The sequence below is a fragment of the Anomaloglossus baeobatrachus genome, chromosome 2 (genome assembly GCF_048569485.1).
Source record: "Anomaloglossus baeobatrachus isolate aAnoBae1 chromosome 2, aAnoBae1.hap1, whole genome shotgun sequence".
In the NCBI taxonomy this organism is placed as follows: domain Eukaryota; kingdom Metazoa; phylum Chordata; class Amphibia; order Anura; family Aromobatidae; genus Anomaloglossus; species Anomaloglossus baeobatrachus.
In genome coordinates, this window is record NC_134354.1 from 353,892,550 (window position 1) to 354,018,267 (window position 125,718).

At 41.6% G+C, this 125,718-nt stretch overlaps 26 non-coding genes across 26 annotated transcripts; all 26 read left to right on the forward strand.

The window, feature by feature from the left end:
* The first annotated feature begins 24,781 nt into the window (after nucleotides 1-24,781).
* TRNAV-UAC (transfer RNA valine (anticodon UAC)) lies at nucleotides 24,782-24,854 on the forward strand. Its single transcript has one exon. It is a non-coding gene; the product is annotated as a tRNA-Val (tRNA).
* A 176-nt stretch (nucleotides 24,855-25,030) lies between these two features.
* Nucleotides 25,031-25,103, forward strand: TRNAV-CAC (transfer RNA valine (anticodon CAC)). Its single transcript has one exon. It is a non-coding gene; the product is annotated as a tRNA-Val (tRNA).
* Nucleotides 25,104-30,797: 5,694 nt separating this feature from the next.
* Nucleotides 30,798-30,870, forward strand: TRNAV-UAC (transfer RNA valine (anticodon UAC)). Its single transcript has one exon. It is a non-coding gene; the product is annotated as a tRNA-Val (tRNA).
* Nucleotides 30,871-31,046: 176 nt separating this feature from the next.
* On the forward strand, nucleotides 31,047-31,119 carry TRNAV-CAC (transfer RNA valine (anticodon CAC)). The gene has a single exon. It is a non-coding gene; the product is annotated as a tRNA-Val (tRNA).
* Nucleotides 31,120-41,335: 10,216 nt separating this feature from the next.
* Nucleotides 41,336-41,408, forward strand: TRNAV-UAC (transfer RNA valine (anticodon UAC)). The gene has a single exon. It is a non-coding gene; the product is annotated as a tRNA-Val (tRNA).
* Nucleotides 41,409-42,812: 1,404 nt separating this feature from the next.
* On the forward strand, nucleotides 42,813-42,885 carry TRNAV-CAC (transfer RNA valine (anticodon CAC)). The gene has a single exon. It is a non-coding gene; the product is annotated as a tRNA-Val (tRNA).
* A 417-nt stretch (nucleotides 42,886-43,302) lies between these two features.
* TRNAV-AAC (transfer RNA valine (anticodon AAC)) lies at nucleotides 43,303-43,375 on the forward strand. The gene has a single exon. It is a non-coding gene; the product is annotated as a tRNA-Val (tRNA).
* Nucleotides 43,376-46,119: 2,744 nt separating this feature from the next.
* TRNAV-CAC (transfer RNA valine (anticodon CAC)) lies at nucleotides 46,120-46,192 on the forward strand. The gene has a single exon. It is a non-coding gene; the product is annotated as a tRNA-Val (tRNA).
* A 9,305-nt stretch (nucleotides 46,193-55,497) lies between these two features.
* On the forward strand, nucleotides 55,498-55,570 carry TRNAV-UAC (transfer RNA valine (anticodon UAC)). The gene has a single exon. It is a non-coding gene; the product is annotated as a tRNA-Val (tRNA).
* Nucleotides 55,571-56,235: 665 nt separating this feature from the next.
* TRNAV-AAC (transfer RNA valine (anticodon AAC)) lies at nucleotides 56,236-56,308 on the forward strand. The gene has a single exon. It is a non-coding gene; the product is annotated as a tRNA-Val (tRNA).
* Nucleotides 56,309-57,479: 1,171 nt separating this feature from the next.
* TRNAV-CAC (transfer RNA valine (anticodon CAC)) lies at nucleotides 57,480-57,552 on the forward strand. Its single transcript has one exon. It is a non-coding gene; the product is annotated as a tRNA-Val (tRNA).
* A 414-nt stretch (nucleotides 57,553-57,966) lies between these two features.
* Nucleotides 57,967-58,039, forward strand: TRNAF-AAA (transfer RNA phenylalanine (anticodon AAA)). The gene has a single exon. It is a non-coding gene; the product is annotated as a tRNA-Phe (tRNA).
* Nucleotides 58,040-59,206: 1,167 nt separating this feature from the next.
* Nucleotides 59,207-59,279, forward strand: TRNAV-CAC (transfer RNA valine (anticodon CAC)). Its single transcript has one exon. It is a non-coding gene; the product is annotated as a tRNA-Val (tRNA).
* Nucleotides 59,280-59,694: 415 nt separating this feature from the next.
* TRNAV-AAC (transfer RNA valine (anticodon AAC)) lies at nucleotides 59,695-59,767 on the forward strand. Its single transcript has one exon. It is a non-coding gene; the product is annotated as a tRNA-Val (tRNA).
* A 429-nt stretch (nucleotides 59,768-60,196) lies between these two features.
* On the forward strand, nucleotides 60,197-60,270 carry TRNAV-UAC (transfer RNA valine (anticodon UAC)). Its single transcript has one exon. It is a non-coding gene; the product is annotated as a tRNA-Val (tRNA).
* A 175-nt stretch (nucleotides 60,271-60,445) lies between these two features.
* On the forward strand, nucleotides 60,446-60,518 carry TRNAV-CAC (transfer RNA valine (anticodon CAC)). Its single transcript has one exon. It is a non-coding gene; the product is annotated as a tRNA-Val (tRNA).
* Nucleotides 60,519-61,433: 915 nt separating this feature from the next.
* On the forward strand, nucleotides 61,434-61,506 carry TRNAV-CAC (transfer RNA valine (anticodon CAC)). Its single transcript has one exon. It is a non-coding gene; the product is annotated as a tRNA-Val (tRNA).
* Nucleotides 61,507-63,159: 1,653 nt separating this feature from the next.
* Nucleotides 63,160-63,233, forward strand: TRNAV-UAC (transfer RNA valine (anticodon UAC)). The gene has a single exon. It is a non-coding gene; the product is annotated as a tRNA-Val (tRNA).
* Nucleotides 63,234-63,408: 175 nt separating this feature from the next.
* On the forward strand, nucleotides 63,409-63,481 carry TRNAV-CAC (transfer RNA valine (anticodon CAC)). Its single transcript has one exon. It is a non-coding gene; the product is annotated as a tRNA-Val (tRNA).
* A 915-nt stretch (nucleotides 63,482-64,396) lies between these two features.
* Nucleotides 64,397-64,469, forward strand: TRNAV-CAC (transfer RNA valine (anticodon CAC)). Its single transcript has one exon. It is a non-coding gene; the product is annotated as a tRNA-Val (tRNA).
* Nucleotides 64,470-67,113: 2,644 nt separating this feature from the next.
* On the forward strand, nucleotides 67,114-67,186 carry TRNAV-UAC (transfer RNA valine (anticodon UAC)). The gene has a single exon. It is a non-coding gene; the product is annotated as a tRNA-Val (tRNA).
* A 665-nt stretch (nucleotides 67,187-67,851) lies between these two features.
* On the forward strand, nucleotides 67,852-67,924 carry TRNAV-AAC (transfer RNA valine (anticodon AAC)). The gene has a single exon. It is a non-coding gene; the product is annotated as a tRNA-Val (tRNA).
* Nucleotides 67,925-68,997: 1,073 nt separating this feature from the next.
* On the forward strand, nucleotides 68,998-69,070 carry TRNAV-UAC (transfer RNA valine (anticodon UAC)). Its single transcript has one exon. It is a non-coding gene; the product is annotated as a tRNA-Val (tRNA).
* A 29,089-nt stretch (nucleotides 69,071-98,159) lies between these two features.
* On the forward strand, nucleotides 98,160-98,232 carry TRNAV-UAC (transfer RNA valine (anticodon UAC)). Its single transcript has one exon. It is a non-coding gene; the product is annotated as a tRNA-Val (tRNA).
* A 9,606-nt stretch (nucleotides 98,233-107,838) lies between these two features.
* On the forward strand, nucleotides 107,839-107,911 carry TRNAV-UAC (transfer RNA valine (anticodon UAC)). Its single transcript has one exon. It is a non-coding gene; the product is annotated as a tRNA-Val (tRNA).
* Nucleotides 107,912-121,542: 13,631 nt separating this feature from the next.
* TRNAV-CAC (transfer RNA valine (anticodon CAC)) lies at nucleotides 121,543-121,615 on the forward strand. The gene has a single exon. It is a non-coding gene; the product is annotated as a tRNA-Val (tRNA).
* The last annotated feature ends 4,103 nt before the right edge of the window (nucleotides 121,616-125,718 follow it).

Consider the following 125,718-nt stretch of genomic DNA (forward strand, 5'->3'; position numbering starts at 1 on the left):
CAATCAATGGGGACAGTTCCGATCTATTCTAAAGAGACACTGGAATATTCTGCAATCAGACCCCATTTTGAAAAATTGCATCCCAGATAACCCTAAAGTAACAGCTAGAAGGACTAAAAATCTTAAGGATTTATTAGTTCATAGCCACCATCAAAAAATTGGAAATAACCCTTTACGCTTGACACCAGGTTTCTTTCCTTGTGGTCTGTGTAAGGGGTGTAGGAACATGGACAAATCCTTCTCGTTCAAGGGAAATAAGGACTCTAAAATCTTTGACATCAGACTACACCTTACCTGTTCCTCAAAAAATGTAATTTACCATGCAGAATGCCCCTGTGGACTTAAATATATAGGCCTCACCACACGAGATCTGAAAATAAGGGTGAGGGAACATATCAGGGACATTGAGAAAGCAAAAACAGCCAAGGAAGGTGAGTATCTCAAATCAATCCCCAGACACTTCCAAAAAATGCACCAATGTAATCCAACAGGGTTGAGAGTCAAAGCCATCGATCAAATTAATTTGGGACCAAGAGGGGGCGATGTAAGCAAATCCTTGGCACGGTTGGAAAGCCAATGGATTTTTAGGCTAGGTACAGTTACGCCTCAGGGACTAAATGAACACTTTGGCTTCAACTCTTTTTTGGAGTGATCCGGTATCTCAAAGGGTTCTTGTAGGAATCCCAGTTGATTTTAACATTAGTATAAAAGTTTTTAGAATAGGTTTTACGTCAGATATAGGTCAACATAACACACATACGTAGAATATTGGACTTTAAATGCGGGGTGGCCGTTAGAAATATATTAGGGCAGATAGTCTATCGGAGGAATTGAGAGGGGGTATGGCATCTTATATAGGTAGTAATTGGTTTTTGTCTATTCTAGAATTGTTCAATTACGATGCATGCAGAATTGCTGGGGCCTCTAGGCGTTGACATCCATGGACCATCCTGGAGGAACGGGAGAGCAGGAGGAAGGAGAGAGAAAAGGAGAAAAAAGAAAGAAAAAAAGAAAAAAAGAAAAAAAGAATAGAAGACTCAAGGGAAGAAAAACTGGCATTTCCTTTCTAGATAAAAACTAAAAGGGACATTTCTCATGGAATGTAATGATTCCCCCTTTTTCCTTTTTTCCTTCTTCTCTGTTCTTCTCTGTGTCAAAAAATGATCCTGATCTGTGGATTGTTGGATGTTATTGTAGGCCCTGAGAACTAGGGGCACTAAGGTAGTGGTAGGGTGGGGATGCTTAGGGTGGTGGATATTTAGAGATGGAATTGAAGTAAATAGCAGGATTAGAGAACAATTCCGATATAATAATATAGAAACGAAAAAAGAAAAAAGAGAAAAATAGGAATAAAAATCAGCACGGGATTGGTAGAGGTATTAATTCACAGATATTTGTGGGAATTAAGAAATCTAGATTTATTTAGAAGTGGGTAATTAAAAGTATTTAAGGGCTATAAGAAATAAACCCCCAACCCCTTCCCCCCCCCCATTTCCGTTAATCTATACATCTAACTCCCCTTCCCCGGCACTATTGAATACCATTATTGCTTGCCTTGAGACATCCAGGACACCTCTATTATATTAAATCCCTGATCCCATTCCCCTGGTAGTATTAGTGATATTATTGATGGCATTGATTATTAAGCTAAACCGGAGAATACTGGGGTAACAATTAAGAATAGGCATTAGAATATTATTAAATTGGGAATTCCATTCTCCTGGCACCATTGAGCTTTATTACTGTATATAATTAGAATGGTGAGGTTTCCCTCTTTGCGTGGCCGCTCCTGCTGGTCGGGGCGCCGATTCTGTTAGTACGGCAAACTTGGTGCGCATGCGCGTGTTCGGTCTCCATGGCAGCGATACCGTGGTGACTGACACGCAGAGTGCGCTCCAAACGCCGGAAATCCGGATCGGCACATAGTCCCGGAAGTAGGCGGGGCTACGCGTCACACAGGGAAACCCCACTGACGTCACTACACAGGTGACGAGAATAATCCATCACGGCACCCGCATATAATAGTCCATCTTACGGCACACTAGGCACACGTCCCCTGATGAACTAGGGAAACGCGCGTCGGGACCAAGGACGGCACAACCGCTACTAACCAAATACAGGTCAGTTTTGCTGCGCTCCACTCCTCATTACTATCGCTATACAGAGTGATCGGATCTCGGTTGTAATCCCCAGAGACATAGTGCAGCCGCAAGCTCCGGGTGATACACTCATAGAGATCCGACTACAAGGGAGAAAGTCACCAGATATTGAGGAAATAGTAACAGTTTTCTTTGGGTGGAGGCTTACTATAAGCCATGAACGGTTATTGCAGCTAGCTGAAACCCATTAATGCGGTATTGGAGCTAGTCCAGTGTGATTAAAAACTGGACCCAATTGTATACATATGTGTAGTTTGTATATGGAATTTTATTTGGAATAATTAAATAAAAGAATATTATTGAGGTTAAGAACCATCCCCAGTGTGTTTTCTCTGTGGTGTTTGCAGTGTCTGTATGTATGTATGTATATATGCAGCAGAGCAGTATGCGTGTCTGTATGTATGTATATATGCAGCAGAGCAATATGCGTGTTTGTCTGTATGTATGCATGTATGTATTCAGCAGAGCAGTATATGTGTCTGTATGTATGTATGTATGTATATATGCAGCAGAGCAGTATGCGTGTCTGTATGTATGTATATATGCAGCAGAGCAGTATGCGTGTCTATGTATGTATGTATATATATAGCAGAGTAGTATGCGTGTCTGTATGTATGTATATATATATGCAGCAGAGCAATATGCGTGTCTGTCTGTATGTATGCATGTATGTATGCAGCAGAGCAGTATGCGTGTCTGTATGTATGTATGTATATATGCAGCAGAGCAGTATGCGTGTCTATGTATGTATGTATATATGTAGCAGAGTAGTATGCGTGTCTGTATGTATGTATATATATATGCAGCAGAGCAATATGCGTGTCTGTCTGTATGTATGCATGTATGTATGCATGCAGAGCAGTACGTGTGTCTGTATGTATGCATGTATGTATGCAGCAGAGCAGTATGCGTGTCTGTATGTATGCATGCAGAGCAGTATGCGTGTCTGTCTGTATGTATGCATGTATGTATGCAGCAGAGCAGTATGCGTGTCTGTATGTATGCATGCAGAGCAGTATGCGTGTCTGTCTGTACGTATGTATGTATGTATGCAGAAGAGCAGTATGCGTGTCTGTCTGTATGTATGTATGCATGTATGTATGCAGCAGAGCAGTATGTGTGTCTGTCTGTATGTATGTATGCAGCAGAGCAGTGTGTGTGTGTGTCTGTATGTATGTATGCAGCAGAGCAGTATGTGTGTGTCTGTCTATATGTATGTATGTAGCAGAGCAGTGTGTGTGTCTGTCTATATGTATGTATGCATGCAGAGCAATATGTGTGTGTCTGTATGTATGTATGTATGCAGCATAGCAGTGTGTGTCTCTGTATGTATGCATGTATGATGTGTATCTATGTATGTCAGTGTATATGACTGTATAGATTTGTCTGTTTATATGTATTTTTGTGAGTTTGTCTTTAAATATGTATATGTACGTGTATGTATCTGTGTATGTGTGTGTGTCTGCGTGTGTATGGGACCCACTGGGACTCTTCCGCCCGGGGCCCACAAAAACCTGGAGCCGGCCCTGCCTGCGGTGATGAAGTCCCGCCATCCCGACCTCAGCGCTGTCACTGTCCTCCATGGCCGCCGCTTGTCACATCACCTTCTCTCGCTTCCGACCCGAGACTGACTAGCGGTGACGTCACGGGCCTCTCGCGATTCTTGGCTGTGAAGGCGGCGGTCATTGAACTTAGTGACAGGGGCTGTCAGCAGTGCTGGAGATCAGCGCAGGTAATGTACCTCGCTGACAGCAGCACTTGTCATCCCCTGCAGTGACCTGGGCTGACCCATTGATGTTAGCTCAGGTCACTGCACTGCTCTCCCAGCCAATGGGGAACATCCTGCTCTTTATGGACTGGGACAGTGTGGATCGTCATGGCAACCCCTTGGATTACACCAGACCTGGATTTGTTTTTCATTCTAATAAATTGGTTAAAGAGGGAATGTATTGGGGAGTGTTTTTTCAAATAAAAATGTGTTTGTCGTCTATTTTTTTTTATTACTGACTGGGTTGGTGATGTCGGGTATCTGATAGACGCCTGACCTCACCAACCCCAGGGCTTAATGCCAGGTGCATTACACATCTGGTATTAACCCCATATATATTACCCCGTTTGCCACCGCACCAGGGCGCGGGATGAGCTGGGGCGAAGCACCAGGATTGGCGCATCTAATGGATGCGCCACTTCTGGGGCGGCTGCGGCCTGCTATTTTTAGGCTGGGGAGAGTCCAATAACCATGGACCTCCCCAGTCTGAAAATATCAGGCCTCAGCTGTCTGCTTTACCTTGGCTGGTGATCCAATTTTGGGGGACCCCTACGTGTTTTTTTTAAAATTATTTATTTAATTTAAAATAACAGCGTGGGGTGCCCTCAGTTTTGGATTACCAGCCAAGGTGAGGTTGCCAGCTGTGGCCTGCAGGCTGCAGCCGTCTGCTTTACCCTAGCTGGCTACAAAACTAGGGGGAACCCTACGTCATTTTTTTTTTCATTTTTTTGGCTAAATACAAAGCTAAGCACCCCTTAGTGCCACATGAAAGGCACCAAAGGGTGCTCCACTTTTTCTCCACTTTTTCTCTACTTCTCCACTTCTCCACTTTTTCTCCACTTTTTCTTCACTTTTTTCTCCACTTTTTCTCCACTTTTTCTCCACTTTTTATCCATTTTTTTCTCCACATTTTCTCCACTTTTTCTCCACTTTTTCTTCACTTTTTCTCCACTTTTTATCCATTTTTTCTCCACTTTTTCTCCACTTTTTCTCCACTTTTTCTCCGTTCTTTTTCTATGGTCAGTCTACCCATTAGCTCTGCCATGCATACTGTAGCTCTACACCTACTGCACATGTTACTTTATGATTGACATCTCTTTCGTACCAGAGCTGTCTAAGCCTACTCTGACCCCATATTTGTCATTACTATTTTGTCCTTGTACTGTATTATGACATTTGTATCATGTGTTTCATTTCTTGCTGTGTTGCAATTTTTTTGCTGCATCCCAATTGTACCTCTACATTGTTCGAGTTTATGTTATTGTTCTCTCACTCTTATGTGATACTGATTATTGTCATTTTTCATGATTACATGCAGATAAGTCCAATCTGACGAAGGCTCAGGCCGAAACGTCATTTGTAACTTGTTTTGGACAAAAACATATATGCTTCTGAAAATTTTTTTTTTCTTAATACGGACCAATAAAGAGTGATTTTGCATTACTATCCATTGTGACTTACTGACTTAGTCTGGGAGATTTAGAGTGCCGAGGCTACTCACTAATTTTATCTATTATTACCTCTGAGCACCTATATACCAGTGAGCAGAGCTTCCTCTACAGTAGTTCTCCTGATTAGGCATGCCCTTACCTCATGAGCAGGGCATTGCAGCTTTGGTAGCAACCATTACGACATGGACTCTGCTGCTGTGGACCCGGGGAGAGTGAGTGCAGATTCATTGCACCCACACTCCTCACATGAAGGGTCCGCACTCCTAGAAAAAGGGGGATACGTTCCCTAAGTGTCTCCCCCCCATATTCTAGACGGTCCAGAGTCGTCGTGGGACCCCTTTATTTTTTTTCTTACAATAAATTGGTGAAAGAGGAAATGTGTTGGGGACTGTTTTTTCAAATAAATTTCTTTTGTTGATTTTTTTTTTTTGTTAGTACTGACAGTTTATGATGTTGGGTATCTAATAGACGCCATGACATCACAAACTGCTGGGCTTGATCTCAGGTGACTTTACAGCTAGTATCAACCCGATTTATTACCCCGTTTGCCACTGCACCAGGGCACGGGAAGAGCTGGGGTGAAGCGCCAGGATTGGCGCATCTAATGGATGCGCCACGTCTGGGGTGCCTGCGGCGTGCTAGTTTTTAGGCTGTGAAGGCCCAATAACTATGGACCTTCCCACCCTGAGAATACCAGACCACAGCTGTCCGCTTTACCTTGGCTGGTGATCTAATTTGGGGGGGACCCTACTTTTATTGTGTAATTATTTATATTTATAAAATAATTATAAAAAAGAGCCTGAGGGGACCTCCACATTGGATCCCCAACCACGGTAAAGCTGCCAGCTGTGGTTTTCAGGCTACAGCCATCTGCTTTACCCTAGCTGGCTATCAAAAATGGGGGGACCCAACGTCATTTTTTTTTTAACTATTTTTTAAATAGAAAAAATTAATGGGCTTCCCTGTATTTTGATTGCCAACCAAGGTAACGGCAGGCAGACTGGGGTGGCAACAAATAGCTGTCTGCTTTATCTGCGCTGAGAATCAAAAATACCGCGGAGCGCTACGTCATTTTTGTAAAGATTTATTTTTACGGCACTGTGATGTCCAGCAATCAAAATACAGGGAAGCCCATTTTGTTTTTAGTTATTTAAATAAATATTTAAAAAAAATATATATGGGCTCCCGCTGCATTTTTTGTATTGCTAGGTAAGGGTAATCCAAGCAGCTACTGGCTGCCAACCCCCACTGCTTGGTGTTACCTTCACTGGCAATGGAAAATCCAAGGAAGCATTTTTTATTTTTTTTGCCAAAAAACTACAAAAAAAGGACGTGAGCTTCGCCATATTTTTGTATGCTAGCCAGGTATAGCAGGCAGGTGCTGGAAGAGTTGGATACAGCGCCAGAAGATGGCGCTTCTATGAAAATGCCATTTTCTGAGGCAGCTGCAGACTGCAATTCGCAGCAGTGGGGCCCAGAAAGCTCAGGCCAACCTGTGCTGCGGATTCCAATCCCCAGCTGCCTAGTTGTACCTGGCTGGACACAAAAATGGGGCGAAGCCTACGTCATTTGTTTTCTAATTATTTCATGAAATTCATGAAATAATAAAAAAAGGGCTTCCCTTTATTTTTGGTTCCCAGCCGGGTACAAATAGGCAACTGGGGGTTGGGGCAGCCGTACCTGCCTGCTGTACCTTGCTAGCATACAAAAATATGGCGAAGCCCACATAATTTTTTCAGGGGGCAAAAAACTTCTGCATACAGTCCTGGATGGAGTATGCTGAGCCTTGTAATTCTGCAGCTGCTGTCTGTCTGTATGGAGAAGAGCAGACAGCAGCTGCAGAACTACAAGGCTCAGCATTAGAGTTGAGCGCGGTTTGCGGTTCGAGGTTCTCCAGTTCTAGGCTCGAGTGATTTTGGGGCCTGTTCTAGATCGAACTAGAACTCGAGCTTTTTAGCAAAAGCTCGGTAGTTCTAGAAACGTTCGAGAATGGTTCTAGCAGCAAAAAAACAGCTAATTCCTAGCTGGCTTTCCGCTGTAATAGTGTAAGTCACTCTGTGACTCACACTATTATGACATTTCAGTGTATAGTGTGCGTGAACAGAGCCTTCAGATCACTACTGTTTGTATAATGGCGATCGCCATTTTTTTTTTTTTTTTCCTTGTCTTCCTTCCCTAAGCGCGCGCGTCTTGTGGGGCGGGCCAGCATGTCAGCCAATCTCAGACACACACACAGCTAAGTGGACTTTTAGCCAGAGAAGCAACGGCATGTGTGATAGGATGTCCATGTCACATGTCCCTGCATTATAAAACCAGACATTTTCCTCCAGGACGCCATTATCTCTTCTGCGTCCTTGGTGTCAGACATCACTTGCGCAGCTCCGTCCTGAGTCCTATCGCTGATACAGCTGTATGCTCTCCATACACAGTGCTGGACAGCATAGGGATAGCACTTTCCATCAGTCCTTTTAAGGGCTCGCACCGGCAGGGTCAGAGCCATAGGTGACAGGTCCTGAAAACAGGGACAGCGTCTGTGTAGCCAAGGTCAGGGATTTCGTCGCTGCATTTCCCCATTAGGAGGGAATAGAAAGGCAGGCTTCCATTCCTCTACCCAGAGCCCCACAATCCTGGCACTGTACCCTCCTGTCCTCTGAACACTCCAACTCATTATAACTAAGCCATTATACTAGCAAACACTCATTGTACCTTGTGGCATCCTAAACGTGGCTATTGGACATTTGTCTAGTCACACTAGTGCAAAGACATTTGCAGCACCTCTACCTGCATTGCACACTCCAACTCATTATAACTAAGCCATTATACTAGCAAACACTCAGTGTACCTAGTGGCATCCTAAACGTGGCTATTGGACATTTGTCTAGTCACACTAGTGCAAAGACATTTGCAGCACCTCTACCTGCATTGCACACTCCAACTCATTATAACTAAGCCATTATACTAGCAAACACTCAGTGTACCTAGTGGCATCCTAAACGTGGCTATTGGACATTTGTCTAGTCACACTAGTGCAAAGACATTTGCAGCACCTCTACCTGCATTGCACACTCCAACTCATTATAACTAAGCCATTATACTAGCAAACACTCAGTGTACCTAGTGGCATCCTAAACGTGGCTATTGAACTTTGCTATAGTCCCACTAGTGCAAAGACATTTGCAGCACCTCTACCTGCATTGCACACTCCAACTCATTATAACTAAGCCATTATACTAGCAAACACTCAGTGTACCTAGTGGCATCCTAAACGTGGCTATTGGACATTTGTCTAGTCACACTAGTGCAAAGACATTTGCAGCACCTCTACCTGCATTGCACACTCCAACTCATTATAACTAAGCCATTATACTAGCAAACACTCAGTGTACCTAGTGGCATCCTAAACGTGGCTATTGGACATTTGTCTAGTCACACTAGTGCAAAGACATTTGCAGCACCTCTACCTGCATTGCACACTCCAACTCATTATAACTAAGCCATTATACTAGCAAACACTCAGTGTACCTAGTGGCATCCTAAACGTGGCTATTGGACATTTGTCTAGTCACACTAGTGCAAAGACATTTGCAGCACCTCTACCTGCATTGCACACTCCAACTCATTATAACTAAGCCATTATACTAGCAAACACTCAGTGTACCTAGTGGCATCCTAAACGTGGCTATTGGACATTTGTCTAGTCACACTAGTGCAAAGACATTTGCAGCACCTCTACCTGCATTGCACACTCCAACTCATTATAACTAAGCCATTATACTAGCAAACACTCAGTGTACCTAGTGGCATCCTAAACGTGGCTATTGGACATTTGTCTAGTCACACTAGTGCAAAGACATTTGCAGCACCTCTACCTGCATTGCACACTCCAACTCATTATAACTAAGCCATTATACTAGCAAACACTCAGTGTACCTAGTGGCATCCTAAACATGGCTATTGGACTTTGCTATAGTCCCACTAGTGCAAAGACATTTGCAGCACCTCTACCTGCATTGCACACTCCAACTCATTATAACTAAGCCATTATACTAGCAAACACTCAGTGTACCTAGTGGCATCCTAAACGTGGCTATTGGACATTTGTCTAGTCACACTAGTGCAAAGACATTTGCAGCACCTCTACCTGCATTGCACACTCCAACTCATTATAACTAAGCCATTATACTAGCAAACACTCAGTGTACCTAGTGGCATCCTAAACGTGGCTATTGGACATTTGTCTAGTCACACTAGTGCAAAGACATTTGCAGCACCTCTACCTGCATTGCACACTCCAACTCATTATAACTAAGCCATTATACTAGCAAACACTCAGTGTACCTAGTGGCATCCTAAACGTGGCTATTGGACATTTGTCTAGTCACACTAGTGCAAAGACATTTGCAGCACCTCTACCTGCATTGCACACTCCAACTCATTATAACTAAGCCATTATACTAGCAAACAATCAGTGTACCTAGTGGCATCCTAAACGTGGCTATTGGACTTTGCTATAGTCCCACTAGTGCAAAGACATTTGCAGCACCTCTACCTGCATTGCACACTCCAACTCATTATAACTAAGCCATTATACTAGCAAACACTCAGTGTACCTAGTGGCATCCTAAACGTGGCTATTGGACATTTGTCTAGTCACACTAGTGCAAAGACATTTGCAGCACCTCTACCTGCATTGCACACTCCAACTCATTATAACTAAGCCATTATACTAGCAAACACTCAGTGTACCTAGTGGCATCCTAAACGTGGCTATTGGACATTTGTCTAGTCACACTAGTGCAAAGACATTTGCAGCACCTCTACCTGCATTGCACACTCCAACTCATTATAACTAAGCCATTATACTAGCAAACACTCAGTGTACCTAGTGGCATCCTAAACGTGGCTATTGGACATTTGTCTAGTCACACTAGTGCAAAGACATTTGCAGCACCTCTACCTGCATTGCACACTCCAACTCATTATAACTAAGCCATTATACTAGCAAACACTCAGTGTACCTAGTGGCATCCTAAACGTGGCTATTGGACATTTGTCTAGTCACACTAGTGCAAAGACATTTGCAGCACCTCTACCTGCATTGCACACTCCAACTCATTATAACTAAGCCATTATACTAGCAAACACTCAGTGTACCTAGTGGCATCCTAAACGTGGCTATTGGACATTTGTCTAGTCACACTAGTGCAAAGACATTTGCAGCACCTCTACCTGCATTGCACACTCCAACTCATTATAACTAAGCCATTATACTAGCAAACACTCAGTGTACCTAGTGGCATCCTAAACGTGGCTATTGGACTTTGCTATAGTTCCACTAGTGCAAAGACATTTGCAGCACCTCTACCTGCATTGCACACTCCAACTCATTATAACTAAGCCATTATACTAGCAAACACTCAGTGTACCTAGTGGCATCCTAAACGTGGCTATTGGACATTTGTCTAGTCACACTAGTGCAAAGACATTTGCAGCACCTCTACCTGCATTGCACACTCCAACTCATTATAACTAAGCCATTACACTAGCAAACACTCAGTGTACCTAGTGGCATCCTAAACGTGGCTATTGGACATTTGTCTAGTCACACTAGTGCAAAGACATTTGCAGCACCTCTACCTGCATTGCACACTCCAACTCATTATAACTAAGCCATTATACTAGCAAACACTCAGTGTACCTAGTGGCATCCTAAACGTGGCTATTGGACATTTGTCTAGTCACACTAGTGTAAAGACATTTGCAGCACCTCTACCTGCATTGCACACTCCAACTCATTATAACTAAGCCATTATACTAGCAATTTTTTCTGCCAGTTTAAGGGCCGTAGTTGCATTGTCAGGGATATTTATTCTTTATTATTCTGCTGTTAATAAAGCTAGACCACCACTGCAATCTACACCACCTCTCAATTTTTACTACCACATTTTCAGTGCACAATCTTGTCACAATCAACATGAGTGGCAAAATGACAGATGCTGGTGGAAAGGGGAAGAGGCGTGGTGGAAAAGGCAAAAAAGGTTTTGTACGTGGGGAAGGTGGCAAAGCTCCATTATCATCTGCTGAAGATAGACCATGTACCAGCAAAAGTAAGATGTCTACTACTTACCGTGGACAATCCGATGTGCTCCCTTTTTTACGGACACGAACAACAGGAACAAAGGTAGATGATGGCCAAAAAAGGAAAATGCTTGAATGGATCTCAAGTGGTCCAACAAGTGCCCTCTCAGCCACTTCAAGTACCGCATCCAAAAAACACCAGTCCTCTGAGTTGTCATCCCAATCAAACTTGATTTCTCCCAGCTCTGAAGTCTCCATCAGCCCTGCACAGTATGGTGGAACTGAGATGGCTGAGTCTGCAGAGCTGTTCAGTCACACTATAGCCTGGGAATCAGAGGTCTGCTCCCAAGCTACAGTGAGTACAGACCAGGAAATGGTCTGCAGTGATGCCCAGAACCTTTGTGACTCTGATTCAGGCCGTGAGGACAAAGTTTCTGAGCATAATGTTGACCCTTTGTCACAAACTGTAACACCTGTGGTTATAGACAATGAGGAACATACCGATGAAGATGAGACGCAGATATCCGATTGGGATGACAACTTAAATATTCGGTCAGGGCAAGAACAGGTTCGGTCTGAGGGGGAGGGGAGTGCAAACACAACAATTGATGATGAAGTTCTAGATCCCACCTACTGTCAACCCACAGTCAGGCCCTTGTGGAGGTCAACAGAGGTGGTGGAGGAGGATGCAACTGATGACGAAGTTACCTTGCGCCTTCCTGGACAGAGTCAGAGTACTGGTAGCACGTCTACAACTGCATCCTCAGCCACCACTCTGCCTCTGAGCAATATTCGGGGTGGATCAACAGGTCGCATGGCCTCTAAGCCTTGCCTAGCCTGGTCCTTTTTTGACATAAAAAAAGATCGCCCAAATCATGTGATCTGTAAAATTTGTCATGGTTCTCTTAGTAGAGGTCAAAACCTCAGCTGTTTGACAACTTCTTGCATGAATCGTCACATGAATAAACATCATATGGCCCGGTGGGAAGCTCACCGTGCTGCAATGCGGCGTAGCGGAGCGAACCATCCACCGCCTGCCCCTTCCATGGCTTCCGCGCGCTCGTCATCTTCTAGGACTGTGGGGACAGCTGTCACACCTGTTTTTCCACCCACAACTTCCACCACTGTAACCGCAACAGGCAGTTTGCTTGGTAGGTCGTCAGTTGGTTTGGAAGGGGAAACAAGTGAGTGTGTACAGCTCTCTCAGACATCGATAGCACCAACGTTGGATGAAGGCAACATCATGTCTCCGCCTGCACTTTCCTCACAAACCTGCATTTTTCCAGGGACACCCTACTCAACACCGTCTACACACAGCAGCCAGATCTCTGTCCCTCAGATGTGGTCAAATAAAAGGCCACTTCCTGCGACCCATGACAAAGCTAAGAGGTTGACTCTATCCCTCTGTAAGCTGTTGGCTACCGAAATGCTGCCTTTCCGCCTAGTGGACACACAGGATTTTAGAGACCTTATGTCTGTTGCTGTGCCCTAGTACCAGATGCCTAGTCGCCACTACTTCTCTAAGAAAGGTGTGCCCGCGCTACACCAGCATGTCGCACACAACATCACCGCTTCCTTGAGAAACTCTGTGTGTGAACGGGTGCATTTCACCACCGACACTTGGACCAGTAAGCATGGACAGGGACGTTACATGTCGCTGACTGGGCACTGGGTAACTATGGTGATAGATGGTGAAGGGTCTGCTGCACAAGTCTTGCCGTCCCCACGACTTGTGTGTCAATCCTCTGTCTGTCCAAGTTCCGCCACTGCTTCTGCATCCTCCACCTCATCTGGGTCCTCCACCTCCGCCCCAAGCCTGCCTGGTCAGGCCACCAGCGTTCTCACTGCGCAGAAGGAATCACGCACCCATCATTACTATACTGGCAGCAGAGCGCAACGGCATCAGGCGGTCTTTAGCTTGACATGTCTTGGTAATAAGAGTCACACAGCTGAGGAGTTGTGGTCAGCTCTGCGGTCCGAGTTTAATAAATGGTTGTCTCCACTCAACCTGCAGCCTGGTAAGGCCGTGTGCGACAATGCTGCAAACCTGGGTGCGGCCCTTCGCCTGGGCAAGGTGACACACGTACCTTGTATGGCTCACGTGTTGAACCTTATCGTGCAGCAATTTTTAACACACTATCCCGGCCTAGATGGCCTTCTGAACAGGGCTCGAAAACTGTCTGCTCACTTCCGCCGTTCAAGCGCCGCAGCAGAGCGACTTGCATCGCTCCAGAAGTCTTTCGGCCTGCCGGTTCATCGCCTGAAATGCGATGTGGCGACACGCTGGAATTCAACTCTCCACATGTTACAGCGACTGTGGCAGCACCGCCGAGCCCTGGTGCAATACGTCATGACGTATAGCCTGGGCCAACAAGATGCAGAGGTGGGTCAGATCACCCTGATGGAGTGGTCTCAGATCAAGGACCTATGCACCCTTCTGCACAGTTTCGACATGGCGACGAATATGTTTAGCGCTGACAATGCCATTATCAGCATGACGATTCCAGTCATTTACATGCTGGAGCAGACGCTAAACACTATTCGGAGTCAGGGGGTGGGACAACAGGAAGAGGATGAACTACAGGAGGATTCATATGCGCAAGACACAACAACATCACCAAGGTCCAGACGTTCATCATCACCAAGGCGCCAGGCATGGGACCATGGGGGACAGGGATCAACAAGGGCGCATGTTAGCAGGCGAGATGTTGAGGAAGGTGCAGGAGAACATGAAGAAATGGAGGACGAACTGTCCATGGACATAGAAGACTCAGCAGATGAGGGAGACCTTGGTCAAATTTCAGTTGAAAGAGGTTGGGGGGAGATGTCAGAGGAAGAAAGAACGGTTAGCACCTCTATGCCACAAACACAGCGTGGACTTGGTCCGCATGGCTGCGCCAGACACATGAGCGCCTTCTTGTTGCACTACCTCCAACATGACCCTAGTATTGTCAAAATTAGAAGTGATGATGACTACTGGCTTGCCACACTATTAGATCCCCGGTACAAGTCCAAATTTTGTGACATAATTCCAGCCATAGAAAGGGACGCACGTATGCAGGAGTATCAGCAGAAGCTGTTACTCGATCTTAGATCGGCTTTTCCGCCAAACAACCGTGCAGGTGCTGGGAGTGAATCTCCCAGTTGTAACTTGACAAACATGGGACGGTCTCGTCATCTTCAACAGTCTACCCGTACCAGTAGGACCGTATCTGGTGCTGGTAACAGCAATTTTATGGAATCTTTTCATAATTTTTTTAGACCCTCTTTTGTAAGGCCACCAGAGACAACAAGTCTGACACATAGTCAACGGCTGGAGAGGATGATACAGGAGTATCTCCGAATGAACATCGATGCCATGACTTTGCAAATGGAGCCTTGCTCCTTTTGGGCTTCAAATCTAGAAAAATGGCCAGAGCTCTCCAGTTACGCCTTGGAGATTTTGTCGTGTCCAGCTGCCAGCGTTGTCTCTGAACGTGTCTTCAGTGCTGCTGGGTGTGTGCTGACAGATAAGCGCACGCGTCTGTCCAGTGACAATGTGGACAGACTGACGTTCATCAAAATGAACAAGTCATGGATCCAGAAGGAATTTACTACCCCTGTGTCATCCTGGGGAGAGTAAATGCTTGTGGATTTGGAATGTGCTTGATGCAAATCAAAACATCCTGTTTGCAACTAGGGCACAACTTCTGCCACTGATGGGGTGTGTGTGTGTGTGGCCCAATTTTTTTAAAAAAGGGAGGCTCCGCTTGGAGTAACCCTTGCTTGATGTGTTTTTAAAAGAAGCCAAGATGAACAAGTCATGGTTCAGCAAAGACTTTGCTACCTACCCTGGTGTCATCCTGGGGACGGATAACAATGGCGTATTTTTGAATGTGCTTGATGCAAATCTAGCTGTGAAGTGTACAACTAGGGCACAAGTGCTGCCACTGAATGGGTGGGTGTGTGTGGGGCACAATTTTTGGAAAAAAAGGGAGGCTCCGCTTGGAGTAACCCTTGCTTGATGTGTTTTTAAAAGAAGCCAAGATGAACAAGTCATGGTTCAGCAAAGACTTTGCTACCTACCCTGGTGTCATCCTGGGGACGGATAACAATGGCGTATTTTTGAATGTGCTTGATGCAAATCTAGCTGTGAAGTCTACAACTAGGGCACAAGTGCTGCCACTGAATTGGTGGGTGTGTGTGGGGCACAATTTTTGGAAAAAAAGGGAGGCTCCGCTTGGAGTAACCCTTGCTTGATGTGTTTTTAAAAGAAGCCAAGATGAACAGAGCTGGGATCAGGAAACACTTTGCTACCTACCCCGGTGTCATCCTGGGGACGGATAACAATGGCGTATTTTTGAATGTGCTTGATGCAAATCTAGCTGTGAAGTGTACAACTAGGGCACAAGTGCTGCCACTGAGTGGGTGTGTGTGGTGCACAATTTTTTGAAAAAAAGGGAGGCTCCGCTTGGAGTAACCCTTGCTTGATGTGTTTTTAAAAGAAGCCAAGATGAACAAGTCATGGTTCAGCAAAGACTTTGCTACCTACCCTGGTGTCATCCTGGGGACGGATAACAATGGCGTATTTTTGAATGTGCTTGATGCAAATCTAGCTGTGAAGTGTACAACTAGGGCACAAGTGCTGCCACTGAATGGGTGGGTGTGTGTAAGGCACAATTTTTGGAAAAAAAGGGAGGCTCCGCTTGGAGTAACCCTTGCTTGATGTGTTTTTAAAAGAAGCCAAGATGAACAGAGCTGGGATCAGGAAACACTTTGCTACCTACCCCGGTGTCATCCTGGGGACGGATAACAATGGCGTATTTTTGAATGTGCTTGATGCAAATCTAGCTGTGAAGTGTACAACTAGGGCACAAGTGCTGCCACTGAATGGGTGGGTGTGTGTGGGGCACAATTTTTGGAAAAAAAAGGAGGCTCCGCTTGGAGTAACCCTTGCTTGATGTGTTTTTAAAAGAAGCCAAGATGAACAAGTCATGGTTCAGCAAAGACTTTGCTACCTACCCTGGTGTCATCCTGGGGACGGATAACAATGGCGTATTTTTGAATGTGCTTGATGCAAATCTAGCTGTGAAGTGTACAACTAGGGCACAAGTGCTGCCACTGAATGGGTGGGTGTGTGTGGGGCACAATTTTTGGAAAAAAAGGGAGGCTCCGCTTGGAGTAACCCTTGCTTGATGTGTTTTTAAAAGAAGCCAAGATGAACAAGTCATGGCTCAGCAAAGACTTTGCTACCTACCCTGGTGTCATCCTGGGGACGGATAACAATGGCGTAATTTTGAATGTGCTTGATGCAAATCTAGCTGTGAAGTGTACAACTAGGGCACAAGTGCTGCCACTGAATGGGTGGGTGTGTGTGGGGCACAATTTTTGGAAAAAAAGGGAGGCTCCGCTTGGAGTAACCCTTGCTTGATGTGTTTTTAAAAGAAGCCAAGATGAACAGAGCTGGGATCAGGAAACACTTTGCTACCTACCCCGGTGTCATCCTGGGGACGGATAACAATGGCGTATTTTTGAATGTGCTTGATGCAAATCTAGCTGTGAAGTGTACAACTAGGGCACAAGTGCTGCCACTGAATGGGTGGGTGTGTGTGGGGCACAATTTTTTGAAAAAAAGGGAGGCTCCGCTTGGAGTAACCCTTGCTTGATGTGTTTTTAAAGAAGCCAAGATGAACAAGTCATGGTTCAGCAAAGACTTTGCTATCTACCCTGGTGTCATCCTGGGGACGGATAACAATGGCGTATTTTTGAATGTGCTTGATGCAAATCTAGCTGTGAAGTGTACAACTAGGGCACAAGTGCTGCCACTGAATGGGTGGGTGTGTGTGGGGCACAATTTTTTGAAAAAAGGGAGGCTCCGCTTGGAGTAACCTTGCGGTGTTTTACATGATTTCAGAAGGGCGTGCCATGCCTATATCTGTGTGTCCTCCTCTTTTTCCTTGTCCAGCTGTTTTGTTTTCGCATGAGTATATGTCCTTGTCACTTTCCCATGTGTTTGCGTTGTGTTGTGAGTTGTTTGTCACCTTTTGGACACCTTTGACGGTGTTTTCCAGGTGTTTTTATGTGTTTGTGAATGCCTGCCATTGTTTCCTATGCAGTTCGAGTTCGGTTCGTCGAACGTTCGACGAACCAAACTCGAACGGGGCCCCCGTTCGGCGAACCGACCTCGAGCCGAACCGGGACCGGTTCGCTCATCTCTACTCAGCATACTCCATCCAGGACTGTATGCAGAATTTTTTTGCCCACCAAAAAAATGACGTGGGCTTCGCCATATTTTTGTATGCTAGCCAGGTACAGCAGGCAGCCACGGGCTGCCTCCAACCCCCAGTTGCCTATTTGTACCCGGCTGGGAACCAAAAATATAGGGAAGCCCGTTTTTTTTAATTATTTCACTTATTTCATGAAATAATTAAAAAACAAATGACGTGTGCTTCGCCCCATTTTTGTGTCCAGCCGGGTACAACTAGGCAGCTGGGGATTGGAATCCGCAGCACAGGTTAGCCCGAGGTTTCTGGGCGCCTCTGCTGCGAATTTCAGTCCGCAGCCGTCCCAGAAAATGGCGCTCTCATAGAAGCGCCATCATCTGGCGCTGTATCCAACTCTTCCAACAGCCCTGGAGCCGGGTGGCTTGTTGGGTAATCATGAGTTAATACTGGCTTTGTTTTACGAGCCAGTATTAAGCCAGAGATTCTTAATGTCAGGCACGTTTGACCCGGCCATTAAGAATCTCCAATAAAGGGTTAAAAAAAACACCACACAGAGAAAAAAATAGTTTAATAGAAATAAATACACAGACACATTAGAGACTCCATCTTTATTTCCCCCTGTCAGCCCTCCACGATCCTGCTCTTCTGTCTTCTTTCTTTCTAGTGTAGTAGTAGTGACGATTGTAGTGAGGATGAGTTTACCCAGCTCATCACTTGGGGCTGGGGAACCTCATCCTCACTACAATCCTCACTACAGTCGGGAAGCAGCGTGCAGCCTTCACTCCGTGAGTGATCAGTGCTGGCTGTCAGCGGTAACAGCGGTAACGCTGACAGACGCGTTACCATAGCAACGGTGCACTCGGAGCCGCGGTTAGCGGTGACGTCACCGCTAACTGCGTTGCTATGGCAACCTCTGTTAATGACCGGCTGTGTCAGCCGGTCCCTAACGGAACGGGGAGTCGACCGTGTGCTAGAGCATGTCGCCGGTACACGGCGATACACATATGTGCACCGTGTACCGGAGAGATGCACTCGCAGGTCCTACATGACGTGTCATAGTCATGTGACCAGTCTGTAGCCAATGAGATAATAGCCACGTGACTGGTCACATGGCTATTTTGACGTCACAATAGGTCCTGCATCACTGCTGCAGTGCCAGTCACCGGGAGGATTCAGCCATCATCGGATGGAATAGCGGCAGGAGACAGAGTGCAGAAGGGATCGCGGGGACCGGTAAGTGTTATGGCAATGTTTATTAACTGTTTGTGTACATTTATAATGCATTTTTATGTGTTTGTGATTGCCTCCCATTATAGCCTATTGGTTCGAGTTCGGTTCGTCGAACGTTCGACGAACCGAACTCGAACGGGATCCCCGTTTGGCGAACCGACTCGAGCCGAACCGCGACCGGTTCGCTCATCTCTACTTAACACGCAGAAGGTCCTGGGTTCAATCCCCAGTGAAACCAATCTGTTCTTAGTGTTGAAATAATACGCTATCCAACTACAATATATGAAGTTCTCGGCTTTGTTGTCGAATGACGGGATGTTTTGGCTTCCATCACAAACAGAACTACAAATTTTTTTTTTTTTCCCCTGGCGGTCAAAACTCGTCTCTAAATGCCATTACTTTGCAAGATTTCACAGATTTCATAGTGGAGTCGTCATCACGTCTACTTCACACGCAGAAGGTCCTGGGTTCAATCCCCAGTAAAAACAAGCCGTTTTCGCTGTTGAAGTAATTTGCTATCAACCATTATCATATGAAATTCTTTGTTTTGTTGCCAACTGATAATATATTTTGGCTTCCATCACCAAGAGAACTACGATTTTGGGTTTCTTTTTTATTGACCATTTTAGCAGAAAACATAATCCCATATTATAAAAATCCTGTTTGTTTCAAAATATATAGTTCCTTTAAATACAAAAGCAAACAACTAAACTATGTGGAAAAAAGTAACACATTCAATGTAAACTTCCTTTTAAGCAAAATCCCTTTGTAGGAATAAAACTGGTAAAATATGTATTAAAAATTGTAAATGTTTTATTAACCAAAAATACTTTCCTTCAGCAATAAAAAGGCCCCGTCAGTCACAATTCTGCTCTGCTAGCCAATACACAGTAACTTTCCATCAGGTTTCATAGAGTAGTGGTCATCACGTCTGCTTAACACGCAGAAGGTTCTGCGTTCAATCCCCAGTAAAACCAATCTGTTCTTGGTGTTGAAATAATACTCAATTAAACTACAATATATGAAGTTCTTGGCTTTGTTGCCGAATGATGGGATGTTTTGGCTTCCATCGCCAACAGAGCTACGAATTTGTTTTTTTTTTCCCTGGCGGTCAAAACTCGTCTCTAATTGCCATTACTTTGCAGGTTTTCAAAGGTTTCATAGGGTAGTGGAAATCACGTCTGCTTTACACGCAGATAGTCCTGGGTTCAATCCCCAGTGAAACCCATGTGTTAATGGTGTTGAAATAATCCCCTATCAACCTGCAGTAAATAAAGTTCTTGGCTTTGTTGCCGAATAACGGGATGTTTTAGCTTCCATCACCAACAGAGCTACGAATTTGTTTTTTTTCCCCTGGCGGTCAAAACTCGTCTCTAGTTGCCATTACTTGGCAGGATTTCAAAGGCTTCATAGTGTAGTGGTCATCACGTCTGCTTCACACGCAGAAGGTCCTGGGTTCAATCCCCAGTGAAACCAATCTGTTTTTGGTGTTGAAGTAATTTCCTATCGACTTGTAATATGTGAAATTCTTGGTTTCGTTGCCAAATGACAATACATTTTGGCTTCCATCACAAAGAGAACTACGATTTTGGGTTTCTTTTTTATTGACCATTTTAGCAGAAAACATAATCCCATATTATAAAAATCCTATTTGTTTCAAAATATATAGTTCCCATAAATACAAAAGCAAAAGACCAAACTATGGAGAAAAAAGTAACACATTCAATATAAACTTCAATTTAAGCAAAATCCCTTTGTAGGAATAAAACTGGAAAAATATGTAATAATAATTGTAAATGTTTCGTTAACCAAAAATACTTTCCTTCAGCAATAAAAAGGCCCCGTCAGTCACAATTCTGCTCTGCTAGCCAATACACAGTAACTTTTCGTCAGGTTTCATAGTGTAGTGGTCATCACGTCTGCTTAACACGCAGAAGGTCCTGGGTTCAATCCCTAGTGAAACCAATCTGTTCTTAGTGTTGAAATAATACGCTATCCAACTACAATATATGAAGTTCTCGGCATTGTTGCCGAATGACGGTATGTTTTGGCTTCCATCACAAACAGAACTACAAATTTTTTTTTTTTTTCCCCTGGCGGTCAAAACTCGTCTCTAAATGCCATTACTTTGCAGGATTTCACAGGTTTCATAGTGGAGTGGTCATCACGTCTACTTCACACGCAGAAGGTCCTGGGTTCAATCCCCAGTAAAAACAAGCCATTTTCGCTGTTGAAGTAATTTGCTATCAACCTGTAACATATGAAATTCTTTATTTTGTTGCCAACTGATAATATATTTTGGCTTCCATCACAAAAAGAACTACGATTTTAGGTTTCTTTTTTATTGACCATTTTAGCAGAAAACATAATCCCATATTATAAAAATCCTATTTGTTTCAAAATATATAGTTCCCATAAATACAAAAGCAAAAGACCAAACTATGGAGAAAAAAGTAACACATTCAATATAAACTTCAATTTAAGCAAAATCCTTTTGTAGGAATAAAACTGCTAAAATATGTAATAATAGTTGTAAATGTTTTATTAACCAAAAATACTTTCCTTCAGCAATAAAAAGGCCCCGTCAGTCACAATTCTGCTCTGCTAGCGAATACACAGTAACTTTTCGTCAGGTATCATAGTGTAGTGGTCATCACGTCTGCTTAACACGCAGAAGGTCCTGGGTTCAATCCCCAGTGAAACCAATCTGTTCTTAGTGTTGAAAAAATACGCTCTCCAACTACAATATATGAAGTTCTCGGCATTGTTGCCGTATGACGGGATGTTTAGGCTTCCATCACAAACAGAACTACAAATTATTTTTTTTTTTCCACTGGCGGTCAAAACTCGTCTCTAAATGCCATTATTTGCAGGATTTCACAGGTTTCATAGTGGAGTCGTCATCACGTCTACTTCACACGCAGAAGGTCCTGGGTTCAATCCCCAGTAAAAACAAGCCGTTTTCGCTGTTGAAGTAATTTTCCATCAACCTGTAACATATGAAATTCTTTGTTTTGTTGCCAACTGATAATATATTTTGGCTTCCATCACCAAGAGAACTACGATTTTGGGTTTCTTTTTTATTGACCATTTTAGCAGAAAACATAATCCCATATTATAAAAATCCTGTTTGTTTCAAAATATATAGTTCCTTTAAATACAAAAGCAAACAACTAAACTATGTGGAAAAAAGTAACACATTCAATGTAAACTTCCTTTTAAGCAAAATCCCTTTGTAGGAATAAAACTGGTAAAATATGTAATAAAAATTGTAAATGTTTCATTAACCAAAAATACTTTCCTTCAGCAATAAAATGGCCCCGTCAGTCACAATTCTGCTCTGCTAGCCAATACACAGTAACTTTTTATCAGGTTTCATAGAGTAGTGGTCATCACGTCTGCTTAACACGCAGAAGGTCCTGGGTTCAATCCCCAGTAAAACCAATCTGTTCTTGGTGTTGAAATAATACTCACTTAAACTACAATATATGAAGTTCTTGGCTTTGTTGCCGAATGATGGGATGTTTTGGCTTCCATCCCGAACAGAGCTACGAATTTGTTTTTTTTTTCCCTGGCGGTCAAAACTCGTCTCTAATTGCCATTACTTTGCAGGCTTTCAAAGGTTTCATAGTGAAGTGGAAATCACGTCTGCTTTACACGCAGAAGGTCCTGAGTTCAATCCCCAGTGAAACCCATGTGTTCTTGGTGTTGAAATAATCCCCTATCAACCTGCAGTATATAAAGTTCTTGGCTTTGTTGCCGAATAACGGGATGTTTAAGCTTCCATCACCAACAGAGCTACGAATTTGTTTTTTTTTTTCCTGGCGGTCAAAACTCGTCTCTAATTGCCATTACTTTGCAAAATTTCAAAGGTTTCATAGTGTAGTGGTCATCACGTCTGCTTCACACGCAGAAGGTCCTGGGTTGAATCCCCAGTGAAACCAATCTGTTTTTGGTGTTGAAGTAATTTCCTATCGACTTGTAATATGTGAAATTCTTGGTTTCGTTGCCAAATGACAATACATTTTGGCTTCCATCACAAAGAGAACTACGATTTTGGGTTTATTTTTTATTGACCATTTTAGCAGAAAACATAATCCCATATTATAAAAATCCTATTTGTTTCAAAATATATAGTTCCCATAAATACAAAAGCAAAAGACCAAACTATGGAGAAAAAAGTAACACATTCAATATAGACTTTAATTTAATCAAAATCACTTTGTAGGAATAAAACTGGTAAAATATGTAATAATTAGAGTTTAGCGCGGTTCGCGGTTCGAGGTTCTCCAGTTCGGGGCTCGAGTGATTTTGGGGGCTGTTCTAGATCGAACTAGAACTCGAGCTTTTTTGCAAAAGCTCGATAGTTCTAGAAACGTTCGAGAACGGTTCTAGCAGTAAAAAGCAGGGCTTTTTACGGCTACAGTGTGCAGGAGCCATCGCTGGCAGCCTGCCACAAGCTGGTAACCAAGATAAACATCGGGTATCCAACCAAAGTGCTTTGGTTAGTAACCCGATGTTTATCCTAGTTACGTGCAGGAAGCCCACACTTCCCTGCTCAGCTCGCTCCGCCCCCTCCTGCCCGCGGCATGTACACATACACACACTCACACACATACACACACACATGGTCCCGCTCGGCTTACCTGCGGTGATGAAGTCCCGCCATCCCGACCTCAGCGCTGTCACTGTCCTCCATGGCCGCCGCTTGTCACATCACCTCTCGATTCCGACCCGAGACTGACTAGCGGTGACGTCACGGGCCTCTCGCGAGACTTGGTGTGAAGGCTCTGGTCATTGAACTCAGTGACAGGGGCTGTCGGCAGTGCTGGAGATCAGCGCAGGTAATGTACCTCGCTGACAGCAGCACTTGTCATGCCCTGCAGTGACCTGGGCTGACCCATTGATGTTAGCTCAGGTCACTGCACTGCTCTCCCAGCCAATGGGGAACATTCTGTTCTTCATTGACTGGGACAGTGTGGATCGTCATGGCAACCCCTTGGATTACACCAGACCTGGATTTGTTTTTCATTCTAATAAATTGGTTAAAGAGGGAATGTTTTCGGGAGTGTTTTTTCAAATAAAAATGTGTTTGTCGTCTATTTTTTTTTATTACTAACTGGGTTGGTGATGTCGGGTATCTGATAGACGCCTGACCTCACCAACCCCAGGGCTTAATGCCAGGTGACATTACACATCTGGTATTAACCCCATATATTACCCCGTTTGCCACCGCACCAGGGCACGGGATGAGCTGGGGCGAAGCACCAGGATTGGCGCATCTAATGGATGCGCCACTTCTGGGGCGGCTGCGGCCTGCTATTTTTAGGCTGGGGAGAGTCCAATAACCATGGACCTCCCTAGTCTGAGAATATCAGGCCCCAGCTGTCTGCTTTACCTTGGCTGGTGATCCAATTTTGGGGGACCCCTACGTGTTTTTTTTTTTAATTATTTATTTAATTTAAAATAACAGCGTGGGGTGCCCTCAGTTTTGGATTACCAGCCAAGGTGAGGTTGCCAGCTGTGGTCTGCAGGCTGCAGCCGTCTGCTTTTCATTAACAAAAAATACTTTCTTCAGCAATAAAAAGGCCCCGTCAGTCACAATTCTGCTCTGCTAGCCAATACACAGTAACTTTCCATCAGGTTTCATAGAGTAGTGGTCATCACGTCTGCTTAACGCGCAGAAGGTCCTGCGTTCAATCCCCAGTAAAACCAATCTGTTCTTGTTGTTGAAATAATACTCAATTAAACTACAATATATGAAGTTCTTGGCTTTGTTGCCGAATGATGGGATGTTTTGGCATCCATCCCGAACAGAGCTACGAATTTGGTTTTTTTTTCCCTGGCGGTCAAAACTCGTCTCTAATTGCCATTATTTTGCAGGCTTTCAAAGGTTTCATAGTGTAGTGGAAATCACGTCTGCTTTACACGCAGAAGGTCCTGGGTTCAATCCCCAGTGAAACCCATGTGTGCTTGGTGTTGAAATAATCCCCTATCAACCTGCAGTATATAAAGTACTTGGCTTTGTTGCCGAATAACGGGATGTTTTAGCTTCCATCACCAACAGAGCTACGAATTTGTTTTTTTTCCCCTGGCAGTCAAAACTCGTCTCTAATTGCCATTACTTTGCAGAATTTCAAAGGTTTCATAGTGTAGTGGTCATCACGTCTGCTTCACACGCAGAAGGTCCTGGGTTCAATCCCCAGTGAAACCAATCTGTTTTTGGTGTTGAAGTAATTTCCTATCGACTTGTAATATGTGAAATTCTTGGTTTCGTTGCCAAATGACAATACATTTTGGCTTCCATCACAAAGAGAACTACGATTTTGGGTTTCTTTTTTATTGACCATTTTAGCAGAAAACATAATCCCATATTATAAAAATCCTATTTGTTTCAAAATATATAGTTCCCATAAATACAAAAGCAAAAGACCAAACTATGGAGAAAAAAGTAACACATTCAATATAAACTTCAATTTAAGCAAAATCCCTTTGTAGGAATAAAACTGGTAAAATATGTAATAATAATTGTAAATGTTTCATTAACCAAAAATACTTTCCTTCAGCAATAAAAAGGCCCCGTCAGTCACAATTCTGCTCTGCTAGCCAATACACAATAACTTTCCATCAGGTTTCATAGAGTAGTGGTCATCACGTCTGCTTAACGCGCAGAAGGTCCTGCGTTCAATCCCCAGTAAAACCAATCTTTTCTTGGTGTTGAAATAATACTCAATTAAACTACAATATATGAAGTTCTTGGCTTTGTTGCCGAATGATGGGAAGTATTTGATATCAACCTGTAACATATGAAATTCTTTCTTTTGTTGCCAACTGATAAAATATTTTGGCTTCCATCACCAAGAGAACTACGATTTTGGGTTTCTTTTTTATTGACCATTTTAGCAGAAAACATAATCCCATATTATAAAAATCCTGTTTGCTTCAAAATATATAGTTCCTTTAAATACAAAATCAAACAACTAAACTATGTGGAAAAAAGTAACACATTCAATGTAAACTTCCTTTTAAGCAAAATCCCTTTGTAGGAATAAAATTGGTAAAATATGTAATAAAAATTGTAAATGTTTCATTAACCAAAAATACTTTCCTTCAGCAATAAAAAGGCCCTGTCAGTCACAATTCTGCTCTGCTAGCAAATACACAGTAACTTTTCATCAGGTTTCATAGAGTAGTGGTCATCACGTCTGCTTAACATGCAGAAGGTCCTGCGTTCAATCCCCAGTAAAACCAATCTGTTCTTGGTGTTGAAATAATACTCAATTAATCTACAATATATGAAGTTCTTGGCTTTGTTGCCGAATAACAGGATGTTTTAGCTTCCATCACCAACAGAGCTACGAATTTGTTTTTTTTCCCCTAGCGGTCAAAACTCGTCTCTAATTGCCATTATTTTGCAGGATTTCAAAGGTTTCATAGTGTAGTGGTCCTCACGTCTGCTTCACACGCAGAAAGTCCTGGGTTCAATCCCCAGTGAAACCAATCTGTTTTTGGTGTTGAAGTAATTTCCTATCGACTTGTAATATGTGAAATTCTTGGTTTCGTTGCCAAATGACAATACATTTTGGCTTCCATCACAAAGAGAACTAGGATTTTGGGTTTCTTTTTTATTGACCATTTTAGCAGAAAACATAATCCCATATTATAAAAATCCTATTTGTTTCAAAATATATAGTTCCCATAAATGCAAAAGCAAAAGACCAAACTATGGAGAAAAAAGTAACACATTCAATATAAACTTCAATTTAAACAAAATCCCTTTGTAGGAATAAAACTGGTAAAATATGTAATAATAATTGTAAATGTTTCATTAACCAAAAATACTTTCCTTCAGCAATAAAAAGCCCCCGTCAGTCACAATTCTGCTCTGCTAGCCAATATACAGTAACTTTTTGTCAGGTTTCATAATGTAGTGGTCATCACGTCTGCTTAACGCGCAGAAGGTCCTGCGTTCAATCCCCAGTAAAACCAATCTTTTCTTGGTGTTGAAATAATACTCAATTAAACTACAATATATGAAGTTCTTGGCTTTGTTGCCGAATGATGGGAAGTATTTGATATCAACCTGTAACATATGAAATTCTTTCTTTTGTTGCCAACTGATAAAATATTTTGGCTTCCATCACCAAGAGAACTACGATTTTGGGTTTCTTTTTTATTGACCATTTTAGCAGAAAACATAATCCCATATTATAAAAATCCTGTTTGCTTCAAAATATATAGTTCCTTTAAATACAAAATCAAACAACTAAACTATGTGGAAAAAAGTAACACATTCAATGTAAACTTCCTTTTAAGCAAAATCCCTTTGTAGGAATAAAATTGGTAAAATATGTAATAAAAATTGTAAATGTTTCATTAACCAAAAATACTTTCCTTCAGCAATAAAAAGGCCCTGTCAGTCACAATTCTGCTCTGCTAGCAAATACACAGTAACTTTTCATCAGGTTTCATAGAGTAGTGGTCATCACGTCTGCTTAACATGCAGAAGGTCCTGCGTTCAATCCCCAGTAAAACCAATCTGTTCTTGGTGTTGAAATAATACTCAATTAAACTACAATATATGAAGTTCTTGGCTTTGTTGCCGAATAACAGGATGTTTTAGCTTCCATCACCAACAGAGCTACGAATTTGTTTTTTTTCCCCTAGCGGTCAAAACTCGTCTCTAATTGCCATTATTTTGCAGGATTTCAAAGGTTTCATAGTGTAGTGGTCCTCACGTCTGCTTCACACGCAGAAAGTCCTGGGTTCAATCCCCAGTGAAACCAATCTGTTTTTGGTGTTGAAGTAATTTCCTATCGACTTGTAATATGTGAAATTCTTGGTTTCGTTGCCAAATGACAATACATTTTGGCTTCCATCACAAAGAGAACTAGGATTTTGGGTTTCTTTTTTATTGACCATTTTAGCAGAAAACATAATCCCATATTATAAAAATCCTATTTGTTTCAAAATATATAGTTCCCATAAATGCAAAAGCAAAAGACCAAACTATGGAGAAAAAAGTAACACATTCAATATAAACTTCAATTTAAACAAAATCCCTTTGTAGGAATAAAACTGGTAAAATATGTAATAATAATTGTAAATGTTTCATTAACCAAAAATACTTTCCTTCAGCAATAAAAAGCCCCCGTCAGTCACAATTCTGCTCTGCTAGCCAATATACAGTAACTTTTTGTCAGGTTTCATAATGTAGTGGTCATCACGTCTGCTTAACACGCAGAAGGTCCTGGGTTCAATCCCCAGTAAAAACAAGCCGTTTTCGCTGTTGAAGTAATTTGCTATCAACCTGTAATATATGAAATTCTTGGTTTTGTTGCCAACTGATAATATATTTTGGCTTCCCTCACCAAGAGAACTACGATTTTGGGTTTATTTTTTATTGACAATTTTAGCAGAAAACATAATCCCATATTATAAAAATCCTGTTTGTTTCAAAATATATAGTTCCTTTAAATACAAAAGCAAACAACTAAACTATGTGGAAAAAAGTAACACATTCAATGTAAACTTCCTTTTAAGCAAAATCCCTTTGTAGGAATAAAATTGGTAAAATATGTAATAAAAATTGTAAATGTTTCATTAACCAAAAATACTTTCCTTCAGCAATAAAAAGGCCCTGTCAGTCACAATTCTGCTCTGCTAGCAAATACACAGTAACTTTTCATCAGGTTTCATAGAGTAGTGGTCATCACGTCTGCTTAACATGCAGAAGGTCCTGCGTTCAATCCCCAGTAAAACCAATCTGTTCTTGGTGTTGAAATAATACTCAATTAAACTACAATATATGAAGTTCTTGGCTTTGTTGCCGAATAACAGGATGTTTTAGCTTCCATCACCAACAGAGCTACGAATTTGTTTTTTTTCCCCTAGCGGTCAAAACTCGTCTCTAATTGCCATTATTTTGCAGGATTTCAAAGGTTTCATAGTGTAGTGGTCCTCACGTCTGCTTCACACGCAGAAAGTCCTGGGTTCAATCCCCAGTGAAACCAATCTGTTTTTGGTGTTGAAGTAATTTCCTATCGACTTGTAATATGTGAAATTCTTGGTTTCGTTGCCAAATGACAATACATTTTGGCTTCCATCACAAAGAGAACTAGGATTTTGGGTTTCTTTTTTATTGACCATTTTAGCAGAAAACATAATCCCATATTATAAAAATCCTATTTGTTTCAAAATATATAGTTCCCATAAATGCAAAAGCAAAAGACCAAACTATGGAGAAAAAAGTAACACATTCAATATAAACTTCAATTTAAACAAAATCCCTTTGTAGGAATAAAACTGGTAAAATATGTAATAATAATTGTAAATGTTTCATTAACCAAAAATACTTTCCTTCAGCAATAAAAAGGCCCCGTCAGTCACAATTCTGCTCTGCTAGCCAATATACAGTAACTTTTTGTCAGGTTTCATAATGTAGTGGTCATCACGTCTGCTTAACACGCAGAAGGTCCTGGGTTCAATCCCCAGTAAAAACAAGCCGTTTTCGCTGTTGAAGTAATTTGCTATCAACCTGTAATATATGAAATTCTTGGTTTTGTTGCCAACTGATAATATATTTTGGCTTCCCTCACCAAGAGAACTACGATTTTGGGTTTATTTTTTATTGACAATTTTAGCAGAAAACATAATCCCATATTATAAAAATCCTGTTTGTTTCAAAATATATAGTTCCTTTAAATACAAAAGCAAACAACTAAACTATGTGGAAAAAAGTAACACATTCAATGTAAACTTCCTTTTAAGCAAAATCCCTTTGTAGGAATAAAACTGGTTAAATATGTAATAAAAATTGTAAATGTTTCATTAACCAAAAATACTTTCCTTCAGCAATAAAATGGCCCCGTCAGTCACAATTCTGCTCTGCTAGCCAATACACAGTAACTTTTCGTCAGGTTTCATAGTGTAGTGATCATCACGTCTGCTTAACACGCAGAAGGTCCTGGGTTCAATCCCCAGTGAAACCAATCTGTTCTTAGTGATGAAATAATACGCTATCCAACTCCAATATATGAAGTTCTCGGCTTTGTTGCCGAATGACGGGATGTTTTGGCTTCCATCACAAACAGAACTACAAATTATTTTTTTTTTTCCCCTGGCGGTCAAAATTCGTCTCTAAATGCCATTACTTTGCAGGATTTCACAGGTTTCTTAGTAGAGTCGTCATCACGTCTACTTCACACGCAGAAGGTCTTGGGTCAATCCCCAGTAAAATCAAGCCGTTTTTACTGTTGAAGTAATTTGCTATCAACCTGTAACATATGAAATTCTTTGTTTTGTTGCCAACTGATAATATATTTTGAGTTCCATCACCAAGAGAACTACGATTTTGGGTTTCTTTTTTATTGACCATTTTAGCAGAAAACATAATCCCATATTATTAAAATCCTGTTTGTTTCAAAATATATAGTTCCTTTAAATACAAAAGCAAACAACTAAACTATGTGGAAAAAAGTAACACATTCAATGTAAACTTCCTTTTAAGCAAAATCCCTTTGTAGGAATAAAACTGGTAAAATATGTAATAAAAATTGTAAATGTTTCAATAACCAAAAATACTTTCCTTCAGCAATAAAAAGGCCCCGTCAGTCACAGTTCTGCTCTGCTAGCCAATACACAGTAACTTTCCATCAGGTTTCATAGAGTAGTGGTCATCCCGTCTGCTTAACACGCAGAATGTCCTGCGTTCAATCCCCAGTAAAACCAATCTGTTCCTGGTGTTGAAATAATCCTCAATTAAACTACAATATATGAAGTTCTCGGTTTTGTTGCTGAATGATGGGATGTTTTGGCTTCCATCCCCAACAGAGCTACGAATTTGTTTTTTTTTTTCCCTGGCGGTCAAAACTCGTCTCTAATTGCCATTACTTTGCAGGCTTTCAAAGGTTTCATAGTGTAGTGGAAATCACGTCTGCTTTACACGCAGACGGTCCTGGGTTCAATCCCCAGTGAGACCCATGTGTTCTTGGTGTTGAAATAATCCCTTATCAACCTGCAGTATATAAAGTTCTTGGCTTTGTTGCCGAATAACTGGATGTTTTAGCTTCCATCACCAACAGAGCTACGAATTTGTTTTTTTTTCCCTGGCGGTCAAAACTCGTCTCTAATTGCCATTACTTTGCAGAATTTTAAAGGTTTCATAGTGTAGTGGTCATCACGTCTGCTTCACACGCAGAAGGTCCTGGGTTCAATCCCCAGTGAAACCAATCTGTTTTTGGTGTTGAAGTAATTTCCTATCGACTTGTAATATGTGAAATTCTTGGTTTCGTTGCCAAATAACAATACATTTTGGCTTTTATCACAAAGAGAACTACGATTTTGGGTTTCTTTTTTATTGACCGTTTTAGCAGAAAACATAATCCCATATTATAAAAATCCTATTTGGTTCAAAATATATAGTTCCCATAAATACAAAAGCAAAAGACCAAACTATGGAGAAAAAAGTAACACATTCAATATAAACTTCAATTTAAGCAAAATCCCTTTGTAGGAATAAAACTGGTAAAATATGTAATAATAATTGTAAATGTTTCATTAACCAAAAATACTTTCCTTCAGCAATAAAAGGGCCCCGTCAGTCACAATTCTGCTCTGCTAACCAATACACAGTAACTTTTCGTCAGGTTTCATAGTGTAGTGGTCATCATTTCTGCTTAACATGCAGAAGGTCCTGGGTAGAGTTGAGCGCGGTTCGAGGTTCTCAAGTTCTAGGCTCGAGTGATTTTGGAGGCTGTTCGAGATCGAACTAGAACTCGAGCTTTTTGCAAAAGCTCGATAGTTCTAGATACGTTCGAGAACGGTTCTAGCAGCAAAAAGCAGGGCTTTTTACAGCTATGGTGTGCAAGAGCCATCGCTGGCAGCCTGCCACAAGCTGGTAACCAAGATAAACATCGGGTATCCAACCAAAGCGCTTTGGTTAGTAACCCGATGTTTATCATAGTTACGTGCAGGAAGCCCACACTTCCCCGCTCAGCTCGCTCCGCCCCCTCCTGCCCGCGGCATGTACACACGTACACACGTACACACACACACACACACACACACACACACACACACACACGGTCCCGCTCGGCTTACCTGCGGTCGGCCCGGGGGCAACAGTCCTTGGCACTGGAAACTGTGGCTGCCGGCCCTTTAAGGCCCGCAGACCACAGCGTTCACTGTGTTCTCCTGCATTGAGCATCATCTGTGGGCGGAGCTACCGCCCGGCGTCCTGCTCGGTCGCACAGATGAAGGAGTCACAGTGCCAGCCAGCGACCCCCAGCACATCGCTTCCCTCCGGCGCTGTGTGGGCCCCATCTGCACCGTGACCTGATCAGTATGTGGGACATCACTCCCTCCCCGCCCCTCCCTGTCCCCCCGTGCGTGTGTGGGCCCCGCAGAGCCGTGTGTGTGGCCCCGGAGCCGCGTGTGTGGGCCCCGCAGAGCAAGGTGTGTGTTTGTATGTATGCATGCAGCAGAGCAGTATGCGTGTCTATATGTATGTATATATGCAGCAGAGCAGTATGCGTGTCTGTATGTATGTATGTATATATGCAGCAGAGCAGTATGCGTGTCTGTATGTATGTATATATGCAGCAGAGCAGTATGCGTGTCTGTATGTATGCATGTATATATGCAGCAGAGCAGTATACGTGTCTGTATGTAAGTATATATATATATATGCAGGAGAGCAGTATACGTGTCTGTATGTATGTATGTATATATGCAGCAGAGCAGTATGCGTGTCTGTATGTATGTATATATGCAGCAGAGCAGTATGCGTGTCTGTATGTATGTATGTATATATGTAGCAGAGTAGTATGCGTGTCTGTATGTATGTATATATGTAGCAGAGCAATATGCGTGTCTGTCTGTATGTATGCATGTATGTATGCGGTAGAGCAGTATGCGTGTCTGTATGTATGTATGCATGTATGTATGTATGCAGCAGAGCAGTATACGTGTCTGTATGTATGTATATATGTAGCAGAGTAGTATGCGTGTCTGTATGTATATATATATATGCCGCAGAGCAATATGCGTGTCTGTCTGTATGTATGCATGTATGTATGCGGTAGAGCAGTATGCGTGTCTGTATGTATGTATGTATACATGCAGCAGAGCAGTATGCGTGTCTGTATGTATGTATATATGCAGCAGAGCAGTATGCGTGTCTGTATGTATGTATGTATATATGCAGCAGAGTAGTATGCGTGTCTGTATGTATGTATATATATATATATATATGCAGCAGAGCAATATGCGTGTCTGTCTGTATGTATGCAGCAGAGCAGTATACGTGTCTGTATGTATGTATATATGTAGCAGAGTAGTATGCGTGTCTGTATGTATATATATATGCAGCAGAGCAATATGCGTGTCTGTATATGTGCATGTATGTATGCAGCAGAGCAGTATACGTGTCTGTATGTATGTATGTATATATGCAGCAGAGCAGTATGCGTGTCTGTATGTATGTATGTTTATATGCAGCAGAGCAGTATGCGTGTCTGTATGTATGTATATATGCAGCAGAGCAGTATGCGTGTATGTATGTATATATGCAGCAGAGCAGTATGCGTGTCTGTATGTATGTATGTATGTATGCAGCAGAGCAGTATATGTGTCTGTATGTATGTATGTATGCAGCAGAGCAGTATGCGTGTCTGTATGTATGTATATATGCAGCAGAGCAGTATGCATGTATGTATGTATGTATGTATATATGCAGCAAAACAGTATGCGTGTATGTATGTATATATGCAGCAGAGCAGTATGCGTGTCTGTATGTATGTATGTATATATGTAGCAGAGTAGTATGCATGTCTGTCTGTATGTATGCATGTATGTATGCAGCAGAGCAGTATACGTGTCTGTATGTATGTATATATGTAGCAGAGCAGTATGCATGTCTGTATGTATGTATATATGCAGCAGAGCAGTATGCGTGTATGTATGTATATATGCAGCAGAGCAGTATGCGTGTCTGTATGTATGTATGTATATATGTAGCAGAGTAGTATGCGTGTCTGTATGTATATATATATGCAGCAGAGCAATTTGCGTGTCTGTCTGTATGTATGCATGTATGTATGCAGCAGAGCAGTATACGTGTCTGTATGTATGTATATATGTAGCAGAGCAGTATGCGTGTATGTATATATATATGCAGCAGAGCAGTATGCGTGTCTGTATGTATGTATATATGTAGCAGAGTAGTATGCGTGTCTGTATGTATGTATATATATATGCAGCAGAGCAATATGCGTGTCTGTCTGTATGTATGCATGTATGTATGCAGCAGAGCAGTATGCGTGTCTGTATGTATGCATGTATGTATGCAGCAGAGCAGTATGCGTGTCTGTATGTATGCATGTATGTATGCAGCAGAGCAGTATACGTGTCTGTATGTATGTATGTATATATGCAGCAGAGCAGTATGCGTGTCTATATGTATGCATGTATATATGCAGCAGAGCAGTATGCGTGTCTGTCTGTATGTATGCATGTATGTATGCAGCAGAGCAGTATGCGTGTCTGTATGTATGTATGTATATATGCAGCAGAGCAGTATGCGTGTCTATGTATGTATGTATATATGTAGCAGAGTAGTATGCGTGTCTGTATGTATGTATATATGCAGCAGAGCAGTATGCGTGTCTATGTATGTATGTATATATGTAGCAGAGTAGTATGCGTGTCTGTATGTATGTATATATATATGCAGCAGAGCAATATGCGTGTCTGTCTGTATGTATGCATGTATGTATGCAGCAGAGTAGTATGCGTGTCTGTATGTATGCATGCAGAGCAGTATGCGTGTCTGTCTGTATGTATGTATGTATGTATGCAGAAGAGCAGTATGCGTGTCTGTTTGTATGTATGTATGCATGTATGTATGCAGCAGAGCAGTATGCGTGTCTGTCTGTATGTATGTATGCAGCAGAGCAGTGTGTGTGTGTGTGTCTGTATGTATGTATGCAGCAGAGCAGTATGTGTGTCTGTCTATATGTATGTATGTAGCAGAGCAGTGTGTGTGTGTCTGTCTATATGTATGTATGCATGCAGAGCAGTATGTGTGTGTCTGTATGTATGTATGTATGCAGCATAGCAGTGTGTGTCTCTGTATGTATGCATGTATGATGTGTATCTATGTATGTCAGTGTATATGACTGTATAGATTTGTCTGTTTAAATGTATTTTTGTGAGTTTGTCTTTAAATATGTATATGTACGTGTATGTATCTGTGTATGTGTGTGTGTCTGCGTGTTTATGGGGCCCACTGGGACTCTTCCGCCCGGGGCCCACAAAAACCTGGAGCCGGCCCTGCCTGCGGTGATGAAGTCCCGCCATCCCGACCTCAGCGCTGTCACTGTCCTTCATGGCCGCCGCTTGTCACATCACCTTCTCTCGCTTCCGACCCGAGACTGACTAGCGGTGACGTCACGGGCCTCTCGCGATTCTTGGCTGTGAAGGCGGCGGTCATTGAACTCAGTGACAGGGGCTGTCAGTGTGCTGGAGATCAGCGCAGGTAATGTACCTCGCTGACAGCAGCACTTGTCATCCCCTGCAGTGACCTGGGCTGACCCATTGATGTTAGCTCAGGTCACTGCACTGCTCTCCCAGCCAATGGGGAACATCCTGCTCTTCATTGACTGGGACAGTGTGGATCGTCATGGCATCCCCTTGGATTACACCAGACCTGGATTTGTTTTTCATTCTAATAAATTGGTTAAAGAGGGAATGTTTTGGGGAGTGTTTTTTCAAATAAAAATGTGTTTGTCGTCTATTTTTTTTTATTACTGACTGGGTTGGTGATGTCGGGTATCTGATAGACGCCTGACCTCACCAACCCCAGGGCTTAATGCCAGGTGACATTACACATCTGGTATTAACCCCATATATTACCCCGTTTGCCACCGCACCAGGGCGCGGGATGAGCTGGGGCGAAGCACCAGGATTGGCGCATCTAATGGATGCGCCACTTCTGGGGCGGCTGCGGCCTGCTATTTTTAGGCTGGGGAGAGTCCAATAACCATGGACCTCCTTAGTCTGAGAATATCAGGCCTCATCTGTCTGCTTTACCTTGGCTGGTGATCCAATTTTGGGGACCCCTACGTGTTTTTTTTTTAATTATTTATTTAATTTAAAATAACAGCGTGGGGTGCCCTCAGTTTTGGATTAACAGCCAAGGTGAGGTTGCCAGCTGTGGCCTGCAGGCTGCAGCCGTCTGCTTTACCCTAGCTGGCTACAAAACTAGGGGGAACCCTACGTCATTTTGTTTTCATTTTTTTGGCTAAATACGAAGCTAAGCACCCCTTAGTGCCACATGAAAGGCACCAAAGGGTGCTCCACTTTTTCTCCACTTTTTCTCCACTTCTTCTCCACTTCTCCACTTTTTCTCCACTTTTTCTCCACTTTTTATCCATTTTTTTCTCCACTTTTTATCCACTTTTTATCCACTTTTTAGCCATTTTTTTCTCCACTTTTTCTCCACTTTTTCTCCACTTTTTCTTCACTTTTTCTCCACTTGTTATCCATTTTTTCTCCACTTTTTCTCCACTTTTTCTCCGTTCTTTTTCTATGGTCGGTCTACCCATTAGCTCTGTGATGCATACTGTAGCTCTACACCTATTGCACATGTTACTTTATGATTGACATCTTTTTCGTACCAGAGCTGTCTAAGCCTACTCTGACCCCATATTTGTCATTACTATATTGTCCTTGTACTATATTATGACATTTGTATCATGTGTTTCATTTCTTGCTGTGTTGCAATTTTTTTGCTGCATCCCAATTGTACCTCTACATTGTTCGAGTTTATGTTATTGTTCTCTCACTCTTATGTGATACTGATTATTGTCATTTTTCATGATTACATGCAGATAAGTCCAATCTGACGATGGCTCAGGCCGAAACGTCATTTGTAACTTGTTTTGGACAAAAACATATATGCTTATGAAAATTTTTTTTTTCTTAATACGGACCAATAAAGAGTGATTTTGCATTACTATCCATTGTGACTTACTGACTTAGTCTGGGAGATTTAGAGTGCCGAGGCTACTCACTAATTTTATCTATTATTCCCTCTGAGCACCTATATACCAGTGAGCAGAGCTTCCTCTACAGTAGTTCTCCTGATTAGGCATGCCCTTACCTCATGAGCAGGGCATTGCAGCTTTGGTAGCAACCATTACGACATGGACTCTGCTGCTGTGGACCTGGGGAGAGTGAGTGCAGATTCATTGCACCCACACTCTTCACATGAAGGATCCGCACTCCTAGAAAATGGGGGATACGTTCCCTGAGTGTCTCCCCCCCATATTCTAGACGGTCCAGAGTCGTCGTGGGACCCCTTTATTTTTTTTCTTACAATAAATTGGTGAAAGAGGAAATGTTTTGGGGACTGTTTTTTCAAATAAATTTCTTTTGTCGATTTTTTTTTTTTGTTAGTACTGACAGTTTATGATGTTGGGTATCTAATAGACGCCATAACATCACAAACTGCTGGGCTTGATCTCAGGTGACTTTACAGCTAGTATCAACCTGATTTATTACCTCGTTTGCCACTGCACCAGGGCACGGGATGAGCTGGGGTGAAGCGCCAGGATTGGCGCATCTTGTGGATGCGCCACGTCTGGGGTGCCTGTGGCCTGCTATTTTTAGGCTGTGAAGGCCCAATAACTATGTACCTTCCCACCCTGAGAATACCAGACCACAGCTGTCCGCTTTACCTTGGCTGGTGATCCAATTTGGGGGGGACCCTACTTTTATTGTGTAATTATTATTTATAAAATAATTATAAAAAAGAGCCTGAGGGGACCTCCACATTGGATCCCCAACCACGGTAAAGCTGCCAGCTGTGGTTTTCAGGCTACAGCTGTCTGCTTTACCTTAGCTGGCTATCAAAAATGGGGGGACCCAACGTCATTTTTTTTTTTAACTATTTTTTAAATAGAAAAAATTAATGGGCTTCCCTGTATTTTGATTGCCAACCAAGGTAACGGCAGGCAGACTGGGGTGGCAACCCATAGCTGTCTGCTTTATCTGCGCTGAGAATCAAAAATACCGCGGAGCGCTACGTCATTTTTGTAAAGATTTATTTTTACAGCACTGTGATGTCCAGCAATCAAAATACAGGGAAGCCCATTTTGTTTTTAGTTATTTAAATAAATAATTAAAAAAAATATATATGGGCTCCCGCTGCATTTTTTGTATTGCTAGGTAAGGGTAATCCAAGCAGCTACTGGCTGCTAACCCCCACTGCTTGGTGTTATCTTCACTGGCAATGGAAAATCCAGGGAAGCATTTTTTATTTTTTTTGCCAAAAAACTACAAAAAAAGGACGTGAGCTTCGCCATATTTTTGTATGCTAGCCAGGTATAGCAGGCAGGTGCTGGAAGAGTTGGATACAGCGCCAGAAGATGGCGCTTCTATGAAAATGCCATTTTCTGAGGCGGCTGCAGACTGCAATTCGCAGCAGTGGGGCCCAGAAAGCTCAGGCCAACCTGTGCTGTGGATTCCAATCCCCAGCTGCCTAGTTGTACCTGGCTGGACACAAAAATGGGGCGAAGCCTACGTCATTTGTTTTCTAATTATTTAATGAAATTCATGAAATAATAAAAAAAGGGCTTCCCTTTATTTTTGGTTCCCAGCCGGGTACAAATAGGCAACTGGGGGTTGGGGGCAGCCGTACCTGCCTGCTGTACCTGGCTAGCATACAAAAATATGGCGAAGCCCACATAATTTTATCAGGGGGCAAAAAACTTCTGCATACAGTCGTGGATGGAGTATGCTGAGCCTTGTAGTTCTGCAGCTGCTGTGTGTCTGTATGGAGAAGAGCAGACAGCAGCTGCAGAACTACAAGGCTCAGCATACTCCATCCAGGACTGTATGCAGAATTTTTTTGCCCACTAAAAAAAATGACGTGGGCTTCGCCATATTTTTGTATGCTAGCCAGGTACAGCAGGCAGCCACGGGCTGCCTCCAACCCCCAGTTGCCTATTTGTACCCGGCTGGGAACCAAAAATATAGGGAAGCCCGTTTTTTTTAATTATTTCACTTATTTCATGAAATAATTAAAAAACAAATGACGTGGGCTTCGCCCCATTTTTTGTGTCCAGCCGGGTACAACTAGGCAGCTGGGGATTGGAATCCGCAGCACAGGTTAGCCCGAGGTTTCTGGGCGCCTCTGCTGCGAATTTCAGTCCGCAGCCGTCCCAGAAAATGGCGCTCTCATAGAAGCGCCATCATCTGGCGCTGTATCCAACTCTTCCAACAGCCCTAAAGCCGGGTGGCTTGTTGGGTAATCATGAGTTAATGCTGGCTTTGTTTTACTAGCCAGTATTAAGCCAGAGATTCTTAATGTCAGGCACGTTTGACCCGGCCATTAAGAATCTCCAATAAAGGTTTAAAAAAAAACACCACACAGAGAAAAAAATACTTTAATAGAAATAAATACACAGACACATTAGAGACTCCATCTTTATTACCCCCTGTCAGCCCTCCACGATCCTGCTCTTCTGTCTTCTTTCTTTCTAGTGTATTAGTAGTGACGATTGTAGTGAGGATGAGGTTCACCAGCTCATCACTTGGGGCTGAGGAACCTCATCCTCACTACAATCCTCTCTAGTGTAGTAGTAGTGACGATTGTAGTGATGATGAGTTTACCCAGCTCATCACTTGGGGCTGAGGAACCTCATCCTCACTACAATCATCACTAGTGTAGTAGTAGTGACGATTGTAGTGAGGATGAGTTTACCCAGCTCATCACTTGGGGCTGAGGAACCTCATCCTCACTACAGTCCTCACTAGTGTAGTAGTAGTGACGATTGTAGTGAGGATGAGTTTACCCAGCTCATCACTTGGGGCTGAGGAACCTCATCCTCACTACAATCCTCACTACAATCGGGAAGCAGCGTGCAGCCTTCACTCCGTGAGTGATCAGTGCTGGCTGTCAGCGGTAACGCTGACAGACGCGTTACCATAGCAACGGTGCTCTCGGAGCCGCGGTTAGCGGTGACGTCACCGCTAACTGCGTTGCTATGGCAACGGTGATCTCCGTTAATGACCGGCTGTGTCAGCCGGTCCCTAACGGAACGGGGAGTCGACCGTGTGCTAGAGCATGTCGCCGGTACACGGCGATTCACATATGTGCACCGTGTACCGGAGAGATGCACTCGTCCTACATGACGCGTCATAGTCATGTGACCAGTCTGTAGCCAATGAGATTATAGCCACGTGACTGGTCACATGGCTATTTTGACGTCATGATAGGTCCTGCATCTCAGCTGGCAGTGCTGGCCACGGGGAGGATTCAGCGATCATCGGATGGAATAGCGGCAGGAGACAGAGTACAGGAGGGATCGCGGGGACCGGTAAGTGTTATGGCAATGTTTATTAACTGTTTGTGTACATTTATAATGCATTTTTATGTGTTTGTGATTGCCTCCCATTATAGCCTATTGGTTCGAGTTCGGTTCGTCAAACGTTCGACGAACCGAACTCGAACGGGACCCCCGTTCGGCGAACCGACTCGAGCCGAACCACGACCGGTTCACTCATCTCTAGTCCTGGGTTCAATCCCCAGTGAAACCAATCTGTTCTTAGTGTTGAAATAATACGCTATCCAACTCCAATATATGAAGTTCTCGGCTTTGTTGCCGAATGACGGGATGTTTTGGCTTCCATCACAAACAGAACTACAAATTATTTTTTTTTTTCCCCTGGCGGTCAAAACTCGTCTCTAAATGCCATTACTTTGCAGGATTTCACAGGTTTCATAGTGGAGCCGTCATCACGTCTACTTCACACGCGGAAGGGCCTGGGTTCAATCCCCAGTAAAAACAAGCCGTTTTCGCTGTTGAAGTAATTTGCTATCAACCTGTAACATATGAAATTCTTTGTTTTGTTGCCAACTGATAATATATTTTGGCTTCCATCACCAAGAGAACTACGATTTTGGGTTTCTTTTTTATTGACCATTTTAGCAGAAAACATAATCCCATATTATAAAAATCCTATTTGTTTCAAAATATATAGTTCCCATAAATACAAAAGCAAAAGACCAAACTATGGAGAAAAATGATGGGATGTTTTGGCTTCCATCCCCAACAGAGCTACGAATTTGTTTTTTTTTTCCCTGGCGGTCAAAACTCGTCTCTAATTGCCATTACTTTGCAGGCTTTCAAAGGTTTCATAGTGTAGTGGAAATCCCGTCTGCTTTACACGCAGAAGGTCCTGGGTTCAATCCCCAGTGAAACCCATGTGTTCTTGGTGTTGAAATCATCCCCTATCAACCTGCAGTATATAAAGTTCTTGGCTTTGTTGCCGAATAACGGGATGTTTTAGCTTCCATCACCAACAGAGCTACGAATTTGTTTTTTTTCCCCTGGCTGTCAAAACTCGTCTCTAATTGCCATTACTTTGCAGAATTTCAAAGGTTTCATAGTGTAGTGGAAATCACGTCTGCTTTACACGCAGAAGGTCCTGGGTTCAATCCCCAGTGAAACCAATCTGTTTTTGGTGTTGAAGTAATTTCCTATCGACTTGTAATATGTGAAATTCTTGGTTTCGTTGCCAAATGACAATACATTTTGGCTTCCATCACAAAGAGAACTACGATTTTGGGTTTCTTTTTTATTGACCATTTTAGCACAAAACATAATCCCATATTATAAAAATCCTATTTGTTTCAAAATATATAGTTCCCATAAATACAAAAGCAAAAGACCAAACTATGGAGAAAAAAGTAACACATTCAATATGAACTTCAATTTAAGCAAAATCCCTTTGTAGGAATAAAACTGGTAAAATATGTAATAATAATTGTAAATGTTTCATTAACCAAGAATACTTTCCTTCAGCAATAAAAAGGCCCCGTCAGTCACAAATCTGCTCTACTAGCCAATACACAGTAACTTTTCGGTAGGTTTCATAGTGTAGTGGTCATCACGTCTGCTTAACACGCAGAAGGTCCTGGGTTAAATCCCCAGTGAAACCAATCTGTTCTTAGTGTTGAAATAATACGCTATCCAACTACAATATATGAAGTTCTCGGCTTTGTTGTCGAATGACGGGATGTTTTGGCTTCCATAACAAACAGAACTACAAATTATTTTTTTTTTCCCCTGGCGGTCAAAACTCGTCTCTAAATGCCATTACTTTGCAGGATTTCACAGGTTTCACAGTGTAGTCGTCATCACGTCTACTTCACACGCAGAAGGTCCTGGGTTCAATCCCCAGTAAAATCAAGCCGCTTTCGCTGTTGATGTAATTTGCTATCAACCTGTAACATATGAAATTCTTTGTTTTGTTGCCAACTGATAATATATTTTGGCTTTTATCACCAAGAGAACTACGATTTTGGGTTTCTTTTTTATTGACCATTTTAGCAGAAAACATAATCCCATATTATAAAAATCCTGTTTGTTTCAAAATATATAGTTCCTTTAAATACAAAAGCAAACAACTAAACTATGTGTAAAAAAGTAACACATTTAATGTAAACTTCCTTTTAAGCAAAATCCCTTTGTAGGAATAAAACTGGTAAAATATGTAATAAAAATTGTAAATGTTTCATTAACCAAAAATACTTTCCTTCAGCAATAAAAAGGCCCTGTCAGTCACAATTCTGCTCTGCTAGCCAATACACAATAACTTTCCATCAGGTTTCATAGAGTAGTGGTCATCACGTCTGCTTAACACGCAGAAGGTCCTGCGTTGAATCCCCAGTAAAACCAATCTGTTCTTGGTGTTGAAATAATACTCAATTAAACTACAATATATGAAGTTCTTGGCTTTGTTGCCGAATAACGGGATGTTTTAGCTTCCATCACCAACAGAGCTACGAATTTGTTTTTTTTCCTGTGGCGGTCAAAACTCGTCTCTAATTGCCATTACTTTGCAGGATTTCAAAGGTTTCATAGTGTAGTGGTCATCACGTCTGCTTCACACGCAGAAGGTCCTGGGTTCAATCCCCAGTGAAACCAATCTGTTTTTGGTGTTGAAGTAATTTCCTATCGACTTGTAATATGTGAAATTCTTGGTTTCATTGCCAAATGACAATACATTTTGGCTTCCATCACAAAGAGAACAACGATTTTGGGTTTCTTTTTTATTGACCATTTTAGAAGAAAACATAATCCCATATTATAAAAATCCTATTTGTTTCAAAATATATAGTTCCCATGAATACAAAAGCAAAAGACCAAACTATGGAGAAAAAAAGTAACACATTCAATATAAACTTCAATTTAAGCAAAATCCCTTTGGAGGAATAAAACTGGTAAAATAAGTAATAATAATTGTAAATGTTTCATTAACCAAAAATACTTTCCTTCAGCAATAAAAAGGCCCCGTCAGTCACAATTCTGCTCTGCTAGCCAATACACAGGAACTTTTCGTCAGGTTTCATAGTGTAGCGGTCATCACGTCTGCTTAACACGCAGAAGGTCCTGGGTTCAATCCCCAGTGAAACCAATCTGTTCTTAGTGTTGAAATAATACGCTATCCAACTACAATATATGAAGTTCTCGGCTTTGTTGCCGTATAACGGGATGTTTTGGCTTCCATCACAAACAGAACTAGAAATTATTATTTTTTTTCCCCTGGCGGTCAAAACTCGTCTCTAAATGCCATTACATTTCACAGGTTTCATAGTGGAGTCATCATCACGTCTACTTCACACGCAGAAGGTCCTGGTTTCAATCCCCAGTAAAAACAAGCCGTTTTCGCTGTTGAAGTAATTTGCTATCAACCTGTAACATATGAAACTCTTTGTTTTGTTGCCAACTGATAATATATTTTGGCTTTTATCACCAAGAGAACTACGATTTTGGGTTTCTTTTTTATTGATTATTTTAGCAGAAAACATAATCCCATATTATATAAATCCTGTTTGTTTCAAAATATATAGTTCCTTTAAATACAAAAGCAAACAACTAAACTATAAGGAAAAAAGTAACACATTCAATGTAAACTTCCTTTTAAGCAAATTCGTTTGTAGGAATAAAACTGGTAAAATATGTAATAAAAATTGTAAATGTTTCATTAACAAAAAATACTTTCTTTCAGCAATAAAAAGGCCCCCTCAGTCACAATTCTGCTCTGCTATCCAATACACAGTAACTTTCCATCAGGTTTCATAGAGTAGTGGTCATCACGTCTGCTTAACACGCAGTAGGTCCTGTGTTCAATCCCCAGTAAAACCAATCTGTTCTTGGTGTTGAAATAATACTCAATTAAACTACAATATATGAAGTTCTTGGCTTTGTTGCCGAATGATGGGAAGTAATTTGCTATGAACCTATAACATATGAAATTCTTTCTTTTGTTGCCAACTGATAATATATTTTGGCTTCCATCACCAAGAGAACTACGATTTTGGGTTTCTTTTTTATTGACCATTTTAGCAGAAAACATAATCCCATATTATAAAAATCCTGTTTGTTTCAAAATATATAGTTCCTTTAAATACAAAAGCAAACAACTAAACTATGTGGAAAAAAGTAACACATTCAATGTAAACTTCCATTTAAGCAAATTCCCTTTGTAGGAATAAAACTGGTAAAATATGTAATAAAAATTGTAAATGTTTCATTAACAAAAAATACTTTCTTTCAGCAATAAAAAGGCCCCGTCAGTCACAATTCTGCTCTGCTAGCCAATACACAGTAACTTTCCATCAGGTTTCATAGAGTAGTGGTCATCACGTCTGCTTAACACGCAGAAGGTCCTGTGTTCAATCCCCAGTTAAACCAATCTGTTCTTAGTGTTGAAAAAATACGCTATCCAACTACAATATATGAAGTTCTCGGCCTTGTTGCCGTGTGACGGGATGTTTTGGCTTCCATCACAAACAGAACTACAAATTATTTTTTTTTTTTCCCTGGCGGTCAAAACTCGTCTCTAAATGCCATTACTTTGCAGGATTTCACAGGTTGCATAGTGGAGTCGTCATCACGTCTACTTCACACGCAGAAGGTCCTGGGTTCAATCCCGAGTAAAAATAAGCCGTTTTCGCTGTTGAAGTAATTTGCTATCAACCTGTAATATATGAAATTCTTTGTTTTGTTGCCAACTGATAATTTATTTTGGCTTCCATCACCAAGAGAACTACGATTTTGGGTTTCTTTTTTATTGACCATTTTAGCAGAAAACATAATCCCATATTATAAAAATCCTGTTTGTTTCAAAATATATAGTTCCTTTAAATACAAAAGCAAAAAACTAAACTATGTGGAAAAAAGTAACACATTCAATGTAAACTTCCTTTTAAGCAAAATCCCTTTGTAGGAATAAAACTGGTAAAATATGTAATAAAAATTGTAAATGTTTCATTAACAAAAAATACTTTCCTTCAGCAATAACAAGGCCCCGTCAGTCACAATTCTGCTCTGCTAGCCAATACACATTAACTTTCCATCAGGTTTCATAGAGTAGTGGTCATCACGTCCGCTTAACACGAAGAAGGTCCTGCGTTAAATCCCCAGTTAAACCAATCTGTTCTTGGTGTTAAAATAATACTCAATTAAACTACAATATATGAAGTTCTTGGCTTTGTTGCCGAATGATGGGAAGTAATTTGCTATCAACCTGTAACATATGAAATTCTTTCTTTTGTTGCCAACTGATAATATATTTTGGCTTCCATCACCAAGAGAACTTCGATTTTGGGTTTCTTTTTTATTGACCATTTTAGCAGAAAACATAATCCCATATTATAAAAATCCTGTTTGCTTCAAAATATATAGTTCCTTTAAATACAAAATCAAACAACTAAACTATGTGGAAAAAAGTAACACATTCAATGTAAACTTCCTTTTAAGCAAATCCCTTTGTAGGAATAAAACTGGTAAAATATGTAATAAAAATTGTAAATGTTTCATTAACCAAAAATACTTTCCTTCAGCAATAAAAAGGCCCCGTCAGTAACAATTCTGCTCTGCTAGCCAATACGCAGTAACTTTCCATCAGGTTTCATAGAGTAGTGGTCATCACGTCGGCTTAACACGCAGAAGGTCCTGGGTTCAATCCCCAGTGAAACCCATGTGTTCTTGGTGTTGAAATAATCCCCTATCAACCTGCAGTATATAAAGTTCTTGGCTTTGTTGCCGAATAACGGGATGTTTTAGCTTCCATCACCAACAGAGCTACGAATTTGTTTTTTTTCCCCTGGCGGTCAAAACTCGACTCTAATTGCCATTACTTTGCAGAATTTCAAAGGTTTCATAGTGTAGTGGTCATCACGTCTGCTTCACACGCAGAAGGTCCTGGGTTCAATCCCCAGTGAAACCAATCTGTTTTTGGTGTTGAAGGAATTTCCTATCGACTTGTAATATGTGAAATTCTTGATTTCGTTGCCAAATGACAATACATTTTGGCTTCCATCACAAAGAGAACTACGATTTTGGGTTTCTTTTTTATTGACCATTTAAGCAGAAAACATAATCACATATTATAAAAATCCTATTTGTTTCAAAATATATAGTTCCCATAAATACAAAAGCAAAAGACCAAACTATGGAGAAAAAAGTAACACATTCAATATAAACTTCAATTTAAGCAAAATCCCTTTGTAGGAATAAAACTGGTAAAATATGTAATAAAAATTGTAAATGTTTCATTAACCAAAAATACTTTCCTTCAGCAATAAAAAGGCCCCGTCAGTCACAATTCTGCTCTGCTAGCCAATACACAGTAACTTTTTGTCAAGTTTCATAGTGTAGTGGTCATCATTTCTGCTTAACACGCAGAAGGTCCTGGGTAGAGTTGAGCGCGGTTCGAGGTTCGAGGTTCTCCAGTTCTAGGCTCGAGTGATTTTGGGGGCTGTTCGAGATCGAACTAGAACTCGAGCTTTTTGCAAAAGCTCGATGGTTCTAGATACGTTCGAGAACGGTTCTAGCAGCAAAAAGCAGGGCTTTTTACAGCTATAGTGTGCAGGAGCCATCGCTGGCAGCCTGCCACAAGCTGGTAACCAAGATATACATCGGGTATCTAACCAAAGCGCTTTGGTTAGTAACCCGATGTTTATCCTAGTTACGTGCAGGAAGCCCACACTTCCCCGCTCAGCTCGCTCCGCCCCCTCCTGCCCGCGGCATGTACACACGTACACACGTATACACACACACACACACACACACGGTCCTGCTCGGCTTACCTGCGGTCGGCCCGGGGGCAGCAGTCCTTGGCACTGGAAACTGTGGCTGCCGGCCCTTTAAGGCCCGCAGACCACAGCGTTCACTGTGTTCTCCTACATTGAGCATCATCTGTGGGCGGAGCTACCGCCCGGCGTCCTGCTCGGTCGCACAGATGAAGGAGTCACAGTGCCAGCCAGCGACCCCCAGCACATCGCTTCCCTCCGGCGCTGTGTGGGCCCCATCTGCACCGTGACCTGATCAGTATGTGGGACATCACTCCCTCCCCGGCCCTCCCTGTCCCCCCGTGCATGTGTGGGCCCCGCAGAGCCATGTGTGTGACCCCCGGAGCCACGTGTGTGGGCCCCGCAGAGCAAGGTGTGTGTTTGTATGTATGCATGCAGCAGAGCAGCATGCGTGTCTATATGTATGTATATATGCAGCAGAGCAGTATGCGTGTCTGTATGTATGTATGTATATATGCAGCAGAGCAGTATGCGTGTCTGTATGTATGTATATATGCAGCAGAGCAGTATGCGTGTCTGTATGTACGCATGTATATATGCAGCAGAGCAGTATACGTGTCTGTATGTATGTATATATATGCAGCAGAGCAGTATACGTGTCTGTATGTATGTATGTATATATGCAGCAGAGCAGTATGTGTGTCTGTATGTATGTATATATGCAGCAGAGCAGAATGCGTGTCTATATGTATGTATGTATATATGTAGCAGAGTAGTATGCGTGTCTGTATGTATGTATATATATATGCAGCAGAGCAATATGCGTGTCTGTCTGTATGTATGTATGTATGCAGCAGAGCAGTATACGTGTCTGTATGTATGTATATATGTAGCAGAGTTGTATGCGTGTCTGTATGTATATATATATATGCAGCAGAGCAATATGCGTGTCTGTCTGTATGTATGCATGTATGTATGCAGCAGAGCAGTATGCGTGTCTGTATGTATGTATGTATATATGCAGCAGAGCGGTATGCGTGTCTGTATGTATGTATATATGCAGCAGAGCAGTATGCGTGTCTGTATGTATGTATGTATGTATATATGTAGCAGAGTAGTATGCGTGTCTGTATGTATGTATATATATATGCAGCAGAGCAATATGCGTGTCTGTCTGTATGTATGCATGTATGTATGCAGCAGAGCAGTATACGTGTCTGTATGTATGTATATATGTAGCAGAGTAGTATGCGTGTCTGTATGTATATATATATGCAGCAGAGCAATATTCGTGTCTGTATGTATGCATGTATGTATGCAGCAGAGCGGTATACATGTCTGTATGTATGTATGTATATATGCAGCAGAGCAGTATGCGTGTATTTATGTATATATGCAGCAGAGCAGTATGCGTGTCTGTATGTATGTATGTATGTATGCAGCAGAGCAGTATATGTGTTGTATGTATGTATGCAGAAGAGCAGTATGCGTGTCTGTATGTATGTATATATGCAGCAGACCAGTATGCGTGTATGTATGTATGTATGTATATATGCAGCAGAGCAGTATGCGTGTATGTATGTATATATGCAGCAGAGCAGTATGCGTGTCTGTATGTATGTATGTATATATGTAGCAGAGTAGTTTGCGTGTCTGTCTGTATGTATGCATGTATGTATGCAGCAGAGCAGTATACGTGTCTGTATGTATGTATATATGTAGCAGAGAAGTATGCATGTCTGTATGTATGTATGTATGTATATATGCAGCAGAGCAGTATGCGTGTATGTATGTATATATGCAGCAGAGCAGTATGCGTGTCTGTATGTATGTATGTATATATGTAGCAGAGTAGTGTGCGTGTCTGTATGTATATATATATGCAGCAGAGCAATATGCGTGTCTGTCTGTATGTATGCATGTATGTATGCAGCAGAGCAGTATACGTGTCTGTATGTATGTATATATGTAGCAGAGCAGTATGCTTGTAAGTATATATATATGCAGCAGAGCAGTATGCGTGTCTGTATGTATGTATGTATATATGTAGCAGAGTAATATGCGTGTCTGTATGTATGTATATATATATGCAGCAGAGCAATATGCGTGTCTGTCTGTATGTATGCATGTATGTATGCAGCAGAGCAGTATGCGTGTCTCTATGTATGCATATATGTATGCAGCAGAGCAGTATGCGTGTCTGTATGTATGCATGTATGTATGCAGCAGAGCAGTATACGTGTCTGTATGTATGTATGTATATATGCAGCAGAGCAGTATGCGTGTCTATTTGTATGTATGTATATATGCAGCAGAGCAGTATGCGTGTCTATGTATGTATGTATATATGTAGCAGAGTAGTATGCGTGTCTGTATGTATGTATGTATATATGCAGCAGAGCAGTATGCGTGTCTATGTATGTATGTATATATGTAGCAGAGTAGCATGCGTGTCTGTATGTATGTATATATGCAGCAGAGCAGTATGCGTGTCTATGTATGTATGTATATATGTAGCAGAGTAGTATGCGTGTCTGTATGTATGTATATATATATGCAGCAGAACAATATGCGTGTCTGTCTGTATGTATGCATGTATGTATGCAGCAGAGCAGTATGCGTGTCTGTATGTATGCATGCAGAGCAGTATGCGTGTCTGTCTGTATGTATGTATGTATGCAGAAGAGCAGTATGCGTGTCTGTTTGTATGTATGTATGCATGTATGTATGCAGCAGAGCAGTATGCGTGTCTGTCTGTATGTATGTATGCAGCAGAGCAGTGTGTGTGTGTGTCTGTATGTATGTATGCAGCAGAGCAGTGTGTGTGTGTCTGTCTATATGTATGTATGCATGCAGAGCAGTATGTGTGTGTCTGTATGTATGTATGTATGCAGCATAGCAGTGTGTGTCTCTGTATGTATGCATGTATGATGTGTATCTATGTATGTCAGTGTATATGACTGTATAGATTTGTCTGTTTATATGTATTTTTGTGAGTTTGTCTTTAAATATGTATATGTACGTGTATGTATCTGTGTATGTGTGTGTGTCTACGTGTTTATTGGGCCCACTGGGACTGTTCCGCCCGGGGCCCACAAAAACCTGGAGCCGGCCCTGCCTGCGGTGATGAAGTCCCGCCATCCCGACCTCAGCGCTGTCACTGTCCTTCATGGCCGCCGCTTGTCACATCACCTTCTCTCGCTTCCGACCCGAGACTGACTAGCGGTGACGTCACGGGCCTCTCGCGATTCTTGGCTGTGAAGGCGGCGGTCATTGAACTCAGTGACAGGGGCTGTCAGTGTGCTGGAGATCAGCGCAGGTAATGTACCTCGCTGACAGCAGCACTTGTCATCCCCTGCAGTGACCTGGGCTGACCCATTGATGTTAGCTCAGGTCACTGCACTGCTCTCCCAGCCAATGGGGAACATCCTGCTCTTCATTAACTGGGACAGTGTGGATCGTCATGGCAACCCCTTGGATTACACCAGACCTGGATTTGTTTTTCATTCTAATAAATTGGTTAAAGAGGGAATGTTTTGGGGAGTGTTTTTTCAAATAAAAATGTGTTTGTCGTCTATTTTTTTTTATTACTGACTGGGTTGGTGATGTCGGGTATCTGATAGACGCCTGACCTCACCAACCCCAGGGCTTAATGCCAGGTGACATTACACATCTGGTATTAACCCCATATATTACCCCGTTTGCCACCGCACCAGGGCGCGGGATGAGCTGGGGCGAAGCACCAGGATTGGCGCATCTAATGGATGCGCCACTTCTGGGGCGGCTGCGGCCTGCTATTTTTAGGCTGGGGAGAGTCCAATAACCATGGACCTCCCTAGTCTGAGAATATCAGGCCTCAGCTGTCTGCTTTACCTTGGCTGGTGATCCAATTTTGGGGGACCCCTACGTGTTTTTTTTTTTAATTATTTATTTAATTTAAAATAACAGCGTGGGGTGCCTTCAGTTTTGGATTACCAGCCAAGGTGAGGTTGCCAGCTGTGGCCTGCAGGCTGCAGCCGTCTGCTTTACCCTAGCTGGCTACAAAACTAGGGGGAACCCTACGTCATTTTGTTTTCATTTTTTTGGCTAAATACAAAGCTAAGCACCCCTTAGTGCCACATGAAAGGCACCAAAGGGTGCTCCACTTTTTCTCCACTTTTTCTCCACTTTTTCTCCACTTTTTCTCCATTTTTTCTCCACTTTTTCTCCACTTTTTCTCCGTTCTTTTTCTATGGTCGGTCTACCCATTAGCTCTGCCATGCATACTGTAGCTCTACACCTACTGCACATGTTACTTTATGATTGACATCTTTTTCGTACCAGAGCTGTCTAAGCCTACTCTGACCCCATATTTGTCATTACTATATTGTCCTTGTACTGTATTATGACATTTGTATCATGTGTTTCATTTCTTGCTGTGTTGCAATTTTTTTTGCTGCATCCCAATTGTACCTCTACATTGTTCGAGTTTATGTTATTGTTCTCTCACTCTTATGTGATACTGATTATTGTCATTTTTCATGATTACATGCAGATAAGTCCAATCTGACGAAGGCTCAGGCCGAAACGTCATTTGTAACTTGTTTTGGACAAAAACATATATGCTTATGAAAAAAAATGTTTTCTTAATACGGACCAATAAAGAGTGATTTTGCATTACTAGTTCTCCTGATTAGGCATGCCCTTACCTCATGAGCAGGGCATTGCAGCTTTGGTAGCAACCATTACGACATGGACTCTGCTGCTGTGGACCCGGGGATAGTGAGTGCAGATTCATTGCACCCACACTCCTCACAAGAAGGGTCCGCACTCCTAGAAAATGGGGGATATGTTCCCTGAGTGTCCCCCCCCCATATTCTAGACGGTCCAGAGTCGTCGTGGGACCCCTTTATTTTTTTTCTTACAATAAATTGGTGAAAGAGGAAATGTTTTGGGGACTGTTTTTTCAAATAAATTTCTTTTGTCGATTTTTTTTTTTTTGTTAGTACTGACAGTTTATGATGTTGGGTATCTAATAGACGCCATAACATCACAAACTGCTGGGCTTGATCTCAGGTGACTTTACAGCTAGTATCAACCCGATTTATTACCCCGTTTGCCACTGCACCAGGGCACGGGATGAGCTGGGGTGAAGCGCCAGGATTGGCGCATCTAGTGGATGCGCCACTTCTGGGGTGCCTGCGGCCTGCTATTTTTAGGCTGTGAAGGCCCAATAACTATGTACCTTCCCACCCTGAGAATACCAGACCACAGCTGTCCGCTTTACCTTGGCTGGTGATCCAATTTGGGGGGGACCCTACTTTTATTGTGTAATTATTAATATTTATAAAATAATTATAAAAAAGAGCCTGAGGGGACCTCCACATTGGATCCCCAATCACGGTAGAGCTGCCAGCTGTGGTTTTCAGGCTACAGCCGTCTGCTTTACCCTAGCTGGCTATCAAAAATGGGGGGACCCAACGTCATTTTTTTTTTTACTATTTTTTAAATAGAGAAAATTAATGGGCTTCCCTGTATTTTGATTGCCAGCCAAGGTAACGGCAGGCAGACTGGGGTGGCAACCCATAGCTGTCTGCTTTATCTGCGCTGAGAATCAAAAATACCGCGGAGCGCTACGTCATTTTTTTAAAGATTTATTTTTACAGCACTGTGATGTCCAGCAATCAAAATACAGGAAAGCCCAATTTGTTTTTAGTTAATTAAATAAATAATTAAAAAAAATATATATGGGCTCCCGCTGCATTTTTTGTATTGCTAGGTAAGGGTAATCCAAGCAGCTACTGGATGCTAACCCCCACTGCTTGGTGTTACCTTCACTGGCAATGGAAAATCCAGGGAAGCATTTTTTTTTTTTGCCAAAAAACTACAAAAAAAGGACGTGAGCTTCGCCATATTTTTGTATGCTAGCCAGGTATAGCAGGCAGGTGCTGGAAGAGTTGGATACAGCGCCAGAAGATGGCGCTTCTATGAAAATGCCATTTTCTGAGGTGGCTGCAGACTGCAATTCGCAGCAGTGGGGCCCAGAAAGCTCAGGCCAACCTGTGCTGCGGATTCCAATCCCCAGCTGCCTAGTTGTACCTGGCTGGACACAAAAAAGGGGCGAAGCCTACGTCATTTGTTTTCTAATTATTTAATGAAATTCATGAAATAATAAAAAAAGGGCTTCCCTTTATTTTTGGTTCCCAGCCGGGTACAAATAGGCAACTGGGGGTTGGGGGCAGCCGTACCTGCCTGCTGTACCTGGCTAGCATACAAAAATATGGCGAAGCCCACATAATTTTTTCAGGGGGCAAAAAACTTCTGCATACAGTCCTGGATGGAGTATGCTGAGCCTTGTAGTTCTGCAGCTGCTGTGTGTCTGTATGGAGAAGAGCAGACAGCAGCTGCAGAACTACAAGGCTCAGCGTACTCCATCCAGGACTGTATGCAGAATTTTTTTGCCCACCAAAAAAATGACGTGGGCTTCGCCATATTTTTGTATGCTAGCCAGGTACAGCAGGCAGCCACGGGCTGCCTCCAACCCCCAGTTGCCTATTTGTACCCGGCTGGGAACCAAAAATATAGGGAAGCCCGTTTTTTTTAATTATTTCACTTATTTCATGAAATAATTAAAAAACAAATGACGTGGGCTTCGCCCCATTTTTTGTGTCCAGCCAGGTACAACTAGGCAGCTGGGGATTGGAATCCACAGCACAGGTTAGCCCGAGCTTTCTGGGCGCCTCTGCTGCGAATTTCAGTCCGCAGTCGTCCCAGAAAATGGCGCTCTCATAGAAGCGCCATCATCTGGCGCTGTATCCAACTCTTCCAACAGCCCTGAAGCCGGGTGGCTTGTTGGGTAATCATGAGTTAATACTGGCTTTGTTTTACTAGCCAGTATTAAGCCAGAGATTCTTAATGTCAGGCACGTTTGACCCGGCCATTAAGAATCTCCAATAAAGGGTTAAAAAAAAACACCACACAGAGAAAAAAATACTTTAATAGAAATAAATACACAGACACATTAGAGACTCCATCTTTATTACCCCCTGTCAGCCCTCCACGATCCTGCTCTTCTGTCTTCTTTCTTTCTAGTGTAGTAGTAGTGACGATTGTAGTGAGGATGAGGTTCAGCAGCTCATCACTTGGGGCTGAGGAACCTCATCCTCACTACAATCCTCACTAGTGTAGTAGTAGTGACGATTGTAGTGAGGATGAGTTTACCCAGCTCATCACTTGGGGCTGAGGAACCTCATCCTCACTACAATCATCACTAGTGTAGTAGTAGTGACGATTGTAGTGAGGATGAGTTTACCCAGCTCATCACTTGGGGCTGAGGAACCTCATCCTCACTACAATCATCACTAGTGTAGTAGTAGTGACGATTGTAGTGAGGATGAGTTTACCCAGCTCATCACTTGGGGCTGAGGAACCTCATCCTCACTACAATCATCACTAGTGTAGTAGTAGTGACGATTGTAGTGAGGATGAGTTTACCCAGCTCATCACTTGGGGCTGAGGAACCTCATCCTCACTACAATCATCACTAGTGTAGTAGTAGTGACGATTGTAGTGAGGATGAGTTTACCCAGCTCATCACTTGGGGCTGAGGAACCTCATCCTCTCTACAATCCTCACTACAATCGGGAAGAAGCGTGCAGCCTTCACTCCGTGAGTGATCAGTGCTGGCTGTCAGCGGTAACAGCGGTAACACTGACAGACGCGTTACCATAGCAACAGTGCTCTCGGAGGCGCGGTTAACGGTGACGTCACCGCTAACTGCGTTGCTATGGCAACGGTGATCTCCGTTAATGACCGGCTGTGTCAGCCGGTCCCTAACGGAACGGGGAGTCGAACGTAAGCTAGAGCATGTCGCCGGTACACGGCGATACACATATGTGCGCCGTGTACCGGAGAGATGCACTCGCAGGTCCTACATGACGCGTCATAGTCATGTGACCAGTCTGTAGCCAATGAGATAATAGCCACGTGACTGGTCACATGGCTATTTTGACGTCATGATAGGTCCTGCATCTCTGCTGGCAGTGCTGATCACGGGGAGGATTCAGCGATCATTGGATGGAATAGCGGCAGGAGACAGAGTACAGGAGGGATCGCGGGGACCGGTAAGTGTTATGGCAATGTTTATTAACTGTTTGTGTACATTTATAATGCATTTTTATGTATTTGTGATTGCCTCCCATTATAGCCTATTGGTTCGAGTTTGGTTCGTCGAACGTTCGACAAACCGAACTCGAACGGGACCCCCGTTCAGCAAACCGACTCGAGCCGAACCGCGACCGGTTCGCTCATCTCTAGTCCTGGGTTCAATCCCCAGTGAAACCAATCTGTTCTTAGTGTTGAAATAATACGCTATCCAACTACAATATATGAAGTTCTCGGCTTTGTTGCCGAATGACGGGATGTTTTGGCTTCCATCCCCAACAGAGCTACGAATTTGGTTTTTTTTTTCCCTGGCGGTCAAAACTCGTCTCTAATTGCCATTACTTTGCAGGGTTTCAAAGGTTTCATAGTGTAGTGGAAATCACGTCTGCTTTACACGCAGAAGGTCCTGGGTTCAATCCCCAGTGAAACCCATGTGTTCTTGGTGTTGAAATAATCCCCTGTCAACCAGCAGTATATAAAGTTCTTGGCTTTGTTGCTGAATAACAGGATGTTTTAGCTTCCATCACCAACAGAGCTACGAATTTGTTTTTTTTCCCCTGGCGGTCAAAACTCGTCTCTAATTGCCATTACTTTGCAGGCTTTCAAAGGTTTCATAGTGTAGTGGTCATCACATCTGCTTCACACGCAGAATGTCCTAGGTTCAATCCCCTGTGAAACCAATCTGTTTTTGGTGTTGAAGTAATTTCCTATCGACTTGTAATATGTGAAATTCTTGGTTTCGTTGCCAAATGACAATACATTTTGGCTTCCATCACAAAGAGAACTACGATTTTGGGTTTCTTTTTTATTGACCATTTTAGCACAAAACATAATCCCATATTATATAAATCCTATTTGCTTCAAAATATATAGTTCCCATAAATACAAAAGCAAAAGACCAAACTATGGAGAAAAAAGTAACACATTCAATATAAACTTCAATTTAAGCAAAATCCCTTTGTAGGAATAAAACTGGTAAAATATGTAATAATAATTGTAAATGTTTCATTAACCAAAAATACTTTCCTTCAGCAATAAAAAGGCCCCGTCAGTCACAATTCTGCTCTGCTAGCCAATACACAGTAACTTTTCATCAGGTTTCATAGTGTAGTGGTCATCACGTCTGCTTAACACGCAGAAGGTCCTGGGTTCAATCCCCAGTGAAACCAATCTGTTCTTAGTGTTGAAATAATACGCTATCCAACTACAATATATGAAGTTCTCGTCTTTGTTGCCGAATGACGGGATGTTTTGGCTTCCATCACAAACAGAACTACAAATTATTTTTTTTTTTTTCCCCTGGCGGTCAAAACTCGTCTCTAAATGCCATTACTTTGCAGGATTTCACAGGTTTCATAGTGGAGTCGTCATCACGTCTACTCACACGCAGAAGGTCCTGGATTCAATCCATAGTAAAAACAAGCCGTCTTCGCTGTTCAAGCAATTTGCTATCAACCTGTAACATATGAAATTCTTTGTTTTGTTGCCCACTGATAATATATTTTGGCTTCCATCACCAAGAGAACTACGATTTTGGGTTTCTTTTTTATTGACCATTTTAGCAGAAAACATAATCCCATATTATAAAAATCCTGTTTGTTTCAAAATATATAGTTCCCTTTAATACAAAAGCAAACAACTAAACTATGTGGAAAAAAGTAACACATTCAATGTAAACTTCCTTTTAAGCAAAAATCCCTTTGTAGGAATAAATCTGGTAAAATATGTAATAAAAATTGTAAATGTTTCATTAACCAAAAATACTTTCCTTCAGCAATAAAAAGGCCCCGTCAGTCACAATTCTGCTCTGCTTATCCAATACACAGTAACTTTCCATCAGGTTTCATAGAGTAGTTGTCATCACGTTTGCTTAACACGCAGAAGGTCCTGCGTTCAATCCCCAAAAAAACCAATCTGTTCTTGGTGTTGAAATAATACTCAATTAAACTACAGTATATCAAGTTCTTGGCTTTGTTGCCGAATGATGGGATGTTTTGGGCTTCCATCCCCAACAGAGCTACGAATTTGTTTTTTTTTTCCCTGGCGGTCAAAACTCGTCTCTAATTGCCATTACTTTGCAGGGTTTCAAAGGTGTCATAGTGTAGTGGAAATCACGTCTGCTTTACACGCAGAAAGTCCTGGGTTCAATCCCCAGTGAAACCCATGTGTTCTTGGTGTTTGAAATAATCCCCTATCAACCTGCAGTATATAAAGTTCTTGGCTTTGTTGCCGAATAACGGGATGTTTTTGCTTCCATCACCAACAGAGCTATGAATTTGTTTTTTTTCCCCTGGCGGTCAAAACTCGACTCTAATTGCCATTACTTTGCAGGATTTCAAAGGTTTCATAGTGTAGTGGTCATCACGTCTGCTTCACACGCAGAAGGTCCTGGGTTCAATCCCCAGTGAAACCAATTTGTTTTTTGGTGTTGAAGTAATTTCCTATCGACTTGTAATATGTGAAATTCTTGGTTTCGTTGCCAAATGACAATACATTTTTTCTTCCATCACAAAGAGAACTACGATTTTGGGTTTCTTATTTATTGACCATTTTAGCAGAAACATAATCCCATATTATAAAATCCTATTTGTTTCAAATATATAGTTCCCATAAATACAAAAGCAAAAGACCAAACTATGGAGAAAAAAGTAACACATTCAATATAAACTTCAATTTTAAGCAAAATCCTTTTGAGGAATAAAACTGGTAAAATATGTAATAATAATTGTAAATGTTTCATTAACCAAAAATACTTTCCTTCAGCAATAAAAAGGCCCCGTCAGTCACAATTCTGCTCTGCTAGCGAATACACAGTAACTTTTTGTCAGGTTTCATAGTATAGTGGTCATCACGTCTGCTTAAAACGCAGAAGGTCCTGGGTTCAATCCCCAGTGAAACCAATCTGTTCTTGGTGTTGAAATAATACGCTATCCAACTACAATATATGAAGTTCTCGGCTTAGTTGCCGAATGACGGGATGTTTTGGCTTCCATCACAAACAGAACTACAAATTATTTTTTTTTTTTTCCCTGGCGGTCAAAACTCGTCTCTAAATGCCATTTCTTTGCAGGATTTCACAGGTTTCATAGTGGAGTCGTCATCACGTCTACTTCACAAGCAGAAAGTTCTGTGTTCAATCCCCAGTAAAAACAAGCCGTTTTCGCTGTTGAAGTAATTTGCTATCAACCTGTAACAGATGGAATTCTTTGTTTTGTTGCCAACTGATAATATATTTTGGCTTCCATCACCAAGAGAACTACGATTTTGGGTTTATTTTTTATTGACAATTTTAGCAGAAAACATAATCCCATATTATAAAAATCCTGTTTGTTTCAAAATATATAGTTCCTTTAAATACAAAAGCAAACAACTAAACTATGTGGAAAAAAGTAACACATTCAATGTAAACTTCCTTTTAAGCAAAATCCTTTTGTAGGAATAAAACTGGTAAAATATGTAATAAAAATTGTAAATGTTTCATTAACCAAAAATACTTTCCTTCAGCAATAAAAAGGCCCCGTCAGTCACAATTCTGCTCTGCTGGCCAATACACAGTAACTTTCCATCAGGTTTCATAGAGTAGTTGTCATCACGTTTGCTTAACACGCAGAAGGTCCTGCGTTCAATCCCCAAAAAAACCAATCTGTTCTTGGTGTTGAAATAATACTCAATTAAACTACAGTATATCAAGTTCTTGGCTTTGTTGCCGAATGATGGGATGTTTTGGCTTCCATCCCCAACAGAGCTACGAATTTGTTTTTTTTTTCCCTGGCGGTCAAAACTCGTCTCTAATTGCCATTACTTTGCAGGGTTTCAAAGGTGTCATAGTGTAGTGGAAATCACGTCTGCTTTACACGCAGAAAGTCCTGGGTTCAATCCCCAGTGAAACCCAAGTGTTCTTGGTGTTGAAATAATCCCCTATCAACCTGCAGTATATAAAGTTCTTGGCTTTGTTGCCGAATAACGGGATGTTTTTGCTTCCATCACCAACAGAGCTACGAATTTGTTTTTTTTCCCCTGGCGGTCAAAACTCGACTCTAATTGCCATTACTTTGCAGGATTTCAAAGGTTTCATAGTGTAGTGGTCATCACGTCTGCTTCACACGCAGAAGGTCCTGGGTTCAATCCCCAGTGAAACCAATCTGTTTTTGGTGTTGAAGTAATTTCCTATCGACTTGTAATATGTGAAATTCTTGGTTTCGTTGCCAAATGACAATACATTTTTTCTTCCATCACAAAGAGAACTACGATTTTGGGTTTCTTATTTATTGACCATTTTAGCAGAAAACATAATCCCATATTATAAAAATCCTATTTGTTTCAAAATATATAGTTCCCATAAATACAAAAGCAAAAGACCAAACTATGGAGAAAAAAGTAACACATTCAATATAAACTTCAATTTAAGCAAAATCCTTTTGAGGAATAAAACTGGTAAAATATGTAATAATAATTGTAAATGTTACATTAACCAAAAATACTTTCCTTCAGCAATAAAAAGGCCCCGTCAGTCACAATTCTGCTCTGCTAGCGAATACACAGTAACTTTTCGTCAGGTTTCATAGTGTAGTGGTCATCACGTCTGCTTAACACGCAGAAGGTCCTGGGTTCAATCCCCAGTGAAACCAATCTGTTCTTGGTGTTGAAATAATACGATATCCAACTACAATATATGAAGTTCTCGGCTTTGTTGCCGAATGACGGGATGTTTTGGCTTCCATCACAAACAGAACTACAAATTATTTTTTTTTTTTCCCCTGGCGGTCAAAACTCGTCTCTAAATGCCGTTTCTTTGCAGGATTTCACAGGTTTCATAGTGGAGTCGTCATCACGTCTACTTCACAAGCAGAAAGTTCTGTGTTCAATCCCCAGTAAAAACAAGCCGTTTTCGCTGTTGAAGTAATTTGCTATCAACCTGTAACAGATGGAATTCTTTGTTTTGTTGCCAACTGATAATATATTTTGGCTTCCATCCCCAACAGAGCTACGAATTTGTTTTTTTTTTCCCTGGTGGTCAAAACTCGTCTCTAATTGCCATTACTTTGCAGGCTTTCAAAGGTTTCATAGTGTAGTGGAAATCACATCTGCTTTACACGCAGAAGGTCCTGGGTTCAATTCCCAGTGAAACTCATTTGTTCTTGGTGTTGAAATAATCCCCTATCAACCTGCAGTATATAAAGTTCTTGGCTTTGTTGCCGAATAATGGGATGTTTTAGCTTCCATCACCAACAGAGCTACGAATTTGTTTTTTTTCCCCTGGCGGTCAAAACTCGTCTCTAATTGCCATTACTTTGCAGGATTTCAAAGGTTTCATAGTGTAGTGGTTATCACGTCTGCTTCACATGCAGAAGGTCCTGGGTTCAATCCCCAGTGAAACCAATCTGTTTTTTGTGTTGAAGTAATTTCCTATCGACTTGTAATATGTGAAATTCTTGGTTTCGTTGCCAAATGACAATACATTTTGGCTTCCATCACAAAGAGAACTACGATTTTGGGTTTCTTTTTTATTGACCATTTTAGCAGAAAACATAATCCCATATTATAAAAATCCTATTTGTTTCAAAATATATAGTTCCCATAAATACAAAAGCAAAAGACCAAACTATGGAGAAAAAAGTAACACATTCAATATAAACTTCAATTTAAGCAAAATCCCTTTGTAGGAATAAAACTGGTAAAATATGTAATAATAATTGTAAATGTTTCATTAACCAAAAATACTTTCCTTCAGCAATAAAAAGGCCCCGTCAGTCACAATTCTGCTCTGCTAGCCAATACACAGTAACTTTCCATCAGGTTTCATAGAGTAGTGGTCATCATATCTGCATAACACGCAGAAGGTCCTGCGTTCAATCCTCAGTAAAACCAATCTGTTCTTGGTGTTGAAATAATACTCAATTAAACTACAATATATGAAGTTCTTGGCTTTGTTGCCGAATGATGGGATGTTTTGGCTTCCATCCCCAACAGAGCTACGAATTTGTTTTTTTTTTCCCTGGCGGTTAAAACTCGTCTCTAATTGCCATTACTTTGCAGGCTTTCAAAGGTTTCATAGTGTAGTGGAAATCTCATCTGCTTTACACGCAGAAGGTCCTGGGTTCAATTCCCAGTGAAACTCATTTGTTCTTGGTGTTGAAATAATCCCCTATCAACCAGCAGTATATAAAGTTCTTGGCTTTGTTGCCGAATAATGGGATGTTTTAGCTTCCATCACCAACAGAGCTACGAATTTGTTTTTTTTCCCCTGGCGGTCAAAACTCGTCTCTAATTGCCATTACTTTGCAGGATTTCAAAGGTTTCATAGTGTAGTGGTTATCACGTCTGCTTCACATGCAGAAGGTCCTGGGTTCAATCCCCAGTGAAACCAATCTGTTTTTTGTGTTGAAGTAATTTCCTATCGACTTGTAATATGTGAAATTCTTGGTTTCGTTGCCAAATGACAATACATTTTGGCTTCCATCACAAAGAGAACTACGATTTTGGGTTTCTTTTTTATTGACCATTTTAGCAGAAAACATAATCCCATATTATAAAAATCCTATTTGTTTCAAAATATATAGTTCCCATAAATACAAAAGCAAAAGACCAAACTATGGAGAAAAAAGTAACACATTCAATATAAACTTCAATTTAAGCAAAATCCCTTTGTAGGAATAAAACTGGTAAAATATGTAATAATAATTGTAAATGTTTCATTAACCAAAAATACTTTCCTTCAGCAATAAAAAGGCCCCGTCAGTCACAATTCTGCTCTGCTAGCCAATACACAGTAACTTTCCATCAGGTTTCATAGAGTAGTGGTCATCATATCTGCATAACACGCAGAAGGTCCTGCGTTCAATCCCCAGTAAAACCAATCTGTTCTTGGTGTTGAAATAACACTCAATTAAACTACAATATATGAAGTTCTTGGCTTTGTTGCCGAATGATGGGATGTTTTGACTTCCATCCCCAACAGAGCTACGAATTTGTTTTTTTTTCCCTGGCGGTCAAAACTCGTTTCTAATTGCCATTACTTTGCAGGCTTTCAAAGGTTTCATAGTGTAGTGGAAATCACATCTGCTTTACACGCAGAAGGTCCTGGGTTCAATCCCCAGTGAAACTCATTTGTTCTTGGTGTTGAAATAATCCCCTATCAACCTGCAGTATATAAAGTTCTTGGCTTTGTTGCCGAATAACGGGATGTTTTAGCTTCCATCACCAACAGAGCTACGAATTTGTTTTTTTTCCCCTGGCGGTCAAAACTCGTCTCTAATTGCCATTACTTTGCAAGACTTCAAAGGTTTCATAGAGTAGTGGTTATCACGTCTGCTTCACATGCAGAAGGTCCTGGGTTCAATCCCCAGTGAAACTAATCTGTTTTTTGTGTTGAAGTAATTTCCTATCGACTTGTAATATGTGAAATTCTTGGTTTCGTTGCCAAATGACAATACATTTTGGCTTCCATCACAAAGAGAAATACGATTTTGGGTTTCTTTTTTATTGACCATTTTAGCAGAAAACATAATCCCATATTATAAAAATCCTATTTGTTTCAAAATATATAGTTCCCATAAATACAAAAGCAAAAGACCAAACTATGGAGAAAAAAGTAACACATTCAATATAAACTTCAATTTAAGCAAAATCCCTTTGTAGGAATAAAACTGGTAAAATATGTAATAATAATTGTAAATGTTTCATTAACCAAAAATACTTTCCTTCAGCAATAAAAAGGCCCCGTCAGTCACAATTCTGCTCTGCTAGCCAATACACAGTAACTTTCCATCAGGTTTCATAGAGTAGTGGTCATCATATCTGCATAACACGCAGAAGGGCCTGCGTTCAATCCCCAGTAAAACCAATCTGTTCTTGGTGTTGAAATAATACTCAATTAAACTACAATATATGAAGTTCTTGGCTTTGTTGCCGAATGATGGGATGTTTTGGCTTCCATCCCCAACAGAGCTACGAATTTGTTTTTTTTTTCCCTGGTGGTCAAAACTCGTCTCTAATTGCCATTACTTTGCAGGCTTTCAAAGGTTTCATAGTGTAGTGGAAATCACATCTGCTTTACACGCAGAAGGTCCTGGGTTCAATTCCCAGTGAAACTCATTTGTTCTTGGTGTTGAAATAATCCCCTATCAACCTGCAGTATATAAAGTTCTTGGCTTTGTTGCCGAATAATGGGATGTTTTAGCTTCCATCACCAACAGAGCTACGAATTTGTTTTTTTTCCCCTGGCGGTCAAAACTCGTCTCTAATTGCCATTACTTTGCAGGATTTCAAAGGTTTCATAGTGTAGTGGTTATCACGTCTGCTTCACATGCAGAAGGTCCTGGGTTCAATCCCCAGTGAAACCAATCTGTATTTTGTGTTGAAGTAATTTCCTATCGACTTGTAATATGTGAAATTCTTGGTTTCGTTGCCAAATGACAATACATTTTGGCTTCCATCACAAAGAGAACTACGATTTTGGGTTTCTTTTTTATTGACCATTTTAGCAGAAAACATAATCCCATATTATAAAAATCCTATTTGTTTCAAAATATATAGTTCCCATAAATACAAAAGCAAAAGACCAAACTATGGAGAAAAAAGTAACACATTCAATATAAACTTCAATTTAAGCAAAATCCCTTTGTAGGAATAAAACTGGTAAAATATGTAATAATAATTGTAAATGTTTCATTAACCAAAAATACTTTCCTTCAGCAATAAAAAGGCCCCATCAGTCACAATTCTGCTCTGCTAGCCAATACACAGTAACTTTCCATCAGGTTTCATAGAGTAGTGGTCATCATATCTGCATAACACGCAGAAGGTGCTGCGTTCAATCCTCAGTAAAACCAATCTGTTCTTGGTGTTGAAATAATACTCAATTAAACTACAATATATGAAGTTCTTGGCTTTGTTGCCGAATGATGGGATGTTTTGGCTTCCATCCCCAACAGAGCTACGAATTTGTTTTTTTTTTCCCTGGCGGTCAAAACTCGTCTCTAATTGCCATTACTTTGCAGGCTTTCAAAGGTTTCATAGTGTAGTGGAAATCTCATCTGCTTTACACGCAGAAGGTCCTGGGTTCAATTCCCAGTGAAACTCATTTGTTCTTGGTGTTGAAATAATCCCCTATCAACCTGCAGTATATAAAGTTCTTGGCTTTGTTGCCGAATAATGGGATGTTTTAGCTTCCATCACCAACAGAGCTACGAATTTGTTTTTTTTCCCCTGGCGGTGAAAACTCGTCTCTAATTGCCATTACTTTGCAGGATTTCAAAGGTTTCATAGTGTAGTGGTTATCACGTCTGCTTCACATGCAGAAGGTCCTGGGTTCAATCCCCAGTGAAACCAATCTGTTTTTTGTGTTGAAGTAATTTCCTATCGACTTGTAATATGTGAAATTCTTGGTTTCGTTGCCAAATGACAATACATTTTGGCTTCCATCACAAAGAGAACTACGATTTTGGGTTTCTTTTTTATTGACCATTTTAGCAGAAAACATAATCCCATATTATAAAAATCCTATTTGTTTCAAAATATATAGTTCCCATAAATACAAAAGCAAAAGACCAAACTATGGAGAAAAAAGTAACACATTCAATATAAACTTCAATTTAAGCAAAATCCCTTTGTAGGAATAAAACTGGTAAAATATGTAATAATAATTGTAAATGTTTCATTAACCAAAAATACTTTCCTTCAGCAATAAAAAGGCCCCGTCAGTCACAATTCTGCTCTGCTAGCCAATACACAGTAACTTTCCATCAGGTTTCATAGAGTAGTGGTCATCATATCTGCATAACACGCAGAAGGTCCTGCGTTCAATCCCCAGTAAAACCAATCTGTTCTTGGTGTTGAAATAATACTCAATTAAACTACAATATATGAAGTTCTTGGCTTTGTTGCCGAATGATGGGATGTTTTGACTTCCATCCCCAACAGAGCTATGAATTTGTTTTTTTTTTCCCTGGCGGTCAAAACTCGTTTCTAATTGCCATTACTTTGCAGGCTTTCAAAGGTTTCATAGTGTAGTGGAAATCACATCTGCTTTACACGCAGAAGGTCCTGGGTTCAATCCCCAGTGAAACTCATTTGTTCTTGGTGTTGAAATAATCCCCTATCAACCTGCAGTATATAAAGTTCTTGGCTTTGTTGCCGAATAACGGGATGTTTTAGCTTCCATCACCAACAGAGCTACGAATTTGTTTTTTTTCCCCTGGCGGTCAAAACTCGTCTCTAATTGCCATTACTTTGCAAGACTTCAAAGGTTTCATAGAGTAGTGGTTATCACGTCTGCTTCACATGCAGAAGGTCCTGGGTTCAATCCCCAGTGAAACTAATCTGTTTTTTGTGTTGAAGTAATTTCCTATCGACTTGTAATATGTGAAATTCTTGGTTTCGTTGCCAAATGACAATACATTTTGGCTTCCATCACAAAGAGAAATACGATTTTGGGTTTCTTTTTTATTGACCATTTTAGCAGAAAACATAATCCCATATTATAAAAATCCTATTTGTTTCAAAATATATAGTTCCCATAAATACAAAAGCAAAAGACCAAACTATGGAGAAAAAAGTAACACATTCAATATAAACTTCAATTTAAGCAAAATCCCTTTGTAGGAATAAAACTGGTAAAATATGTAATAATAATTGTAAATGTTTCATTAACCAAAAATACTTTCCTTCAGCAATAAAAAGGCCCCGTCAGTCACAATTCTGCTCTGCTAGCCAATACACAGTAAGTTTCCATCAGGTTTCATAGAGTAGTGGTCATCATATCTGCATAACACGTAGAAGGTCCTGCGTTCAATCCCCAGTAAAACCAATCTGTTCTTGGTGTTGAAATAATACTCAATTAAACTACAATATATGAAGTTCTTGACTTTGTTGCCGAATGATGGGATGTTTTGGCTTCCATCCCCAACAGAGCTACGAATTTGTTTTTTTTTTTCCCTGGCGGTCAAAACTCGTCTCTAATTGCCATTACTTTGCAGGCTTTCAAAGGTTTCATAGTGTAGTGGAAATCACATCTGCTTTACACGCAGAAGGTCCTGGCTTCAATTCCCAGTGAAACTCATTTGTTCTTGGTGTTGAAATAATCCCCTATCAACCTGCAGTATATAAAGTTCTTGGCTTTGTTGCCGAATAATGGGATGTTTTAGCTTCCATCACCAACAGAGCTACGAATTTGTTTTTTTTCCCCTGGCGGTCAAAACTCGTCTCTAAATGCCATTACTTTGCAGGATTTCACAGGTTTCATAGTGGAGTCGTCATCACGTCTACTTCACACGCAGAAGGTCCTGGGTTCAATCCCCAGTAAAAACAAGCCGTTTTAGCTGTTGAAGTAATTTGCTATCAACCTGTAACATATGAAATTCTTTGTTTTGTTGCCAACTGATAATATATTTTGGCTTCCATCACCAAGAGAACTACGATTTTGGGTTTCTTTTTTATTGACCATTTTAGCAGAAAACATAATCCCATAATATAAAAATCCTGTTTGTTTCAGAAGATATAGTTCCTTTAAATACAAAAGCAAACAACTAAACTATGTGGAAAAAAGTAACACATTCAATGTAAACTTCCTTTTAAGCAAAATCCCTTTGTAGGAATAAAACTGATAAAATATGTAATAAAAATTGTAAATGTTTCATTAACCAAAAATACTTTCCTTCAGCAATAAAAAGGCCCCGTCAGTTACAATTCTGCTCTGCTAGCCAATACACAGTAACTTGCCATCAGGTTTCATAGAGTAGTGGTCATCACGTCTGCTTATCATGCAGAAAGTCCTGCGTTCAATCCCCAGTAAAACCAATCTGTTCTTGGTGTTGAAATAATACTCAATTAAACTACAATATATGAAGTTCTTGGCTTTGTTGCCGAATGATGGGATGTTTTGGCTTCCATCCCCAACAGAGCTACGAATTTGTTTTTTTTTTTCCCTGGCGGTCAAAACTCATCTCTAATTGCCATTACTTTGCAGGCTTTCAAAGGTTTCATAGTGTAGTGGAAATCACGTCTGCTTTACACGCAGAAGGTCCTGGGTTCAATCCCCAGTGAAACCCATGTGTTCTTGGTGTTGAAATAATTCCCTATCAACCTGCAGTATATAAAGCTCTTTGCTTTGTTGCCGAATAACGGGTTGTTTTAGCTTCCATCACCAACAGAGCTACGTATTTGTTTTTTTTCCCTTGGCAGTCAAAACTCATCTCTAATTGCCATTACTTTGCAGGATTTCAAAGGTTTCATAGTGTAGTGGTCATCACGTCTGCTTCACACGCAGAAGGTCCTGGGTTTAATCCCCAGTGAAACCAATCTGTTTTTGGTGTTGAAGTAATTTCCTATCGACTTGTAATATGTGAAATTCTTGGTTTCGTTGCCAAATGGCAATACATTTTGGCTTCCATCACAAAGAGAACTACGATTTTGGGTTTCTTTTTTATTGACCATTTTAGCAGAAAACATAATCCCATATTATAAAAATCCTATTTGTTTCAAAATATATAGTTCCCATAAATACAAAAGCAAAAGACCAAACTATGGAGAAAAAAGTAACACATTCAATATAAACTTCAATTTAAGCAAAATCCCTTTGTAGGAATAAAACTGGTAAAATATGTAATAATAATTGTAAATGTTTCATTAACCAAAAATACTTTCCTTCAGCAATAAAAAGGCCCCGTCAGTCACAATTCTCCTCTGCTAGCCAATACACAGTAACTTTTCGTCAGGTTTCATAGTGTAGTGGTCATCACGTCTGCTTAACACGCAGAAGGTCCTGGGTTCAATCCCCAGTGAAACCAATCTGTTCTTAGTGTTGAAATAATACGCTATCCAACTACAATATATGAAGTTCTCGGCCTTGTTGCCGAATGACGGTATGTTTTGGCTTCCATCACAAACAGAACTACAAATTTTTTTTTTTTTCCCCTAGCGGTCAAAACTCGACTCTAAATGCCATTACTTTGCAGGATTTCACAGGTTTCATAGTGGAGTCGTCATCACGTCTACTTCACACGCAGAAGGTCCTGGGTTCAATCCCCAGTAAAAACAAGACGTTTTAGCTGTTGAAGTAATTTGCTATCAACCTGTAACATATGAAATTCTTTGTTTTGTTGCCAACTGATAATATATTTTGGCTTCCATCACCAAGAGAACTACGATTTTGGGTTTCTTTTTTATTGACCATTTTAGCAGAAAACATAATCCCATAATATAAAAATCCTGTTTGTTTCAAAAAATATAGTTCCTTTAAATACAAAAGCAAACAACTAAACTATGTGGAAAAAAGTAACACATTCAATGTAAACTTCCTTTTAAGCAAAATCCCTTTGTAGGAATAAAACTGATAAAATATGTAATAAAAATTGTAAATGTTTCATTAACCAAAAATACTTTCCTTCAGCAATAAAAAGGCCCCGTCAGTCACAATTCTGCTCTGCTAGCCAATACACAGTAACTTTCCATCAGGTTTCATAGAGTAGTAGTCATCACGTCTGCTTATTATGCAGAAGGTCCTGCGTTCAATCCCCAGTAAAACCAATCTGTTCTTGGTGTTGAAATAATACTCAATTAAACTACAATATATGAAGTTCTTGGCTTTGTTGCCGAATGATGGGATGTTTTGACTTCCACTTTCCTTCAGCAATAAAAAGGCCCTGTCAGTCACAATTCTGCTCTGCTAGCCAATACACAGTAACTTTCCATCAGGTTTCATAGTGTAGTGCTATCAACCTGCCATATATGAAGTTCTTGGCTTTGTTGCCGAATGACGGGATGTTTTGGTTTTCATCACCAACAGAGCTACGAATTTGTTTTTTTTTTCCCTGGCGGTCAAAACTCGTCTCTAATTGCCATTACTTTGCAGGCTTTCAAAGGTTTCATAGTGTAGTGGAAATCACGTCTGCTTTACACGCAGAAGGTCCTGGGTTCAATCCCCAGTGAAACCCATGTGTTCTTGGTGTTGAAATAATCCCATATCAACCTGCAGTATATAAAGTTCTTAGCTTTGTTGCCGAATAACGGGATATTTTAGCTTCCATCACCAACAGAGCAACGAATTTGTTTTTTTTCCCCTGGCGGTGAAAACTCGTCTCTAATTGACATTACTTTGCATGATTTCAAAGGTTTCATAGTGTAGAGGTCATCACGTCTGCTTCATACGCAGAAGGTCTTGGGTTCAACCCCAGTGAAACCAATCTATTTTTGGTGTTGAAGTATTTTCCTATCGACTTGTAATATATGAAATTCTTGGTTTCGTTGCCAAATGACAATACATTTTGGCTTCCATCACCAAGAGAACTACGATTTTGGGTTTCTTTTTTATTGACCATTTTAGCAGAAAACATAATCCCATATTATAAAAATCCTATTAAACATACATTCCCCTTCTCAGATTTGCTATACCGGATCTTGCAGGGGGCTTTGGATGAAGGAATTATAACAAAGAAGGTTTTTGATGGCCTCTTCGTTGCATCTCCCAAAATCCCCACCTTTTATCTCCTGCCCAAGATCCACAAGAATCCCGAACACCCTCCGGGGCGCCCTATTGTATCCGGCATAAATGGCTTATGCGACCCTGTCTGTCGCTTTATCGACTATTATTTAAAACCTCTTGTGGAAACATTGCCATCTTATGTTAAGGATATGACGGACGTCCTGAATAGGGTCGACGGGATTTTTATGGATTCTGATACCCTTCTTGTCACGTCGGACATAGAGTCACTTTATACCAATATTAACCATGATGATGGTCTGGAGGCAGTCCGCTTCTTTCTGAGCAATACCAACCGTGATGGCCATTTATGTGAGCTGATCCTGGAGCTGCTCCACTTTATCCTGAGACACAATTTCTTCATTTTCAAAGACCGGTTTTAATTTACAGACCAGAGGCACTGCGATGGGCGCGGCCTGTGCGCCTTCGTACGCTAATATGTTCCTCGGCCATTGGGAGAGGGGCATTTTTGGCGACGAGGGCGTGCCGGCCGCTACCCATGCGCAGTGCTGGTTAAGATATAATGATGATGTTTTTGTTTTGTGGCAGGGTACCGTGGAGCAGCTCTCGGACTTTATGGGTGTTTTAAACCATAATTCATTGAACCTTAAGCTCACTTTTAGATATGATTTACAGTCTATTGATTTTTTGGATATTATGATTGGAGTTGACCGTGGTCGGCAACTACAGACGGATGTCTTTAGGAAGCCTACCTCGGTCAACTCCCTTTTACATGCCTCATCTTCTCATCCTGTTAGTACCATCCAAGCCATCCCGGTTGGGCAATTTCTCAGAATGAGGCGGATATGCTCTACATCTGATAATTTTCAGTCCCAGGCCAATGATCTAACATCGAGATTGGTTAATAGGAGATATAGCCATCGTGTCATAAAGAAAGGGTACAATAGGGCAAAGAATACCAATCAACAGGAGCTCCTGCAGCCATCTAGTCAGGCGAATACGGGGGCAGGAGAGGCTCGATTCATATCTGCGTGCAACCATGAATGGCATAACATGCGTGCCATATTAAACAAACACTGGCCGATACTAAAATCTGATCCTACCCTAAGGGATTTGGTCCCTGATTATCCTCTAATGACGGCACGCCGTTCCAAAAATCTACGAGATTTTCTCGTACATAGTCATTACGTTCCTGTGATTTCCCATCCTTTTGGTTCTACTAATCCTATTCGCGGGTGTTTTCCCTGCGGTCGCTGTCTTGCGTGCACCAATGTCTCTCGCAAGTAAGACCTTTTCCACCGCAGATGGTAGTCGGACATTTGATATTAGGTGTTACATCTCATGCGCAACTTCCTATGTTATCTATTATGCTAAATGTAGTTGCCCTAATATATACATAGGTTTAACTTCTAGGGAATTGCGGGTGAGAGTGCGTGAACATGTGAGAGACATTGGTGCTGCCAAGACGGTGACCGATATTTCTACTCTTAAGACCCTTCCTAGGCATTTTCGGAACCATCACGGATGTAATGCGAGATCATTGCGTGTCATAGGGATAGATGTCGTACATGGCGGCAATAGGGGCGGGAACCTTAAAAAGATCCTCGCCCAAAAAGAAACCAAATGGATCACCCTACTGGGTACTATGGCTCTGTCTGGTCTGAATGAGTCCCTTAGCTTTGCCCCCTTCCTTTAGACCCCTGTCCTCCTCCCCCCCCCCTTTTTTTGCTAGATGTGGTTTTTTACCACCTATGCAATTTTTTACCTCTGTTTTTATATTCTAATTTTATTGCTGCAAGTGTTTTATGCCATTTTGTGCCCTTTTCTTTGCAGCTTCCATCTTCTGCTCCCTATGGATCACTGCCTCTGTTAATATGACTACCTGAATACATCGTGCATCTGGACTATGATTACAAGGTGGCTTCCCCCATGACAGCCGGGATTAGATACTGCTTGGTCGAGGGCTAACTACTGTTATTCTTGTGATTCCTGCCATTTCATTATTTCTTTGCCCTCTTTCCTTGGCGTTCCTATACTGCTGTTTGTGTGGGAGCCCGTATATCTGTATCTTTGTATGTTCCAGTATGTGTGGTGTGCACATGCCTGGTCTTTCTTCTCTCCCTGGCATGCTAAGCGATGTCTCAAGGGCGGACTTTTGCTCGTGGGGGGCGTTGCCTTCGCCCTCTCCCCTGCACTCCTCGGCTTGACGTCACTCGCATCTGCTAGTGGGATTAGCAATGACCGCGCATGCGCCAGCTTAAACCTGCACTGACTGGCCGGTCCGATCCATGTGATAAACCATATGGTCTATTAAAGCTTCTGGGAACAGATGAGTCACCACCCCTCCATGGTCTGATGAAGGGTTATTCTAACAAGACCTGAAAAGCGCGTTATCTTGCTTCTGAGGGGGATCTTTTGGTCTCTGGCTCCTGCACTTATCTGGCACTTTATATCATTGCTGGTGAGCGGTGTTTACATTCTTTTAGCCACTGGTATATATCATTGTTTGCATATACTGACAAACCCAGTGTGCTGTATAACTTTATCTTATCTTGCACACCAGCTATTGTTCTCTGGTATCACCTGGCATGCTGGTAAGCAGTGTTGCATATATTTAGCTACTGATATGTATCATTGCTTGCATATACTGACAAACCCAGTGTGCTGTATAACTTTATCTTATCTTGCACACCAGCTATTGTTCTCAGGTATCACCTGGCATGCTGGTGAGCAGTGTTTGCAAATATTTAGCCACTGATATGTATCATTGCTTGCATATACTGACAAACCCAGTGTGCTGTATAATTTTATCTTATCTTGCACACCAGCTATTGTTCTCTGGTATCACCTGGCATGTAACTTTGTATTTTTTGCCATCTGTGCTGTATACTTGTTGTCTTATGTATTCTACTTGCCTTGTTAATTCTGATTAACTCTTTATGTGCCAAAGTGCCCTCTGTTGTTGCACCTATATGTATTTTTCTGTGCTACATCTAAAAACTGTTTTTTATGATGTAATAAAATTTGTCATTCTCTTTTGCATTTCAACCACATCTGCTCTCCTGTTTCTTTTGCATTATAAAAATCCTGTTTGTTTCAAAATATATAGTTCCCATAAATACAAAAGCAAAAGACCAAACTATGGAGAAAAAAGTAACACATTCAATATAAACTTCAATTTAAGCAAAATCCCTTTGTAGAAATAAAACTGGTAAAATATGTAATACAAATTGTAAATGTTTCATTAACCAAAAATACTTTCCTTCAGCAATAAAAAGGCCCCGTCAGTCACAATTCTGCTCTGCTAGCCAATACACAGTAACTTTTCATTAGGTTTCACAGTGTAGTTGTCATCACGTCTGCTTAACACACAAAAGGTCCTAAGTTCAATCTCCAGTGAAACCAATCTGTTCTTAGTGTTGAAATAATACGCTATCCAACTACAATATATGAAGTTGTCGGCTTTGTTGCCGAATGACGGGATGTTTTGGCTTCCATCACAAACAGAACTACAAATTTTTTTTTTTTTCCCCTGGCGGTCAAAACTCGTCTCTAAATGCCATTACTTTGCAGGATTTCACAGCTTTCATAGTGGAGTGGTCATCACGTCTACTTCACACACAGAAGGTACTGGGTTCAATCCCCAGTAAAAACAAGCTGTTTTTGCTGTTGAAGTATTTTGCTATCAACCTGTAATATATATGTTTTTTTTCCCCTGGCGGTCAAAACTCATCTCTAATTGCCCTTACTTTAAAGGCTTTCAAAGGTTTCATAGTGTAGTGGAAATCACGTCTGCATTACACGCAGAAGGTCCTGGGTTCAATCCCCAGTGAAATCCATGTGTTCTTGGTGTTGAAATAATACCCTATTAACCTGCAATATATGAAGTTCTTGGCTTTGTTGCGGAATAACGAGATGTTTTAGCTTCCATCACCAACAGAGCTACGAATTTGTTTTTTTTTCCCTGGCGGTAAAAACTCGTCTCTAATTGCCATTACTTTGGAGGATTTCAAAGGTTTCATAGTGTAGTGGTCATCACGTCTACTTCACACGCAGAAAGTCCTGGGTTCAATCTCCAGTGAAACCAATCTGTTTTTGGTGTTGAAGTAATTTCCTATCGACTTGTAATATGTGAAATTCTTGGTTTCGTTGCCAAATGACAATACATTTTGGCTTCCATCACAAAGAGAACTACGATTTTGGGTTTCTTTTTTATTGACCATTTTAGCAGAAAACATAATCCCATATTATAAAAATCCTATTTGTTTCAAAATATATAGTTCCCATAAATACAAAAGCAAAAGACCAAGCTATGGAGAAAAAAGTAACACATTCAATATAAACTTCAATTTAAGCAAAATCCCTTTGTAGGAATAAAACTGGTAAAATATGTAATAATAATTGTAAATGTTTCATTAACCAAAAATACTTTCCTTCAGCAATAAAAAGGCCCCGTCAGTCACAATTCTGCTCTGCTAGCCAATACACAGTAACTTTCCATCAGGTTTCATAGAGTAGTGGTCATCACGTCTGCTTAACACGCAGAAGGTCCTACGTTCAATCCCCAGTAAAACCAATCTGTTCTTGTTGTTGAAATAATACTCAATTAAACTACAATATATGAAGTTCTTGGCTTTGTTGCCGAATGATGAGATGTTTTGGCTTCCATCCCCAACAGAGATACGAATTTGTTTTTTTTTTCCCTGGCGGTCAAAACTCGTCTCTAATTGCCATAACTTTGCAAGCTTTCAAAGGTTTCATTATGTAGTGGAAATCATGCCTGCTTTACATGCAGAAGGTCCTGGGTTCAATCCCCAGTGAAACCCATGTGTTCTTGGTGTTGAAATAATCCCTTATCAACCTGCAGTATATAAAGTTCTTGGCTTTGTTGCCGAATAACGGGATGTTTTAGCTTCCATCACCAACAGAGCTACGAATTTGTTTTTTTTTCCCCTGGCGGTCAAAACTCGTCTCTAATTACCATTACTTTGCAGATTTTCAAAAGTTTCATAGTGTAGTGGTCATCACGTCTGCTTCACACGCAGAAGGTCCTGGGTTCAATCCCTAGTGAAACCAATCTGTTCTTAGTGTTGAAATAATACGCTATCCAACTACAATATATGAAGTTCTCGGCTTTGTTGCCGTATGACGGGATGTTTTGGCTTCCATCACAAACAGAACTACAAATTATTATTTTTTTTCCCCTGGCGGTCAAAACTCGTCTCTAAATGCCATTACTTTGCAGGATTTCACAAGTTTCATAGTGGAGTCGTCATCACGTCTACTTCACACGCAGAAGGTCCTGAGTTCAATCCCCAGTAAAAACAAGCCGTTTTCGCTGTTGAAGAAATTTGCTATCAACCTGTAACATATGAAATTCTTTGTTTTGTTGTCAACTGATAATATATTTTGGCTTTTATTACCAAGAGAACTACGATTTTGGGTTTCTTTTTTATTGACCATTTTAGCAGAAAACATAATCCCATATTATAAAAATCCTGTTTGTTTCAAAATATATAGTTCCTTTAAATACAAAAGCAAACAACTAAACTATGTGGAAAAAAGTAACACATTCAATGTAAACTTCCTTTTAAGCAAAATCCCTTTGTAGGAATAAAACTGGTAAAATATGTAATAAATATTGTAAATGTTTCATTAACAAAAAATACTTTCTTCAGCAATAAAAAGGCCCCGTCAGTCACAATTCTGCTCTGCTAGCCAATACACAATAACTTTCCATCAGGTTTCATAGAGTAGTGGTCATCACGTCTGCTTAACACGCAGATGGTCCTGCGTTCAATCCCCAGTAAAACCAATCTGTTCTTGGTGTTGAAATAATACTCAATTAAACTACAATATATGAAGTTCTTGGCTTTGTTGCCGAATGAGGGAAAGTAATTTGATATCAACCTGTAACATATGAAATTCTTTCTTTTGTTGCCAACAGATAATATATTTTGGCTTCAATCACCAAGAGAACTACGATTTTGGGTTTCTTTTTTATTGACCATTTTAGCAGAAAACATAATCCCATATTATAAAAATCCTGTTTGCTTCAAAATATATAGTTCCTTTAAATACAAAATCAAACAACTAAACTATGTGGAAAAAAGTAACACATTCAATGTAAACTTCCTTTTAAGCAAAATACCTTTGTAGGAATAAAATTGGTAAAATATGTAATAAAAATTGTAAATGTTTCATTAACCAAAAATACTTTCCTTCAGCAATAAAAAGGCCCCGTCAGTCACAATTCTGCTCTGCTAGCCAATACACAGTAACTTTCCATCAGGTTTCATAGAGTAGTGGTCATCACGTCTGCTTAACACGCAGAAGGTCCTGCGTTCAATCCCCAGTAAAACCAATCTGTTCTTGGTGTTGAAATAATACTCAATTAAACTACAATTTATGAAGTTCTTGGCTTTGTTGCTGAATAAGGGGATGTTTTAGCTTCCATCACCAACAGAGCTACGAATTTGTTTTTTTTCCACTAGCGGTCAAAACTCGTCTCTAATTGCCATTACTTTGCAGGATTTCAAAGGTTTCATAGTGTAGTGGTCATCACGTCTGCTTCACACGCAGAAGGTCCTGTGTTCAATTAAACTACAATATATGAAGTTCTTGGCTTTGTTGCCGAATAACGGGATGTTTTAGCTTCCATCACCAACAGAGCTACGAATTTGTTTTTTTTCCCCTGGCGGTCAAAATCTGTTTTTGGTGTTGAAGTAATTTCCTATCGACTTGTAATATGTGAAATTCTTGGTTTCGTTGCCAAATGACAATATATTTTGGCTTCCATCACAAAGAGAACTACGATTTTGGGTTTCTTTTTTATTGACCATTTTAGCAGAAAACATAATTCCATATTATAAAAATCCTATTTGTTTCAAAATATATAGTTCCCATAAATACAAAAGCAAAAGACCAAACTATGGAGAAAAAAGTAAAACATTCAATATAAACTTCAATTTAAGCAAAATCCCTTTCTAGGAATAAAACTGGTAAAATATGTAATAATAATTGTAAATGTTTCATTAGCCAAAAATACTTTCCTTCAGCAATAAAAAGGCCCCGTCAGTCACAATTCTGCTCTGCTAGCCAATACACAGTAACTTTTCGTCAGGTTTCATAGTGTAGTGGTCATCACTAACGTTGAGCGCGGTTCGCGGTTCGAGGTTCTCTAGTTCTAGGCTCGAGTGATTTTGGGGCCTGTTCTAGATCGAACTAGAACTCGAGCTTTTTTGCAAAAGCTCGGTAGTTCTAGAAACGTTCGAGAACGGTTCTAGCAGCAAAAAAACAGCTAATTCCTAGCTGGCTTTCCGCTGTAATAGTGTAAGTCACTCTGTGACTCACACTATTATGACATTTCAGTGTATAGTGTGCGTGAACAGCGCCTTCAGATCACTACTGTTTTTATAATGGCGATCGCCATTTTTTTTTTTTTTATCCTTGTCTTCCTTCCCTAAGCGCGCGCGTCTTGTGGGGCGGGCCAGCATGTCAGCCAATCCCAGACACACACACAGCTAAGTGGACTTTTAGCCAGAGAAGCAACGGCATGTGTGATAGGATGTCCATGTCACATGTCCCTGCATTATAAAACCGGACATTTTCCTCCAGGACGCCATTATCTCTTCTGCGTCCTTGGTGTCAGACATCATTTGCGCAGCTCCGTCCTGAGTCCTATCGCTGATACAGCTGTATGCGCTCCATACACAGCGCTGGACAGCATAGGGATAGCACTTTCCATCAGTCCTTTTAAGGGCTCGCACCGGCAGGGTCAGAGCCATAGGTGACAGGTCCTGAAAACAGGGACAGCGTCTGTGTAGCCAAGGTCAGGGATTTCGTCGCTCCATTTCCCCATTAGGAGGGAATAGAAAGGCAGGCTTCCATTCCTCTACCCAGAGCCCCACAATCCTGGCACTGTACCCTCCTGTCCTCTGCACACTCCAACTCATTATAACTAAGCCATTATACTAGCAAACACTCAGTGTACCTAGTGGCATCCTAAACGTAGCTATTGGACATTTGTCTAGTCTCACTAGTGCAAAGACATTTGCAGCACCTCTACCTGCATTGCACACTCCAACTCATTATAACTAAGCCATTATACTAGCAAACACTCAGTGTACCTAGTGGCATCCTAAACGTGGCTATTGGACATTTGTCTAGTCACACTAGTGCAAAGACATTTGCAGCACCTCTACCTGCATTGCACACTCCAACTCATTATAACTAAGCCATTATACTAGCAAACACTCAGTGTACCTAGTGGCATCCTAAACGTGGCTATTGGACATTTGTCTAGTCACACTAGTGCAAAGACATTTGCAGCACCTTTACCTGCATTGCACACTCCAACTCATTATAACTAAGCCATTATACTAGCAAACACTCAGTGTACCTAGTGGCATCCTAAACGTGGCTATTGTACTTTGCTATAGTCCCACTAGTGCAAAGACATTTGCAGCACCTCTACCTGCATTGCACACTCCAACTCATTATAACTAAGCCATTATACTAGCAAACACTCAGTGTACCTAGTGGCATCCTAAACGTGGCTATTGGACATTTGTCTAGTCACACTAGTGCAAAGACATTTGCAGCACCTCTACCTGCATTGCACACTCCAACTCATTATAACTAAGCCATTATACTAGCAAACACTCAGTGTACCTAGTGGCATCCTAAACGTGGCTATTGGACATTTGTCTAGTCACACTAGTGCAAAGACATTTGCAGCACCTCTACCTGCATTGCACACTCCAACTCATTATAACTAAGCCATTATACTAGCAAACACTCAGTGTACCTAGTGGCATCCTAAACGTGGCTATTGGACTTTGCTATAGTCCCACTAGTGCAAAGACATTTGCAGCACCTCTACCTGCATTGCACACTCCAACTCATTATAACTAAGCCATTATACTAGCAAACACTCAGTGTACCTAGTGGCATCCTAAACGTGGCTATTGGACATTTGTCTAGTTACACTAGTGCAAAGACATTTGCAGCACCTCTACCTGCATTGCACACTCCAACTCATTATAACTAAGCCATTATACTAGCAAACACTCAGTGTACCTAGTGGCATCCTAAACGTGGCTATTGGACATTTGTCTAGTCACACTAGTGCAAAAACATTTGCAGCACCTCTACCTGCATTGCACACTCCAACTCATTATAACTAAGCCATTAAACTAGCAAACACTCAGTGTACCTAGTGGCATCCTAAACGTGGCTATTGGACATTTGTCTAGTCACACTAGTGCAAAGACATTTGCAGCACCTCTACCTGCATTGCACACTCCAACTCATTATAACTAAGCCATTATACTAGCAAACACTCAGTGTACCTAGTGGCATCCTAAACGTGGCTATTGGACATTTGTCTAGTCACACTAGTGCAAAGACATTTGCAGCACCTCTACCTGCATTGCACACTCCAACTCATTATAACTAAGCCATTATACTAGCAAACACTCAGTGTACCTAGTGGCATCCTAAACGTGGCTATTGGACATTTGTCTAGTCACACTAGTGCAAAGACATTTGCAGCACCTCTACCTGCATTGCACACTCCAACTCATTATAACTAAGCCATTATACTAGCAAACACTCAGTGTACCTAGTGGCATCCTAAACGTGGCTATTGGACATTTGTCTAGTCACACTAGTGCAAAGACATTTGCAGCACCTTTACCTGCATTGCACACTCCAACTCATTATAACTAAGCCATTATACTAGCAAACACTCAGTGTACCTAGTGGCATCCTAAACGTGGCTATTGTACTTTGCTATAGTCCCACTAGTGCAAAGACATTTGCAGCACCTCTACCTGCATTGCACACTCCAACTCATTATAACTAAGCCATTATACTAGCAAACACTCAGTGTACCTAGTGGCATCCTAAACGTGGCTATTGGACATTTGTCTAGTCACACTAGTGCAAAGACATTTGCAGCACCTCTACCTGCATTGCACACTCCAACTCATTATAACTAAGCCATTATACTAGCAAACACTCAGTGTACCTAGTGGCATCCTAAACGTGGCTATTGGACATTTGTCTAGTCACACTAGTGCAAAGACATTTGCAGCACCTCTACCTGCATTGCACACTCCAACTCATTATAACTAAGCCATTATACTAGCAAACACTCAGTGTACCTAGTGGCATCCTAAACGTGGCTATTGGACTTTGCTATAGTCCCACTAGTGCAAAGACATTTGCAGCACCTCTACCTGCATTGCACACTCCAACTCATTATAACTAAGCCATTATACTAGCAAACACTCAGTGTACCTAGTGGCATCCTAAACGTGGCTATTGGACATTTGTCTAGTTACACTAGTGCAAAGACATTTGCAGCACCTCTACCTGCATTGCACACTCCAACTCATTATAACTAAGCCATTATACTAGCAAACACTCAGTGTACCTAGTGGCATCCTAAACGTGGCTATTGGACATTTGTCTAGTCACACTAGTGCAAAAACATTTGCAGCACCTCTACCTGCATTGCACACTCCAACTCATTATAACTAAGCCATTAAACTAGCAAACACTCAGTGTACCTAGTGGCATCCTAAACGTGGCTATTGGACATTTGTCTAGTCACACTAGTGCAAAGACATTTGCAGCACCTCTACCTGCATTGCACACTCCAACTCATTATAACTAAGCCATTATACTAGCAAACACTCAGTGTACCTAGTGGCATCCTAAACGTGGCTATTGGACATTTGTCTAGTCACACTAGTGCAAAGACATTTGCAGCACCTCTACCTGCATTGCACACTCCAACTCATTATAACTAAGCCATTATACTAGCAAACACTCAGTGTACCTAGTGGCATCCTAAACGTGGCTATTGGACATTTGTCTAGTCACACTAGTGCAAAGACATTTGCAGCACCTCTACCTGCATTGCACACTCCAACTCATTATAACTAAGCCATTATACTAGCAAACACTCAGTGTACCTAGTGGCATCCTAAACGTGGCTATTGGACTTTGCTATAGTCCCACTAGTGCAAAGACATTTGCAGCACCTCTACCTGCATTGCACACTCCAACTCATTATAACTAAGCCATTATACTAGCAATTTTTGCTGCCAGTTTAAGGGCCGTAGTTGCATTGTCAGGGATATTTTTTCTTTATTATTCTGCTGTTAATAAAGCTAGACCACCACTGCAATCTACACCACCTCTCAATTTTTACTACCACATTTTCAGTGCACAATCTTGTCGCAATCAACATGAGTGGCAAAATGACAGATGCTGGTGGAAAGGGGAAGAGGCGTGGTGGAAAAGGCAAAAAAGGTTTTGTACGTGGGGAAGGTGGCAAAGCTCCATTATCATCTGCTGAAGATAGACCATCTACCAGCAAAAGTAAGATGTTTACTACTTACCGTGGACAATCCGATGTGCTCCCTTTTTTACGGACACGAACAACAGGAACAAAGGTAGATGATGGCCAAAAAAGGAAAATGCTTGAATGGATCTCAAGTGGTCCAACAAGTGCCCTCTCAGCCACTTCAAGTACCGCATCCAAAAAACACCAGTCCTCTGAGTTGTCATCCCAATCAAACTTGATTTCTCCCAGCTCTGAAGTCTCCATCAGCCCTGCACAGTATGGTGGAACTGAGATGGCTGAGTCTGCAGAGCTGTTCAGTCACACTATAGCCTGGGAATCAGAGGTCTGCTCCCAAGCTACAGTGAGTACAGAACAGGAAATGGTCTGCAGTGATGCCCAGAACCTTTGTGACTCTGATTCAGGCCGTGAGGACAAAGTTTCTGAGCATAATGTTGACCCTTTGTCACAAACTGTAACACCTGTGGTTATAGACAATGAGGAACATACTAATGAAGATGAGACGCAGATACCCGATTGGGATGACAACTTAAATATTCGGTCAGGGCAAGAACAGGTTCGTTCTGAGGGGGAGGGGAGTGCAAACACAACAATTGATGATGAAGTTCTAGATCCCACCTACTGTCAACCCAGAGTCAGACACTCGAGGAGGTCAACAGAGGCGGTGGAGGAGGATGCAACCGACGACGAAGTTACCTTGCGCCTTCCTGGACAGAGTCGGAGCACTGGTAGCACGTCTACAACTGCATCCTCAGCCACCACTCTGCCTCTGAGCATTATTCGGGGTGGATCAACAGGTCGCATGGCCTCTAAGCCTTGCCTAGCCTGGTCCTTTTTTGACATAGAAAAAGATCGCCCAAATTATGTGATCTGTAAAATTTGTCATGGTTCTCTTAGTAGAGGTCAAAACCTCAGCAGTTTGACAACTTCTTCCATGAATCGTCACATGAATAAATATCATATGGCCCGGTGGGAAGCTCACCGTGCTGCAATGCGGCCTAGCGGAGCGAACCATCCACCGCCTGCCCCTTCCATGGCATCCGCGCGCTCGTCATCTTCTAGGACTGTGGGGACAGTTGTCACACCTGTTTTTCCACTCACAACTTCCACCACTGTAACCGCAACAGGCAGTTTGCTTGGTAGGTCGTCAGTTGGTTTGGAAGGGGAAACAAGTGAGTGTGTACAGCTCTCTCAGACATCGATAGCACCAACGTTGGATGAAGGCAACATCATGTCTCCGCCTGCACTTTCCTCACAAACCTGCATTTTTCCAGGGACACCCTACTCAACACCGTCTACACACAGCAGCCAGATCTCTGTCCCTCAGATGTGGTCAAATAAAAGGCCACTTCCTGCGACCCATGACAAAGCTAAGAGGTTGACTCTATCCCTCTGTAAGCTGTTGGCTACCGAAATGCTGCCTTTCCGCCTAGTGGACACACAGGATTTTAGAGACCTTATGTCTGTCGCTGTGATCCAGTACAAGATGCCCAATCACCACTGCTTCTCCAAGAACAGCATGCCCGCGCTACACCAGCATGTCGCACACAACATCACCACTTCCTTGAGAAACTCTGTGTGCGACAGGGTGCATTTCAACACAGATACTTGGACCAGTAAGCATAGACAGGGTCATTACATGTCACTGACTGGGCACTGGCAAACTATGGTGAGAGATGGAGAAGGGTCTGCTGTCCAAGTCTTGCCGTCCCCACGAGTTGTTTTAATCCTTCTTCTGTATGTAGAAGTTAATACACTGCTTCTGCCTCTTCAACCTCGTGTGGGTCCTCCACCTTGGCGCAAACCCTGTGTGGTCAGGCCACCCTTCCTTGTAACTGCGCACAAGGAATACCACACACCTCCTTACTATGCTGGCAGCAGAGCTCAATGCCATCAGGCGGTCAAAGGTTTACTTTGAAATGTATGGGAAATGTGAGTCACACCGCTGAGAAGTTGTGGACGGTTAGCTCTGGAGACCGAGTTTCATCAATGGTTGTCTCCACTCAACCAGCAGCCAGGGAAGGCCGGGTGCGACAATGATGCAAACATGGGTGCGGCCCTTCGCTGTGACAATGTGACACACATGGCTTGTGTGGTTCACGTGTTGAACCTGGTTGTCCAGCAATTTTTAAAGCACTATCCTGGCCCACATGGCCTTCTGCAGAGAGCACGGTGTAACGCCTTCCTTGATCCACACACTCAGATGGGCTGTTAATGATAGGCTAGAGGGAAGCCACTCACCAAGTAGGACCCCTAGAACCCTGAAACCCTTTAACCCCTATACAGGGATTAGGAATTACACAGGGCCCAAGGTGATTAATACCTGTGGAAGGCTGCATTTCCAGAGAATAGTAGTCAGGCAGGGTCAAAACATTAATTGAGGAACAGGAACAGAATGGGACGGGCAGGACTTAATCAGAAAACAAGCAGAGGTGAAATGCGGATCGGCCAACAAGGTACATAAACAGCAAACAGGAAAAGTAGTCAGGTAACAAGCACACAAACTCATAAAACTGAACTGGGGGTAAAATTAACCAGAGGTTCATAGCTATGTCTGGCAGTGGTCTGCAGACAGGATGGGCATAAAAAAGGGTGTGGTGTCTTCCCATTGGTTGTAGCTGTATGATGGTATTTCATCTGTGAGATACCCACCAGCTACATTCAGCCAGAGATTCTGCATCTGTCAAGGTAATGCAGCCCAGTGTGTGAGCATAACCTGCGTCCACCTGCGCCGCTGGCATCGACTCCTCTCCCATCATCAGCACTATTCATGAAAGGAACACGTTGTCATCTGGCGACCGGAGTACAAATTGACGGAGCGGACTCCGTTGGTGACTTAACAGCCGTGTGCGGCAATGATGCAAACCTGGCTGCGGGCCATCGTCAGGGCAATGTGACACACGTGCCTTGTATGGCTCACGTGTTGAACCTAATTCTCCATCAATTTTTAAAACACCATCACGGCCTACATGGCCTTGTGCAGCGTGCACGCTCGCTATGTGCTCACTTCCATCGTGCGCACACAGCAGCTCAACAACTTTCGTCGCAACAGAAGTCTTTAGGTCTGCTGGTTAAACGCCTGAAATGCGATGTGCCCACACGCAGGAATTTGAATCTGCACATGTTGCAGCGTTTGTGGCAGCACCGCCGAACCCTGCTGCAATACGTTATGACATATAGCCTGGCCTAACTTGATCCAGAGGTGGTGCAGATCACGCTGCTGGAGTGGTGTCAGATCAAGGACCTATGCACCCTGCTACACAGTTTACAAATGTCGACGAAGATGTTTAGCACTGGCAATGTCATTCTCAGCGTGACAATTCTGGTCATCTACATGATGGAGCGCACTGTAATTATTATTCGGAGTCAGGTGTTGGGACAAGAGGAAAGGGAGGAAGTACAGGAGGAGTCATATGCGGAAGGGATAACAAGATCTACGAGGTCCAGATGGTCAGCGGCACCTAGGCGGCAGTCATGGTGAGGGAGAGTGATTAACAAGGGTGCATAGTATCAGCAAAAAGTGTTGAGGAAGGTGCAGGAGCCAATGAAGAAATGGAGGACGAACTTGCGATGGGCATGGAAGACTCAGCAGATGAGTGAGAGCTTGCTCACATTTCGATTGTGCGAGGTTGTGGTGAGAGGGCAGAGGAAGGAGGCACGATTCTCACCTCTCTGCCACCAACACACCAAGGACTTGGTCCTCCTGGATGCACAAGACACATCAGCGGCTTCTTGCTGCACTACCTACAACATGACCCTCGGATTGTACGAATTCAAAGTAATCCAGAATACTGGGTTGCCACACTGTTACATCCCCGGTACAAGACAAAATTTGGCAAAATAATTCGTGCCATAGAAATGGACGCACGTATACAGGAGTATCTGCAGAATGTGGTACGCAATCTTAGATCTACTTTCCCACTAAACACCAGTGCTGCACAGAGTGAATCTCAACGCTTTGTCATGGATAGGAGGAAATGGTCTTTTACTTGTCCACATCTGAGGGACCGAGGGCTGGCTGCTGTGCTGAGATGGCGTTGAGTACGGTGTCCCTGCAGAGTTGCACTTTTGTTCATATACCAAAATGAGTTGAAAAAGGACAGATGCTGGTGGAAAGGGGAACAGGTGTGTTGGAAAGGGGAAATAAGTTTTGGTCCGTGGATTTGGTGGTTAAGCAACAGTAACATTTGCTGAAGAAACACCATCTGTTACAGTGGGACTGGCAGATTTGGATAAAGTGGTATATACTATGTTACCGCTATATAACGTAAATTAATAAGAAAAGAAAGAGAAAGGTATATATCACCTTCAGCAGTCAGTGTCCACCGTGCTCCCAGTTGGAAAAGGAGAGGTTGGCAACTGGAAGGTTTGGTGGAGGATACAGAGCTGTGTGGCTATGAAACTAATAGTAGCCTGAACCGAGTTAGACGCCATTCGGATCTGGAGACTGTGAGCCCTGTTAGCGTCACAGGGTCCACATGCCCACCCAGCCCAGGAACTCCCTGTTAACAACACAGGGGCCATTGAGTACGCTGACCGTGTGCGTAGGGGCACACCTGTGGACCGCAGGCGCATCAGCAGCAGCAGGCCTGTTAATGCCACTGGGCTGCACAAGCAGGACTGGTAGGACAGGAGCTGGTCTTAACCGTTCTGCGTTACCAACTGTGGTGGTGGCCTGCATCGACACCCTATCCCTGCCTACCTCTGGCCTAAAGCCGCAATGGGTTCAACACATGGAGGTGTGCTCTTTCGTAGCATAATAGAAGACTGCGCACCTCCTTGTTGGCTCCAGCCCCTTTTATAACCTGTGTCCGCCCCAAACCAGGGTGGACCACAATGCACCTCCTGGAGACAAAAGTAAAGTGACACGTCATGAGTGGCATAACTAGCGTCCTATTTGGAACCGCAACTTCAATGATGACCTCATGGCTGCCATGACCCAAACACCTCACCAGTCATCGTCTGACCATCAATAATGCGGTGACAAGTCATAGGGGTGGGCCTCTGCAAGACATTTGGGAGGACACCTGATGCCCTGTGGTCTATATGGGACCCCCACATCAGGGGCAGGGCCCAAGAGTTCATTACCGGACCTAGTCTCTGATGCAGTAAGTGCCTGAGCATGCTCAGTAGCATGAAATACAGTCTCTGAAAAAAGACTATCAGCTTTAGCATGGTGTCTAGGCACAAAACAGGACTTAGACCCGGCACGGAATGCAAGCACCTGTGCAAAGAGGCTTTTCACACTTAGTGTGGGAGCATGCGCTTTATCCCGAAATGAAGACTTAGCGTCAGGAATACGCAGTCAGGCTGAGCATACTCACTAGGCGAAACACTGTAATTAGGCTGCAGCTGGGGTAAATCGGCACACGCATGCGCACTAGCTGCCTCTCCACACTTAGACGTGGAGGGGACATTGCTCTTGGAGATGCTGTCTATGAACAGAAGGAAAAGCTAAAGGAAGCCTGACTTTCTATCCCTCCGAATTATGAAATGCAGCAATGAATTCCATGAGTTTGCTATAACATTAGCGTAGCAAAATGTGCATGAGGGTGTCATGTAGAGGTGCTAGAAATAGCTTGTCACCAGTGGGGCACTAATGGAATACAACAGCCAGTTCTATGATGCCACAAAATGGCAGTATTTTTTGCTATCATTATAGCTCATTAAAAACAGAGCAGGCGGGTGTCATGCAGAGGAGCTGCACATAGATTTGCACTAGTGGGACTATACAGAAGTCCAATAGCCACGTTTAGGATGCCACTAAGTGCACTCAGTGTTTGCTAGTATAATGGCTTAGTAACAATGAGTTTGAGTGTGCAATGCAGGCAGACGTGCTGCAAATATCTTTACAATAGTTTGAGTAGACAAAAGTCCAATAGCCACGTTTAGGATGCCACTAGGTACACTGACTGTTTGCTAGTATAATGGCTGAGTTAAAAAAAGGTGGAGTGTGCAATGCAGGCAGACGTGCTGCAAATATCTTTACAATAGTTTCAGTAGACAAAAGTCCAATAGCCACGTTTAGGATGCCACTAGGTACACTGACTGTTTGCTATTATAATGGCTGAGTTAAAAAAAGGTGGAGTGTGCAATGCAGGCAGACGTGCTGCAAATATCTTTACAATAGTGTGAATAGACAAAAGTCCAATAGCCACGTTTAGGATGCCACTAGGTACACTGACTGTTTGCTAGTATAATGGCTGAGTTAAAAAAAGGTGGAGTGTGCAATGCAGGCAGACGTGCTGCAAATATCTTTACAATAGTTTGAGTAGACAAAAGTCCAATAGCCACGTTTAGGATGCCACTAGGTACACTGACTGTTTGCTAGTATAATGGCTGAGTTAAAAAAAGGTGGAGTGTGCAATGCAGGCAGACTTGCTGCATTTATCTTTACAATAGTTTGAGTAGACAAAAGTCCAATAGCCACGTTTAGGATGCCACTAGGTACACTGACTGTTTGCTAGTATAATGGCTGAGTTAAAAAAAGGTGGAGTGTGCAATGCAGGCAGACTTGCTGCAAATATCTTTACAATAGTTTGAGTAGACAAAAGTCCAATAGCCATGTTTAGGATGCCACTAGGTACACTGACTGTTTGCTAGTATAATGGCTGAGTTAAAAAAAGGTGGAGTGTGCAATGCAGGCAGACGTGCTGCAAATATCTTTACAATAGTGTGAATAGACAAAAGTCCAATAGCCACGTTTAGGATGCCACTAGGTACACTGACTGTTTGCTAGTATAATGGCTGAGTTAAAAAAAGGTGGAGTGTGCAATGCAGGCAGACGTGCTGCAAATATCTTTACAATAGTTTGAGTAGACAAAAGTCCAATAGCCACGTTTAGGATGCCACTAGGTACACTGACTGTTTGCTAGTATAATGGCTGAGTTAAAAAAAGGTGGAGTGTGCAATGCAGGCAGACGTGCTGCAAATATCTTTACAATAGTTTGAGTAGACAAAAGTCCAATAGCCACATTTAGGATGCCACTAGGTACACTGACTGTTTGCTAGTATAATGGCTGAGATAAAAAAAAGGTGGAGTGTGCAATGCAGGCAGACGTGCTGCAAATATCTTTACAATAGTTTGAGTAGACAAAAGTCCAATAGCCACGTTTAGGATGCCACTAGGTACACTGACTGTTTGCTAGTATAATGGCTGAGTTAAAAAAAGGTGGAGTGTGCAACGCAGGCAGACATGCTGCAAATATCTTTCCACTAGTTTGAGTAGACAAAAGTCCAATAGCCACATTTAGGATGCCACTAGGTACACTGACTGTTTGCTAGTATAATGGCTGAGTTAAAAAAAGGTGGAGTGTGCAATGCAGGCAGACGTGCTGCAAATATCTTTACAATAGTTTGAGTAGACAAAAGTCCAATAGCCACATTTAGGATGCCACTAGGTACACTGACTGTTTGCTAGTATAATGGCTGAGTTAAAAAAAGGTGGAGTGTGCAATGCAGGCAGACGTGCTGCAAATATCTTTACAATAGTTTGAGTAGACAAAAGTCCAATAGCCACGTTTAGGATGCCACTAGGTACACTGACTGTTTGCTAGTATAATGGCTGAGTTAAAAAAAGGTGGAGTGTGCAATGCAGGCAGACGTGCTGCAAATATCTTTACAATAGTTTGAGTAGACAAAAGTCCAATAGCCACGTTTAGGATGCCACTAGGTACACTGACTGTTTGCTAGTATAATGGCTGAGTTAAAAAAAGGTGGAGTGTGCAATGCAGGCAGACTTGCTGCAAATATCTTTACAATAGTTTGAGTAGACCAAAGTCCAATAGCCACGTTTAGGATGCCACTAGGTACACTGACTGTTTGCTAGTATAATGGCTGAGTTAAAAAAAGGTGGAGTGTGCAATGCAGGCAGACGTGCTGCAAATATCTTTACAATAGTGTGAATAGACAAAAGTCCAATAGCCACATTTAGGATGCCACTAGGTACACTGACTGCTAGTATAATGGCTGAGTTAAAAAAAGGTGGAGTGTGCAATGCAGGCAGACGTGCTGCAAATATCTTTACAATAGTTTGAGTAGACAAAAGTCCAATAGCCACGTTTAGGATGCCACTAGGTACACTGACTGTTTGCTAGTATAATGGCTGAGTTAAAAAAAGGTGGAGTGTGCAATGCAGGCAGACATGCTGCAAATATCTTTCCACTAGTTTGAGTAGACAAAAGTCCAATAGCCACATTTAGGATGCCACTAGGTGCACTGACTGTTTGCTAGTATAATGGCTCAGTTAAAAAAAGGTGGAGTGTGCAATGCAGGCAGACGTGCTGCAAATATCTTTACAATAGTTTGAGTAGACAAAAGTCCAATAGCCACGTTTAGGATGCCACTAGGTACACTGACTGTTTGCTAGTATAATGGCTGAGTTAAAAAAAGGTGGAGTGTGCAATGCAGGCAGACGTGCTGCAAATATCTTTACAATAGTGTGAATAGACAAAAGTCCAATAGCCACGTTTAGGATGCCACTAAGTGCACTCAGTGTTTGCTAGTATAATGGCTTAGTAACAATGAGTTTGAGTTTGCAATGCAGGCAGACGTGCTGCAAATATCTTTGCACTAGTCGGACTATAGCAAAGTCCAATAGCCACGTTTAGGATGCCACTAGGTACACTGAGTGTTTGCTAGTATAATGGCTTAGTTATAATGAGTTGGAGTGTGCAATGCAGGCAGAGGTGCTGCAAATGTCTTTGCACTAGTGTGACTAGACAAAAGTCCAATAGCCACGTTTAGGATGCCACTAGGTACACTGAGTGTTTGCTAGTATAATGGCTTAGTTATAATGAGTTGGAGTGTGCAATGCAGGTAGAGGTGCTGCAAATGTCTTTGCACTAGTGTGACTATAGCAAAGTCCAATAGCCACGTATAGGATGCCACTAGGTACACTGAGTGTTTGCTAGTATAATGGCTTAGTTATGAGTTGGAGTGTGCAGAGGACAGGCGGGTACAGTGCCAGGATTTTGGGGCTCTGGATAGAGGAATGGAAGCCTGCCTTTCTATCCGTCCTAATAGGGAAATGCAGCGAGGAAATCCCTGACCTTGGCTACACAGACGCTGGCGCTGTTTTCAGGACCTGTCACCTTAACTCTGACCCTGCCGGTTTGAGCCCTTAAAAGGACTGCTAGAAAGTGCTCTCCCTAAGCTGTCCAGCGCTGTGTATGGAGCGCATACAGCTGTATCAGCGATAGGACTCAGGAAGGAGCTGCGACAGTGATGTCTGACACCAAAGACGCAGAAGAGATAATGGCGTCCTGGAGGAAAATGTCCGGTTTTATAATGCAGGGACATGTGACATGGACATCCTATCACACATGCCGTTGCTTCTCTGGCTAAAAGTCCACTTAGCTGTGTGTGTGTCTGGGATTAGCTGACATGCTGGCCCGCCCCACAAGACGCGCGCGCTTAGGGAAGGAAGACAAGAAAAAAAAAAAAAAATGGCGATCGCCATTATAGAAACAGCAGTGATCTGAAGGCGCTGTTCACGCACACTATACATTGAAATGTCATAATAGTGTGATTCACAGAGTGACTTACACTATTACAGCAGAAACCAAGCTAGGATTTAGCTGTTTTTTTGCTGCTAGAACCGTTCTCGAACGTTTCTAGAACTATCGAGCTTTTGCAAAAAGCTCGAGTTCTAGTTAGATCTAGAACATGCCCCAAAATCACTCGAGCCTAGAACTGGAGAACCACGAACCACGAACCGCGCTCAACTCTAGGGCTGACAGATAAGCGCACGCGTCTGTCCAGTGACAATGTGGACAGACTGACGTTCATCAAAATGAACAAGTCATGGATCCAGAAGGAATTTACTACCCCTGTGTCATCCTGGGGAGAGTAAATGCTTGTGGATTTGGAATGTGCTTGATGCAAATCAAAACATCCTGTTTGCAACTAGGGCACAACTGCTGCCACTGATGGGGTGTGTGTGTGTGTGGCCCAATTTTTTTTAAAAAGGGAGGCTCCGCTTGGAGTAACCCTTGCTTACATTGTTTTTAAAAGAAGCCAAGATGAACAAGTCATGGTTCAGCAAAGACTTTGCTACCTACCCTGGTGTCATCCTGGGGACGGATAACAATGGCGTATTTTTGAATGTGCTTGATGCAAATCTAGCTGTGAAGTGTACAACTAGGGCACAAGTGCTGCCACTGATTGGGTGGGTGTGTGTGGGGCACAATTTTTGGAAAAAAAGGGAGGCTCCGCTTGGAGTAACCCTTGCTTGATGTGTTTTTAAAAGAAGCCAAGATGAACAAGTCATGGTTCAGCAAAGACTTTGCTACCTACCCTGGTGTCATCCTGGGGACGGATAACAATGGCGTATTTTTGAATGTGCTTGATGCAAATCTAGCTGTGAAGTGTACAACTAGGGCACAAGTGCTGCCACTGAATGGGTGGGTGTGTGTGGGGCACAATTTTTGGAAAAAAAGGGAGGCTCCGCTTGGAGTAACCCTTGCTTGATGTGTTTTTAAAAGAAGCCAAGATGAACAAGTCATGGTTCAGCAAAGACTTTGCTACCTACCCTGGTGTCATCCTGGGGATGGATAACAATGGCATATTTTTGAATGTGCTTGATGCAAATCTAGCTGTGAAGTGTACAACTAGGGCACAAGTGCTGCCACTGAATAAGTGGGTGTGTGTGGGGCACAATTTTTGGAAAAAAAGGGAGGCTCCACTTGGAGTAACCCTTGCTTGATGTGTTTTTAAAAGAAGCCAAGATGAACAAGTCATGGTTCAGCAAAGACTTTGCTACCTACCCTGGTGTCATCCTGGGGACGGATAACAATGGCGTATTTTTGAATGTGCTTGATGCAAATCTAGCTGTGAAGTGTACAACTAGGGCACAAGTGCTGCCACTGAATGGGTGGGTGTGTGTGGGGCACAATTTTTGGAAAAAAAGGGAGGCTCCGCTTGGAGTAACCCTTGCTTGATGTGTTTTTAAAAGAAGCCAAGATGAACAAGTCATGGTTCAGCAAAGACTTTGCTACCTACCCTGGTGTCATCCTGGGGACGGATAACAATGGCGTATTTTTGAATGTGCTTGATGCAAATCTAGCTGTGAAGTGTACAACTAGGGCACAAGTGCTGCCACTGAATGGGTGGGTGTGTGTGGGGCACAATTTTTGGAAAAAAAGGGAGGCTCCGCTTGGAGTAACCCTTGCTTGATGTGTTTTTAAAAGAAGCCAAGATGAACAGAGCTGGGATCAGGAAACACTTTGCTACCTACCCCGGTGTCATCCTGGGGACGGATAACAATGGCGTATTTTTGAATGTGCTTGATGCAAATCTAGCTGTGAAGTGTACAACTAGGGCAAAAGTGCTGCCACTGAGTGGGTATGTGTGGGGCACAATTTTTTGAAAAAAAGGGAGGCTCCGCTTGGAGTAACCCTTGCTTGATGTGTTTTTAAAAGAAGCCAAGATGAACAAGTCATGGTTCAGCAAAGACTTTGCTACCTACCCTGGTGTCATCCTGGGGACGGATAACAATGGCGTATTTTTGAATGTGCTTGATGCAAATCTAGCTGTGAAGTGTACAACTAGGGCACTAGTGCTGCCACTGAATGGGTGGGTGTGTGTGGGGCACAATTTTTGGAAAAAAAGGGAGGCTCCGCTTGGAGTAACCCTTGCTTGATGTGTTTTTAAAAGAAGCCAAGATGAACAAGTCATGGTTCAGCAAAGACTTTGCTACCTACCCTGGTGTCATCCTGGGGACGGATAACAATGGCGTATTTTTGAATGTGCTTGATGCAAATCTAGCTGTGAAGTGTACAACTAGGGCACAAGTGCTGCCACTGAATAAGTGGGTGTGTGTGGGGCACAATTTTTGGAAAAAAAGGGAGGCTCCGCTTGGAGTAACCCTTGCTTGATGTGTTTTTAAAAGAAGCCAAGATGAACAAGTCATGGTTCAGCAAAGACTTTGCTACCTACCCTGGTGTCATCCTGGGGACGGATAACAATGGCGTATTTTTGAATGTGCTTGATGCAAATCTAGCTGTGAAGTGTACAACTAGGGCACAAGTGCTGCCACTGAATGGGTGGGTGTGTGTGGGGCACAATTTTTGGAAAAAAAGGGAGGCTCCGCTTGGAGTAACCCTTGCTTGATGTGTTTTTAAAAGAAGCCAAGATGAACAAGTCATGGTTCAGCAAAGACTTTGCTACCTACCCTGGTGTCATCCTGGGGATGGATAACAATGGCGTATTTTTGAATGTGCTTGATGCAAATCTAGCTGTGAAGTGTACAACTAGGGCACAAGTGCTGCCACTGAATAAGTGGGTGTGTGTGGGGCACAATTTTTGGAAAAAAAGGGAGGCTCCACTTGGAGTAACCCTTGCTTGATGTGTTTTTAAAAGAAGCCAAGATGAACAAGTCATGGTTCAGCAAAGACTTTGCTACCTACCCTGGTGTCATCCTGGGGACGGATAACAATGGCGTATTTTTGAATGTGCTTGATGCAAATCTAGCTGTGAAGTGTACAACTAGGGCACAAGTGCTGCCACTGAATGGGTGGGTGTGTGTGGGGCACAATTTTTGGAAAAAAAGGGAGGCTCCGCTTGGAGTAACCCTTGCTTGATGTGTTTTTAAAAGAAGCCAAGATGAACAAGTCATGGTTCAGCAAAGACTTTGCTACCTACCCTGGTGTCATCCTGGGGACGGATAACAATGGCGTATTTTTGAATGTGCTTGATGCAAATCTAGCTGTGAAGTGTACAACTAGGGCACAAGTGCTGCCACTGAATGGGTGGGTGTGTGTGGGGCACAATTTTTGGAAAAAAAGGGAGGCTCCGCTTGGAGTAACCCTTGCTTGATGTGTTTTTAAAAGAAGCCAAGATGAACAAGTCATGGTTCAGCAAAGACTTTGCTACCTACCCTGGTGTCATCCTGGGGACGGATAACAATGGCGTATTTTTGAATGTGCTTGATGCAAATCTAGCTGTGAAGTGTACAACTAGGCTACAAGTGCTGCCACTGAATGGGTGGGTGTGTGTGGGGCACAATTTTTGGAAAAAAGGGAGGCTCCGCTTGGAGTAACCCTTGCTTGATGTGTTTTTAAAAGAAGCCAAGATGAACAAGTCATGGTTCAGCAAAGACTTTGCTACCTACCCTGGTGTCATCCTGGGGACGGATAACAATGGCGTTTTTTTGAATGTGCTTGATGCAAATCTAGCTGTGAAGTGTACAACTAGGGCACAAGTGCTGCCACTGAATGGGTGGGTGTGTGTGGGGCACAATTTTTGGAAAAAAAGGGAGGCTCCGCTTGGAGTAACCCTTGCTTGATGTGTTTTTAAAAGAAGCCAAGATGAACAGAGCTGGGATCAGGAAACACTTTGCTACCTACCCCGGTGTCATCCTGGGGACGGATAACAATGGCGTATTTTTGAATGTGCTTGATGCAAATCTAGCTGTGAAGTGTACAACTAGGGCACTAGTGCTGCCACTGAATGGGTGGGTGTGTGTGGGGCACAATTTTTGGAAAAAAAGGGAGGCTCCGCTTGGAGTAACCCTTGCTTGATGTGTTTTTAAAAGAAGCCAAGATGAACAAGTCATGGTTCAGCAAAGACTTTGCTACCTACCCTGGTGTCATCCTGGGGACGGATAACAATGGCGTATTTTTGAATGTGCTTGATGCAAATCTAGCTGTGAAGTGTACAACTAGGGCACAAGTGCTGCCACTGAATAAGTGGGTGTGTGTGGGGCACAATTTTTGGAAAAAAAGGGAGGCTCCGCTTGGAGTAACCCTTGCTTGATGTGTTTTTAAAAGAAGCCAAGATGAACAAGTCATGGTTCAGCAAAGACTTTGCTACCTACCCTGGTGTCATCCTGGGGACGGATAACAATGGTGTATTTTTGAATGTGCTTGATGCAAATCTAGCTGTGAAGTGTACAACTAGGGCACAAGTGCTGCCACTGAATGGGTGGGTGTGTGTGGGGCACAATTTTTGGAAAAAAAGGGAGGCTCCGCTTGGAGTAACCCTTGCTTGATGTGTTTTTAAAAGAAGCCAAGATGAACAAGTCATGGTTCAGCAAAGACTTTGCTACCTACCCTGGTGTCATCCTGGGGACGGATAACAATGGCGTATTTTTGAATGTGCTTGATGCAAATCTAGCTGTGAAGTGTACAACTAGGCTACAAGTGCTGCCACTGAATGGGTGGGTGTGTGTGGGGCACAATTTTTGGAAAAAAGGGAGGCTCCGCTTGGAGTAACCCTTGCTTGATGTGTTTTTAAAAGAAGCCAAGATGAACAAGTCATGGTTCAGCAAAGACTTTGCTACCTACCCTGGTGTCATCCTGGGGACGGATAACAATGGCGTATTTTTGAATGTGCTTGATGCAAATCTAGCTGTGAAGTGTACAACTAGGGCACAAGTGCTGCCACTGAGTGGGTGTGTGTGGGGCACAATTTTTTGAAAAAAAGGGAGGCTCCGCTTGGAGTAACCCTTGCTTGATGTGTTTTTAAAAGAAGCCAAGATGAACAAGTCATGGTTCAGCAAAGACTTTGCTACCTACCCTGGTGTCATCCTGGGGACGGATAACAATGGCGTATTTTTGAATGTGCTTGATGCAAATCTAGCTGTGAAGTGTACAACTAGGGCACTAGTGCTGCCACTGAATGGGTGGGTGTGTGTGGGGCACAATTTTTGGAAAAAAAGGGAGGCTCCGCTTGGAGTAACCCTTGCTTGATGTGTTTTTAAAAGAAGCCAAGATGAACAGAGCTGGGATCAGGAAACACTTTGCTACCTACCCCGGTGTCATCATGGGGACGGATAACAATGGCATATTTTTGAATGTGAATGTGCTTGATGCAAATCTAGCTGTGAAGTGTACAACTAGGGCACAAGTGCTGCCACTGAGTGGGTGTGTGTGGGGCACAATTTTTTGAAAAAAGGGAGGCTCCGCTTGGAGTAACCTTGCGGTGTTTTACATGATTTCAGAAGGGCGTGCCATGCCTATATCTGTGTGTCCTCCTCTTTTTCCTTGTCCAGCTGTTTTGTTTTCGCATGAGTATATGTCCTTTTCACTTTCCCATGTGTTTGTGTTGTGTTGTGAGTTGTTTGTCACCTTTTGGACAGCTTTGAGGGTGTTTTCTAGGTGTTTTTATGTGTTTGTGAATGCCTGCCATTGTTTCCTATGCAGTTCGAGTTCGGTTCGTCGAACGTTCGACAAACCGAACTCAAACGGGACCCCCGTTCGGAGAACCGACCTCGAGCCGAACCGGGACCGGTTCGCTCATCTCTAGTCATCACGTCTGCTTAACACGCAGAAGGTCCTGGGTTCAATCCCCAGTGAAACCAATCTGTTCTTAGTTTTGAAATCATACACTATCCAACTACAATATATGAAGTTCTCGGCATTGTCGCAGAATGACGGTATGTTTTGGCTTCCATCAAAAACAGAACTACAAATTATTTTTTTTTTTCCCCTGGCTGTCAAAACTCGTCTCTAAATGCCATTACTTTGCAGGATTTCAAAGGTTTCATAGTGTAGTGGTCATCACATCTGCTTCACACGCAGAAGTTCCTGGGTTCAATCCCCAGTGAAACCAATCTGTTTTTGGTGTTGAAGTAATTTCCTATCGACTTGTAATATGTGAAATTCTTGGTTTCGTTGCCAAATGACAATACATTTTGGCTTCCATCACAAAGAGAACTACGATTTTGGGTTTCTTTTTTATTGACCATTTTAGCAGAAAACATAATCCCATATTATAAAAATCCTATTTGTTTCAAAATATATAGTTCCCATAAATACAAAAGCAAAAGACCAAACTATGGAGAAAACAGTAACACATTCAATATAAACTTCAATTTAAGCAAAATCCCTTTGTAGGAATAAAACTGGTAAAATATGTAATAATAATTGTAAATGTTTCATTAACCAAAAATACTTTCCTTCAGCAATAAAAAGGCCCCGTCAGTCACAATTCTGCTCTGCTAGCCAATACACAGTAATTTTTCGTCAGGTTTCATAGTGTAGTGGTCATCACGTCTGTTTAACACGCAGAAGGTCCTGTGTTCAATCCCCAGTAAAACCAATCTGTTCTTGGTGTTGAAATAATACTCAATTAAACTACAATATATGAAGTTCTTGGCTTTGTTGCTGAATGATGGGATGTTTTGGCTTCCATCCCCAACAGAGCTACGAATTTGTTTTTTTTTTCCCTGGCGGTCAAAACTCGTCTCTAATTGCCATTACTTTGCAGGCTTTCAAAGGTTTCATAGTGTAGTGGAAATCATGTCTGCTTTACTTGCAGACGGTCCTGGGTTCAATCCCCAGTGAAACCCATGTGTTCTTGGTATTGAAATAATCCCCTATCAACCTGCAGTATATAAATTTCTTGGCTTTGTTGCTGAATAACGGGATGTTTTAGCTTCCATCACCAACAGAGCTACGAATTTGTTTTTTTTCCCCTGGCGGTCAAAACTCGTCTCTAATTGCCATTACTTTGCAGGATTTTAAAGGTTTCATACTGTAGGGGTCATCACGTCTGCTTCACATGCATAAGTTCCTGGGTTCAATCATCAATGAAATCAATCTGTTTTTGGTGTTGAAGTAATTTCCTATCGACTTGTAATATGTGAAATTCTTGGTTTCGTTGCCAAATGACAATACATTTTGGCTTCCATCACAAAGAGAACTACGATTTTGGGTTTCTTTTTTATTGACCATTTTAGCAGAAAACATAATCCCATATTATAAAAATCCTATTTGTTTCAAAATATATAGTTCCCATAAATACAAAAGCAAAAGACCAAACTATGGAGAAAAAAGTAACACATTCAATATAAACTTCAATTTAAGCAAAATCCCTTTGTAGGAATAAAACTGGTAAAATATGTAATAATAATTGTAAACGTTTCATTAACCAAAAATACTTTCCTTCAGCAATAAAAAGGCCCCGTCAGTCACAATTCTGCTCTGCTAGCCAATACACAGTAAAGTTTCGTCAGGTTTCATAGTGTAGTGGTCATCACGTCTGTTTAACACGCAGAAGGTCCTGCGTTCAATCCCCAGTAAAACCAATCTGTTCTTGGTGTTGAAATAATACTCAATTAAACTACAATATATGAAGTTCTTGGCTTTGTTGCTGAATGATGGGATGTTTTGGCTTCCATCCCCAACAGAGCTACGAATTTGTTTTTTTTTTCCCTGGCGGTCAAAACTCGTCTCTAATTGCCATTACTTTGTAGGCTTTCAAAGGTTTCATAGTGTAGTGGAAATCACGTCTGCTTTACATGCAGACGGTCCTGGGTTCAATCCCCAGTGAAACCCATGTGTTCTTGGTGTTGAAATAATCCCTTATCAACCTGCAGTATAAAAATTTCTTGGCTTTGTTGCTGAATAACGGGATGTTTTAGCTTCCATCACCAACAGAGCTACGAATTTGTTTTTTTTCCCCTGGCGGTCAAAACTCGTCTCTAATTGCCATTACTTTGCAGGATTTTAAAGGTTTCATAGTGTAGTGGTCATCACGTCTGCTTCACATGCATAAGTTCCTGGGTTCAATCATCAGTGAAACCAATCTGTTTTTGGTGTTGAAGTAATTTCCTATCGACTTGTAATATGTGAAATTCTTGGTTTCGTTGCCAAATGACAATACATTTTGGCTTCCATCACAAAGAGAACTACGATTTTGGGTTTCTTTTTTATTGACCATTTTAGCAGAAAACATAATCCCATATTATAAAAATCCTGTTTGTTTCAAAATATATAGTTCCTTTAAATACAAAAGCAAACAACTAAACTATGTGGAAAAAAGTAACACATTCAATGTAAACTTCCTTTTAAGCAAAATCCCTTTGTAGGAATAAAACTGGTAAAATATGTAATACAAATTGTAAATGTTTCATTAACCAAAAATACTTTCCTTCAGCAATAAAAAGGCCCCATCAGTCACAATTCTGCTCTGCTAGCCAATACACAGTAACTTTGCATCAGGTTTCATAGAGTAGTGGTCATCACGTCTGCTTAACACGCAGGAGGTCCTGCGTTCAATCACCAGTAAAACTAATCTGTTCTTGGTGTTGAAATAATACTCAATTAATCTACAATATATGAAGTTCTTGGCTTTGTTGCCGAATGATGGGATGTTTTGGCTTCCATCCCCAACAGAGCTACGAATTTGTTTTTTTTTTCCCTGGCGGTCAATACTCGTCTCTAATTGCCATTACTTTGCAGGCTTTCAAAGGTTTCATAGTGTAGTGGAAATCACGTCTGCTTTACACGCAGACTGTCCTGGGTTCAATCCCCAGTGAAACCCATGTGTTCTTGGTGTTGAAATAATCCCCTATCAACCTGCAGTATATAAAGTTCTTGCCTTTGTTGCCGAATAACGGGATGTTTTAGCTTCCATCACCAACAGAGCTACGAATTTGTTTTTTTTTTCCCTGGCGGTCAAAACTCGTCTCTAATTGCCATTACTTTGCAGAATTTCAAAGGTTCCATAGTGTAGTGGTCATCACGTCTGCTTCACACGCAGAAGGTCCTGGGTTCAATCCCCAGTGAAACCAATCTGTTTTTGGTGTTGAAGTAATTTCCTATCGACTTGTAATATGTGAAGTTCTTGGTTTCGTTGCCAAATGACAATACATTTTGGCTGGTAAAATTTGTAATAAAAATTGTAAATGTTTCATTAACAAAAAATACTTTCCTTCAGCAATAAAAAGGCCCCGTCAGTCACAATTCTGCTCTGCTAGCCAATACACAGTAACTTTCCATCAGGATTCATAGAGTACTGGTCATCACGTCTGCTTAACACGCAGAAGGTACTGCGTTCAATCCCCAGTTAAACCAATCTGTTCTTGGTGTTAAAATAATACTCAATTAAGCTACAATATATGAAGTTCTTGGCTTTCTTGCCGAATGATGGGAAGTAATTTGCTATCAACCTGAAACATATGAAAGTCTTTCTTTTGTTGCCAACTGATAATATATTTTGGCTTCCATCACCAAGAGAACTACGATTTTGGGTTTCTTTTTTATTGACCATTTTAGCAGAAAACATAATCCCATATTATAAAAATCCTATTTGCTTCAAAATATATAGTTCCTTTAAATACAAAATCAAACAACTAAACTATGTGGAAAAAAGTAACACATTCAATGTAATCTTCCTTTTAAGCAAAATCCCTTTGTAGGAATAAAACTGGTAAAATATGTAATAAAAATTGTAAATGTTTCCTTAACCAAAAATACTTTCCTTCAGCAATAAAAAGGCCCTGTCAGTCACAATTCTGCTCTGCTAGCCAATACACAGTAACTTATCGTCACGTTTCATAATGTAGTGGTCATTACGTCTGCTTAACACGCAGAAGATCCTGGGTTCAATCCCCAGGGAAACCAATCTGTTCTTAGTGTTGAAATCATACGCTATCCAACTACAATATATGAAGTTATCGGCATTGTTGCCGAATGACGGTATGTTTTTGCTTCCATCACAAACAGAACTACAAATTATTTTTTTTTTTTTCCCCTGGCGGTCAAAACTCGTCTCTAAATGCCATTACTTAGCTGGCTACAAAACTAGGGGGAACCCTACGTCATTTTGTTTTCATTTTTTTGGCTAAATACAAAGCTAAGCACCCCTTAGTGCCACATGAAAGGCACCAAAGGGTGCTCCACTTTTTCTCCACTTTTTCTCCACTTCTCCACTTTTTCTCCACTTTTTCTCCACTTTTTATCCATTTTTTTCTCCACTTTTTCTCCACTTTTTATCCACTTTTTATTTATTTTTTTCTCCACTTTTTCTCCACTTTTTCTTCACTTTTTCTTCACTTTTTCTCCACTTTTTCTCCATTTTTTCTCCACTTTTTCTCCACTTTTTCTCCGTTCTTTTTCTATGGTCGGTCTACCCATTAGCTCTGCCATGCATACTGTAGCTCTACACCTACTGCACATGTTACTTTATGATTGACATCTTTTTCGTACCAGAGCTGTCTAAGCCTACTCTGACCCCATATTTGTCATTACTATATTGTCCTTGTACTGTATTATGACATTTGTATCATGTGTTTCATTTCTTGCTGTGTTGCAATTTTTTTGCTGCATCCCAATTGTACCTCTACATTGTTCGAGTTTATGTTATTGTTCTCTCACTCTTATGTGATACTGATTATTGTCATTTTTCATGATTACATGCAGATAAGTCCAATCTGACGAAGGCTCAGGCCGAAACGTCATTTGTAACTTGTTTTGGACAAAAACATATATGCTTATGAAAAATTTTTTTTTCTTAATACGGACCAATAAAGAGTGATTTTGCATTACTATCCGTTGTGACTTACTGACTTAGTCTGGGAGATTTAGAGTGCCGAGGCTACTCACTAATTTTATCTAATATTACCTCTGAGCACCTATATACCAGTGATCAGAGCTTCCTCTACAGTAGTTCTCCTGATTAGGCATGCCCTTACCTCATGAGCAGGGCATTGCAGCTTTGGTAGCAACCATTACGACATGGACTCTGCTGCTGTGGACCCAGGGAGAGTGAGTGCAGATTCATTGAACCCACACTCCTCACATGAAGGGTCCGCACTCCTAGTAAATGGGGGATACGTTCCCTGAGTGTCTCCCCCCCATATTCTAGATGGTCCAGAGTCGTCGTGGGACCCCTTTATTTTTTTTCTTACAATAAATTGGTGAAAGAGGAAATGTTTTGGGGACTGTTTTTTCAAATAAATTTCTTTTGTCGATTTTTTTTTTTTTGTTAGTACTGACAGTTTATGATGTTGGGTATCTAATAGACCCCATAACATCACAAACTGCTGGGCTTGATCTCAGGTGACTTTACAGCTAGTATCAACCCGATTTATTACCCTGTTTGCCACTGCACCAGGGCACGGGATGAGCTGGGGTGAAGCGCCAGGATTGGCGCATCTAGTGGATGCGCCACGTCTGGGGTGCCTGCGGCCTGCTATTTTTAGGCTGTGAAGGCCCAATAACTATGTACCTTCCCACCCTGAGAATACCAGACCACAGCTGTCCGCTTTACCTTGGCTGGTGATCCAATTTGGGGGGGACCCTACTTTTATTGTGTAATTATTAATATTTATAAAATAATTATAAAAAAGAGCCTGAGGGGACCTCCACATTGGATCCCCGCCCACGGTAAAGCTGCCAGCTGTGGTTTTCAGGCTACAGCCGTCTGCTTTACCTTAGCTGGCTATCAAAAATGGGGGGACCCAACGTCATTTTTTTTTTAACTATTTTTTAAATAGAAAAAATTAATGGGCTTCCCTGTATTTTGATTGCCAACCAAGGTAACGGCAGGCAGACTGGGGTGGCAACCCATAGCTGTCTGCTTTATCTGCACTGAGAATCAAAAATACCGCGGAGCGCTACGTCATTTTTTTAAAGATTTATTTTTACAGCACTGTGATGTCCAGCAATCAAAATACAGGGAAGCCCATTTTGTTTTTAGTTATTTAAATAAATAATTAAAAAAAAATATATATGGGCTCCTGCTGCATTTTTTGTATTGCTAGGTAAGGGTAATCCAAGCAGCTACTGGCTGCTAACCCCCACTGCTTGGTGTTACCTTCACTGGCAATGGAAAATCCAGGGAAGCATTTTTTATTTTTTTTGCCAAAAAACTACAAAAAAAGGACGTGAGCTTCGCCATATTTTTGTATGCTTGCCAGGTATAGCAGGCAGGTGCTGGAAGAGTTGGATACAGCGCCAGAAGATGGCGCTTCTTTGAAAATGCCATTTTCTGAGGCGGCTGCAGACTGCAATTCGCAGCAGTGGGGCCCAGAAAGCTCAGGCCAACCTGTGCTGCGGATTCCAATCCCCAGCTGCCTAGTTGTACCTGGCTGGACACAAAAATGGGGCGAAGCCTACGTCATTTGTTTTCTAATTATTTAATGAAATTCATGAAATAATAGAAAAAGGGCTTCCCTTTATTTTTGGTTCCCAGCCGGGTACAAATAGGCAACTGGGGGTTGGGGGCAGCCGTACCTGCCTGCTGTACCTGGCTAGCATACAAAAATATGGCGAAGCCCACATAATTTTTTCAGGGGGCAAAAAACTTCTGCATACAGTCGTGGATGGAGTATGCTGAGCCTTGTAGTTCTGCAGCTGCTGTGTGTCTGTATGGAGAAGAGCAGACAGCAGCTGCAGAACTACAAGGCTCAGCATACTCCATCCAGGACGGTATGCAGAATATTTTTGCCCACCAAAAAATGACGTGGGCTTCGCCATATTTTTGTATGCTAGCCAGGTACAGCAGGCAGCCACGGGCTGCCTCCAACCCCCAGTTGCCTATTTGTACCCGGCTGGGAACCAAAAATATAGGGAAGCCCGTTTTTTTTAATTATTTCACTTATTTCATGAAATAATTAAAAAACAAATGACGTGGGCTTCGCCCCATTTTTTGTGTCCAGCCGGGTACAACTAGGCAGCTGGGGATTGGAATCCGCAGCACAGGTTAGCCCGAGGTTTCTGGGCGCCTCTGCTGCGAATTTCAGTCCGCAGCCGTCCCAGAAAATGGCGCTCTCATAGAAGCGCCATCATCTGGCGCTGTATCCAACTCTTCCAACAGCCCTGAAGCCGGGTGGCTTGTTGGGTAATCATGAGTTAATACTGGCTTTGTTTTACTAGCCAGTATTAAGCCAGAGATTCTTAATGTCAGGCACGTTTGACCCGGCCATTAAGAATCTCCAATAAAGGGTTAAAAAAAAACACCACACAGAGAAAAAAATACTTTAATAGAAATAAATACACAGACACATTAGAGACTCCATCTTTATTACCCCCTGTCAGCCCTCCACGATCCTGCTCTTCTGTCTTCTTTCTTTCTAGTGTAGTAGTAGTGACGATTGTAGTGAGGATGAGGTTCACCAGCTCATCACTTGGGGCTGAGGAACCTCATCCTCACTACAATCCTCACTAGTGTAGTAGTAGTGACGATTGTAGTGAGGATGAGTTTACCCAGCTCATCACTTGGGGCTGAGGAACCTCATCCTCACTACAATCATCACTAGTGTAGTAGTAGTGACGATTGTAGTGAGGATGAGTTTACCCAGCTCATCACTTGGGGCTGAGGAACCTCATCCTCACTACAATCATCACTAGTATAGTAGTAGTGACGATTGTAGTGAGGATGAGTTTACCCAGCTCATCACTTGGGGCTGAGGAACCTCATCCTCACTACAATCATCACTAGTGTAGTAGTAGTGACGATTGTAGTGAGGATGAGTTTACCCAGCTCATCACTTGGGGCTGAGGAACCTCATCCTCACTACAATCCTCACTAGTGTAGTAGTAGTGACAATTGTAGTGAGGATGAGTTTACCCAGCTCATCACTTGGGGCTGAGGAACCTCATCCTCACTACAATCCTCACTACAAACGGGAAGCAGCGTGCAGCCTTCACTCCGTGAGTGATCAGTGCTGGCTGTCAGCGGTAACAGCGGTAACGCTGACAGATGCGTTACCATAGCAACGGTGCTCTCGGAGCCGCGGTTAGCGGTGACGTCACCGCTAACTGCGTTGCTATGGCAACGGTGATCTCCGTTAATGACCGGCTGTGTCAGCCGGTCCCTAACGGAACGGGGAGTCGACCGTGTGCTAGAGCATGTCGCCGGTACACGGCGATACACATATGTGCACCGTGTACCGGAGAGATGCACTCGCAGGTCCTACATGACGCGTCATAGTCATGTGACCAGTCTGTAGCCAATGAGATAATAGCCACGTGACTGGTCACATGGATATTTTGACGTCATGATAGGTCCTGCATCTCAGCTGGCAGTGCTGGTCACGTGGAGGATTCAGCGATCATCGGATGGAATAGCGGCAGGAGACAGAGTACAGGAGGGATCGCGGGCACCGGTAAGTGTTATGGCAATGTTTATTAACTGTTTGTGTACATTTATAATGCATTTTTATGTGTTTTTGATTGCCTCCCATTATAGCCTATTGGTTCGAGTTCGGTTCGTCGAACGTTCGACGAACCGAACTCAAACGGGACCCCCGTTCGGCAAACCGACTCGAGCCGAACCGCGACCGGTTCGCTCATCTCTAGTCCTGGGTTCAATCCCCAGTGAAACCAATCTGTTCTTAGTGTTGAAATAATACGCTATCCAACTCCAATATATGAAGTTCTCGGCTTTGTTGCCGAATGACGGGATGTTTTGGATTCCATCACAAACAGAACTACAAATTATTTTTTTTTTTCCCCTGACGGTCAAAACTCGTCTCTAAATGCCATTACTTCGCAGGATTTCACAGATTTCATAGTGGAGTCGTCATCACGTCTACTTCACACACAGAAGGTCCTGGGTTCAATCCCCAGTAAAAACTAGCCGTTTTCGCTGTTGAAGTAATTTGCTATCAACCTGTAACTTATGAAATTCTTTGTTTTGTTGCCAACTGATAATATATTTTGGCTTCCATCACCAAGAGAACTACGATTTTGGGTTCAATCCCCAGTGAAACCAATCTGTTCTTAGTGTTGAAATAATACGCTATCCAACTACAAACATCACAAACAGAACTACAAATTAATTTTTTTTTTTTCCCCTGGCGGTCAAAACTCGTCTCTAAATCCCATTACTTTGCAGGATTTCACAGGTTTCATAGTGGAGTGGTCATCACGTCTACTTCACACGCAGAAGGTCCTGGGTTCAATCCCCAGTAAAAACAAGCCATTTTCGCTGTTGAAGTAATTTGCTATGAACCTGTAATATATGAAATTCTTGGTTTTGTTGCAAACAACTAAACTATATGGAAAAAAGTAACACATTCAATGTAAACTTCCTTTTAAGCAAAATCCCTTTGTAGGAATAAAACTGGTAAAATATGTAATAAAAATTGTAAATGTTTCATTAACCAAAAATACTTTCCTTCAGCAATAAAAAGGCCCATCAGTCACAATTCTGCTCTGCTAGCCAATACACAGTAACTTTTTATCAGGTTTCATAGAGTAGTGGTCATCACGTCTGCTTAACACGCAGAAGGTCCTGCTTTCAGTAAAACCTATCTGTTCTTGGTGTTGAAATAATCCCCTATCAACCTGCAGTATGTAAAGTTCTTGGCTTTGGTGCTGAATAACGGGATGTTTTATCTTCCATCACCAACAGAGCTACGAATTTGTTTTTTTTCCCCTGGCGGTCAAAACTCGTCTCTAATTGCCATTACTTTGCGGGATATCAAAGGTTTCATAGTGTAATGGTCATCACATCTGCTTCACACGCAGCAGGTCCTGGGTTCAATCCCCAGTGAAACCAATCTGTTTTTGGTGTTGAAGTAATTTCCTATCGACTTGTAATATGTGAAATTCTTGGTTTCGTTGCCAAATGACAATACATTTTGGCTGCCATCACAAAGAGAACTACGATTTTGGGTTTCTTTTTTATTGATCATTTTAGCAGAAAACATAATCCAGTATTATTAAAATCCTATTTGTTTCAAAATATGTAGTTCCCATAAATACAAAAGCAAAAGACCAAACTATGGAGAAAAAAGTAACACATTCAATATAAACTTCACTTTAAGCAAAATCCCTTTGTAGGAATAAAACTGGTAAAATATGTAATAATAATTGTAAATGTTTCATTAACCAAAAATACTTTCCTTCAGCAATAAAAAGGCCCCGTCAGTCACAATTCTGCTCTGCTAGCCAATACACAGTAACTTTTCGTCAGGTTTCATAGTGTAGTGGTCATCACGTCTGCTTAACACGCAGAAGTTCCTGGGTTCAATCCCCAGTGAAACCAAGCTGTTCTTATTGTTGAAATAATACGCTATCCAACTACAATATATGAAGTTCTCGGCTTTGTTGCCGAATGACGGGATGTTTTGGCTTCCATCACAAACAGAACTACAAATTATTTTTTTTTTTCCCCTGGTGGTCAAAACTCGTCTCTAAATGCCATTACTTCGGAGGATTTCACAAGTTTCGTAGTGGAGTGGTCATCACGTCTACTTCTCACGCAGAAGGTCCAAGGTTCAATCCCCAGTAAAGACAAGCCGTTTTCGCTGTTGATGTAATTTGCTATCAACCTGTAATATATGAAATTCTTGGTTTTGTTGCCAACTGATAATATATTTTGGCTTCCCTCACCAAGAGAACTACGATTTTTGGTCTCTTTTTTATTGACCATTTTAGCAGAAAACATAATCCCATATTATAAAAATCCTGTTTGTTTCAAAATATATAGTTCCTTTAAATACAAAAGCAAACAACTAAACTATGGAGAAAAAAGTAACACATTCAATATAAACTTCAATTTAAGCAAAATCCCTTTGTAGGAATAAAACTGGTAAAATATGTAATAATAATTGTAAATGTTTCATTAACCAAAAATACTTTCCTTCAGCAAAGGCCCCGTCAGTCACAATTCTGCTCTGCTAGCCAATACACAGTAACTTTTTGTCAGGTTTCATAGTGTAGTGGCCATCACGTCTGCTTAACATGCAGAAGGTCCTGGGTTCAATTGCCCCAGTGAAACCAATCTGTTCTTAGTGTTGAAATAATACGCTATCCAGCTACAATATATGAAGTTCTCGGCATTGTTGCCGAATGATGGGATGTTTTGGCTTCCATCCCCAACAGAGCTACGAATTTGTTTTTTTTTTCCTGGCGGTCAAAACTCGTCTCTAATTGCCATTACTTTGCATGCTTTCAAAGGTTTCATAGTGTAGTGGAAATCACGTCTGCTTTACACGTAGAAGGTCCTGGGTTCAATCCCCAGTGATACTCATGTGTCCTTGGTGTTGAAATAATCCTTTATCAACCTGCAGTATATAAAGTTCTTGGCTTTGCTGCCGAATAACGGCATGTTTTAGCTTCCATCCCAACAGAGCTACGAATTTGGTTTTTTTTTTCCCTGGCGATCAAAACTTGTCTCTAATTGCCATTACCTTGCAAGCTTTCAAAGGTTTCATAGTGTAGTGGAAATCACGTCTGCTTTACACGCAGAAGGTCCTGGGTTCAATCCCCAGTGAAACCAATCTGTTTTTGGTGTTGAAGTAATTTCCTATCGACTTGTAATATGTGAAATTCTTGGTTTCGTTGCCAAATGACAATACATTTTGGCTTCCATCACAAAGAGAACTACGATTTTGGGTTTCTTTTTTATTGACCATTTTTGCAGAAAACATAATCCCATATTATAAAAATCCTATTTGTTTCAAAATATATAGTTCCCATAAATACAAAAGCAAAAGACTAAACTATGGAGAAAAAAGTAACACATTCAATATAAACTTCAATTTAAGCAAAATCCCTTTGTAGGAATAAAACTGGTAAAATATGTAATAATAATTGTAAATGTTTCATTAACAAAAAATACTTTCCTTTAGCAATAAAAAGGCCCCGTCAGTCACAATTCTTCTCTGCTAGCCAATACACAGTAACTTTTCGTCAGGTTTCATAGTGTAGTGGTCATCACGTCTGCTTAACATGCAGAAAGTCCTGGGTTTAATCCCCAGTGAAACCAATCTGTTCTTAGTGTTGAAATAATATCCTATCCAACTACAATATATTTAGTTCTCGGCATTGTTGCCGAATGACGGTATGTTTTGGCTTCCATCACAAACAGAACTACAAATTATTTTTTTTTTCCCCTGGCGGTCAAAACTCGTCTCTAAATGCCATTACTTTGCAGGATTTCACAGGTTTCATAGTGGAGTGGTCATCACGTCTACTTCACACGCAGAAGGTCCTGGGTTCATTTTCTAGTGAAACCAATCAGTTTTTGGTGTTGAAGTAATTTCCTATCGACTTGTAATATGTGAAATTCTTGGTTTCGTTGCCAAATGACAATACATTTTGGCTTCCATCACAAAGAGAAGTACGATTTTGGGTTTCTTTTTTATTGACCATTTTAGCAGAAAACATAATCCCATGTTATAAAAATCCTGTTTGTTTCAAAATATATAGTTCCCATAAATACAAAAGCAAAAGACCAAACTATGGAGAAAAAAGTAACACATTCAATATAAACTTCAATTTAAGCAAACTCCCTTTGTAGGAATAAAACTGGTTCAAACTGCGTTCAATCCCCAGTGAAACCAATCTGTTCTTGGTGTTGAAATAATACTCAATTAATCTACAATATATGAAGTTCTAGGCTTTGTTGCCGAATGATGGGATGTTTTGGCTTCCATCACAAACAGAGCTACGAATTTGTTTTTTTTCCCCTGGCGGTCAAAACTCGTCTCTAAATGCCATTACTTTGCAGGATTTCATAGCCTTCATAGTGGAGTGGTCATCACGTCTACTTCACACGCAGTAGGTCCTGGGTTCAATCACCAGTAAAAACAATCCGTTTTCGCTGTTGAAGTAATTTGCTATCAACCTGTAATATATGAAATTCTTGGTTTTGTTGCCAACTGATAATATATTTTGGCTTCCATCACCAAGAGAACTACGATTTTGGGTTTCTTTTTTATTGACCATTTTAGCAGAAAACATAATCCCATGTTATAAAAATCCTGTTTGTTTCAAAATATATAGTTCCCATAAATACAAAAGCAAAAGACCAAACTATGGAGAAAAAAGTAACACATTCAATATAAACTTCAATTTAAGCAAACTCCCTTTGTAGGAATAAAACTGGTAAAATATGTAATAACAATTGTAAATGTTTCATTAACCAAAAATACTTTCCTTCAGCAATAAAAAGGCCCCGTCAGTCACAATTCTGCTCTGCTAGCCAATACACAGTAACTTTCCATCAGGTTTCATAGAGTAGTGGTCATTACGTCTGCTTAACACGCAGAAGGTCCTGCGTTCAATTTCCAGTAAAACCAATCTGTTCTTCGTGTTGAAATAATGCCCAATTAAACTACAATATTTGAAGTTCTTGGCTTTGTTGCCGAATGATGGGATGTTTTGGCTTCCATCACCAACAGAGCTACGAATTTGGTTTTTTTCTTCCCTGGCGGTCAAAACTCGTCTCTAATTGCCATTACTTTGCAGACTTTCAAAGGTTTCATATTTTAGTGGAAATCACGTCTGCTTTACACGCAGATGGTCCTGGGTTCAATCCCCAGTGAAACCCATGTGTTCTTGGTGTTGAAATAATATCCTATCAGCCTGCAATATATGAAGTTCTTGGCTTTGTTGCCGAATAACGAGATGTTTTAGCTTCCATCACCAACAGAGCTACGAATTTGTTTTGTTTCCCCTGGCGGTCAAAACTCGTCTCTAATTGCCATTACTTGGCAGGATTTCAAAGGTTTCATAGTGTAGTGGTCATCACGTCTACTTCACGCGCAGAAGGTCCTGGGTTCATTTCCTAGAGAAACCAATCTGTTTTTGGTGTTGAAGTAATTTCCTATCGACTTGTAATATCTGAAATTCTTGGTTTCGTTGCCAAATGACAATACATTTTGGCTTCCATCACAAAGAGAACTACGATTTTGGGTTTCTTTTTTATTGACCATTTTAGCAGAAAACATAATCCCATATTATAAAAATCCTATTTGTTTTAAAATATATAGTTCCCATAAATACAAAAGCAAACGACTAAACTATGTAGAAAAAAGTAACACATTCAATAAAAACTTCAATTTAAGCAAACTCCCTTTGTAGGAATAAAACTAGTAAAATATATAATAAAAATTGTAAATGTTTCATTAACCAAAAATACTTTCCTTCAGCAATAAAAAGGCCCCGTCAGTCACAATTCTGCTCTGCTAGCCAATACACAGTAACTTTTCATCAGGTTTCACAGTGTAGTGGTCATCACGTTTGCTTAACACGCAGAAGGTCCTGTGTAGAGATGAGCGAACCGGTCCCGGTTCGGCTCGAGGCCGGTTCGCCGAACGGGGGTCCCGTTCGAGTTCGGTTCGTCGAACGTTCGACGAACCGAACTCGAACGTATAGGCTATAATGGGAGGCAATCACAAACACATAAAAATGCATTATAAATGTACACAAACAGTTAATAAACATTGCCATAACACTTATTGGTCCTCGCGATCCCTCCTGCACTCTGTCTCCTGCCGCTATTCCATCCGATGATTGCTGAATCCTCCCGGTGACCTGCACTGCCAGCAGAGAAGCAGGACCTATCGTGACGTCAAAATAGCCATGTGACCAGTCACGTGGCTATTATCTCATTGGCTACAGACTGGTCACATGACTATGACACGTCATGTAGGACCTGCGAGTGCATCTCTCCGGTACACGGTGCACATATGTGTTTCGCCGTGTACCGGTGACATGCTCTAGCACACGGTCGACTCCCCGTTCCGTTAGGGACCGGCTGACACAGCCGGTCATTAACGGAGATCACCGTTGCCATAGCAACGCAGTTAGCGGTGACGTCACCGCTAACCGCAGCTCCGGGAGCACCGTTGCTATGGTAACGCGTCTGTCAGCGTTACCGCTGTTACCGCTGACAGCCAGCACTGATCACTCACGGAGTGAAGGCTGCACGCTGCTTCCCGATTGTAGTGAGCATTGTAGTTAGGATGGAGGTTCCCCAGCCCCAAGTGATGCCCCTCACTACAATCGTCACTACTACTACACTAGAAAGAAAGAAGACAGAAGAGCAGGATCGTGGAGGGCTGACAGGGGGTAATAAAGATGGAGTCTCTAATGTGTCTGTGTATTTATTTCTATTAAAGTATTTTTTCTCTGTGTGGTGTCTTTTTTTAACCCTTTATTGGAGATTCTTAATGGCCGGGTCAAACGTGCCTGACATTAAGAATCTCTGGCTTAATACTGGCTGGTAAAACAAAGCCAGTATTAACTCATGATTACCCAACAAGCCACCCGGCTCCAGGGCTGTTGGAAGAGTTGGATACAGCGCCAGATTATGGCGCTTCTATGAGAGCGCCATTTTCTGGGACGGCTGCGGACTGAAATCCGCAGCAGAGGCGCCCACAAACCTCGGGCTAACCTGTGCTGCGGATTCCAATCCCCAGCTGCCTAGTTGTACCCGGCTGGACACAAAAATAGGGCGAAGCCCACGTCATTTGTTTTTTAATTATTTCATGAAATAAGTGAAATAATTAAAAAAAACGGGCTTCCCTATATTTTTGGTTCCCAGCCGGGTACAAATAGGCAACTGGGGGTTGGAGGCAGCCCGTGGCTGCCAGCTGTACCTGGCTAGCATACAAAAATATGGCGAAGCCCACGTCATTTTTTTGGTGGGCAAAAAACTTCTGCATACAGTCCTGGATGGAGTATGCTGAGCCTTGTAGTTCTGCAGCTGCTGTCTGCTCTTCTCCATACAGACAGACAGCAGCTGCAGAACTACAAGGCTCAGCATACTCCATCCAGGACTGTATGCAGAAGTTTTTTGCCCCCTGAAAAAATTATGTGGCTTCGCCATATTTTTGTATGCTAGCCAGGTACAGCAGGCAGGTACGGCTGCCCCCAACCCCCAGTTGCCTATTTGTACCCGGCTGGGAACCAAAAATAAAGGGAAGCCCTTTTTTTATTATTTCATGAATTTCATGAAATAATTAGAAAACAAATGACGTAGGCTTTGCCCCATTTTTGTGTCCAGCCAGGTACAACTAGGCAGCTGGGATTGGAATCCGCACCACCGGTTGGCCTGAGCTTTCTGGGCCCCACTGCTGCGAATTGCAGTCTGCAGCCACCTCAGAAAATGGCATTTTCATAGAAGCGCCATCTTCTGGCGCTGTATCCAACTCTTCCAGCACCTGCCTGCTATACCTGGCTAGCATACAAAAATATGGCGAAGCTCACGTCCTTTTTTTGTAGCTTTTTGGCAAAAAAAAAAAAAAATGCTTCCCTGGATTTTCCATTGCCAGTGAAGGTAACACCAAGCAGTGGGGGTTAGCAGCCAGTAGCTGCTTGGATTACCCTTAGCTAGCAATACAAAAAATGCAGTGGGAGCTAACATATATTTTTTTTAATTATTTATTTAAATAACTAAAAATAAAATGGGCTTCCCTGTATTTTGATTGCTGGACATCACAGTGCTGTAAAAATAAATCTTTAAAAAAATGACGTAGCGCTCCGCGGTATTTTTGATTCTCAGCGCAGATAAAGCAGACAGCTATGGGTTGCCACCCCCATCTGCCTGCCGTTACCTTGGTTGGCAATCAAAATACAGGGAAGCCCATTAATTTTTTCTATTTAAAAAATAGTTAAAAAAAAAAAATTACGTTGGGTCCCCCCATTTTTGATAGCCAGCTAGGGTAAAGCAGACGGCTGTAGCCTGAAAACCACAGCTGGCAGCTTTACCGTGGTTGGGGATCCAATGTGGAGGTCCCCTCAGGCTCTTTTTTATAATTATTTTATAAATATTAATAATTACACAATAAAAGTAGGGGACCCCCCAAATTGGATCACCAGCCAAGGTAAAGCGGACAGCTGTGGTCTGGTATTCTCAGGGTGGGAAGGTCCATAGTTATTGGGCCTTCACAGCCTAAAAATAGCAGGCCGCAGGCACCCCAGACGTGGCGCATCCACTAGATGCGCCAATCCTGGCGCTTCACCCCAGCTCATCCCGTGCCCTGGTGCAGTGGCAAACGGGGTAATAAATCGGGTTGATACTAGCTGTAAAGTCACCTGAGATCAAGCCCAGCAGTTTGTGATGTCATGGCGTCTATTAGATACCCAACATCATAAACTGTCAGTACTAACAAAAACAAAAAATCGACAAAAGAAATTTATTTGAAAAAACAGTCCCCAAAACATTTCCTCTTTCACCAATTTATTGTAAGAAAAAAAATAAAAGGGGTCCCACGACGACTCTGGACCGTCTAGAATATGGGGGGGAGACACTCAGGGAACGTATCCCCCATTTTCTAGGAGTGCGGACCCTTCATGTGAGGAGTGTGGGTGCAATGAATCTGCACTCACTCTCCCCGGGTCCACAGCAGCAGAGTCCATGTCGTAATGGTTGCTACCAAAGCTGCAATGCCCTGCTCATGAGGTAAGGGCATGCCTAATCAGGAGAACTACTGTAGAGGAAGCTCTGCTCACTGGTATATAGGTGCTCAGAGGTAATAATAGATAAAATTAGTGAGTAACCTCGGCACTCTATATCTCCCAGACTAAGTCAGTAAGTCACAACGGATAGTAATGCAAAATCACTCTTTATTGGTCCGTATTAAGAAAATTTTTTTTTCATAAGCATATATGTTTTTGTCCAAAACAAGTTACAAATGACGTTTCGGCCTGAGCCTTCGTCAGATTGGACTTATGTGCATGTAATCATGAAAAATGACAATAATCAGTATCACATAAGAGTGAGAGAACAATAACATAAACTCGAACAATGTAGAGGTACAATTGGGATGCAGCAAAAAAATTGCAACACAGCAAGAAATGAAACACATGATACAAATGTCATAATACAGTACAAGGACAATATAGTAATGACAAATATGGGGTCAGAGTAGACTTAGACAGCTCTGGTACGAAAGAGATGTCAATCATAAAGTAACATGTGCAGTAGGTGTAGAGCTACACTATGCATGGCAGAGCTAATGGGTAGACCGACCATAGAAAAAGTAGAGAAAAAGTGGAGAAAAAGTGGAGAATAAGTGGAACATAAGAGGAGAAAAAGTGGAGAAAAAGTGGAGAAAAAAGTGGAGAAAAAGTGGAGAAAAAGTGGAGAAAAAGTGGAGAAAAAGTGGAGAAAAAGTGGAGATTAAGAGGAGAAAAAGTGGAGAAAAAAGTGGAGAAAAAGTGGAGAAAAAGTGGAGCATAAGTGGAGAAAAAGTGGAGAAAAAGTGGAGAAAAAGTGGAGCATAAGGGGAGAAAAAGTGGAGAAAAAAGTGGAGAAAAAGTGGAGAAAAAGTGGAGCATAAGAGGAGAAAAAGTGGAGAAAAAGTGGAGAAAAAGTGGAGCATAAGAGGAGAAAAAGTGGAGAAAAAGTGGAGAAAAAGTGGAGCATAAGAGGAGAAAAAGTGGAGATTAAGAGGAGAAAAAGTGGAGAAAAAGTGGAGCATAAGAGGAGAAAAAGTGGAGAAAAAGTGGAGAAAAAGTGGAGAAAAAGTGGAGCATAAGAGGAGAAAAAGTGGAGATTAAGAGGAGAAAAAGTGGAGAAAAAGTGGAGAAAAAGTGGAGAAAAAGTGGAGCATAAGAGGAGAAAAAGTGGAGAAAAAAGTGGAGAAAAAGTGGAGAAAAAGTGGAGAAAAAGTGGAGATTAAGAGGAGAAAAAGTGGAGCATAAGAGGAGAAAAAGTGGAGAAAAAAGTGGAGAAAAAGTGGAGAAAGTGGAGAAAAAAAATGGAGAAAAAGTGGAGAAAAAGTGGAGAAAAAGTGGAGAATAAGAGGAGAAAAAGTGGAGAAAAAGTGGAGAAAAAGTGGAGAATAAGAGGAGAAAAAGTGGAGAATAAGTGGAGAAAAAAATGGAGAAAAAGTGGAGAAAAAGTGGAGAAAAAGTGGAGCATAAGAGGAGAAAAAGTGGAGAAAAAGTGGAGAAAAAGTGGAGAAAAAGTGGAGCATAAGAGGAGAAAAAGTGGAGAAAAAAGTGGAGAAAAAGTGGAGAAAAAGTGGAGCATAAGAGGAGAAAAAGTGGAGAAAAAGTGGAGAAAAAGTGGAGCATAAGAGGAGAAAAAGTGGAGAAAAAGTGGAGAAAAAGTGGAGAAAAAGTGGAGCATAAGAGGAGAAAAAGTGGAGAAAAAGTGGAGAAAAAAGTGGAGAAAAAGTGGAGAAAAAGTGGAGAAAAAGTGGAGAAAAAGTGGAGATTAAGAGGAGAAAAAGTGGAGAAAAAGTGGAGAAAAAGTGGAGCATAAGAGGAGAAAAAGTGGAGAAAAAAGTGGAGAAAACGTGGAGAAAACGTGGAGAAAAAGTGGAGAAAAAGTGGAGCATAAGAGGAGAAAAAGTGGAGAAAAAGTGGAGAAAAAGTGGAGAATAAGAGGAGAAAAAGTGGAGAATAAGTGGAGAAAAAAATGGAGAAAAAGTGGAGAAAAAGTGGAGAAAAAGTGGAGCATAAGAGGAGAAAAAGTGGAGAAAAAGTGGAGAAAAAGTGGAGCATAAGAGGAGAAAAAGTGGAGAAAAAAGTGGAGAAAAAGTGGAGAAAAAGTGGAGAAAAAGTGGAGCATAAGAGGAGAAAAAGTGGAGAAAAAGTGGAGAAAAAGTGGAGCATAAGAGGAGAAAAAGTGGAGAAAAAGTGGAGAAAAAGTGGAGAAAAAGTGGAGCATAAGAGGAGAAAAAGTGGAGAAAAAGTGGAGAAAAAAGTGGAGAAAAAGTGGAGAAAAAGTGGAGAAAAAGTGGAGAAAAAGTGGAGCATAAGAGGAGAAAAAGTGGAGAAAACGTGGAGAAAACGTGGAGAAAAAGTGGAGAAAAAGTGGAGAAAAAGTGGAGCATAAGAGGAGAAAAAGTGGAGAAAAAAGTGGAGAAAAAGTGGAGAAAAAGTGGAGAAAAAGTGGAGCATAAGAGGAGAAAAAGTGGAGATTAAGAGGAGAAAAAGTGGAGAAAAAGTGGAGAAAAAGTGGAGAAAAAGTGGAGCATAAGAGGAGAAAAAGTGGAGAAAAAAGTGGAGAAAAAGTGGAGAAAAAGTGGAGAAAAAGTGGAGATTAAGAGGAGAAAAAGTGGAGCATAAGAGGAGAAAAAGTGGAGAAAAAAGTGGAGAAAAAGTGGAGAAAGTGGAGAAAAAAATGGAGAAAAAGTGGAGAAAAAGTGGAGAAAAAGTGGAGAATAAGAGGAGAAAAAGTGGAGAAAAAGTGGAGAAAAAGTGGAGAATAAGAGGAGAAAAAGTGGAGAATAAGTGGAGAAAAAAATGGAGAAAAAGTGGAGAAAAAGTGGAGAGAAAGTGGAGAAAAAAATGGAGAAAAAGTGGAACACCCTTTGGTACCTTTCATGTGGCACTAAAGGGTGCTTAGCTTTGTATTTAGCCAAAAAAATGAAAAAAAAAATGACATAGGGTTCCCCCTAGTTTTGTAGCCAGCTAGGGTAAAGCAGACGGCTGCAGCCTGCAGACCACAGCTGGCAACCTCACCTTGGCTGGTAATCCAAAACTGAGGGCACCCCACGCTGTTATTTTAAATTAAATAAATAATTTAAAAAAAAAACACGTAGGGGTCCCCCAAAATTGGATCACCAGCCAAGGTAAAGCAGACAGCTGGGGCCTGATATTCTCAGACTAGGGAGGTCCATGGTTATTGGAATCTCCCCAGCCTAAAAATAGCAGGCCGCAGCCGCCCCAGAAGTGGCGCATCCATTAGATGCGCCAATCCTGGTGCTTCGCCCCAGCTCATCCCGCGCCCTGGTGCGGTGGCAAACGGGGTAATATTTGGGGTTAATACCAGATGTGTAATGTCACCTGGCATCAAGCCCTGGGGCTGGTGAGGTCAGGCGTCTATCAGATACCCGACATCACCAACCCAGTCAGTATTAAAATAAAATAGACGACAAACACATTTTTATTTGAAAAAATACTCCCCAATACATTCCCTCTTTAACCAATTTATTAGAAAGAAAAACAAATCCAGGTCTGGTGTAATCCAAGGGGTTGCCATGACAATCCACACTGTCCCAGTCAATGAAGAGCAGGATGTTCCCCATTGGTTGGGAGAGCAGTGCAGTGACCTGAGCTAACATCAATGGGTCAGCCCAGGTCACTGCAGGGGGGTGACAAGTGCTGCTGTCAGTGAGGTACATTACCTGCGCTGATCTCCAGCACACTGACAGCCCCTGTCACTGAGGTCAATGACCGGCGCCTTCACATCAAGTATCGCGAGAGGTCCGTGACGTCACCGCCAGTGTCAGTCTCGGGTCGGAAGCGATAGGTGATGTGACAAGCGGCGGCCATGGAGGACAGTGACAGCGCTGAGGTCGGGATGGCGGGACTTCATCACCGCAGGTAAGCCGAGCGAGCGAGCGGGCGGGCGTGGGGGGGGTGGATGTGTGTGTGTGTGTGTGTTTGTGTATGTGTATGTATGTGTACATGCCGCGGGCAGGAGGGGGTGGAGCGAGCTGAGCGGGAAAGTGTGGGCTTCCTGCACGTAACTAAGATAAACATCGGGTTACTAACCAAAGCGCTTTGCTTGGATACCCGATGTTTATCTTGGTTACCAGCTTGTGGCAGGATGCCAGCGATGGCTCCTGCTCACTGTAGCTGTAAAAAGCCCTGCTTTTTGCTGCTAGAACCGTTCTCGAACGTATCTAGAACTATCGAGCTTTTAGCAAAAAGCTCGAGTTCTAGTTCGATCTCGAACAGCCCAAAAATCACTCGAGCCTAGAACTGGAGAACCACGAACCTCGAACCACGAATCACGCTCAACTCTAGTCCTGTGTTCAATCCCCAGTGAAACCAATCTGTTCTCAGTGTTGAAATAATACGCTATCCAACTACAATATATGAAGTTCTCGGCTTTGTTGCCGAATAATGGGATGTTTTGGCTTCCATCACAAACAGAACTAAAAATTATTTATTTTTTTTTTCCCCTGGCGGTCACAACTCGTCTCTAAATGCCATTACTTTGCAGGGTTTCACAGCTTTCATAGTGGAGTGGTCATCACGTCTACTTCACACGCAGAAGGTCCTGGGTTCAATTCCCAGTATAAACAAGCCGTTTTTGCTGTTGCAGTAATTTGCTATCAACCTGTAATATATGAAATTCTTTGTTTTGTTGCCAACTGATAATATATTTTGGCTTCCATCACCAAGAGAACTACGATTTTGGGTTTCTTTTTTATTGACCATTTTAGCAGAAAACATAATCCCATATTATAAAAATCCTGTTTGTTTCAAAATATATAGTTCCTTTAAATACAAAAGCAAACGACTAAACTATGTAGAAAAAAGTAACAAATTCAATGTAAACTTCCATTTAAGCAAAATCCCTTTGTAGGAATAAAACTGGTAAAATATGTAATAACAATTGTAAATGTTTCATTAACCAAAAATACTTTCCTTCAGCAATAAAAAGGCCCCGTCAGTCACAATTCTGCTCTGCTAGCCAATACACAGTAACTTTCCATTAGGTTTCATAGAGTAGTGGTCATCACGTGTGCTTAACACGCAGAAGGTCCTGTGTTCAATCCCCAGTAAAACCAATCTGTTCTTGGTGCTGAAATAATACCCAATTAAACTACAATATATGAAGTTCTAGGCTTTGTTGCCGAATGATGGGATGTTTTAGCTTCCATCACCAACAGAGCTACGAATTTGTTTTTTATCCACCTGGCGGTCAAAACTCGTCTCTAATTGCCATTACTTTGCAGGATTTCAAAGGTTTCATAGTGTAGTAATCATCACATCTGCTTCACACGCAGAAGGTCCTGGGTTCAATCCCCTGTGAAACCAATCTGTTTTTGGTGTTGATGTAATTTCCAATTGACTTGTAATATGTGATATTCTTGGTTTCGTTGCCAAATGACAATACATTTTGGCTTCCATCACAAAGAGAACTTCGATTTTGGGTTTCTTTTTTATTGACCATTTTAGCAGAAAACATAATCCCATATTATAAAAATCCTATTTGTTTTAAAATATATAGTTCCCATAAATACAAAAGCAAACGACTAAACTATGTAGAAAAAAGTAACACATTCAATGTAAACTTCAATTTAAGCAAAATCCCTTTGTAGGAATAAAACTGGTAAAATATATAATAAAAATTGTAAATGTTTCTTTAACCAAAAATACTTTACTTCAGCAATAAAAAGGCCCCATCAGTCACAATTCTGCTCTGCTAGCCAATACACAGTAACTTTCCATCAGGTTTCATAGTGTAGTGCTCATCACGTCTGCTTAACACAGAGAAGGTCCTAGGCTGAATCCCCAGGAAAACCAATCTGTTCATGGTGTTGAACTAAAACCTAAACAACCCGCAATATATGAAGTTCTTGGCTTTGTCGCCGAATGACGGGATGTTTTGGCTTCCATCACCAACAGAGCTACGAATTTGTATTTTTTCCCCTGGCGGTGAAAACTCGTCTCTAATTGCCATTACTTTGCAGGATTTCACAGCTTTCATAGTGGAGTGGTCATCACGTCTACTTCACACGTAGCAGATTCTGGGTTCAATCCCCAGTAAAAACAAGCCGTTTTCGCTGTTTAAGTAATTTGCTATCAACCTGTAATATATGAAATTCTTGGTTTTGTTGCCAACTGATAATATATTTTGGCTTCCATCACCAAGAGAACTACGATTTTGGGTTTCTTTTTTATTGACCATTTTAGCAGAAAACATAATCCCATATTATAAAAATCATGTTTGTTTCAAAATATATAGTTCCTTTAAATACAAAAGCAAACGACTAAACTATGTAGAAAAAAGTAACACATTCATTGTAAACTTACATTTAAGCAAAATCCCTTAGTAGGAATAAAACTGGTAAAATATGTAATAACAATTGTAAATGTTTCATTAACCAAAAATACTTTCCTTCAGCAATAAAAAAGCCCCGTCAGTCACAATTCTGCTCTGCTAGCCAATACACAGTAACTTTCCATCAGGTTTCAAAGAGTAGTGGTCATCATGTCTGCTTAACACGCAGAAGCTCCTGCGTTCAAATCCCAGTGAAACCAATCTGTTCTTGGTGTTGAAATAATACCCTATTAAACTACAATATATGAAGTTCTTGGCTTTGTTGCCGAATGATGGGATGTTTTGGCTTCCATCACCAACTGAGCTACGAATTTGTTTTTTTTTTTCCCTGGTGGTCAAAACTCGTCTCTAATTGCAATTACTTTGCAGGCTTTCAAAGGTTTCATAGTGTAGTGGAAATCACGTCTGCTTTACACGCAGAAGGCCCTGGGTTCAATCCCCAGTGAAACAAATGTGTTCTTGGTGTTGAAATAATATCACATCAACCTGCAATCTATAAATTTCTTGGCTTTGTTGCCGAATAACGGGATGTTTTAGCTTCCATCACCAACAGAGCTACAAATTTGTGTTTTTTCCCCTGGCGGTCAAAACTCGTCTGTAATTGCCATTACTTTGCAGGATTTCAAAGGTTTCCTAGTGTAGTTTTCATCACGTCTCCTTCACACGCAGAAGCTCACTGGGTTCAATCCCCAGTAAAAACAAGCCGTTTTTGCTGTTGAATTAATATGCTATACACCTGTAATATATGAAATTCTTGGTTTTGTTGCCAACTGATAATATATTTTGGCTTCCATCACCAAAAGAACTACGATTTTGGATTTCTTTTTTATTGACCTTTTTAGCAGAAAACATAATCCCATATTATAAAAATCCTGTTTGTTTCAAAATTTATAGTTCCTTTAAATACAAAAGCAAACGACTAAACTATGTAGAAAAAAGTAACACATTCAATGTAAACTTCCATTTAAGCAAAATCCCTTTGTAGGAATAAAACTGGTAAAATATGTAATAAAAATTGTAAATGTTTCATTAACCAAAAATACTTTCCTTCAGCAATAAAAAGGCCCGTCAGTCACAATTCTGCTCTGATAGCCAATACCCAGTAACTTTCCATCAGGTTTCATAGAGAAGTGGTCATCACGTCTGCTTAACACGCAGAAGGTCCTGTGTTCAATCCCCAGTAAAACTAATCTGTTCTTGGTGTTGAAATAATACCTAATTAAACTACAATATATGAAGTTCTTGGCTTTGTTGCCGAATAATGGGATGTTTTAGCTTCCATCACCAACAGAGCTACGAATTTGTTTTTTTTTCCACCTGGCGGTCAAAACTCGTCTCTAATTGCCATTACTTTGCAGGATTTCAAAGGTTTCATAGTGTAGTGGTCATCACGTCTGCTTCACACGCAGAAGGTCCTGGGTTCAATCCCCAGTGAAACCAATCTGTTTTTGGTGTTGATGTAATTTCCTATTGACTTGTAATATGTGAAATTCTTGGTTTCGTTGCCAAATGACAATACATTTTGGCTTCCATCACCAAGAGAACTTCGATTTTGAGTTTCTTTTTTATTGACCATTTTAGCAGAAAACATAATCCCATATTATAAAAATCCTATTTGTTTTAAAATATATAGTTCCCATAAATACAAAAGCAAACGACTAAACTATGTAGAAAAAAGTAACACATTCAATATAAACTTCAATTTAAGCAAAATCCCTTTGTAGGAATAAAACTGGTAAAATATATACCGTATTTTTCGGACTATAAGACGCACCGGACTATAAGACGCACCATGGTTTTAGAGGAGGAAAATGGGAAAATAAAACTTTAAGCAAAAAATGTGGTCATGACACACTGTTATGGGGCGAGGATCTGCTGCTGACACTGTTATGGGGGTAATGTCCCCAAATTCTCTACTAAGGTACCCCATCCTGGTAATGATCCTCCTGCCTTGTATATGATCCTGCTATAAACCCCCATCCAGCCTGTGCACATACCCCCCATCCAGCCTGTGCACATACCCCCCATCCAGCCTGTGCACATACCCCCCCATCCAGCCTCTGCACATACCCCCCCATCCAGCCTGTTCACATACCCCCCCATCCAGCCTGTGCACATACCCCCCCATCCAGCCTGTGCACATACCCCCCATGCAGCCTGTGCACATACCCCCCATCCAGCCTGTGCACATACCCCCCATCCAGCCTGTGCACATACCCCCCATCCTGCCTGCTCATATACTCCCATCCTGCTATATGCCCCCATCGTGCTCATATACCATCCTGGTATATGGCCTGTATCCTATAGCACAGAGAAAAAAACAAACGTTTATACTCACCTTTTCCTCACTCCCTCCAGCACCGATCATCTTCCTCTCTGCGCCGCTCATCTGTGTGTGTGGAGTCGTTCCCCTGCTGCATCGCGATGTCTTCCGGTCTGTGCCGATCAGCTGACCGGCTCAGCACAGATCAGCTGACCGGCACAGACAGGAAGACATCGCGTGCAGCAGGGGGGCGGCTCCACACACGGGGACGGGTGAGTGCACTGATTCACTGCACCCCGCGCTGGTAATGACGCGCGGGGGGGCAGTGAATACAGCCGCACATGATCACTCCCGGCTGTAATTGCCAGGGGTGATCATGCGGCCGGCTCTTTGCTATGCGTGCGTCCCCGCTCGTCCTCCTGCCCACCTGTCAGTGCCGGCTTCAGCGCTGAGAGATGGGCGGGAGGATGGGCGTGCATATGTAATGAGCGGGCCCACGTGGTCACGGCAGGCGCTGCTGCTGCCTGCTCGTGCCCCCGATGACCCGCAGCACCCTCATTCCCAGCCGCAGCCCTATAGTCAGACCATAAGACGCACCCCCAACTTTCCCCCAACATTTGGGGGAAAAAAGTGCGTCTTCTGGTCCGAAAAATACGGAATTGTAAATGTTTCATTAACCAAAAATACTTTCCTTCAGCAATAAAAAGGCCCCATCAGTCACAATTCTGCTCTGCTAGCCAATACACAGTAACTTTCCATCAGGTTTCATAGTGTAGTGCTCATCACGCCTGCTTAACATGCAGAAGGTCCTAGGTTGAATCCCCAGGAAAACCAATCTGTTCATGGTGTTGAAATAAAACCTTATCAACCCGCAATATATGAAGTTCTTGGCTTTGTTGCCGAATGACGGGATGTTTTGGCTTCCATCACCAACAGAGCTACGAATTTGTTTTTTTTCCCCTGGTGGTGAAAACTCGTCTCTAATTGCCATTACTTTGCAGGATTTCACAGCTTTCATAGTGGAGTGGTCATCACGTCTACTTCACACGCAGAAGATTCTGGGTTCAATCCCCAGTAAAAACAAGCCGTTTTCGCTGTTTAAGTAATTTGCTATCAACCTGTAATATTTGAAATTCTTGGTTTTGTTGCCAACTGATAATATATTTTGGCTTCCATCACCAAGAGAACTACGATTTTGGGTTTCTTTTTTATTGACCATTTTAGCAGAAAACATAATCCCATATTATAAAAATCCTGTTTGTTTCAAAATATATACTTCCTTTAAATACAAAAGCAAACGACTAAACTATGTAGAAAAAAGTAACACATTCAATGTAAACTTCCATTTAAGCAAAATCCCTTAGTAGGAATAAAACTGGTAAAATATGTAATAACAATTGTAAATGTTTCATTAACCAAAAATACTTTCCTTCAGCAATAAAAAGGCCCCGTCAGTCACAATTCTGCTCTGCTATTCAATACACAGTAAATTTCCATAAGGTTTCATAGAGTAGTGGTCATCACGTCTGTTTAACACGCAGAAAGTCCTGCGTTCAATCCCCAGTAAAACCAATCTGTTCTTGGTGTTGAAATAATACCCAATTAAACTACAATATATGAAGTTCTTGGCTTTGCTGCCGAATGATGGGATGTTTTGGCTTCCATCACCAACAGAGCAACAACTTTGTTTCTTTTTTCCCCTGGCGGTCAAAACTCGTCTCTAATTGCCTTTACTTTGCAGGATTTCAAAGGTTTCATAGTGTAGTTTTTATCACGTCTGCTTCACACGCAGAAGGTCCTGGGTTTAATCCTCAGTAAAACCAATCTGTTCTTGGTGTTGAAATAATACCCAATTAAACTACACTATATGAAGTTCTTGGCTTTGTTGCCGAATGATGGGATGTTTTGGCTTCCATCACCAACAAAGCTACGAATTTGGGTTTTTTTTTCCCTGGCAATCAAAACTCGTCTCTAATTGCCATTACTTTGCAGGCTTTCAAAGGTTTCATAGTGTAGTGGAAATCACGTCTGCTTTACACGCAGAAGGCCCTGGGTTCAATCCCCAGTGAAACAAATGTGTTCTTGGTGTTGAAATAATATCCTATCAACCTGCAATCTATAAAGTTCTTGGCTTTGTTGACGAATGGTGGGATGTTTTGGCTTCCATCACCAACAGAGCTACGAATTTGTTTCTTTTTTTCCCCTGGCATTCAAAACTCGTCTCTAATTGCCATTACTTTGCAGGCTTTCAAAGGTTTCATAGTGTAGTTTTTATCACGTCTGCTTCACACGCAGAAGGTCCTGGGTTCAATCCCCAGTAAAACCAATCTGTTTTGGTGTTGAAGTAATTTCCTATCGACTTGTAATATGTGAAATTCTTGGTTTCGTTGCCAAATGACAATACATTTTGGCTTCCATCACAAAGAAAACTACGATTTTGGGTTTCTTTTTTATTGACCATTTTAGCAGAAAACATAATCCCATATTATAAAAGTCCTATTTGTTTTAAAATATATAGTTCCCATAAATACAAAAGCAAACGACTAAACTATGTAGAAAAAATAACACATTCAATGTAAACTTCAATTTAAGCAAAATCCCTTTGTAGGAATAAAACTGGTAAAATATGTAATAATAATTGTAAATGTTTCATTAACCAAAAATACTTTCCTTCAGCAATAAAAAGGCCCCGTCAGTCACAATTCTGCTCTGCTAGCCAATACACAGTAACTTTCCATCAGGTTTCTTAGTGTAGTGCACATCACGTCTGCTTAACACGCAGAAGGTCCTAGGTTGAATCCCCAGTAAAACCTATCTGTTCATGGTGTTGAAATAAAACCCTATCAACCTGCAGTATATGATGTTCTTGGCTTTGTTGCCGAATGACGGGATGTTTTAGCTTCCATCACCAACAGAGCTACAAATTTGTTTTTTTTCCCCTGGCGGTCAAAACTTGTCTCTAATTGCCATTACTTTGCAGGATTTCAAAGGTTTCATAGAGTAGTGGTCATCACGTCTGCTTCACATGCAGAAGGTCCTGGGTTCAATCCCCAGTAAAAACAAGCCGTTATCGCTGTTGAAGTAATTTGCTATCAACCTGTAATATATGAAATTCTTGGTTTTGTTGCCAACTGATAATATATTTTGGCTTTCATCACCAAGAGAACTACGATTTTGGGTTTCTTTTTTATTGACCATTTTAGCAGAAAACATAATCCCATATTATAAATATCCTGTTTGTTTCAAAATATATAGTTCCCATAAATACAAAAGCAAAAGA